The sequence below is a fragment of the Plecotus auritus genome (genome assembly GCF_963455305.1).
Source record: "Plecotus auritus genome assembly, chromosome: 9".
Lineage (NCBI taxonomy): Eukaryota > Metazoa > Chordata > Mammalia > Chiroptera > Vespertilionidae > Plecotus > Plecotus auritus.
In genome coordinates this window covers 59170138-59314268 of record NC_137783.1, presented here as the reverse complement: position 1 = coordinate 59314268, position 144131 = coordinate 59170138, and the positions used below count along the sequence as shown (strand labels likewise).

The window sequence follows — 144131 nt, the reverse complement described above, 5'->3', positions numbered from 1 at the left end:
CCAAGAGGGAGCCAGCCGTGGGAAGGTGAGGTGAGAGAAAGCAAAGCTTGTTGAGGTCACAGTGAATTCCAGGTATTCGAGGGGCGCAGCCAGTGAAGGAAGCGAGGGGAGTAAGGGGGTGATATGGGTCCAAGCAGTGGGAGGGGGGCTGGATCGTGTAGGGCAAGCATGTCAAACTCGCGGCCTGCAGGCCGCATGGGGGCCCACAACCAATATTTTTGCGGCCCAGCCAATATAACAGTATGTAAGAAATGTTTTAATAAAAATTTTGTAAGTTAATTTTTACAATATCCTGTTATACATAATTATTAACTAATTACAACTTTCTGTTCGCTAATGACTGATTACTATAATTGTGTTGCATTCATTTCTCTTACACGCCTTACACGCAGGCGACCATTTCTCTCCACTAATACTAGCAACGAATATTTTAGCAGCCGATGGCCACGTCATTAGTCTTGTACTGACTTGTTGGGTGTGCACAACAGGAAATGCTTTGCTTTCAGAGAACAAGAAAAATAGGTCTATTTGCATTACGCTTATTAATTTGTGCAGTTATTCAGTGTCTGGTAAGTTAATGTTCAAGAAAAAATATTAATTTTTATTAAAATGTTCTATTATTTTATGTTAACAATTACTCATTTATTTCAGCCCTTTGTATTCGGCATGTCTCTATTGAAACAAACCTACGTTTCTATGAAAATTGAAGCTTTTGTTTTCTTGCGGCCACATAAACTTGAACCTTGTTATTTTTCCCATGTTAGCCTTTGAGTTTGACATGCTTGATGTAAGGCCTTGTGAGCTACAGGGTACTCCCTGCTTCAATTTTATTCAAGTTGTAATAGAAAACCATTGGATGGTTTTTGGTAAGAGAATGATACCAAGTTTCAGTTTCCAGAACTTGACTCTGTCTGCCTGCCTCCTGATGGGTAGAGGGTGGCAGGGGCAAGGGGTGGGAGTGGGTGGGAAGCAGTGACTACTAGGCAGCTTCTGCAGTTGTCCAAAAGAGAGAGTAGGGTGGAAATAGTGGAGACAGAGAGCAGGGACAGATTTAGATTGCACTTTGGAATAAACCCAGCAGATCTTGCTGAAGGATTTGATGTGAGGGTGAAGGAAGAAAGAATTAGGAATTAGTCTACGAACTTTTGCCTGAGCCACTAGTTGGGTGGTGGTGTCATTTACAGAGAAGGGGAAGCCTGGGAGTGAGGCAGAAGTGTGCAGGTGGGGAGCAGACCGGAGCAATGTTTCGGCTAGGTTATGTTTGATAGACCTCTTAGACCTCTGAATGAAATTCCAAGTATGCAGTTGGATATATGAGCCTAGAGTTGGGGAAGAGGTCCAGAGTAGAAAGATAAGTTTAGAAGTCTTCAGTACATGGATGGAATGTTGTCATGAGACCAGATGAAAGCACCTCAAGGCAATGTGTAAGCAGGAAAGGTGGACCAAGCTCTGGAGCTTCCAACATGTGAAAATGAAGATGATAAACCAGCAAAGGAGACTGAGAAACTGGGGTAGGAGAAGCTTCGGGAAAGAAAGAATATCATGAAAGTCAAAAAAAGGAGACTACTTCACGAAGCAGCAAATGGCCCACTGTGTTTGTACCACCCCTTTCTTCATGTGACCACTTTAATGACTAAACAAAACAGTGTATGCACAAGCCCCTGTGGGCCATCCCAGAAATGTGCACAATGACTACTGTTACTTAAAAGGCCCATTGCTCTCTGTTTCCAGGGCCTGCTGCTCTCATAAGACACCTCTGTGCCACTGTGAGCCATTATGCTCCAAATTGCCAACGACTTGTATAAAAGGGAGAGCAATCACAGCACTGTTTTCCTCATGAAGTCCGTTAGAAACTGCAGTGATCACTGGGTATTTAGCAGAATATGGACCGATACATTTGTGTAAGAAAATTACCCAGGTCTGGGAAAAGAGCCATCTAAAACTATTAAAGGACACAATGCCCAGTGCTCACACAGTGGCTGGAATAGTGCCTGTTCTGACTGGGCAGACTGGGCAAACTCATAATAAACAATAGAAGTACTCAGGAAACTCTCCTCAATAATGCAACATAACTAGCCTGAGACTGGGCACTGCCCCAATCCCACCACACAAATAATAAATAGAAATTTAAAGGCTCAAACTGTCTCCAAGTAAATTAACTGCATCCCAGGACAAAGCTCAAGAAGATTTATAATAATAAAGATATACTTCACACCCAACAAAGTAAACTCACAATCCAATCAAAGATTACCAAACATTCAAAGAGGCAGGAAAATATGATCCATAGTGAGGACAAAAAAAGTTATAAAAAATGACCCTTGTTAAATTCCTGAAATGAAAACTACAATATATAAAATGAAAAATACCCTGAATGGGATTAATGGCAGAAGAGACATTGCAGAAGAAAAGGTCAGTGAACTTGTAAACATTGTGGTAAAAACTGTCCATAATGAAACACAGAGAAAAAAATGTTTTAAAAAATGAAAAAAACATCTGTGAGTTGTGTAACTATTTTCTCTCTTTTCCACGTCCAGCGCAGCTAGAGAGCAGGTCCAATTCATGAGTAGAGGTGGCTGGGGATTGAGAAATAAAAGAAAGAGACAAGACACAGAGATAGAAAGAAAAGCTGGGGCTGGGTGACAGCTGCCCTCTTATGATAGAGAGACAGTGACCCAGAGCCGATGCAGCATGTTTATTTTATACCCCCAAATACCAGGAAGTTTCACCAAAAGGTCAAGACAAAAGGAGATTATTTGCATTCTTGAGTAGGCCCTGAGCATTCCTGGTGCTAGGCTGGATTTAGATATCAAAACCTACTTCCCCACACCATGGGCTGAAATGAAGGTAAAGCTGACAACACCTTTGCCCTTTTGACAAGGCGTGTTCCCAGGGCATGGCTTTGCCGAAGCCACTGGGTTCAGCTGACAATAATTAAAGAATGCCCATGTGCCTTCCCAGGCGGCCCTCTACATCTCCCTCGTTTTTCATTTTTAAATGTAGCTTGTGGACATCTAGTTGGAGCCTTCAGAATTGAGATTGCAGGAGCTTGCTGATGACTGAAAAAAAGCAGGATAAGATTAGTAGTACACAAAGGAATGCAATTAAGTACCAGGTGGTGTTTTTTTAACATATTCCATGGATTAAATTATTTTAAATCATCCAGCAATTCTTTTGCCAGTTTTGCTGGCGATATAATTTCATCATGACTATTCTGAATGGCTTGCACATGTTCGTGTAGCCGCACTAGGTCTATACTGATATTATTATGATGCCATATTTCCTGTAGGTGCATCTTGATTTTATTCCAGTCCCATAGAGAACTGTTATAGCGGGCTGAAGTCACACAAATATATGTAAAAGCAGCATAGCATTGCAGCTGCTGTCTAATCTTGATACTTTCTAATTGATTACCTAGTCCTATCACTACAGCTTCCAAAGCATTTAGCTTTGTTTCTAGCCTTTTGTCTATATCTTCTTGATCGTGAAATGTAGTTGAGGTGTTCTGAGCCAATTCATTGACAAACTTTTCGTTCTGGATGCTTTGGGTCAAAGCAAGAGAAGCAGTCACAGCAGATGCAATAATAGTAACTAGGGTAACAATACCAAAAATAATAAGTCCCAAAGCACGCTTTTCCCGGGACAGTTGATTGTGTAATTCCTGCAATGCCTGGAGGCCTGAATCATGATACCATTTTCCTGTTATGTTGGTAGGAAGCATAATAAAAGAAGGCTGCTTTAAAATTAATATATCTTCATTCAGGTTATGCCTGGAAACACAGCTGGTAAGGTTACAGTAATGGAATTGGACAGCATAATGGGTGTCCAATCTGTTGATATTCACATTTCCAGTCACCAATACATATGGGGGCTGGACACAGGCTCCTAAGCCATAGCAAGGGCTCGATGTGCATGCTCCTTTAGTATTAGCTAAGAAAGAGCCAGTAAAATTAAGGAAGTCAAGAGCAGCAGCTAAACGCCACAGATCTTTCTGTAAATTTCCTGTTCTCGTGGTTAGGGCATTACCTACAAAACCTCCTGGTGACATAGGCTCATGATAGGGATATTTAGCATCAAGCCTATGGGACCAATCCAATACATACAAGTCAGAGCTAGAAATATTATGTCTCACTGGTATAGGATTGCGCAATCTTGCCATTGAGGAAATGCTCCCAACTCAGTAGTGGTGCTATTAGGGCAGGAGGGCAGCGGGGGATGTTTATCAGACAGCCATCGGGTGTTCTTAGGAAATCCTAGTTTAGTAACTGTCTGAACATATTTTCTCATATCCCAGGGGCCTTCAATGTTAGCAACGTTTGTGCCTCCATAGGACTTCTTATTTTCTTGGCCAAGCTGCAAACATCCTGAAGTCCCCCTTTTTTATAAACCAATAGGGAGCTCCCCACTAAAGCCATTATAAGTATAATCACCTTGGGAAGAAGGAGTTATATGCTTGTCAGAGCTACCCCTGACCATATTCGTGTTGTTAGTAAACACTGGCACTGATTCTCCGGTCCAGGTGGCTGGATTGATCATAGGGGGATCTGGAACATAAGTTCAGTAAGTTTCTGCTGCAGCCATACTTATCTGGCAGCTGACAAGTGCCATCATAGCAAGAAAAAGGTTGGTTCTTTCACCACTTGCTGAGCATCGGTGGTCAGCTTCTTCAGTTGACTCCATATTGGCACCTCAGTCCCTTGTGTAGCCTTCAGTTTTCTTCTTCTTCTTCCGCTTTGCTGTCATTGGGGCAACTCTCAGTCCTTTTGAGTGAATGGACAAAAAGCTTCTCTGGGTTCATTGTGGTGACGCACATAACGCTCTGGCACCCAAATTGGCTACGTTGCTCCTTCTGGAAAGATATAAAAACACAAACTCTTCCCCACATTGTTAATCTGATAAAACTCTTGTCTGGTTTGTGCTTCCTTCCGCCTAGCTAACTCGGTGGAGGCTATTTTACAGGAGGCCTGATGCCTTTCGGCTGCTGTACGATCCACTGCATCACAATTCAAAAATTTTAAAGTATAAAGAGCATGACTGAGTTTGTCTTGAGGTGACACATAACATCCGTCTTCCCCTTTTTGTTTTAGTAATTACATTTTAAGAATATGATTGGCTCTTTCCACTATTGAGTGACATCCATTTGCCAGATTTGATTAGGTTTAAGTCCTCGGGGATTTACCCCTAAAGTTGGCACAGGGAGGTGGATAACACACTGAGGACATTGCTTCCAATAAAACATGGAAATTGTCGTTCTCAAATAACATTTTGAAGGCTGAAAAATAAATGAAAAAGTTCCTCTGAATTAGTATGCCCTATAGTAGCTGTTTCAATAATTTTGGCCATACTTACCACATAAGCACTATCACTATAGGTTGATGGGCTCTGTAGCAAAATCTGCTAAGGCATAAATAAGAGCTTGTATTTCTACTGAAATATAAGGGGTTTGAAGGACCTTTGCTCCCCTGATGTAGTAGATCCAGCCTTTCCAGAACTGGATCCATTTATAAAAATGGTTAATGCCTGAGGTAATTTTAATTTTTGCACAGAGATATGACTGCTTTGAATTCATTGCATGTTAAGCAATTTTACTATGAGATGAACTATCAATAAAATTTTTAGTTAGTACTTCAGAAACAGGTTTTTTGTCCAGTACAATTAAATTTTCTTGAATATTCACTTATTTCAAGTAGCCAATTTTAAATAATTTGAAATAAGGTTTATTTTTTAACTTCACTTGTAAACTTCTACAATTAGTCTTTAAATAACTTTAACATAAACTTTATCAGGGAGGCAAAAATACAAATTATTTACTTCAGTTTATGAGGCCAAATATATTGACTTTCAATTACAATCCTTACGACATTTGAAGGAAACCTCTTTATTTCCTTCCAGAATAATTTTCAGGCTACAGAGAGTTTCACTTAAGAATCTTTGTCTTTCTTTACACCAATAATAAGTACTGGGTAATACGTCCAAGTAGCCATATCACAAGCACTTTTACATGAAAGTTGACTACTAATTTACTGTCAGATTTAATACTTTAACAACAATCTTAGTTTACACTGTAAATATCAGTGAAAGAGATTTCAAAATTTTTAAATTTCTCCTTTTTATTAAGCTAGAATTTTATTTTTAAAGAGTATCTCCTTTGGTTTATTTGCATATACAGAGGGATTGTGAGAGGTCTCAGTAACTTTCTTAGAAGACTTAATCAAATTGCTTACAAAGACATTGGCTTATTCAAAGGAAGGGGGCTGGCCTTTGCTGTTTCAAGATGGCAGCCCCCATGGGAGTGGCAAGCCATGAGGCCAACATGGTGGCTGCCAAGCCAGGCAGTTCTCATGGTGGCTTCTAATCTGTTCTTAGATTTTACTTGGATTCAATTACTTATAAAAACATTGGCTTCTCATGTAACTTAATTTATAGGAGACCTTGATTATATTTTAAAAAGCTAATTTATAAAGTAATTTAAGTAGGTATTTTTGTTAAAAAAGCAAAGCAAGCAAATTTAGTAAACTTATAGGTCTGATTCACAAAGCACAAACGCTGCCCCACAACCAACCTATTTAAAATGCAGGCGGCTATGGGCTTTTTGTTACTTTAAATTCCGTCTTAAAATTTTGCTATTGGACTTTAAGAAATATTTTGCCTTCCTTAGAGGCCAAAACCTTCATAACATTTAATATATGTATATAAGTAAAATATATTGATTAATTTTTATTTGATAAAGCTTTCCATGCAATTTCAAGTATCAATCGGTTTAATTAAAAAATATTTCTTTTAAGAGAGAACAGACTTTTGAAAACATTTCAGGGCCCATGAAATGTCCAAAAGTTATTCTCAAAGTCTTGAAATAATTTGGAAAGATTATATATATATATATATATATATATATATATATATATATATGATTTAAAGACTATATACTTAAATTATCTTAAAGAATATCAATTACATTTCAACTGGTTCACAGAATTAATCCTCTTTTTTAATTAGACCAATAAGTAACATATTTTGAATTTCTAATTATCAGAGAAAACACAAAAATTATTTTCTCAAAAATAAATTGCTATGCTCTAGGCATTTAGTTACCACAATTATATAATTTCTCCCAATTCAATCTGAACCTTAAACTTTCAGAGCTTCAAATTTTAGGTAGCAAATTAAATACTTAGCATTTCTCAAATCAATAATACTTTTACATTTTTAAGGATACATTTCAAATAAAATACAAGGCATATTCAATTAATAGATTAAATTCTATCTTCTAGACTTCATACAAGGCATACTCAGATCAACATTTCAGTATTATATCATTTCAATATATTTAGATATAAGTTTTTATCATTTGATTTAGTAAACTTCAAAATTTTTAAGTTTCCAGCAGACAGGCCTGGCTCAGAAGCTTGACTTTTATTTTTTCCCAGGTCAAATCCGCCATCTTTAAGCATGGCAAAGATGAGACCTTTTAAAATGGCTTTCTCGGGGAGTGGGCATCCATATTGGATCGCCACGTGTCTCCCTTCCCCCACCTTCTTCTTGCTTTGGGGGAAAATTCATTGATGGTCTGGTGTCTACTGTTTTTATTTTCATTATTATTTCAATTTTTATTTTTATTTTTTAAGGAAAGAAAAAGAGTTTTTTAAGATAAGGAATCATTGGCAGTTGCTGAGAAATTCCTTTAATCCTTTCTACTTGGTTCAGCCTAATTCAAGTAGTTTGATCCTCCAACAAAATGAAATATGAAGTCACTTTTGGCCAAGCACCAGCATCCAGCCATAAAGGCTGGGCAGCTGCGAGCAAAACCTTTCTTATCCCGCTCACAGTGTTGCTTGTCCCGCTCTGCCTCAAACTCTAGCTCCTGCTCATAATTACGAGATAAATCTTTATCAAGTGGGCTTTTGACTGCGGTCGCAGAAGTGACACGTGGAGGTGGAGGAGGCGCAGAGGGGGGAGGTGGTATTCTTAGAGATTCACACCCTTCCACTGTAGGCTGTAAGGCCGTGACCACATCCCACTTAGACATTCTTAAACTCTCCTGTGCTGGATCAAGGCCATCACGAATTAAAGTAGGAATAGGAATCTTCTCTGGACCTTCTGCTGTGTATCAGTCACACAACTGCTTTCTGACCTTTTCCCACATTTCATCAACAAAACTTAAGAAATCAAGAATCTGACTCTGCTTAACAGAGCATCCTTGAGCTTTGAGCATAGTTTTAAACATTTGAGAATTACCCATGTTTTACACCCAGCTAATACAACTTACAACAATCTGTTCCTTACCTTATTCTGTGGTGCGCACACTTCTTGGAGCGACCCCCTCGCCTCTTGCCTCTGTACTCAGCCAGACCACGTGGGCTCCAGATGTAACTATTTTCTCTCTTTTCTGCGTCCAGTGCGGCTAGAGAGCGGGTCCAATTCATGAGTAGAGGTGGCTGGGGATTGAGAAATAAAAGAAAGAGACAAGACACAGAGATAGAAAGAAAAGCTGGGGCTGGGTGTGTGGGAACCCCTTTCACGTCCCGCGTGGTTCAGGGTTCCGGTTCAGGGTTCGGGTTCTGGAGAAGGCCGCACACAAATGAAAAGAGACTTGGAAAAGTATTAATTTGGAAATATTGGGGGCCAGGCGGGAGCCCAACTCTAGTGGAAGGACTACCCCTTGCTCTGGCCTTGCAATCCCATTTATTGAGACTATGGGATACCCCATAACCTTTAGGCAGGAAATTCCAATAACAGAAATTTACATGAAGCAAACAGAGGTGAAGGCTGCTTCAGCTAACAATGTTTCAACTAAACAGTGAGTGATCAAAACAATTAAGGTTGTTGACCAGCCTTCCCAGTTTCCTGTCCACATCCTTCCATCAGTGGTAGAATGATTGGCCTCTGGCATCTCCCCCGTTTCTTTCCTTAAAAAAAAATCTTACATCTGTAGACCAGAAATAAACACATAAGAACAAAAATGTTTGAGTCCCAATTTCAATGTTCAACAGTTCTGAGTCCCAGTTTCAGTGTCAAACAGTTCCTTATGTGTATACGTCAGCAATGATATCTGGATGGTGGCAATGCAGGTCCGACCCTCTCTGGTTTGGTCCTAGGCAACCTGCTGCGTCGCACAGCTGCTGACTGCTAGCATGGCAAGGTGTCATCAGCGTCTTCCATCTCTAGTTTCTCCTTTGTCTTCATGGTTGGAGCAGACCTGTCAATTCCTCTCTGTTGCAGGAATCCACATGGTCTTGGAGTTGTTTTCTGAAAATATACAAACATATTCTCGACCAAAAGTTAATAAAGGAATCTTTTCTATAAATTTTACTTGGGATCCTTTTTATTTTTTGCCCAGACGATTTTCCTTTGGCCTATTTTGATACCATATGTTTTTCATTGGTGTCTTGCTGTTAGCATTACAAATGAAAATTAAAATTTTTTAAAGTAAAAATTTTCTAAATGTAATTTACTTACAGAATATTTTTCCTTACATGCTATTTTTCCACTATCCCCCCTTTTTTTGATTAATGGAGGCTTTTGGAAAAAAATTTTTTTATAAATTTTGGTTAATACTTTAGGAACAGCCTCTTGTACAATTAAATTTTCTGTCAAATTTAATACTTTAACAACAATTTTAGTTTACTCTGTAAAAATTAATGGAAAGGATTATATGCATCCTTGAGAAAGCCCTGAGCACTCCTAGATTTAGGTTAGATTTAGATATAGGGCAGTCACCATTAGCCACTTCTCTGTTGCTTGGGTCTCAATATGAGCTGGGCCAAGTCTCTTGTTTGTAGCTGGATCTCAATCTGAGCTGGGCTCTGTTACCTGGGTCCGGATCTGAGCTGGGCATGGGAAGCGTGAAGCAGCCATGGGGGCAGGAGACATCCCTCAGAAGGGGCGAGGATTCAAGCCCCTGCAAGGCTGGGGGGGTGAGGGACTGTGCCCCACCTCTGTTGATCCCCAAGTTCTCTCCTGATGGCCCCCTGCGACTGTGCCTGTCTTAGGTTGCCCCTCCCTTGAGGAGTCTTACCCGTCATTGACTAACCAGTCATCCTCCGGGGCCAAGCAGGGTGATGTGAGGTTCAGTTCTGTCTCCTTGGTAGCCTATGCCCCTATGGCCTCCACGCCCAGCACTTGCCTTGGGATCCTCTCACCTACTGGCGGGGCCCCGGCACTGATCACATACCTTGGGGAACCCAGGTTTCTTCTCCAGGGAAGGCCCAGCTCACGCCATTGGGCCTAAGACAGATCCATGGTACCAGCCATCACGAGGCTTCAACCTCAGCATAAACTGAAAGGTCAGGCAACAGCTGTGGGAGGGTCCCTCTTGTCAAAAAGGCCAATATAGAATGCTCAAGTGCCTTCCCAGGGAGGCCTTAATTTCTTTCTGGAAGGGGTTAAATCCTTTCATGTCCTTTTTTAAATTGCTGCCTAACATGCAAAGAATTAGTTTGTAAGTTTGTTTGGGATAATTGTTCAATATGCTGTTGTAAAATATCAAAAATTATAATGACATTGTAGAATAATATCATGTAAGGATATTCTTTGCTCTAGGCCATGGCAATTCAATTTCAAACTGGCTGTCAATTTTTCTTTTTGTATAGACAAGGTCTTAGTTACATTTTTTGCACCTCTCCCAGGAGCAAGTAGTGATAGTCCCCCCTACTTTAAAGGCCAAAACCTTTATAACATCTAAAAGTAAAATATAGTTATTAATTTTTATTTGATAAAACTTTCCATGCGATTTCAAGTATCAATCGGTTAAATTTCAAAAATATTCCCTTTGAGAAGAGAGAACAAATTTCCTGTATTACTCCTGGCCCTTGGAGCTTTCCAAGAATCATCTCTGTTAAAGCCTTGAAATTTTAACATGGAAAAAATGATCAAATATATATATATATATATATATATATATATATATATATATATATGATTTTAATAACCACAACTATATAATTTCTCCCAATTTAATTTGCACTTTGAACTTTTAAAGCTGGCAAGTCAAACATTTAGCAGTTCCTAGATTAATAACAACATCCTGCTTACTTTGGGGCAAGTTTCAGCAACAGATCTGGCCGAATTTCTTTTCATGCTTAAAAGATAGACAGATCTTAAATTTTTTCTTTCTTTTTCGCTTTCCAAAATTATAACTAGCACCCAATTTGGCCAAGATTTGCATTTCCCTGCGAGTTTTTTATAATTTTTAAACGAAACCTTGAGTATCAATCTCATTGCGGGAGAGCGGATACCCCTGCCCTCTGCTGCTACCTTTGAATTTCTCCACACCAGAGGTGGTTTTTGCAGTGGAGTTTCATTTCTTACTACAGATTTTAAATTCCAAATACCAATTAAGACTTTAATTTGAATAAGAAACCACATTATTTTATAACCTAATTCTTCCCCACTAGCCTGGCTGAAAAAGACGTTCCCACCCTACTTACAGTTCGAGACTCTGCAGCTAGTCCGTGGGCTTTGTGTGCGGTGAACCTCCCTCACCTTTTTCTAGGTGAATTTTTTCCTTTCCTTCGCTCTTAGGCGAAAAATATCATCTCCTCCAGAAGTCCCGAGTTCAGGCGCCAGATGTGGGAACCCCTTTCACGTCCCGCGTGGTTCAGGGTTCCGGTTCAGGGTTCGGGTTCTGGAGAAGGTCGCACACAAATGAAAAGAGACTTGGAAAAGTATTAATTTGGAAATATTGGGGGCCAGGCGGGAGCCCAACTCTAGTGGAAGGACTACCCCTTGCTCTGGCCTTGCAATCCCTTTTATTGAGACTATGGGATACCCCATAACCTTTAGGCAGGAAATTCCAATAACAGAAATTTACATGAAGCAAACAGAGGTGAAGGCTGCTTCAGCTAACAATGTTTCAACTAAACAGTGAGTGATCAAAACAATTAAGGTTGTTGACCAGCCTTCCCAGTTTCCTGTCCACATCCTTCCATCAGTGGTAGAATGATTGGCCTCTGGCATGGGTGGACCACTGCCCTCTTCTGATGGAGAGACAGTGACCCAGAGCCAATGCAGCGTGTTTATTTTATACCTCCAAATACCAGGAAGTTTCACCAAAAGGTCAAGACAAAAGGAGATTATTTGCATTCTTGAGTAGGCCCTGAGCATTCCTGGTGCTAGGCTGGATTTAGATATCAAAACCCACTTCCCCATACCATGGGCTGAAATGAAGGTCAAGCTGACAACACCCTTGCCATTTTGGCAAGGCGTGTTCCCAGGGTGTGGCTTTGCCAATGCCACTGGGTTCAGCTGACAATAATTAAAGAATGCCCATGTGCCTTCCCAGGGGGCCCTCTACATAGTTGGAGAACAACTTTAAGCATCCTGGTATGTGTGTGATTGGAGTCCCTGAAAGGGGAGAGGAACAGAAAAAAAGAGTCCTCTCTTCTTGTCCATGGGGTTTCCTTCCAGAATCCCCCCACAACCCAAGGATACCCAAATCCACAGGTGCTCAAGTCCCTTATATAAATGCATTGTATTTACAGAAAACCTACACACATAATCCCATATACTTTAAATCATCTCTATCCTCCTATCTAATAAAAGAGTAATATGCAAATTAACCATCACTCCACTACACCCACAAGCCAAGCCCACCAGCCAATCAGGAGCAAATATGCAAATAAACCCAACCAAGATGGCTACGGCCACAGAGAGCAGGAGGGAGGCTTGGGTTTCCCCGGCAATGGAGGAAGCCAAGCTTTCCACCTGCCTTTGCTGGCCTAGGCTTCCACTCAAGGCTACAAAGTTTCAATGATAGAAGATACATAAATCCAAACAGAAATGGCAGCAGCCATGGAGCTGGAAAGAGTAGGAGTCTAGGGTTGCCTCTGGCAATGGAGGAAGCCAAGATTTTCTCACACCCTGGCCGGACTAGGCCTCCGCTTAAGGCTACAAAGTTTCAATTATAGAAGATAAATAAATCCCAACAGAAATGGCTGCCGCCACGGAGCAAGCAGAAGGCTTGGCTCTGCTCCAGGCTACAAAGTTTCAATTGTAGAAGATAAATAAACCCCAGATACCAGGGCCTCCGCTTGGGTCTCCAGGGGGCGTGGCTGGCCTGCAAACCACCACAGGCCCCTTGCCCAGGCCGCCCCACGCCCCAAGGGAACCCCCCACCCTGATCCGGGACACCCTTCAGGGCAAACCAGCTGGCCCCCACCCATGCACCAGGCCTCTATCCTATCTAATAAAAGAGTAATATGCAGATTGACCATAAGTCCAACACACAAGATGGCTGCCCCCATGTGGTCAAAGATCCTGCCCCATGTGGACATAAGATGGCCACCACAAGATGGCCAGCAGGGGAGGGCAGTTGGGAGGGACCAGGCCTGCAAGGGAGGGCAGTTGGGGGCGATCAAGCCTGCAGGGGAGGGCAGTTAGGGGTGACCAAGCCAGCAGAGGAGGGAAGTTGGGGGCGACCAGGCCTGCAGGGAAAGGCAGTTGGGAGGGACCCAGGCCTGCAGGGGAGGGCAATTAGGGGGGACCAGGCCTGCAGGGGAGGGCAGTTAGGGGAAAACATGCTGGCAGAAGAGCAGTTAGGCATCAATCAGGCTGGCAGGGAAGTGGTTAGGGAGTGATCAGGCTGGCAGGCAGAAGGAGTTAGGGGCAATCAAGAAGGCAGGCAGGCGAGCAGTTGGGAGCCAGCAGTCCTGTATTGTGAGAGGGATGTCTGACTGCCTGTTTAGGCCAAATCTCATCGGGATCAGGCCTAAACGGGCAGTCAGACATCCCTCAAGGGGTCCCAGATTGGAGAAGGTGCAGGCTGGGCTGAGGGACACCCCCCACCCCCCGTGCACGAATTTCGTGCACCGGGCTTCGAGTATTACTTATAATACTTAATATCATGTAACTGCTATGTAAATAGTTGTTAAACCTTATTGTTTAGGGAATAATGAGAAGAAAAAAAGTCTGTATGTGTTCAATACAGACATAACCATTTTAGGCCTAACTACATAGTAGATGTCAGCAACAATATAATATTTTTTCTCTAATATTTTTGGTCTGTGGTTGGTTGAATCCATGGTTGCAGAGCTAACTGTGTTTGAAAAATGTTTGAAAATTTCCAAACTTGATCAAAACAATGTACCCACATATCCATGAAGCATAACAAATTCTAAGCAATGAATTATGAAGAAAGCTACACCAAGGCATATTATAATCAAATTGCTCAAAATCAGTGGGAAAGAGAAAATCTTGAAAGCAGTCAGAAGAAAAAGACATGCTATAAATAGAGGAACAAAGATAAAGATAACTAACAATTTATCTTTGGAAACAATTTAAGCAGGAATACAGTGGGGACAGCATCTTTAAAGCACTGATAGAAAAAAATCAATCTAGATTTTTATACTCAACAAAAATATCTTTCAAAAACAAAGGTGAAATAAAGATTTTTTTTCTGATATATGAAAAGCTGAGTGAATTCATCATGAGCAGACTACCTGCAATTCAAGAAATGTTAAGGAATATCCTTCAAATGAAAGTAAAATAGTGTCAGATAGAAATCTAGATCAATACAAACAAAGAATACCAGGAATGATGACTATATAGGTAAGTGTATAAGTCCTTTTTCATTATGTAAGTTAATTAAAGGATAACATGTTTTAAACAATAACAATGACAATGTATTATAATACTTATAACACAAGTAAAAGTAAAATTTATGACAAAAATAGCATAAATACTAGGAAAAAGAGTAAGTATCTATACTAATAATAGCCGAGGGCTGTCATGACCTAAACAACCAGATGGACGACCAGTCACCAGGAAGTGCATGGAGCACCTCTCGGTCTCTCCCCTGTGGCCCACAGGTGCCTATCACAGCAAGGCTGTCAACAGGCGGGCGGGCGGGGTGGCAGGGGTGGGCGGGGTGAGGCGGGCGCAGCGAGGTCATTAGCCTCTGGCTGGGGGCCAGTCCGGATGCCTAATGACTTCGCTGCTGCTGCAGCTGCAGGTGGGGCCTGATCAGCAGCCATTGCAGCTGCTGGCAAGGCCAGGAGAGAGAGACAGTTAGGTCCTGATCTGCAGCTGCTGCAGAGGCTGTGGATCAAACCCAGAGATAGGCCCAAAGAGAAAGGCAGCTGTCAGCAGGAGCTTTTGACACTGACTGGCATAGAAACCGACCAATCAAAACCAAATTTGGGTCAACTGCGAGGAGCCAATGGCTGCCTAGGAGGCGGGGTTTTTGATGCTGACTGGCATAGAAACTGACCAATCAGAACCAAATCAAGGTGAACTGCGAGGAGCCAATGGCTGCCTAGGAGGCGGAGCTTTTGATGCTGACTGGCATAGAAACCGACCAAGCAGAACCTAATCTGGGTGAACTGCAAAGGCAGAACCTAAGGTGGGGGCTGAGGAGGGGTTTTAAGAGCAACAGCTTTTGATATAAGGTGTAAGAAAGCGGTTCAATTTTTTAATAACTGGTTTGGCAATATAGTGCCTATGGCTGGCTATCAGTCCAGATATAGGGACTATGTATTTTTGTCTGAAAAGAGCATCTCCTCTGGCTGAAAAAGCCCCCACCCCCCATTTAAGCAATCCTATCCTATATAATCTATTTATACTAATAAAAGGGTAATATGCTAATTAGACTGGGTAAACCAGCCATCTTCCAGATGTCTGACTTCCTTGTGGACAAAAGCCATGGTGGTGGGAACTGAGGCAGAGGCAGTTAGGGATGATCAGGCCAGCAAGGCAGGGAAGTTGGGAGTGAGATCAGACTGGCAGGGGGTTAGGGGCAATCAGGCCAGCGGGAGAGGGCAGTTGGGGGCAACCAGGTTTGCAGGGAAGGGCAGTTAGGGGCGATCAGGCAGACAGGGAAGAGCAGTTGGGGGCAATCAGGCTGGCAGGAGAGCAGTTAGGGGTGATCAGGCAAGCAGGCAGAGGCAGTTAGGGGAGATCAGGCAAGCAAGCAGAGGGGTTAGGGGCAATCAGGCAGGCAGAGTGGTTAGGGGCGATCAGGCAGGCAGGCAGGTGAGCGATTAGGAGCCAGCGGTCCCAGATTGCGAGAGAGATGTCTGACTGCCAGTTATCCCCCAAGGGGTCGATGCAGGCTGGGCTGAGGGAACCCCCCCCTCCCATGCACGAATTTTGTGCACCGGGCCTCTAGTGCTATTATAAGGTTCTTATACTGAATGTCAGTGTTTCTCAACCACACCACTATTGACATTTTGGACTAAGTAATTTTTTATTGGGGGGACTGTTCTATGCATTGTAAGAATTTTAGCAGCATCCCTGTCACTGGAGGATCCCAGTCTTTAGACATTGTCCACAGTTCTCTGGAGGACAAAATTGTCTCCAATTGAAAACCACTACTGTATGTGAAAAGTTTTCATGTCACTTGAAGGTAGACTATAATAAGTTAAAGATATATACTATAAACCTTAGAGCAAGCACTAAAATTACAAAACAGAGAACTAATAGGCCAAGAAAAAAGATAAAATTAAATGTTAGAAAACATTCAATTCAAAGAAAGTATAAAAATAATATAAAAGGGAACAAAGAACAGACAGGATATATAGACACAATAAAATGATAGACTTGAAATTAACCATATCAAAAAAATCCTATTAAATGTGCTTTAAACATTCAATTGAAAGGCAGACATTGTCAGACTAAATAAAAAAGCAATACCAAAACTATGTTCTGCCTAAAATAAATGTACTTTAAATATAAAGACAGAAACAGATGAAACATTAAGGTGGAAGAAAAACATATACCATACTGATCAAAAGAAAGCTGCAGTGGCTATATCAATATCAGACAAAGAGGATTTCAGAGCAAAAGATAATATCAAGGATGAAGAAGATCATTTCATAAAGGTAAAGGAGTCAATTTATCAAGAAGATGTAATAATCATAAACATTTATGACCCTAATAAGGTAGCTTCATATATATGAAGAAACATTGATAGAATTGTGATGAGAAATAAGCAAAGCTATATTGTACTCAGAAGTTTAAATACTCCTTCACAAATTCAAGAACAAGCACACAGAAAAGCAACAAAGATACAGTAGACCTGAGCACTCTCAACCAACTTGACCTGTTTGACTTTATAGAATGGTCCACAGCCAAGTACTCATTCTGCTCAAGTGCACATGGAACATTTTCCAAAATGTTCCAGGCTAGAAAATAAGTTGCAATACATTAAAAAAGATTGCTGTCAGGAAAAGTGTGTTCTTTAACCACAGTGGAATTAAGTTAGGAACGCATAACAGAAAGATATCGGGAAAATACCCAAATATTTTGAAACTAAATAACATACTTCTATGCAATCCATGGCTCAAAAAAGAAATCCGATGGGAAACTAGAGAGTATTTTGAACGGAATGAAAATGAAAATGCATATATAATATTGGGGGAGTGGAAGAGAATTATTGCACTAAAAACCTATATTAGAAAAAAAAAAAAAGAAAGATCTCAAATCAAGGACCACAGTTTGCATCTTAAGAAATTAGAAAAGGAAGATCTAATTTAAAGATGAAGGAGAAAAAAGAAAATAATAAAGCTCAATAAAGAAATCAATACAATTGAATAAAAAGAAAAAAAAATCATGAAACCAAAAACTGGTGTTCTGAGAAGATCAACAAAACTTGATAAACTAGCCAAACTAATGAGGGGGAAAATTGCCAATATCAGAAATAAGAGAGGTGATTTTAAAAGGATAATACAGGTATACTATGAGCAACTTTATGCCAGTAAATTTACAATTTAGATGAAATGGACACATTCTGAATAAATTTTGGCCACGTTTTTGCTGTCTCCTTATCCTCTTTTGATTTCTAAATGTTGGAGTGCTCAAGAGCCCAGTATTTGGCAATCTTTTCTGTTCAGTCTACTTTCATTTTCAATGTAATCTCAATTATCCTATATCACTAAACACCATCTAAATGCTGATCACTCCCTGTTTGTTTGTTTGTTTGTTTATTTGTTTTCCTTTCAGGCTGATCTGTCTCCGGCACTTCAAACATATGTATTCAGCTTTCTACTCAACAGCTGTATTATGCTATCCCACAGGCATTTCAAATTAATTAATTAATTAATTAATTTATTTATTTATTTATTTATTTATTTATTTATTCCTCACCCGAGGATATTTTTCCATTGATATTTAGAAAGAGTAGAAGAGAGAAGGAAAGACAGAGAGAAACATTGGTGTGAGAGAACCACATCAATTGGTTGCTTCCTGCATGAGCCCCGAGCAGGGCCGGGGCAGGAGAAGAGCCTGCAACCCAGGTATGTGCCCTTGACTGGAATTGAACCCAGGATCCTTCATCCTATGGTCTATCTACTGAGGCAAATTGAATAGGGTGGCATTTCAAATTTAAATGTCCCAAGTGAATATGTTGATTTCCTCCTACTCACACACAAATTAGTCCCTCTTTCCGGCTTCTCCATCTCAATAAATGGAACCATCATTCTTCCAATATCTTGGCCAAAAACCCAAGGAGTTCAGTTCCAATCCAACAACAAATCCTCTCTACTTTCAAAACACATATTCACTCTAATCTCTTCACCATCTTCACCACTACTACTCTGGCACAGTCCACCATATCTTGTCCAGACATGTGCAATAGGCTCTTAACTAAAATTTCTACCTCTACTCTTGCTCAGTCCCTGCCATCTATCCAGAGGCATAGATATTTAATGTTCACAGATTACCTGTGTGCTCCTTCACACTCTCCCACACCCTTGCAGTTGAGCCGTGCTGTAAGCGGAAGAGATGAAGGTAAAGCTGAAACAGGAACAGCCCCTGTCTAACTCCTCCAGCCTAGAGGCCACATATTGAGACGGTAAGTTAAGGATGAAACCAGCCTGCCTAGGTCCTCAGTTTAGAAGGGTGTTGCCCTAGAGAACTACCAGACTTGCAGGACACTTTGCAGGAACATAAAATTAATGTTATGCATCCAGACACTGAGATTTTGGGTTTTGTTTGTTACTGCATCAAGTGTATTCTATCCTGTCTAATCCAACCTTACAGCATAGTAAAAGGTAAAACTTTTTGAACATTTAAAATCACATTTTTAAAACTTCCTTTGTTGAAATGTGATTCACATAACATAAAATTAACCATTTTATAATAGAATTCAGTACATTCACAATGCTGTGTAACTACCACATCTACAAAATGCTAAAACATTTTCATTACTCCAGAAGAAAACTGTTTCATTAAACTACTAAAGGCCCAGTGCATGAAATTCGTGCACGGGGGCGGGGTGTCCCTCAGCCTAGCCTTCACCCTCTCCAATCTGGGACCCCTCACGGGATGTCCGACTGCCCATTTAGGCCCGATGGGATCATTAGTATAGGTAAATCTATAGAGACAGAAGGCAGATTGGTGGTTGTCAGGGGTTGTCATGGGATCATCGGGCCTAAATGGGCAGTCGGACATCCCTCTCACAATCCAGGACTGCTGGCTCCCAACCGCTCGCCTGCCTGATTGCCTCTAACCGCTTCTGCCTGCCAGCCTGATCACCCCCTAACCACTCCCCTGCCAGCCTGATTGATGCCTAACTGCTCCCCTGCCAGACTGATTGCCCCTAACTGCCCTCCCCTGCAGGCCTGGTCACCCCTAACTGCCCTCCCCTGCAGGTCTGGTCACCCCTAACTGCCCTCCCCTGCAGGCCTGGTTCCCCTCTCAACTGCCCTTCCCTGCAGGCCTGGTCACCCCCAACTGCCCTCCTCTGCCAGCCTGGTTACCTCTAACTGCCCTCCCCTGCAGGTTTGATTGCCCCCAACTGCCCTCCCCTGCTGGCCTGATCTCTCACAACTGCCCTCCCCTGCTGGCCATCTTGTGGTGGCCATCTTGTGTCCACATGGGGCAGGATCTTTGACCACATGGGGGCAGCCATCTTGTGTGTTGGAATGATGGTCAATTTGCATATTACTCTTTTATTAGATGGGATCATTCTTCATTTTCCCTTCTCCCAACCCCTGACAACCACCAATCTGCCTTCTGTCTCTATAGATTTACCTATACTAATTATCTATATATATATAAAAGCCTAAGTGACCATTATGACTGAACAACCAGAACGACCGGTCACTATGACACGCACTGACCACCAGGGGACAGACGCTCAACGCAGGAGCTGCCCCCTGGTGGTCAGTGCGCTCCCACAGCAGAAGTGCCGCTCAGCTGACTGACGTGTTCCTGCGGCCCACCAGCCCGGCAGCAGCCACTCACTCCCTCAGTAGTCCTGCAGGTCCAATCTCTGGAGAACAGGCCAGGCCCCAACAGACCAGTGCTGCTGCCCTGACAGTGCCTCAGGCCTCCTGGAAGTTGGCCTGGGGCACTGCAGCCGCTTTCCCTCCCTAGACGCTCTGCAAGGAAGAGAGGATATAAAAGCAGCCACCAGGTGGCTCCTGACAACCGGCGTGAAAGTCAGCAGGATAAATCCAGACTCCAGGCTGTCCAAGGCATTCCACCACCCACCAGAGGGCCAATTATGTCCCAGCCTGCCCCACCCCCTCCCCTGGGGACCCCATCCATGCACGAATTCATGCACCGGGCCTCCAGTTTCATATAAATGGGATCTAACTATGTGAACGTTTTGTCTGACTTTTTTCACTTAGTGCAACTCTTTCAAGGTTTGTTCATATTCTAGCATGTATCAGTTCTTCATTCCTTTCATGGCGAATAATATTCCATTGCATAGAATTTTGTTGTATCCATTTATCCATTGATGAACATTTGGGTTGTTTCCACCAAATGGTTATTGTGATTAATGTTACTATGAACATTTGTGCACAAATATTTGAGTACCTCTTTTCAATTCTTTTTGGTCTATACATAAGAATGGAGTTTCTTGGTGATATGGTAATTCTGTAATTAACTTTTGGAGTAACCACCAAACTGTTTTCCATGGTGTCTGTACCATTTTACATTCCCACCAGGAATGCATTCCACACCATTACCAAAACTTACATTCTGTTTGGGGTTTGTTTGTTTTTATTGTAGTCATCCTAAAGAGCCTGAAGTAGCATCTCCATATGGGATGTGATTTGCATTTCCCTAATGAATGATGATGTTGAACATCTTTTCATCTGCTGTCAACCATTTGTATATATATTTTGGAGAAATATGTATTCAAGTCTTTGCCCATTTTTAAATTGGGTTTGTCTTTTTGCTGTTGAATTATAAAAGTTCTTTACATATTCGGATACTATATATCGTTACTAAATATATGCTTTACAAATATTTTCTCTCCTGTGCGTTGTCTGTTCAAATTCTTCAAATCCTTTGAAGCACTAATGTTTGTTTAATTTTAATGAAGTGCAATTAATCTGTTTTTCCTTTTGTTGCTTGTGCATTGGGTACCTCATTGTCATTTTAATTTGCATCTCTCTGATGATTAGTGACACTGAGCATTTTTTCATAAGTCTCTGGCCATTTGTATGTCCTCTTTGGAAAATTATTCAGGTCCTCTGCCCATTTTTTAATTGGATTGTTTGTCTTTCTCTTGTTGAGCTGTATGAGTACTTTATATGTTTTGGAAATTAACTCCTTATCAGATGTATCATTGGCAAATATGTTCTCCCATACAATGGGTTTCTTTTTCATTTTAATGCTGGTTTGCTATGCTGTGCAGGAGCTTTTTGGTTTGATGTAGTCCCTTTTGTTTATATTTTCCTTTGTTTCTCTTGCCCTAGATGATGTATCGGTGAAAATTCTGCTCCGTGAGATGTTTGAGATTTTGTTGTCTATGGTTTCTTCTAGAATTTTGATGGTTTCATGACTTACATTTAAGTCTTTTATCCATTTTGAGTTTATTCTTGTGTATGGTGTAAGTTGGTGGTATAATTTCATTTTTTTTTTTGCATGTATCTGTCCAATTTTCCCAACAACATTTATTGAAGAGACTGTCTTGACTCCATTGTATGCTCTTGTCTCCTTTGTCAAATATTGAGTGTAATGGCTTGGGTCAATTCCTGGGTTCTCTGCTCTGTTCCATTGATCTATATGCCTGTTCTTATGCCAGTACCAGGCTGTTTTGATTAGATAGGCTTTGTAGCATAACTTGATATCTGGTATTGTGATCTCTCCAACTTTGTTCTTCTTTCTCAAGATTGCTGTGGCTATTGGGGGTCTTTTGGGGTTCAAGCTTTTTGGAGTATTTGTTCTAGATCTGTGAAATAATGCTGTTGGTATTTTAATAGGGATTGCATTGAATCTGTAGATTGCTTTGGGTAGTATGGACAATTTAATGATATTAATTCTACCAATCCATGAACACCGTATATGCTTCTACTTATTTATATCTTCCTCTATCTCTTTTTTCAATGTCCTTTAATTTTCCAAGTATGGGTCTTATACCTCCATGGTTAAGTTTATTCCTAAATATCTTAATTTTGTTGTTGCAATTATAAATGGGATGTTTGTTTAGTTTCTCTTTCTGAGAATTCACTATTGGTGTACAAAAACGCCATCAATTTCTGAATATTCATTTTGCATCCTACTACATTGCCAAATTCATTTATTAAACCTATTAGTTTTTTGGTGGAGCCTAGGATTTTCTACATACAATATCATGTCATCTGGGAATAATGAGAGCTTTACTTCCTCCTTTCCAATTTGGCTTCCTTTTATTTCTTCTTGTCTGATTGCTGTGGCTGGGACTTCCAGTACTATATTGAATAAGAGTGGTGAAAGTGGATATCCCTGTCTTGTTCCTGTTCTTATGGGAAATGGTTTCAGTTTTTGCCCATTGAGTATGATGTTGGCTGTAGGTTTGCCATATATATTCTTTATTATGTTGAGTATGTTCTCTTTATTCCCACTTTGCTGAGAGTTTGTATCAAAAATGGGTGTTGGATTTTGTTGAATGCTTTTTCTGCATCTATGGATATGATCATTTGATTTTTGTCTTTCAATGTGTTTATGTGATGTATCATGTTTATAGATTTGTGAATATTGTACCAGCCTTGCATCCCTGGAATAAATCCCACTGGATCATGGTGTATGATCTTTTTAATGTATTGCTGGATCTGATTTGCTAATATTTTGTTGAGGATTTTAGCATCTATGTTCATCAGGGATACTGGCCTGTAATTCTCTTTCTTTGTCGTGTCTTTATCTGATTTTAGAATTAGGATAATGCTGGCCTCATAAAAAGAGCTTGAAAGTGTTCCTTTCTCTTGGATTTTTTGGAATAGTTGGAGGAGGACAGGTGTTAGTTGTTCTTTGCTAAAACCCCTTGTGAAGCCATCCAGACCAGGGCTTTTGTTTGCTGGGAGTTTTTTTATTATTATTACTGCTTCTGTTTCATCAGTTGTTATTGGCCTATTCAGGTTTTCTGATTCTTCCTGATTCAGTTTTAGAAGATTGTATTTTTTTAAGAATTTGTCCATTTCATCCACATTGTTCAGCTTGTTAGCATATAGTTGTTCAAAGTATTTTCTTATAATCCTTTGTATTTCTTTTTTTTAAAAAAATAAATCTATTCAGATTATTACAATTGTTTCTCCTTTTTCCCCCCATAGCTCCCCTCCACCCGGTTCCCACCCCACCCTCTGCCCTTACCTCCCCTGCACTGTCCTCATCCATAGGTGTATGATTTTTGTCCAGTCTCTTTCTGAACCCCCCCATACCCCTTTCCCCCTGAGAATTATCAGTCCACTCCCTTTCTATGCCCCTGATTCTATTATATTCACCAGATTATTCTGTTCCTCAGGGTTTTTTTTTTTTTAATATATTTTATTGATATTTTACAGAGAGGAAGGGAGAGGGATAGAGAGCTAGAAACATCAATGAGAGAGAAACATCGATCAGCTGCCTCCTGCACACCTCCCACTGGGGATGTGCCTGCAACCAAGGTACATGCCCTTGACCAGAATCGAACCCGGGACCCTTCAGTCCGCAGGCCGACGCTCTATCCACTGAGCCAAACCGGTTTTGGCTGTTCCTCAGGTTTTTAATTCACTTGATTTTTAAGTTCACTTGTTGATAGACATGTATTTGTTGTTCATCATTTTTATCTTTACTTTTTTCTTCTTCCTCTTCTTTAAGAATACCTTTCAGCATTTCATATAATACTGGTTTGGTGGTGATGAACTCCTTTAGCTTTTTCTTATCTGTGAAGCTCTTTATCTGCCCTTCAATTCTGAATGATAGCTTTGCTGGGTAGAGTAATCTTGGTTGTAGGTTCTTGCTATTCATCACTTTGAAAATTTCTTGCCATTCCCATCTGGCCTGCATAGTTTCTGTTGAGGAATCAGCTGACAATTGTATGGGTGCTCCCTTGTACGTAATTAACTGTTTTTCTCTTGCTGCTTTTAAGATTCTCTCTTTGTCTTTTGCTCTTGGCATTTTAATTATGATGTGTCTTGGTGTGGTCCTCTTTGGATTCCTTTTGTTTGGAGTTCTGTGCGCTTCCTGGACTTATAAGTCTATTTCTTTCACCAGGTGGGCGAAGTTTTCAGTCATTATTTCTTCAAATAGGTTTTCAGTATCTTGCTCTCTCTCTTCTTCTGGCACCCCCATAATTCTGATGTTGGTACGCTTGAAGTTGTCCCAGAGGCTTCTTACACTATCTTCAACTTTTTGGATTTTTTTTTCTTTTTGCTTTTTTGGTTGAGTGTTTTTTGCTTCTTTGTATTTCAATTTTTTGACTTGATTCTTGTGTTCCTCTAGTCTGTTGTTGGGTCTCTGTATATTTTTTATTTCAGTCAGTGTATGTTTAATTTCTAGTTGGTCCTTTTTCATATCTTCGAGGGTCTCGTTATATTTATCGGCCTTTTCTAGGATATTCTTGAAAAGCCTTATAACCGTGGTTTTGAATTCTATATCCAGTCGTTTGTTTTCCTCCATTTCTTTCGTTTGTGATCTGTTTCTTTGACGCTGCATTTTCACTGCTTCCCTGAGTTGGTAGGGTAGATTTGTGTGCTAGGTTTCCTATATGGCCCAGTGGGTCGGCCTCCCCAGTTAACCTGAGGTGGACACTCTTGGTGCACCCCTTTGTGGACTGTGTGTACAGCCTTGTTGTAGTTAAGTCTTGATTGTTGTTGGTATCACTGGGAGGAATTGACCTGCAGGCCAGTTGGCTGTGAGGATCAGCTGTGTCTACGCTGCGAGAAGTTCGGTGCTGGAGACAGCCTTATAGGATTAGACTTGCCAAATTTCAATAGCCTCTGTGCTCAGCTTGGATGGGGTGGAGTCTCAGGGCGGAGCAGACAGCCTTGGCTTCCCGTCAGCCTTGCCCTTGCGTGCACGCGCGCGCCTTCAAACCTCTGCCTTCCCCGGCTCCCAAGTCTCCGCCCGAGAGTCCAGATTCCCCCCACAAGAGCGTGGGTCCCCAGGGGCTCACCTGGAGCTGGGGTTCAGTGCAGTCAGAACTGGGGCTCAGTGCAGTCAGGAGCTTCTGACTCCCTTCCACTAGGGAAAGCCTGTGGCAACCTCCGCAGCCTTTGTGCGCACTGGCATGCGCGTGCCTCCAGACCTCTGCCTTCCCCGACTCCCGAGTCTCCGCCCGAGAGTCCAGATTCCCCCCCCGTAAGAGCGTGGGTCCCCCGGGGCTCGTCTGGAACTGGGGTTCAGTGCAGTCAGAACTGGGGTTCAGTGCAACCTCCACAGCCTTTGTGCACACTGGCGCGCGCGCCTCCAGACCCCTGCCCCCCGGGGCTCCCCAGGGTCTCCCCCGGGTCTCCGAGTCTCCAGGTGCCTTTCTCTCTACCTGACAGTCCAGACTCCCCCTGTATGAGCCTGGGTCCACGGGGTTTCACACGGGACTGGGGTTCAGTGCAGTCAGAACTGGGGTTCAGTGTGGTCGGGAGCTTCCTTCCCCCTTCCACCAGAGAAAGTCAGCTAGGCTCTCAGCCACCCTTCCTCTCTGCGCGCACAAAGACCCTTTGCCGTACCTCCAATTCTCTGTGAGCTTTTCTCTTTCCTTCTAGTTGTAGAATTTTCACTCAGCCAGCTTTCCTGTGGTTCTGGATGGTGTCCGTTCTGTCCTTTAGTTGTAGTTTTGAAATTGTTGTGTGAGGCAGCAGTTTAGGTGCTTACCTATGCTGCCATCTTGGTTTCTCCTCAAATCCTTTGTATTTCTGTGGTGTCAGTTGATATTTCACCTCTTATGTTTCTGATTTTATTTATTTGGGTCTTCTTTCTTTGTTTTTTGATGAGTTTGCCTAATGGTTCATCAATCCTGTTTATCTTTTCAAAGAATCAGCTTTTGGTTTCATTATATTGCTTTTTTAGTCTGTATGTCATTTATTTCCACTCTGATCTTTATTTCCTTCCTTCTACTTACTCTGGGCTTTTCTTATTGTTCTCTAATTCTTTAAATTGTAAGAGTAGATAGTTTATTAGAAATTTTATTTTATTTCTATTTTATTTATTTATTTATTTATTTATTTATTTATTTATTTATTGAGGTATGCCTGTAGTGCTATAAACTTCCCTCTCTGGACTGCTTTCATTGTGTCCCATAGATTTAGGGTTGTTATGTGTTCATTTTCATTTGTTTCCAGGAAGTTTTTTATTTCTCCCTTGATGTCACTGGTAACCCACTCACTGTTTACTAACATGCTATTTAGCCTCCACGTTTTTGAGTGTCTTTATTGTAGTTTATTTCTAGTTGCATGCTTTGTGATCTAAGAAGATACTTGATATGATTTTAATCTTCTTGAACTTTTAGAAACTTAGTTTGTGTCCTAACATGTGGTCTATCTTTGAGAATGTACTGTGTTCCCTTGAGAAGAATGTATATTCTGTAACTTTTGAGTGAAATGTTCTGTAAATGTCAATTATCCCATCTGACCTAGTGTGTCATTAAGGATCACTATTTTCTTGTTGATTTTTTTTTGGTCTGGAAGATCTATCCAGTGATGTTAGTGGGGTATTAAAGTCCCCTAGTATGATTTCATTGCTGTTGATCTCTCCCTTAAAGCCTTCCAGAAGTTTTTGTGTGTTTTTTAAATAGATATTTGGGTGCTTCTATATTGGGTGCACATATGTTTGCCAGGGTTATATCCCCTTGTTGTATCAATCCTTTTAATATAGTGACCTTCATTGTCCTTTGTTATGGCCTTTCTTTTAACATCTATTTTATCAAATATGAGTGTTACTACTTCAGATTTTCTTCATTTCTATTTGAATGGAAATTTTTTACCCATCCCTGCACTTTCATCCTGTGTGAGTCTTTTGTTCTGATGAGGATCTCCTGTAGACAGCATATGTATGGGTCATGTTTTCTTATCCATTTAGCAACCCTATGTCTTTTGATTGGAGCATTTAAGCCATTTACATTTAAGATTACTATTTATAGGTGCTTATTTATAGCTATTTTTAGTCTTTATGCCTGTGTTCTTTTCTTTCTATTTTTTATTCTTACACCAGACCCTTTAGCATTTCTTGCAGTGCTGGTTTGGTGGTAATAAACTCTTTTAGCCTTTTTTTTTTTTTTTTTTTTTTTTTTGTCTGTGAAGTTCTTTATTTCACCTTCAATTTTGAATGATAGCCTTTCTAGGTAGAAGAGCCTGCACTCAGTCCCTTGCTTTTCATTACTTCCTATACTTTATGCCACTCCCTGCTGGCCTGAAGTGTTTCTATTGACAAATCCACTGACAATGTAATAGAAGCTCCCTTGTAGGTAACTTTCTGTTTCTCTCTTGCTGCCTTTAAGGTTATTTCTTTGTCTTTATTGTTTGCCATTTTAATTATGATGTGTCTACCAGTAAGTGTGGGTCTTTTGGGTTCATCTTGATTGGGACTCTGTGTTTCCTGAACTTGTGTGACTTTTCCTTTCACCAGATTAAGGAAGTTTCTGTCATTATTTCTTCAAACAATTTCTCTATTTCTTACTCAGCTGCCTCTCCTTTTGGCTCCCCTGTGATGAGTGTGTTATTACATTTTATGTTGTCCCAAAGCTCCCTTAAACTATCCTCCTGCTTTCTAATTACTTTCTAATTGTTGCTCTGATTGGGTGTCTTTTCTTCTAATTTGATGATTTGGTCTTCAGCTTCTTCTAAGCTACTGTTGCATTCTTCCAGGATATTCTTTATTTCAATCATTCTTTATTTCTGATTGATTCTTATACATAATTTCTACATCTTTTTTCATGCTTATGAAGTTACCATTAAGTTTCTTATAATCTCATTAAATTGCTTAGTTCTCCCTAACTTGTTTGAGCTTTCTTATAACCATTGCTTTGAACTCTATATTTGACAAATTGCTTGCCTCCATTTCATTTAGTTCCTTTTTTGGCGAATCCTACTTTTCTTTGATTTTTGGGTTGTTTGTCTCCCCATTTTAGCTTGTCTGGTCTTACAGGGTACTGGGTCAGGTGTGCCAGTCATAGTGGCAGATCTGGACATCTGAGGGTGTCAGGTCATAGTGGGATCCAGTCTTCTTGGAACGCTGGGTCAGGCTCACTTGGTCATGGTGGCAGTTCTGTGTGTCCAGGAGCATCGGGTCCTGCAGTAGGTCCAGATGGGCCAGGTCACATCAGCTGTGGCAGGTGTGCCTGTTGCTAGCAGCGGAGCAAGTTGTCTGGGGGGTGACAGATCAGGCATGCCAAGTTAGGGTAGCAGGTTCACACCACATCAAGCTTCTGACCACTTTTTAATTGGGTGTGTTTTTTCTGGGGTTAACTTGTCTGTGTTCTTTATAAATTTTGGATATCAACCCCTTATAAGATGTATCATTGGTGAATATCTTCTCCCATCGAGTAGGTTGTTTTTTCATTTTGTTGATGGTTTCCTTTGTCATGCAAATCTTTTTATTTGGATGTAGTCCTGTTTATTTGTTTTTCTTCTGTTTCCCTTGCCTGAGGAGATATATCAGAAAAAATTCTAAGAAAAAAGTTCATAAATTTTACTGCCTCTGTTTACTTCCAGGAGTTTTATGATTTTGAGTCTTGCATTTAAGACTTTAATCCATTTTGAGTTTATTCTTGTATATGGTTTAAGAGGGTGGTCTTCTTTTCTGTATATGTTCAATTTTTCCAAACACCATTTATTAAATAACCTGTCTTTACCTCATAATATGTATTACCTCCTTTGTCATTTATTAATTGATCATATAGCTGTGGTTTTATTTCTGGGCTCTCTATTCTGCTCTGTTGATCTATATGTCTGGTTTTATGCCAGTACATGCTTTTTTTGATGACTATGGTCTTGTAGTATTGGTTAATATCAGGTAGTGTAATACCTCCAACTTTGTTCTTCTTTCTGAAGACTGCTGTTACTATTCAGGGTCTTTTGTGGTTTCATATAAATTTTTGGAATATTTGTTCTAGTTCTCTGAAATACACCATTGGTATCTTGATAGGAGTTGGGTCGAATCTATGGATTGCTTTAGGCAGTATGGACATTTTAATGAAGTTAATTCTTTCTATCCATGGGCATGGTATATGCTTCCATTTATTTGTATCTTCTTCAATTTCTTTCTTCAGCATCTTACAATTTTTTGAGTACAGGTCTTTTACCTCCTTTGTTAAATTTATTCATTGGTAGTTTATTTTTTTTTATGCAACAGTAAATAGAAATGTCTTCTTAGTTTCCCTTTCTGAAAGTTCATTATCCTATATAATAAAAGGCTAATATCACCCGAACAGCGGAACGACCGGTCACTATGACGTGCACTGACCACCAGGGGGCAGACGGTCAACACAGGAGCTGCCCCCTTGTGGTCAGTGTGCTCCCACAAGGGGAGCACCGCTCAGCCAGAAGCTGCATGGCTAGCAAGCACGGTGGTGGTGGCAGGAGCCTCTCCCGCCTCCAGGACAGCACTAAGGATGTCCAACTGCTGTCAGTCAGACATCCCTCAAGGGCTCCTGGACTGTGAGAGGGTGCAGGCTGGGCTGAGGGACCCCCCTGAGTGCATGAATCTTGTACACTGGGCCTCTAGTTGGTGTATAAAAATGCAACTGATTTCTGAATATTAATTTTGTCTCCTGCTACTTTGCTGCTTTCATTTATCAGTTCTATTAGTTTTTTGGTAGAATATTTAGGGTTCTCTATATACAGTGTCTGATCCTAAGGGTAAACCAGACCAAAAAGGAGGGCATTGACTTCCCAGGAGGAGGAAAAACCCTGGGGAAAGGGAGCCAGCTGTTCAGACACCCACAAGAAGTTGGGCAGGGCTGGAGTGATTGATTCCTAAAAGCCAAGATCATCACAGAAGGAGACAGGAAGGCAGCCAGACCCTAAGAGACCACGCAACAAGGATGAAGGATGCTTTTTTCCTCCCTCTTATGACCTTCATTCGTAAATGACACTAAGGACCAGAATCTCTGTCTTCACCAAATTTTAGCCTCAGCCATAAGGAGAAGGAGTAGAATCTGTGTTGGCTAAGATTAGGATTCCCTCACTGCTGCAGAGTCAGGGCTGGAATTAGAACAAAGGACATTCGTGTTTCTTGTATGCCTGAGTTGTGGACTGTAATCCTACCCATTTGCAGGAGAGCACGGGATGGTAGGAGAGGCAGATGGCAGAGGGTGGAGGCAGGCACTGGAGGGAAAGACAGGGACAGGGTGGCTGTCACCAGGTCTTCCTGACTCCACAACCTTGCTCTTCTGGAGTCATGTACTTCTCAAACCCTCCCGGAGCCTGTCAGGGTGGGTGCAGTGGGCAGGGAGGCATCTTAAAATCTGGCAGGCTGGCAGCTGGTCTCTGCTCTGGGCTGCAAAAGGAGATTCGACTGCTACCAAGGTCCCTTTTTGCTCCTTTTTCTTTCTTTTTGACTCTCATGACCCAATAGCAAATCAATGGATCAACTCAGTGAAATAACCAGGAAGAGACCACCCCTGTCTAGGCCATTCATTCATTCAACTGACTTGTGTCCCAAGCAGCAACAAAGGGAGCTGCTAATGCTGCCACCATCGATGGGGAGACTCACAGAGGAGGAAGCCACTGAAAGGTGAGCCGTGAGAGGCGAATATGATCATGGACAAGAGAGGATACGGTGAGTGATTTCACCACCATGACATACGAGGAAAGGCTGTGGGGTCTGGGACCTGGAGAGCAGGAGCCCTGGCTGATTTCCTCTGTGTCCCCATTACTCAGAGGAACAGGTAAACACACAGGACGATGGATGGGTGGACGAGTCCATGGAGGGATGAAGGTACTGTGGCTATTTCAAGCAAGGCAAAGAAGACTCAGAGACCCAACAGGAGTAAAATAAAATAAGAAGCAAATTCAAATCCGTAATACAGGCTGCTGAGCCTGCAGCTAACCTTGTTTCATGCTGTTCCCTCTGCTTGGGATGCTGCTTCTGAGGGGATGAGCTCCAGTTCAGGCTGAGAGCCGCGTGACGACAGATGCACAGGCTCCCTTCCACCCTCCCTCATCACCCAGCCATTGCACTCCAGCCTTGCCCAACTCCTTGTGGGTGTCTGAATGTTCATAATCCTGAAGTGGCATTTGACTTTGCCATTTTAACTCCACTGACACTTAGACCAAATTGCCTGGGTTGGGGGAGAAATTTGTTAAAAATAGTCAATATGAAATACAATAGGTAAAATAGCATAGATAAAAATTTTAATGGACTAAAGAAATGGATGCATAAATAATAACAATGACTCCTAAAGAAAATGTACAGAGGTAGAAGTTACAGTGGCAACATTTGATGATTTTTAAAAGCCCAATGCACAAGTCAAATCTTCACTGGGAAATTTATAAGGAAAATAATTTATCCCAGTGAAGGCAGGAAGTGACCACCCCTGTCTAGTCTATTTTCGTGAAATAAAAATTAAAATAAAGAGGCAGATGGAACTGCCACATTGGAGGCACAGCATGTCATTCTGCAGCTTGACCAGACAGTGGCAGCAGAGACCAGCAATGGACTCATGCAGGACAGTGGCAGCAGCCTGTTCTGGGAAGATAGGAGATAATTCCAGGCAAGGGCAAAGGAAGCCCTGCTGGGAACTTGGCAGAAATACAAATCCAAACCCACGGAGTCAGAGGCTGCTGGTGCTGCAGCCCCTACTGTGCATTTTAACAAGCCCTTTAGGGGACGCTGCTGTCCACGCAGGAACCCGCAGCCAAGCACTGGACAGTTTCCTGCAAAGGGGGCAGGTACTGCTGTAGGCATTGCTTATGCTTCCTTATTGCACCAAACAGCTCCTGCCTCACCCCTATGCTGCGTTTCTGAAAGAACTGAAGCACAGCTGGCTCTGTCAGACTGGGGGACCTGCTGCTTTAAACCTCTGTCCAGCTTGGATCAGGGATGGCGGTCAGAGTCCTGTGCCTGCAAACACAGCTCCCAGGCAGGCCACCTCGTCCCCACTGTCCTGGTCTGGCCACTGTGGCTGCCCTGTCTCGGCCCAGCCCTCCTCCCCTGCCTCGGTGCTTCTCACATGGTTACGTGGAGGTGGCATTTTTCCTGTCTGTCTTGGGTCTCCTCTTGGAAAGGAACCCTGTGGTCAACCCGGGGAGCAGGCCCTGCAGTCCTGAGCCCTTCCCCTGCCCAGCCCGGGCGCTAGAGGTGAGACTTGATGTGCCATGGAGCTCTCTCCCCATAGTTCTTCAATGGGTAAGTTCGAGGGAAAAGCCAGACCCGTCCCATATTCCCCAGGTCTGCCCTGGTTTCTCCCATGAAAACCTGGGCTGTGCCCTAGTCACACTCCCTGCGGCATCCCTGCAGCAATGATTGGAGGCAGGTGATGAGATGGAGATGCTATTGCCTGCGGGAGCCTTGGAGCGAGGTCTGGGCACAGCAGCGGAAAGAGCAGGCTCCGGCAGAAGGCAGACCTGATCCAGACAAGGCGCTGCCCCTCTCTGCAGATTGGCACAGGTCACCAAGCCTCGCCATGCCTCGATTTCCATACCTGTACGATGGCACTCAAACCACCTTCCCCACAGGTTCGCTAATGTCTGGCACACTGCAGCACCTGGCAGGCTCTTGGCACATGGAGATGCTCTCCCTTCCCACTGAGAGCAGCGACCTGTGCCTGGCAGCGAGCCGGGATCATTGCCCCCTCGGCAGACACTGCAGGGCAGAGGTCACAGCTCAGATGCCTTCAGGGGATGCAAGGATGCAGGAGACAGAAAGGAGCGTGGGAGCTCAATGGACCTGTGGGAAGCTGCTGACCGTGTGTGCCATCCAAGCTGCTCCGCAGCCCAGCACACTATCGCCAGGTGGACAAGAGGGCCCTGGCTCTTCAGGCTTTCTTGTTTTCAGTAGAAATCGATATTCTTACATGAAGCCCTGGCTACAGCCTGTCGCCTGAGGACCACAGCCAATGGGATCCAGGCCCCGGCTACTCAGGGCATGACAGGCTGAAACCATCGCCTGTGCGGCTTTCCAGGAGGCCACAGAAGGAGGGAGTAGGCCTGGCGTGGCATCTTGGCTCTAGCATTCACTGGCTGTGAGGTCTTGCACTACGATTGCCAACACGAGCCTCTTCTCCATCCGTAAAACAGAGCCAGTAATCACACCTCCGGTGCTGGCCTTCATGGGAGTTAGGGAAACTGAGTGAAAGGGCTTGGAGACTTGGACGTGAGGTATCCTACTAATCAGTAACAGCAAACCCCGTTTGACAAAGACCACGAGGGCCACGCCATTAGAGTTGGGTTGTGAACCTGCTGCAGCACGGGGTGGGGCTGCACCTGGGCAGCTGTGGGCATCCTGCCAGAGGAGTGCCCAGGCGGCTGAGGATTTGGGGTAAGAGCAGGATATAGGAACAAGTTTAGATAGAGCGTTGGACACAGTCAAGACAGAGCAAGGCCGTAGGCAAAGGCAGTCTGTGCTGAGAGATGGGCCCAGGGTCCTGTTTCCTTAGAAACCACAAAGGTATGACCGAGTGGGATGTTGTGTCTGAAAATCCTTTACCCAGAGTGGAAATAGGGACTGGTTCTCTGAGCCACCGGGAGCCCTGGCGGGGGTTCTCCTGTGATGACTGGAACGTCTCCTTTCTGGCCATCTTTGCTTTGAGAGCCATCTCTCAGCACCGTACCCTGGCTGCTGCTACAGAGGGCTGTCCTGAAGCACAGATGCCCCGCCAGCGCCCCACAGGCCGAGCCGGGGCTGGAACCAGAAGGCCCAGCCCTGAGCCCCGGCTCTGCCACCTCCTGGCTCTGTGATCTTCGCTCACTTAACCTCTCAGAACCTGTCTGGGGACAAGTACAGATCCACAGTCCCTAATCAGCAACTTCAAAATCTCAAAAGCAACGAAAGCCAAAAGATTGTTTGTGACTCATGAGGCTGGAAGACCTGTGTTGACCTAATTCATTTGGTGGCAAAACCTGCCTGAGCTGCCATGAGTCTATTTTTGGCCTCCATTAATTCCACAAAGTGTGAATACATGCATCTTTCTCTGCAGAAAACACTGAGGCAGTTGATTATGGGGTTCTCCCCCAGCTCCTGCTGGGAAATTATAGAAGATACAGTATATGCACCATCTTCTTTTTAGGAAAAGATTTTCAATTCCCAGAACCACAAGGCCCAGCGTTTTGGGTAAGGATTTGCAGGCCTTTGGAGGCCAGCTCTCCTGGTGCCTGGGGAGATGGTGCTATGTGGCAAGTTGCTCCATGTAGGAGTGGCTACATGCCATTAGGCTTTCCTCCTTCCCCAGGATTCTGGGCGCTCTGCCCTCTCCCAGCCTCATGCCTCCTCTGGGCATCGCCAACTGTGGAGCTGTCCTCGCAGGATAAGCCCCTCTTCCCAGGACAGACTTATTACCAGCTATTACCCCCCCCCGCCCCCCCACCGCCCCGTCCTCCGGGCACCCTCAGACCCCACCCTTCAGCTCACCTCCAGGTCCTCACTGCCCTCCTGAATTCAGGAGCAAGGCCAAACCAACTCTTAGCTTGGCAGCATGCTCCTTCCCACCCAGATCTCCACACCCAGCTTCTGGGGCTGCAGGACTGGTTAGCAGGAAGGGCATCGTGTGGGGTTTAATGGGTTGGCATCTCTCCCATCACTGAGCACTCAGTGGCAGCGCCTGCTGGTCTGGCACCATGGAGCCTGCTCCATGGGTAACTCAGCACATGGGAGGCCAGGGGGCTTCCAGCAACTCCTGGTTGTCTCCGGGGATTTCCAGGCCTCCTGAACAAGCCATTCGGAGGCCCTCTGCACCTCCTTCACACCAGCGTGACTGCCGAGGACACGTGAGTGAAGCTGAGATGGTTCGGTCAGAAAGCTGGGCCAGCTGCTGCGGGAGTGGGAAGGGGGTCTTTACTCAGGAGGTGTGGTTTTGGATTTTCACCAAATCAAAGCCCACCCAGGCTTTACCCCTAGCAGTGCTCAGTCCCGCTGGGGCCAGGCACTGACCAGCACCCTTGGAGGGGTGTGGCTGGCTCTCTGTTGACGTGGCCTTCAGTGTGGGAAGAGCTCGGGAATGGAGGAGAGCCACAAACCCTAGAAAAGAAGGGCCCAGACCCCGAGGTAGGGGTGCATGGGGACAGTCTCGGTGAGTGGCTGGATTGAGATCCTGGATAAGCTGAGCAAGGTCTGGAAGACCAGTGACCATGGGGTCAGAGGTCAGTCTCCCGGGCTGAAGCCATGGCTCAGGTCACCTGGGTTGTGTCCAGGCACATTCTCGGTCCCACAGTGGGGAGATGTCGTCAGTCCTCCCCTTTCCTGTTTCCATTCTGAGTTAGACTCAGCCTGCCACTTCCTCCCTCCCTGCTTCTGCGGACAGGGACTCCTCCCCCTCATTTCCCCACTTCCTCACTTTCTCCACTCTTCACCACCATCCCTCCTGGTTAATTCAACAGCCCCTCAAGGGCCTTGGAGTACTAGCCCCTGCCCAGGACCCCTCAGGACCCCTCATCAAAGGGACCTTGTATTTAGCTTTTGCTGCATGTCATGCATTGTCACTCAAACTGCAGCGGAGAGAAAGAATGTCCCAGAGGTCTTCCTACATTAACATGCTGCTGGGCTGGAGCAGGGAGAGGGGTGAGATCCTCCCTCCCTCCCAGCCCTCCTGGGAGTAGCAGGGGTCAGACCAGGAGGCAACCCATTCCTCCCCATCCGCTCCACAGTGTCCTTGGCCCCTCTGTACACTCCAGCCCAGCAGCCAGTGCTGGCTTCTCCCCTCAACTCTGCACCCCCACCTGTTCCCCTTTCCGTGTGCCCTCCTAGGACACCCATTCCAGGGAGGGGACAGACAGTAAACTCACCCTATCAACTCTGCTACGGGGACACACGCTGGAAAATAGTAACAGCCAAGGGGAATGAGAGGTGCTGGGGGCCATTGTAAGCGAGGTGGTCTGGGAGGGACACTTTATACCAGAGAGATGAGAGGGGATGAGGGAAGGAGACCTGCAGGTGGACTCCTTTCCTGGCAGAGAGGAGAGCATGTGCAAAGGGCCAGTGAGTAGAGTGGGCGTGCCAGGACCTGCCTGGGGACAGTGGGGGTGGGGTCTAGACCAGAGCACCCCCAGGCTGTTGGATGGGGTGTCACACTGACTTCTAATCATTAAACAAGGTGGAGCTGCCCCCGGTGGCTGGTTGAGTTGTGGTGCATGTGTTTAAGGTAATGATCCTGTGCTGCGTGTGTTTAAGGTGCTGCTGTGGGGTGAGGGGGAGAGAAGCATTCATGGTTGTCGGGAATGGAATCTGGCATCATGCTTTTGCAAAGCCACAGGCTCTATGCATTAAGAGCTGTGAAATGACCCTTCCCTTTGGAGCAGCCTTTCTACATCTGGGACTCTAGCCTTAAAAAACCCAAACATAGGGATCCTGTATGGTTTCTCTCAGTTCTCCATGGACAGCTATTGGCTGCCCAGGGCCTGGCACACTGCCCCTCCGGTCCCAGGACTCTGCACTCACTGCCCCACTCACAACCATCCTCTGGTCCAGCACCTGCCACAGTATGTGACCTTCATCTTCTCTCTCCTCCAACTTCTGGCCAAGCACAGCTCCTGCTGGGAAAAAGTCCTCGTTGTCTACCTTTTGAAAAACAGCCAGGACTGGTCCTGTGCCAGGGGCTCTCTCCATCCCTCCTACTGGGGTCTGAAGCTGGGCCACCTTCACTCCCACCAGGAATCCAGGGTGCAGCCTGGTGGGTGCTCCATACAGGGTACAGCCTGGGCTTTTCCTGGGCCCTGGGAGTGCTCAGTGGATCCCACCCCTCACCAGGGAGGCTGACAGGGCTACTCAGGGTGAGTCTTGGCTCTGCTGTTCTCCCTGCTCCCAGCCTTGAGGGATGGACAGGGGCCTTTCGAGCCCATCAACCATGCAGACCAAACTCTCCACCAGGGAGGCTGGGACTGGCAACATCAGGGTCCGTAGAAAGGATGTTCCAGTCATACAGTTTGCCACCAGATAGCATCCACGAGGTTCAGGTGAGAAAATGGCAGCTGCCCACCTGTCACTTTTTCATTTACACACCCAGGCGGTCCACCCTGTGCCAGTCTGCCCAGGCCCAGAGCCCCACAGATGCCAGGCACCGCTGGGGCCTCATAGCCCACAGGAGACAGACATTCCTCGGAGGGATGCAGACATGTGTCATCAAGTGTTAGTTTGAAACTAGCTTTAAATGAAATTTGATTAATAGCATCTTCATTACCTGGGAAAACAAAGCTTTGGTTAATCTTCTTAACTCTGAAGCTGATCATGTTTTCAACCCAGTCAAAGTGCCGGGCCACTGCCCTCCCCAGCCGCTGCCCCCACTGCTGGTCCCACACCTGTGAGAGGGGACCACCCTGCACCCACATCCCGAGTAGGAAGTCTCTGCATCCCCACCGCCTCACCATCGGAGCTCCAGGACTCTTCAGGGGTTACCTCCCCCCTCCCCCCAGACAGCCTCGAGTTGGGCCTCTGTAGAGACAGACTCAAGTGGCCAGTACCACCAGAGTTGGGGCCAGTCAGGGTGTCCTGGGCCACCTGCCCATGCCCCAAGGGACAGCTCTTCCCATCAATGTAGGCGTTTTCTCCAGAACCTCCCTCGCCAGGAGTGAGGGGATCCGAGTCCCCCCTTGCTGGCCCAGAATTGCTCCCTGAGACCCCTTCTCAGGGCTCACCTGGCCACACAGCCATGTAGGCCTGGGTTCTTCAGATGAGTTTCAACATTGTTTTACCTCAACAAGAGAGTCAGATCTCCAGTCACCTGCCTCCCCGAGAACACTCATAAAGAGCGCTTTCTATCTGTTTGTTCCACATGTGCCAGGCGCAGGCTGGGTGCTGGGACACGGAGGTGACAGGCCTGAGAGGGTCATAGCTCATGTATGTGCCGCACTGGCCATTGTCAGCATGGTCACCGGCAGTGTTCAGTCCTGCCCGCACCTCCACTGGCCTCCCAGGCACCCCACTGGGCCTAGTCCAGCCTCACTCCCTGAGACGGACTGCAGGTGAGGAGGGACCCTGCACTTCAGCACAAGCGAACTGCCCCATGTGGGTCCGAGCCTCCACCCGCTGCAGCCAGGCCCCTTTCTTTCCTGCTGGCCACTTCCCAAGGGCAGGCATGTAGGGAGCTGGGAGCCAGCCCTGCAGTGGCTCAGCATGGCCTCCTGACCCCCCAGCCCTGACCCATCATCAAAGCCACATTGGGGAGAAACCAAGATGGCGGCATAGGTAAACACCTAAACTGCTGCCTCGCACAACAATTTCAAAACTACAACTAAAAGACAGAACGGACACCATCCAGAACCGCAGGAAAGCTGACTGAGTGAAAATTCTACAACTAGAAGGAAGGAGAAAAGCTCACAGAGAATTGGAGGTACGGCAAAGGGTCTTTGTGCGCGCAGAGAGGAAGGGCGGCGGAGTGCCTGGCTGGCTTTCTCTGGCGGAAGGGGGAAGGGAGCCCCCCGACCGCATTGAACCCCAGTTCTGACTGCACTGAACACCTATTCCGGGCGAGCCCCTGGGGACCCACGCTCTTGTGGGGGGAGTCTGGACTCTCGGGCGGAGACTCGGGAGCCGGGGAAGGCGGAAGACTGAAAGTCCGCTCGCGCCAGTGCGCACAAAGGCTGCAGGAGGCTGCCACAGGCTTTCCCTAGCGGAAGGGAGTGAGAGGCTCCTGACGGCACAAAACCCCAGTTCTGACTGAAGTGAGCCCCAGTTCTGACCGCAGTGAACCCCGGTTCCAGGCGAACCCCCGGGGACCCACGCTCTTGTGGGGGGAGTCTGGACTCTCGGGCGGAGACTCGGGAGCCGGGGAAGGCGGAAGACTGAAAGTCCGCTCGCGCCAGTGCGCACAAAGGCTGCGGGAGGCTGCCACAGGCTTTCCCTAGCGGAAGGGAGTGAGAGGCTCCTGACGGCACAAAACCCCAGTTCTGACTGAAGTGAGCCCCAGTTCTGACCGCAGTGAACCCCAGTTCCAGGCGAGCCCCCGGGGACCCACGCTCTTGTGGGGGGAGTCTGGACTCTCGGGCGGAGACTCGGGAGCCGGGGAAGGCGGAAGACTGAAAGTCCGCTCGCGCCAGTGCGCACAAAGGCTGCGGGAGGCTGCCACAGGCTTTCCCTAGCGGAAGGGAGTGAGAGGCTCCTGACGGCACCGAACACCAGTTCTGACTGAAGTGAGCCCCAGTTCTGACTGCAGTGAACCCCAGTTCCAGGCGAGCCCCCGGAGACCCACGCTCTTGTGGGGGGAGTCTGGACTCTCGGGCAGAGAATCGGGAGCCGGGAAGGCAGAGGACTGAAGGCACACACGTGCTAGCAAGGGCAAGGCTGATGGGAAGCCAAGACTGAGACTCCACCCCGTCCAAGCAGAGCACAGAGGCTATTGCAATTTGGCAAGTCTAATCCTATAAGGCTGTCTCCAGCACCGGACTTCTCCCAGCATAGACACAGCTGATCCTTACAGCCAACTGGCCTGGAGGTCAATTCTTCCCAGTGATACCAACAACAATAAAGCCTTAATTACAACAAGGCTGTACACACAGTCCACAAAGGGGTGCACCAAGAGTGTCCACCCCAGGTTAACTGGGGAGGCAGACCCACTGGGCCAAATTGGAAACCTAGCACACAAATCTACCAACTCAGGGAAGCAGTGAAAATGCGGCGTCTAAGAATCAGATCACAAACGAAAGAAATGGAGGAAAACAAACGACTGGATATAGAATTCAAAACCACGGTTATAAGGCTTTTTAAGAATATCCTAGAAAAGGCCGATAAATATAACGAGACCCTCGAAGAGATGAAAAAGGACCAACTAGAAATTAAACATACACTGACTGAAATAAAAAATATTATACAGAGACCCAAAAACAGACAAGAGGAACACAAAAATCAAGTCAAAGAATTGAAATACAAAGAAGCAAAAAACACTCAACCGAAAAAGCAAAAAGCAAAAAAAAAAATCCAAAAAGTTGAAGATAATGTAAGAAGACTCTGGGACAACTTCAAGCGTACCAACATCAGAATTATGGGGGTGCCAGAAGAAGAGAGAGAGCAAAATACTGAAAACCTATTTGAAGAAATAATGACCGAAAACTTCCCCCACCTGGTGAAAGAAATAGACTTACAAGTCCAGGAAGCCCACAGAACCCCAAACAAAAGGAATCCAAAGAGGACTACACCAAGACACATCATAATTAAAATGCCAAGAGCAAAAGACAAAGAGAGAATATTAAAAGCAGCAAGAGAAAAACAGTTAGTTACCTACAGGGGAGCACCCATACGACTGTCAGCTGACTTTTCAACGGAAACTATGCAGGCCAGACGGGAGTGGCAAGAAATTTTCAATGTGATGAATAGCAAGAACCTACAACCAAGATTACTCTACCCAGCAAAGCTATCATTCAGAATTGAAGGGCAGATAAAGAGTTTCACAGACAAGAAAAAGCTAAAGGAGTTCATCACCACCAAACCAGTATTATATGAAATGCTGAAAGGTATTCTTAAAGAAGAGGAAGAAGAAAAAAGGAAAGATAAAAATTATGAACAACAAATACATATCTATCAACAAGTGAACCTAAAAATCAAGTGAATTAAAAACCTGAGGAACAGAATAATCTGGTGAATACAATAGAATCAGGGGCATAGAAAGGGAGTGGACTGATAATTCTCAGGGGGAAAGGGGTATGGGGGGGTTCATAAAGAGACTGGACAAAAATCATACACCTATGGATGAGGACAGTGGGGGGTAGGTAAGGGCAGAAGGTGGGGTGGGAAATGGCTGGAGGGGAACTATGGGGGAAAAAAGGAGAAATAATTGTAATAATCTGAATAAAGATTTATTTAAAAAAAAAAAAAAAAAAAAAAAAAAGCCACATTGGCGGGTGTGGGGTGCGGGCTCTGGCCACTCGCCTGGTGCGAACCCCAGCTCTGCTGCTTGCTAGCTGTGTACCCGGAATGAATTACTTCGTATCTCCGTCTCATCGATATAAATGGCAGAGGATGACAGACTGGACACAATAAGGCTGTGTGAAGAATAAGTAAACCAGTGCCAAGCTTCTCAAGCTGCAGGTGACCAACCATTTGTTGTTTATAAAATCAAGTTAGTGGGTTGTGACCAGCATTGAACATAAATACAGTGGGAACAGGCATGTGCCTTGCTTCAGGGCTTGGTACACACATCCATATGTGTATGTGGCACAAACTGTTCCCAGATGCTTTACCGCCTGTGGGCCCATCGCGGCCTGGCAGATGTTAGCGGATTGAATGTAGCCCTGGTGGGGAGAAGACAAGCAGTCAGGCCTGAAAACCCTCCTGGCAGTGCCAGGAGGAGGCCTGTGCATGTGGGCTAGGGTGCCCCCTGGGAAACAATCTACTGCCAGGAAAGAGAACACGGGCAACAGTGGGCGCAGGCACCACAAGGCCAGGGATCCTGACAGCTGTGCACTGCAGGGGTGCTGGGAGGCCAGCATGGGACTTGACCCTGGCAGTGGGAATTGAAAGCAGAGGATGACTAATTTAACAAATGCCTTTTGAGTGCTTACGATGAGGATGATTTATGTTTCAAAAAGTTGACCATAAGGGCAGTTTAGGGGTCAAGAGCTGGTGGCAACAGTGGAGGCAGGGATCTACAGAGAGGGCACGCCGGCCAGGGGCAGAGCAAGGACAGAGGTCAGAATAGAAGAAGGAAACTGATACCACACGGCCTCTGTCCCTGGAGCTGGGTGGTCCCCGGCACCCAGCGGGGGTGGCAGCCATGGCCCACACACAGCGCGGGGGAAAGAGCAGGGCTGTGACGGCCATGGGGAACATGAATGCCACATGGGCAAGTGGGTAAACCAATGGGCACACCAGTGTGTCTGTGGCACAAACTGTTCCCAGATGCTGCAACCAGACAGACAGGTGACCTTGGCCTGTTCCTCAGCCCCTGTACTGCCAATTTATGAAATGGGGCCCTGAGGTGGACTTGGCTCAGAGGAGTGTCTGAGACTGGAAGCTAATAATGGTAAAAGCTTCTTCCAGGTCTGGCTTAGGGCCAGGGCTCACACGAGGACTGCCTTCTCACCCCTCTTTCCTTACAGGTGTACCTGGAGCAGGTGGCCTGGAAAGGGGCCGACCCCCAGCCACTGAGACAGGTCAGGGACGCTGGGCTGCCCTCGCAGTGCCCTCCGCCCTCCAGGCCCAGGTTCACAGCGTAGACCCGTCCACAGGCCTTGGAGCCGAGGACTGGCAAGGGCAGTCCAGCCCTGTCAGCAAATGGGCTCCTCCTCGCACCTCCACCATCCAAACGGGCTCCTCTGAGAGGGAATCTATCTTCAAAGGCCTCAGGACAGCTGACCTTGAACCTGTGGCCACATTGCCCAGCACAGGGGTTTCCACAGCTCTCAGAGAAGATGGTCACTACATCCCCTCCAGAACAAGTGTCCGCCTTGGACTTGCACTGAGCCCTGCTATGTGCAGGGGAGGGTGGAGCGGGGAGGCCTGATGCAGCCTGATGCTGCAGCCCGGACAGCCCGCACCTGCAGGGACAGCCGTCCCGAGGGCCGTCTTCTGCCTTCCCTCTGTGCTGGTCTCCGAGATTTCCCTGCCCCAAACTTACACTTTCCAAGTCTAAAAATGGAAGTGGCTCTGACTGGTCAGTGCTTGCTTTCCCGACCAAGACAAGCTTCCCAAACCAGCAGAGATGCCTGGCAGCCTTCAATCTGTCTTCTTGGGCTTCCCAACAGAGCCAACCCTGACCGTGAAGTGCAGCGTTTCCCTTAAGTATCTCTTTGCCCACCCAATGAGTCGATCGGGCGCTTTCCAGTGAGGCTGCAATGTCGGCGTGCCTTAGTGAAATCTGCATCTAGCTCTCCCCAGGGTGCATCTGGGAGACTTGTCAGGAACACTTTAATTTTCCTCTGAGTGTCCCTCTGTCCATTCCTGACTCAACAGGATTTTGGCATGATGAGGAAGCTTATCTTTCCAAATGTGACAGACTCATCCTTCCGTTGTACAGTGTTCTACTGGGCGTGTTGTGTCCCGGGCACTGAGCATAACCTGCCACCTCAGCCCCTGCCTGCAGGGCGCACACTCTGGTAGAAGAAACAGACATGTGACCTCCTCCTCGTAATAAACTGTGACAGTGCAGTCGTAGATGCATGGTCTTGGCACAAAGAAGAGAGAGATCAGTTTTATTTGGGGGGGGGGGGGGAGGTGACACAAAGAGGCATGATTTGGTTATAAAAGATGAATAGCAGTCATTTAGACAGACAGGAGGGGTTAAATTAACAACCACATCAACTCATATACTTCAACACCAAACCTCTGAGACATTGTCAGTGCACCCACTTTATAGATGTAAGTAAGGTTTGGAGAAATTAAGTAACTTGCACAAGGTCAGAGACTTAAAAGACTTGCAAAGAAAAAGCAATTCCGTACACCTTTTTAAATGAAAAAACATAGACCCATAGCATTTAAGTAAATTGGCTCAGGTTGGACAGGTGAAAGGTGTTGGAATCAGGAATCAAATCTGGGTATCATGCCCTAGCCAGTTTGGCTCAGTGGATAGAACATCGGCCTGTGGACTGAAGGGTCCCCGGTTCAACTCTGGTCAGGGCCCGTGCCCGGATTGCGGGCTCGATCCTCAGTGGAGGGTGTGCAGGAGGCGGCCGATCAATGGTTCTCTCTCATCATTGCTGTTTCTATCTCTCTCTCCCTCTCCCTTTCTCTCTGAAATAAATAAAAATATATTTTAAAAAATCCAGGAATCATGTTGAGACCACAGAGGTAGATGGATTACAGAAGCCCTTTTATATCCAGCTAAAGAGTCTGGATGAGGGTGTGTGTGTGGGGGCGGGGGGGGGGGGCAATGGTAAGATATGTACACATATAATACCTTAATAAAAAAAAAAAGAGTCTGGATGCTTCCCAGTTGATGCTAAGAGGCACTGAGGGGTCTCACTTGGTGCAGCAGCTTCATGTCACCTCTCATTTATCCTGTCCAACAAGGGTAAACCACAAATTCTAGGAGTGAAAAAATAGCAACAGTTTTTAGCTGGACATGTCCAGGGCAAAAATATTTTATTTAATGGTGTTATCCTGTTTAATGATGGTATTTTATTTAACAAGAATTCCTACAACTCAGGAAGAAAAATACAATCTAATAAAAAATGTTGAAAGAAAGTAATAGGCAATTTACAAAAAAATACCATCTATAATAATAATGGCCATCTATAATAATAAAAGCATAATTGCTAATTAGACCAGAGTCCTTCCTGACGAAGCCAGGGCTGCAAGGGCCAAGGCAGAGGCAGCCACGGGGGCAACAGAGGGCCCCTTGCACGAATTTCGTGCACTGGGCCTCTAGTTAAACATATAATGAAACACGCAATGAAAACAACAATGAATACCATTTTCCTCCCATCAGATTGACAAAGGGGATTAAGAAAGACAAGATCAAGAGTAGGCAAAGCATGGTGCTGGGTAGCGTGTCCTCTCACCCTCAGCTTGCACAGCTGTATATTTATGCAGCCACTTTGGAAGGCAATTTGGAAATTTCTTTTAAAACTGAAAACGTGCACAGATTGCTGGGATCAACCCCGTTGTTGGTGTATCTCCTGGGGAAGCATGCCCACAAGCACACGGCGACCCATCGCAGCAACCTCACACCTGAAAATTACAAACCACCTGAATGTCCATCAGAGGAAAATAACTGCAAGCGTGGCAGCGTGTTCATAACAAAAACACTATGTGGCAGCTAAGAACACCGAGCTATTTCTGTATCAACTAAAGTGGCTATGTTGTCGAGTGGAAAAGCAAAGAACTACGGAATGATACATTTATGACAGATGTTGGAATATATTTATTTAAACATAAAGGTTTATCTTACATTTTATATGGGTTCATTGATGTTTAAAATACCCACAAAAACAGTAACAGTGGTGGTTTCTTTTCTTTTCTTTCCCTCCTCCTCTCTCTCCCAGTGAAGAAAGATTGGTTATTTTCTTGAAAGTCCAGTGATAGCTTCTGAGAGGTGGCAGAGGAGATGAGGGTTTGGGGCCACAAATGAACATTCATAATGTTCTAATTTCCATGAGCATCTCTATAAACAATTTCTGTGTATGCATTACTTATGTGATTAATTTTCACGTAAAGTATTTAATAACCACGGACACATCCGTTCCTATGGAAGGTGCTGTGGCCAGTGCTCTGCATAGCAAGTAAAGCAGACACAGAGGTAGGTCTTGCTTCAGGGAGCTCTCAGGCTGGTGCAGAGAACATGCCATCACCAGGTAGAACGAAGTCCTCAAGAGGAGTCAACAATGCATGGGATTCAAGTGATGGGGGAGAGGCTGTTCACAGTGCTTCAGGAACCAAGGAATGTGATCCAAGGAGAGCAGAGCTGAGCATGGGCTGGGCGAACTCCGGTCCCGGGCTGTTAGGGAGGACAGGGACGGTTGGGGCACACTGAAAAGCCGCGTCCTAGGCAGCCAGGAGTCCTGTGAGGTCTGTGAGCATGTGGGAACTGGCCCGCATCTTTACAGAGGGAGGGTTGGCTGGGTCTGGAATCGAGGGACAAGTGGGAGGTGACTGAATGCCCACTGTGGGAGACGATTGGGGTTGGGGGCTGATTGCTGGCAGGGATGGTGTCCCTGGGAGGAGGTAGATGACCCTGAGAGACTCATTGGATTGGGATGGGAAGTGACCAGAGGGAGTGAGAAACCAAGATTTTGAGGCCCCGCTGCTCCACAATAATTCACAGAAATGTCAGGAGTCAGAAGGAAAGCAGGGAGGGACAGCCCCTTCTTGGACCCACAGAGAGGAAGGAGCTCTGCGGCCCACCTGCAGTGCAGGAGCTGCTGTCCTTTCTTTCCCTTCAGAGCTCAGCTACACTCAGGAAGCAGGTTCCAGGCCCTGAGGAAGGGCTGGCCAAGGGCGGGCAGGCAGGCACGTAGTCCTGGCTTCCAGCCACCAGAATCACAGGCTTCCGGGAAAGGCTGACAGGGAGGCTCTGTGTGGCTGGGGAAGCCTAAATTAATTAAGTAATGCTGCAGCCCCGAGGCGCTCCTGAGGAAGTGCACAGGGTGGGTAACAGGGGAGGCCAGCGGCTGCACGTCCTCCCCCAGCACTGGAATCCAGAGAGGCTCATGAGCTTTGTTGGAACTAAGCCTGCACATAAGTGCTTCCAGGGAAACAAAGAAATAATAAATCAGGAGCAGGTGCCCCGCCCACATGCTGCCACCACCATCAACCTGCTTCTCTGCGGAAACATAGTCATTTTGTGTCTCGGGGACCAGATGTCTCAGTGAAGCAACAATTGGCAAGGCCTTGGAATTGACTCGGCCCATGACCTCCTCAGGACCAGCTGATGCCTTCCTCCAAAGTGGCATCCCTTCACACACAACTCTCCCAAGACCATTCCCCCCACACACACACAATCCAGACCTCGCCCTGGCACAGATGCAGGAAGGTTATCCTTCCATCCCCTCCCCAAGCTCCCATATACCAGGAACCCTGAGTCCTCCACTAGCACACTCCACAGGCACGCATCCAGGTGGAAAGGACTTTGCCCCAGCAGACAGAAGCCACAACTATATTTAGTGGATAAAGTGAAAGATAGTCACCCAGAAACCACCAAGGTGTCTACCCCTACAAAAGCATAATTGAGCCTCTGTAAAGTGCCAGGCATTGAGCTAGATACTCTCAATAAGTCATCTCCTGTTCTTCAGCCATCCTGGAGCAGGGCAGCATGGTGGCTGACAGTGAATGCTGGAGTTAGGCAGCCTGCATTGGAATCCTGTCCCCACCACTTGTGTGCAATCTGGGCATGGATAAATGATCACACCTCAGTGTCCCTGCCTGCAAAAAGATAATATGAAGGCTGGTAAGATAATTAAATGAGTCAATGTTTGTAAAAGATTTAGAACTGTGCCTGGCACATTGTAAACACTTCGATGTGTCTAATAAATAAATCCCTTCCTTTATTCATTTGATTTACTTTGCATACCAGATAAGCTCTTAGTAGCAACAGTCCCTAAATCTGGCTTAGAGAGGAGAGGAAAAAATGCTTCCATTTTCTCCAACAAGATTGGAAGGGAAGTTCTCTTATGCCTGTAAGTTAAGCTCAGAAAAAGGAGTCTCCAGAAAGGAATTTACCAAGAGTTCTGTTGAAGAGGAAGCCACAGGCACAGGAAGACCTGGCTGCAGGGCCCTTGTGGGAGGCTGGTTGGCAAGTGGTGGAGTCTGGGCCAGCACCCTGGACAACTCCCCAAAGGCCAGCGCAGAAGGGGTTGTTCCCCATGTCCTGCCAAGGCTCACGCCCAATCCTTTTGCTGAAACAGAGAGTCCTCCCCTCCCTGCAACTCCTGCACCCTAGCTCTTGAGGCTGCTGAAGGATGGGGGTGTGAAGTTGTCTTCTGAGCTTGAAGTTGGAGGGTATAGGAATTTAGTGTCGCTGGGGATCTTCATTGGGCCCTCTCCCCTACACGTCCAGGCTGCCACCTTGCAAGTGGAGTAGCAGAAGCACACTGAGGTCCAGAGTAGAGGGAGGCCGTGTGAGGACCACGAAGTGAGTCACACAGCCTGGGTTCAAATCCAGGCTCTGCTGCTGGGGTCATGGGCCAGTGATCCCGCTTCTCTATGTCCAGTTTCCCATCAGTAAGGCAGGAGGAATGGCACCAGGATTGCATGAGGATTAAATAAAAGAGCACACAGAACACCCCTGGCACAGAGTATTTCATAAATGAGTCTGCTTCCTGCCACTAGGGAATGGAGGACTGGAGAATTAAGCATGAGCCCAGAGATAGCATGGCTCCATGCTCAAGAACAGCCTGAGTTATGTGGGCCAGAGGGCTGGGAGAAGGATCTGTACCTTGAAGACCCTGGGAAAGTTTCTGTTCTCTAAGATTCCACTAAATTCTAAGTTCTTCAGCCACTAAGACAGAACACTTCTGCTTTAATCCTCTCCTTCTAATCAGACAGGGCAAACACTATATGCATAAAATCATAACTGGTCTGCAGGCTGCCTCTTTCAGAGCCTCATAACGGGAGAGTCGGAAGAGGCCTGAGGTTTCAAACTAAATGACTGGACAGCCAGACAGGTGACATACGTGTGCAAAGCTAGTTAGAGGGAGCCTGCCATGAGCCAGAGAGTGTGTGTGTAACGACTAAAGACCCTCAAATAAAATCTATAATAATAAAAGTGTAATATGCTAATTAGACCATACAGCCAAATGATCTTCCAGATGTCCTTCTGGACAACCTTCAGATGAAGCCAGGGCTGCCATGGGCCGAGGCAGCCAGGGCTTCGAGAGGCGAGCCCATTGCACAAATTTTGTGCACCAGGCCTCTAGTGTAAAATAATGATCTCAACCCAATGGAACCATTCTTCAGCCCCCATTTCTGCTCAAGGACTCGGGTGAGAGGGCTCTCCTCTAACCCCTTCCTTAACAGAGACCAAGCTGGAACCCAGGGAGAAGCTATGACTTGTCCGCGATCACGCAGAGCCAGGCATCTCCCTTTCTCCGACAGGGAGCAGCTCCGCAGCTCGGAGCAGGTGCTGGCAGCTCCTTCCCTGGAAGACTGTCTCCTTCCCTGGGGCCTGGGTGAGTGGAGAGATTCTCACCTGATGCTCTGTCTCCATCATCTCATCCCACAGCCATCTCAGGGGCAAAGCCAACTTTCCGATGCCCCCAGTCCTCCACCAGCCAGGACAGAGCCGGGAACCACAACACTCACCCACCAGAGGGACTAGCCAGGAAGCCAGGCTGCCCCTGTACCTTTTCTCTGCTCTTTGCAAGACCTACACTGTGAAAGGAAGATAAAACAGCACATTTTACAGATGATAATAACAACAGCAAGCACTTCCACTGTCTTACGATATCAGACACCCTAGTCAGCAGCACTATTACCCCATATTACAGATGGAGAAATAGACAGAGGGGGAAGCAGCTCCCCAGCACCCTGACTAGCAAGTGAGAGCTGAAAGCCGCCTCGGCCGCCTGTCTCCGAGGCATCAGGTGCTCCCCGGGGCGGGGAGCGCTCGTGGGAAGAAGCTAGACCTAGAGCTCGTTTGCTTCTGAGATGAGAAGGATAGGAAGAGGGCTCTCGGACTCTGAAGTGAGAGACAAACTCGGATCTCAACCGCGCAAGTCTCCCAACCTCCGCTGCTCAGAACCCCTCTCCTGCCAGCCCACAGACCGGAGCGCAGACTCGAGGTGCCACCCAGGGTCAACGCTCTTATGAGGACGCCCTGGATCCAGCTCACAGCCGGGGCGTCTCAGTGGGTGCGGCCCTTTCTGAAGGTGAGGGAGCAAAGCGGCTGAGTCCAGCCCAGGGGGCGGGAGGAGGGGTGGGGGGGAGGAGGAGGGAGAGGGGGGCAGGGGAATAGAAGGGGGAGGGGTGTTGGGCGTGGAGCCTCAAAGGTCTTTCTTGCAGAGAGGACCCAGGCCACACCACTCCTGGAGCCCACCCGGGACTTGGAGGCAGCTCTGGAGATTAGGGGGTGGGGGTGGGGGTGGGAGTCGGGGTGGAGCTGGAGGTAGGGAAGGGGCGGGACTCGCCGGAGCCGAGAAAGGGATCCCTCCCGTGAGCACACTGCCCGGGAGGGGAAGGGGTGAGGAGGAGGGGAGGGAGAAGAGGCGGAGCTGGGGGGACCAGGACAGTCGCTGAGGAAGAGGGGAATACTGGCTGGGAGAGGGTGGTGAGGGAGTGCGAAGTGTGGGAGCGGCAGGGCTGACACCCCGGGCCGGTGGGAGCAATGCCACGTTTCCCCCAATCCCCAGATTCTCATAGTCGGGAATCTCTGCTGGGACGTTCTCCCAAAGGGCTGGTCATCGGAACCCGCCCAGCAGTCTCTGCGCCTCACCCTCCCTTTCCAGGGCAGAAGGGGCCAGGAGGCGTGGCCATACGAAGGCTTGGGGTCTCAGTACCCTGAGCCCCTCCGGTCCCAGCCCCACAATCCAGCTGCTAGAACAACTGAACACACAGCGGCTCACCTCGGGGGCTCCCTGCCGGCTGTGCGCGGAGATCCAGTCTGAGGTGGAGATCTGAGCCCCCGGCGCACCCTCTCCCGCGGGGCCGGGAACAGCTGCTGCTGCGCGCCCTCCTGGAGGGAGCAGAGGGGCTTGGTCCTAACCGGGGAGGGGGGAGCAGAAAGCCGGGTCCTGGCACTGAGCACCCGTTACCTTCAGAGGCTGGGCCAGGACTCTTTGCGCACCAAGACCCCTTTCTGAGGTTTCCAGCTGGTACCACTGGGAAGGAGACCCCCACCGGCCGCGCCCCGCCCCCGGCCCCCGCCCAGCCGACGTCGCATTAGCATGAACGACGCAAGTGGCCGGGGCACCACTCGGGGGCCGAGACTCATAGCGTCACAGCCCCGAGTGGAAAGGGAAAAAAGAGGAGGCGAAGGAGGAGGAGGCAAGAGCCGGCGCTCAGGGAGGGGAGAGCGGCGGCCGGGCCAGCAGCCGGCGTGGGCGGCAGCAGCACGCCCCTCGGCCTGCGCTGGCGGCCTCTCCGCTGCGGGGGAGGCTCCAGGGGCGCCGGAGGGCAGCTCGCTCTGCTCGGGCCCCGACCCCTCTGCGCGCCGCCTGCCCGATCACCCCTGTACAGCGGCGGCGGGTCTGGGGTTCCGCTTGGAACAGCGGCGGCGCCTAGCCGAACAGGGTCCTTGCCTTCCCCGGGGTGCAGAGCCATGAGCCTGGCAGCCACCTGAGGCACAGGGGGCGCCGCACGCGCGGACCGCACCCCCGAAGTTCGGAGCTCTCTTCTCTGCCTGCAGGGCGCCGCGTCCGACCCCTGCGGAGGTGTCCTCGCTAGAGCGGCCGGTGGGACAATGGAACCCGCAGACCCGGCCCGGGAGGCGGCTGCCAAGCTGTCGGAGGTGGTGGGCTCGGCACTCCGGGAGCCCCGCAGGCAGCGCCGCCTCTTGCTGGTCATCGTGTGTGTGGCGCTGTTCCTGGACAACATGCTGTACATGGTCATCGTGCCCATCGTGCCCGACTACATCGCCCACATGCGCGGGGGCAGCGAGAGCCCCACCCCGACCCCGGAGGTGGAGATGTGGGTGCCCACCCTGCCGCCGCCCACTCCAGCCAATGCCAGTGGCAGCACCACGGCCAACAGCTCAGAGTCCCCGACGGCTGTGCAGCCCGACGGGTCTGCCTTGCGGCCCCGCTATCCCACGGAGAGCGAGGACGTGAAGATCGGGGTGTTGTTTGCCTCCAAGGCCATCCTGCAGCTCCTGGTGAACCCCCTAAGCGGGCCCTTCATCGACCGCATGAGCTACGACGTGCCGCTGCTCATCGGCCTGGGCGTCATGTTCGCCTCCACCGTCCTGTTCGCCTTCGCGGAGGACTACGCCACGCTTTTCGCGGCGCGCAGCCTGCAGGGCCTGGGCTCTGCCTTCGCGGACACGTCAGGCATCGCCATGATCGCGGACAAGTACCCCGAGGAGCCAGAGCGCAGCCGAGCGCTGGGCGTGGCGCTGGCCTTCATCAGCTTCGGGAGCCTCGTGGCGCCGCCCTTCGGGGGCATCCTCTACGAATTCGCGGGCAAGCGCGTGCCCTTCCTGGTGCTCGCCGCCGTGTCGCTGTTTGACGCGATTTTGCTGCTGGTGGTGGCCAAGCCCTTCTCAGCCGCGGCGCGGGCGCGGGCCAACCTGCCGGTGGGCACACCCATCCACCACCTCATGCTGGACCCGTATATCGCCGTGGTGGCCGGCGCGCTCACCACTTGCAACATCCCCCTCGCTTTCCTGGAACCTACCATCGCCACGTGGATGAAGCACACGATGGCGGCGTCGGAGTGGGAGATGGGCATGGTCTGGCTGCCGGCCTTCGTGCCTCACGTGCTGGGCGTCTACCTCACTGTGCGCCTGGCGGCGCGCTACCCACACCTGCAGTGGCTCTACGGCGCGCTGGGGCTGGCGGTGATCGGTGCCAGCTCGTGCGTGGTGCCTGTCTGCCGCTCCTTCGCGCCGCTAGTGGTCTCGCTCTGCGGCCTCTGCTTCGGCATTGCGCTGGTCGACACGGCTCTGCTGCCCACGCTCGCCTTTCTCGTGGATGTGCGCCACGTTTCCGTCTATGGAAGCGTCTATGCCATCGCCGACATCTCCTATTCTGTGGCCTATGCGCTCGGGCCCATAGTGGCGGGCCATATCGTGCATTCGCTCGGCTTTGGGCAGCTTAGCCTGGGCATGGGCCTGGCCAATCTGCTTTACGCGCCTGTCCTGCTATTGCTGCGCAAGGTGGGCCTCCTGACGCGCTCCCGCTCCGAGCGCGAAGTGCTGCTAGAGGAGCCGCCGCAGGGTCTGTACGATGCGGTGCGCCTGCGTGAGTGCCCAGTGTCCGACCCCGACAGCGCTCCTCGCAGCCCGCCTGGCCCGTTTGCCGAGTGCGAGAGCGACTACACCGACTACTGCACCCGCAGCTAGCGGCCCTCTCCTCACCCCACCGCCACCGCTAGGGTCACAGCGGCTGCTCTGTGAGTGCACCAGCCAGCTCAGCCTCAGGGCCTCCCCTCCAGCGAGTTCCCTGGCGCAGGTCCCTGTCTTGACTTCCTCGGCCGCGTCCCCTCTCCATGGCTTTTTGTGTGTCCCTCTCCCTCTCACCCAGTGGAGTGTGGAGCACTGCGGCATGTGAAGCGATGCGCTTCTTGCACAGAAGAGGCGTGCGGGCCTCTACCTCGGGGCCACCCTATGTAGGGCTGTGTGTCTGTCTGTCCTCCCTCCTGTTCCTTGGCCCGCTGCACAGCGGTGCCTCTGGCCCAAATCAATAAACCATATCTGTCCCAGACTGAGTCTCTTTACTGATGGGGTGGGCGGCCAGGCACAGGGCCAGAGGGGAGGATGACTTTGGTCCAGCCCCAATCCAAATCTCAGCCGGGGAACACGCGGAAAGCCTGTGTGGCCCTTTTACTACCTAGATAGGGAGATACATACGGAAGAAACAACCCCAACAAGGGCTCTCACCCACGACTCCCCATTCACATCCCCCTCAGCCTGTGACAGCTCCGCCTTTCTGGCCCAGGTCAGCGCCCCAGGGTGCCACCCCCCCCCCCCAGCTCGAGGACCCGCTCCAGCCTTGCGTAGGCCCCGCCCCTCTAGGACACGCCCACATCAGACACCTGCCTCTGAGGCACTAGGGAGGGGCTTCCTTTGAGCTGGGCATCCTACCTGGTCTAGATTCTCAGAAACGAGTAGGGGCGGGGCTGTTTTGGGCGAAGTCCCATCTCTGGAAACACATGTGTGTGATGTGTGTTCATTAGAGAGCCAGGCTCTATCCTAAGAGGAGTGGGAAAGCAGTTGTCTTGCTGTGTCCTTGCCTGTGGGTCTGAGTGGGACCAGAGAGGGTGTCAGTGTGGGATCTGATGCTAACCCCACCCTTCCCCAGCCGACTCCACCCCATCCTGAGTGGAAACTGCCATCCAGGGTTGTCAGAGAGGTCTCCCCACCTTGAATGCGGGTCCCCAGGAGCCCCAGTCCTAGAGCCTGCGGCCTGCTTTAGGCGGCAGAGTGCCCCACTCCAGTGCGGACAGGCCCCGGGTTCAGCACCTGTGGTCAGACAAGGCCTGTGGGGACCTGCAGTGCTGTGTGTGCAAGGCTGTATGCACAGGGCTGTCGGTGTGCGTCTGGCTGTGTGCTGTCTGGGCAGGGTCTGTCTTTGTGGGTCAATCTGTGAGGATCTACATGGAGGTGGGGGAGGAGTGCTTTGTCTGCAGGAGGGTTTGCCTCTGGCTGCCTGTCTCTAGGCATCCCCACGTCTGTGTATCCCCCACCCCAATAGTGGCAGCAGGGAGGGGGGACCTGCAGTGATTAACAAACAGGCGGTTATTATTATTTTGAAAGGAGTTGTATGTAGTAGGGCTTGAGCCTGGCCTAGATCTTGGGGAGGGCACAGATTTCTCCAGACTCACCCACTCACCCTCCCCAGGGCTTTGCAGACGCAGTGGCGGCTAGGATAATGGGTGTGTGTGTGGGGGGGGAGGGCTCCGGGCCGGGGATGGCTGGGTGGGGGCCATGGGCATGGGTGGGGCAGTGTTCTGCACGCCTGTCGCAGCTGAGGATTCTGCTACCCTTGTACGAACTGGTCCCGGCTGGGCGGGGAGCCGGGAGGTGGGATCCCGGAAGGGTGCGGGGAGTGGGGAGGTGGGGGACAGAGGACGGAGAGGGAGGGAGGGAGGGAGGGGTGGAGCTGGGGGAGGGAGGGAAAGAAGGAAGGGGCGGGAGGAGGAACAGGAGGAGAGGATAGGCGAGAGGGATCGCTGGCAGCCTGCAGGTTGGGAGCCGCGGGGACCCGACCACGTCGTCGGAGGCTCTGCCACCGACAGAGGCAGCAGCCCCCACCCTCGCTCTGCTGACGCCCCAGATCCCTTCAGCTCTCCTTCCGGCCCCCAGTGCTGCTCAGTGCGGCGAAGCGCGGCCGAGGAGAGCAGGTGAGAGGGCTGGGCTGGCCCCCGGGAAGCAGAGGGAGGCTCCGTCCAGAGCCCCGCCAGGACCACACGCCCAGGACCCTCGAGTCCTCCAGGTCCCAAACGGCAGCGGCCGTCGTGGGACCGCCCGGAGAATGAGGGATTCCTCAGCTCTGGCGCTCACCTACCAGAGTGGGGGCAGGGGACGGGGAACAGGACGCTGAGACGTAGGGGACAAGGGCTTGGAGAGGCTTGGCCATCTGAGCTCCGGGCTCCACATGCATGCTCTCGCTTTTCCTGGGCTCCATCTGCTGCGAGCCAAGGGCTGCCCCTTCGGTGCCAGTAGGAGGGTCTGCAGGTCTCACCCTGCCACCCTGAAGGACCTTCCAGCGCTAGCCTCTCTCCCATCCTGGAAGAGGCAGGAGGTGGGGAAAGGGCAACGGTAGCTAGCGGGAGCCAGGTTGCGGGGGCCGGAAGGGGGGCGGGCGGGGAGTCCCTGGAGCGCAGGTGCTGGCAGAGCTGGGTTGGGTCCCTAGGGCAGAGCTGGGATCTCTGCGGGAAGCCGTTGGAAACCAGGAGGGCACCAGACGACACTATGCCCTCTAGACGCCGCCCAAGCCAAGGAGAAGAAGCAGCAGCCTCCCCGTGGCCCCCAGGAAACCATGCTGCTTTGACCTGTGAGCCTCTCTGAGACCAGGGGTCTCTGAGGTTTGGCTAGTAGATATCTTCCAGCTTTGGCGCTGGCCTGGGGCGAGAGCAAGAGGAAGCATGGGCTGCACTGTCCTTAGAGCCTTTACCAACCTGACCTTGCCCTGTTGCCCCCTCAAAACCTTGCTGTGTTGGGGGTGGACCCTCACCTGGATACTGCTGCTTCCTGAGTAGGCAGGGCAGCCCCTAAACTGCATGGCGCTGGCGGATCGGGGGACCACCTAGCCCGGAGCATGCTGGTGTAGTGCTCTGAGGACTCTACATTCTCTGCCAGGAGCTTCCAGGTAGCCCCGGGTTTCTCCATCACGGTACCAGAGTCATCCATCTTTCTGGATGCTCTGTCCTTGGGTCAACTGTGCCATGCCCAGCCCCCACCTGGACTGAACCTAAGGTGGGGGTGCGGGGGGGGGGGTTGGGGGAAATGGGTGAGTAGAAAGCATGGGGGTCTCTACAGGCTTACATTAGCTTAGAGGGATCTCTGAAGGTACAGGATGGGTCCTACTAGCCTTAAAACCTGGCCTTTGCTCCCCCTTGGTCTGGCTCACTTCTGCTGTCTCTTCAAAATTAATCTCCAGACTATTAGGTGGCCCCCACGGGACGGGGCTGCCCAGCTTCCCTGGACCACCTCCCTTAGCGCTCCTATGCCACCTACACTGGGAACCTGGTGGCCAGAGACTGCCCAGGCACAGCCTACCCCACAGAGCCAGGGCTTTGCATTCACTGAGCATCACTCGTGCACGCAGGCGTTGCTTTCACTCAGGTCTCCACGTGCATCCTGCTCATGCATCTGCTAGGTCCCAGAGATGAAGCACTGAGCATGCCGCCCTGGAAAAACTTGAAGCCTAGTGAGAAAGAGAGATTTTAATCTGCAAAGCACACATCTATTAGGCCCCATGCAAGAACAAAGCAAGCTCTCTGTCAATACCCCTTGTGGATCAGAAGAGGGCAAGCCCAGCCCTGCTCCCTCCCACACAGCCCGGGGGAATCAGGTGGGCCCGGGTGACAGCAGTCTGATGGAGCAGGTACCAGCTGGAGGCTCACTTCATGCCCTGCCCTCTCTTATTTGGGGGCTCAGAGAGGACACTGTGCAGGGCTGTTGGTCTGGAGGTGAGGAGATTGGGGCCAGGCCAACAAGGAGACGCTGTTCAGCTCTGGCCTCCTCACAGGGTGTAGGTGGGTGTCAGACTGTGGGAGGTGAAAGGCCCAGCGCAGGGCTATGTGGCTGTTGTGTTGATGCCGCTCTGCTTCAACAGATCTGCACATCTATTTCCTCAGCCACAAGTCACGAAGATGCCCATCCTGGAAAAAGCCCCCCAGAAGATGGCAGCAAAAACTCTCAGCAGTGAGGAGGAGATGGTGAGTAACTTTTGGAGCTCTCTCTCTTATCCCTACTCTCCCCACTCACATGCCCTTGGCTTCCAGAATAGTCCTGAATGGGATTTGCCCTCAGCACTTGCCTGACCCCAGCCCTCCCCTCTCCTGGAGGAGGCCTGGGCTGCATCCCTACCTGAGCCTGTTGAGGAGCCTGGAGGGCTTGGCGGCTCTAGGAGCAGCTTTAAGGTGCCACAACCTTTTGTGGCAGGGGTTCAGGATCTGAAGAAGGGGCTGACGCACAAATGAAAACACTAGAGAAGAAATATGAATTTAGAAGGCATGGAGGCCAGGTGGAGACCTCTCTCTTGGAGAGGCACACTGAAACCTAGCCTTGTCCGCTTTTCATTCAGTTTTAGATACACATCTTGCCCTCAGTAAAGCAAGGCAAACAGGTAGCAGACAGACCATCTCTAAGGTCAATAATGATCAGTAAAGATCGGTAAGGTTCAGTAAACATTTACGTTGAGGCTATTAGGTCGGGAAATTGCTTTGAGCCACCACTATCTCAACAGAACAATGGTGCTTGGCATTAGTCCTGCTAACACCCAAGGTCCATCGGTCTTCCGAGTTCCTTGATTCACTCTCATGATAGTATGGGCAGTGGGTGGCTTCCTGCATCAAGGGGAATGCTGATAGGCACACTCTCTAACCCCCACAGTCCAGGGAGAGTCCTTGACCTGGGCCAGATACTTTTATCTCCCAGGACTTCCCCGACCCAAAGTTCCACTTCCAATGGCTCTGAGCCCAGGGGAGTTGCCTTAGGTAAGCCATGCCACATCCCAGCCCTGGCTATTGCCACTAGTTCAGCCCTGGAGCTGTAGGCACCATCTTCCCCACAGACTTGAGACAAGCCACCCTCCCTGGGAAGGCCTCCTCCCTCCCATCCCACTGACCTCCAGAGTGATAGAGCACATCTGATCCCCACAGTGTTGCACATGTGTGTCCCTCTGCCACACTTGTCTTCTTGACATCTCCTTGACAACCACACCACTCTCCACCCTCCACCCTCCTGTCCACCCCCCACCCCCCCTTCATTTGAAACCCTGATCAGAACTTCCTGGCTTCTCCCTGTGAAGTAGCTCCCCACATTGTCCTGTTTGCTGCTGCCGACACCTCTATTGCTGCTTCTGCTCCATGGCATGTCCCTCCCATTGGACTCTGGCTGCCTTGTCTCTCACCGAGCCTGAGTCCAGCCCAGGGCCTGGCCCACATGAACTGCCCAAGAAACGTGTATTGACCTGAGACCCCAGGGTCCAAAGACCCTCATTAGTGCTAGTCCCTGCTGCTGTTCCCACTGTGGGCCAGAAACCCATGAGCTTCTAGGAGGAGCCGCAAGGAGCTGAGACATTCAAGCAGAGATTTCCTGTCTAGCTCCTCTTTACACATCACCAATTCTCCCATGACCCAGGCTGAGTCCCAGGGCACTGACAGGGCCTCAGGAAAGGGTGGCCTATTTTCAGCATGGGCTAGGGCCGTGGTCGGCAAACTGTGGCTTGCGAGCCACATGCGGCTCTTTGGCCCCTTGAATGTGGCTCTTTCACAAAATACCATGGCCCGGGCGAGCCTATTTTGAAGAAGTGGCGTTAGAAGAAGTTTAAGTTTAAAAAATTTGGCTCTCAAAAGAGATTTCAATCGTTGTACTGTTGATATTTGGCTCTGTTGACTAATGAGTTTGCCGACCACTGGGCTAGGGTCAGACATGCTGGCATCTTGGCGAGGCCACCAACTAGGCTGGACTTTCTGTGGGTACTTACCCACTCACCCACCGCACAGACCCATGGCCCAATAGAAGGAAGAGGGAACCAGAGCAGCTGGGGGGCGGGAGAGGCCTGCGCCTGGCTCTCTGGAGTAGACTAGATAACCTGAAATGCTGTCCAGACCTGTCCTCAAGAGGTCCCCGGGTAGCAACAGCACAGAGCACCCGCAGCCTCCTTCCTTCTCCTAGGGCAGTGAGCTCTAGACACAGGACCAGACAGGTGGAGGATCCCCATTCATTCCTCAGCGCATGCTCAGTCCCATCTTCCCCGGGGCAGCCGTGGGGACTCCAGACTGTGCAGCAGGAAGAGCAGAGTGGAGGAAAGTTTTCAACAGGCCCCTTCACTCCACCGCCTGCCTGGGGCAGAAGGTCACCGCCCCACCATCCTAGAGAGGAGAAACCCCTGAAAGAAGGCAACCAACTTTGTAAAATTTAAGCAATAATATGAAAATTCCTGGTTTCCAATTGTGACCAGCTAAGTGAGGAAGGAAGGGGGTAGAAAAGAGAACAAGGGATACAGAAGAGAAGAGTCGAGGAAGAAACAGAGTGAATATTGGATGAATACTGATTTCAGGTCTCAGCTCTGCCACCAAATTGCTGGATGACCTGGGACTATCCAGTCTCTGGGCCTAAGTTTCCTCATCTGTCAACAAGGCTAAGCCATAACATGTGAGATCCCTGGTGAACACAGCTGGTAAACTGGGAAGCATGAGGCCCCCAGAGATTATGAGATTCCTCTTGAGAATTCCTCTGGAAGGATCAGGACAGTAACATTGTAACATTTAATGATGTGCCTAGTTGGGGCCAGTTGCTTCTCTCATTTCATTCTCTGTGGGCCCCTCTCAGGTAGGAACTGTCATTTATGTCCTATCGATGAGGAAGCTGAGACTGAGAAAGATTAAGAGAGGAAGGACTTCCACCTCACCCCACTCCCGTACCCACATGGAGCAGAACCCCCTCTCTGGGTTTCATAACTGCAAGGGATTTAATAAGGAGCCCAGGGCATGAGTCACCTTCCCAGGAAACATCTTGCAGAATTCTAGTCATTAGGACAAGCAATGAATGATGTCTCCCACTCTCTTCCACCTGTCCACAGCTCTCCATTAGAGTCAATTGGATTCTAGAGCTCCAGCTGGGAACAGTTCCTAAATTAAGAATGACCAGCAATCACTATCAATAACAGGACTATTTCATCTTAGACTCATTCACTATAGTTGATGGGTCTTTCACATTAATGATCTCTTATCTTATAAAGAGATGAAGGTTATTGATGCCATCTGACAGGAGAGGAAACTGAGGCACAGAAATAGGGGTGATTTGTTTAAGATCAAACAGCTAGTCAGCAGCAGGGTCAGGGATGAATCCAGGATTGTCTGGGATCACATCAAGGTCTTTTCCTCTGCACTTTTTTCCTTTGGGGTCAGGACTGGGGTATGGGAGAGAGCACACAGGAACCTCCTAAGTTCACAATTCTGCTGAGCTGAGCCCTGGAAACAGATGAGTCTCAGGATAGGGAGCAAGGATGGTAGCAGATGGAGACAGACCCTAGGCATCAACTTGGACAGGCCTGGACCACACATGACAGGCACAGCAAGTAACTGTGACCCTCTTTTCCAGGAGCTGCCCAAACTCCCAGTGCCCCCCCTGCAGCAGACTCTGGCCACTTACCTGCGGTGCATGCAGCACCTGGTGCCCAGGGAGCAGTTCTGGAGGAGTCAGGCCATCGTGCAGCAGTTTGGGGCCCCTGGTGGCCTGGGTGAGACCCTGCAGCAGAAGCTCCTGGAGCGGCAAGAGAAGACTGCCAACTGGGTAAGCATTGCTGGGAGAGGGCTGACTGGGGGGAGGGGGACAGGCAAGGGACCCATGGGCAGGAGGCAGACTTGGAGACAGAGGGATTTGGGTAATAAACAGGTAGGTGACAAAGACAGGGCAGATGGGGCACAGGGATGGGGGAGAAACGAGGAGAGCAAGGAGCAAGGGTGAGGAACAGACAAGATGTGGAATGTGAAGTAGGTATGGGGACAGAAGGCTGGCAGATAGGGGAAAGGGATAGGAGACAGACAGGGATGAGGATGGGGGCAGATGGGGACAAGTTTGAGCTACAATGCATGACAGGGATGGGGCAGCAGAAGATATTGATGAGGTCAGGGAAGCAGAGAGCGTGAAAGGCAAGATGGGCCCTCCTAAGGAGGCAGGGTACATGGATGAAGCACCAGACACCAGGATGGGAACCTGAATGGGAGAGAGGAGAGAGTACAGGGCAAGGCTAAAGGGCAGGCTCGAGGGCTGGGAAACATGGCCCTAGCACATAACTGGGTGCAGTGTATGCTTGTGGAATGAATGAATGAATGAATGAATGAATGAAGTGCATGATCCATTGAAGTGTCCTGATTGGCCCTTAGGGCTGCCAGGATGCGATCAGTGTGCTCCACAGGCAAGGTGCCCTTTCTGGGTGGGGGTGATGTGGCCCTTGTGGGTAATGGCTTCTCTTCCCTGCTCTCCCCGCAGGTGTCTGAGTACTGGCTGAACGATATGTATCTCAATAACCGCCTAGCCCTGCCTGTCAACTCCAGCCCAGCTGTGATCTTTCCCCGGCAGCACTTCCAGGACACCAATGACCAGCTCAGGTGAGGCCCCCCGTGCTCCCGGCTCACAGCTGGGGAGCTGCCTGAAGAAGGGTCCTGGCCCCGGCACCAGGAAGGAAAGGCTGAAGCTTGTGTCTTGGTGGAGCTTTCTGAGGCCAAGTGGCACTGAGACAGGGGCCCATGCGGTCAGGAAGGTTAGGTGAGGCTGCACCTGAGGAACAAACACAAGGTCTGCCTCCGATGCATTTATTTGGAGGACATGGGCACCCAGGTGTCCTCATAGCAATCTTGACCTGGCTGAGGCCCTGGGAGAAGGTGGGTCCCCTCTGATTCTGCCAGTACTTGAGGCTGGGACTTGTCTGTGGGACACACTGCCCAGGTGATCTGAGAGGCCCCTGCAGCTCCCAGCTCCAAACAGAGGCTCCGAGGGGTTGGCAAAGGTTTCTTCCCGCCAGCCGCCTTCGCCAGAGCCTGTGCCATCTGCTGCAATCTCACAGCTCACTGAGCCACTACAATGGCCTCTGGGCCCACTGATGACGATGGAGGAACCATTCATGCAAGGGTGGGGCAGGACAAAGGATCTCCCTACAGGAGTCAATGAGCTCCAAATCCAATCTCTGGTTTTAAGACCTGAATGGGACACAGTGTGGGACAGTTCAGGGGAGGAAAAGAACAGAAGGCAGGGCCCATTGCCTAGAGGTGGGGCTCAGTGATGGTTGGGAGACTCCCAGCCCGTCCTTCCTCACCAAGACCAGTCCAAAGGTCTGGGAGCACCTTCCCCCTCTCCTGCAGCCAGAGCATCCCCTTGGCAAAAGGAAGTGAGTGGATGGATGAACAACTTCTGAGAACAGTTCCCAAAATTGCACAGGAGCGGGCATTTTCCTCCTGATGCAATTAAGCCGGGCTCGTCATCCATGAACAGTAAAGGTGACACCATTCTGTGGCATGGTTCTCTGGTGTGTTTTCCTGCAGCACCCACTTCCTTTTTATTAGCACTTAGGGGACCAAATTACTGACTTTCCCCAGGAGACTGAATTGCCCAAAACCCAGGGTGCTGGCCCAGGCCAGCCCAGCACGAGCCTTTCTTGGGCAGAACCCCTGCTCTTCCAGCCATTTCCGGAGGCTCTGTGGCCTCTCCTGGCTTCCTCTCCCTCCTCCTTCGCCTCCTCATTCACATTCTAGTTTCCTCTCCTCCCCGAAGTTCTTTCCAGGGCACTGTTTTTAATCCAAAGCTTGTGAAGTACTGACAACATAGAGGTGGGTAGGGGCATCCTATTAGGGCACCACTAAAACCTGGCATCTGGTTGGTGGTCATTGAGTTTGGGAGAGATAGAAAGAGGGAGGGGGAAAGGGAAGGAAGGAAGTAGGGAGAAAGAAAGAAGGACGGAAAGAAGGAGCAAGGGAGAGAGAGAGGGAGGTTGGAGACAGAGAGGGAGCATGGTCCCCGGAGAGGAGAGGCTAAGGCTTCATCTCTCTCTGCAGGTTTGCCACCAACCTCATCTCGGGAGTGCTCAGCTACAAGACCATGCTGGACAGGTAGGACTGAGCGCAGCCTGCGAAAGGCAGTGCCTTTTGATTCACCTCTCTCCCGGCCACAATACACAAGGAGCTCTAGAGGGCAGTGACCTTGACATTTTTCAGCTCTGTGTTCCTGGCTCCTATCAGAGTAGGTGGGACCACACCCACCCCAGCATCAGGATGATCTTTACTCCAGCTGCCCCAACCACCAATAGTTCCTTTTCCTGGTGTAAGCACTATCCTACCTGGATCCCTTTAAAATACCCCGCTTCCTCCATACCTTATATGTACACACGAGCATGTGTACCAGAAATCTGGAGCACACACATGAGAAGGTGGAGAAGGGAGAGTTGTAGGAGCAAGACAGGTGAGTCAGCTTTGCCACCTGCTACTTGAGGGGCAGGTTCTCCTCAGTCCAAGCCTGTTTACTTGGCTTCAACCCCACTTTCCTTTCTGCCTCAATCAAACAATCTGTGGTGTTTGTAAATATAATGAAATGTTTGTAAAACATTACAAAAATTAATTAGTAAAAAATTGTACAAAGTATGAGATCACCTTTTGTTAATTAATGTCTTATTTTATTCTTAAATTACAGTTTACATTCAATATTATTTTGTATTAGTTTCAAGTGTAAAGATGTGTATTTAGATAATCATGTACTTTACAAAGTGTTCCTCCTGATATTTCCAGTAGCCAACTGGTACCATATATAGTTATTACAATATTACATTCCCATGACTATTTTGAACTACCAATCTGTATTTCTCAATCCCTTCACCCTTTTCACCCAGTTCCCCAATACACCCCTCTCCTTTGACAACTGTCAGTCTACTGTCTGCGTCTATGAGTCTGTTTCTGTTTTGTTTATTCATTTCTACTGTTCTTAGATTCCACATATAACTGAAATAATATACTCTTTGTTTTTCTCTGATTGACTTATTTCACTTAGCATAATACTCTCTAAGTCCAACCATGCTGTAGCAAATGGTAAGATTACATTCTTCTTCATAGTAGAGTAAAATTCCATTGTACATATGTACCAACACTTTTTAATCCATTTGTCTATTGATAGGCACTTGGGTTGCTTCCATATCTTGGCAATTATACATATGCTTCAATGAACATGAGGGTGCATATATTCATTTGAATTAGTGTTTTGAGTTTCTTCAGATATATTCCCAGAAGTAGAATGATGAGGTCATAAGGCAGTTAAGTTTTTAATTTTTCAAGGAACTTCCGTATTGTTTTTTTAAAATGGCTGTACCAATTTTAAATCCCATCAACAGTGAAAAAAGTTTCCCTTTTCTCCACATTCTCATCAACACTTTTTTTTGTTGATTTAGTGATGATAACCATTCTGATAGGTGTGAAGTGATATCTCACTATGGTTTTAATTTACATTTTCTCTAATGATTAGTGATGTCTATAGGCTATCTGTATGTCCTCTTTGGAGAAGTATCTATTTAGGTCCTTCACCCATTTTTTAAATGGTTTGTTTGTTTTTTTTGGTGTTGAGTTGTATATGCTCTTTATACATTTTGGATATGAACCCCTTATCAGATTTATTGTTGGCAAATATGTTCTCCATTCAGTGGGTTGTCTTTTCATTTTGTTGATGGCTTCCTTTGCTGTGCAAAAGCTTTTTAGTTTGAGATAGTCCCATTTGTTTATTTTTTCTTTTGTTTCCCTGGCTCAAGAAGATATATATGAAAAAAATATTGCTACAAGAAATACCCAAGATTTTACTGCCTATCTTTTCTTCTAGGATTTTAATGGTTTTGAGTCTTACACTTAAGTCTAATCCATTTTGAGTTTATTACTGTATATGGTGTAAGAAAATGGTCTAGTTTCATTTTTTTTTGCATATATCTTGTTTAATTTTTTTCAACATTATTTATTTAATAGACTGTCTTTAACCCATTATATATTCTTGCCTCCTTTGTCATGTATTAATTGACCATATGGGCATGGGTTTATTTTTGAGATCTTTGTTCTGTTCCATTGATCTAGATGTCTGTTTTTATGCCAATACCATGCTGTTTTGATTACTATGGCACTGTAGTATAGTTTGATATGAGGTAGAGTGATTCCTCCAACTTTGTTCTTCTTTCTCAAGATTGCTGTGGCTATGTGGGGTCTTTTGTGATTCCATATAAATTTTAGGGTTATTTGTTCTAGTTCTGTGAAATACACCATTGCTATTTTAATAGGAATTGTGTTGATCTATGGATTGCTTTGGGTAGTATGGACATTTTTACAATGTTTTGGTTTTTTTTTTTAATCCGTGAGCATGGTGTATGCTTGGTTTTATTTTTATTTTCTCTTCAGTGTTTTATAATTTTCCAAGTATAAATTTACCTCCTTGGCTAAATTTATTCCTACATATTTTATTTTATTTGATATGATTGTAAGTGGGATTATTTTCTTAGTTTCCCTTTCTGATAGTTCATTTTTGATATATAAAAATGCAACCAATTTTTGAATATTTATTTTGTATCCTGCTTCTTTACTGAATTCATATATTAGTTTTAGTAGTTTTTGGTGGAGTCTTTAGGGTTTTCTATATACAGTATTATATCGTCTACAAATAATGACAGTTTTACTTCTTCTTTTACAATTTGGATGCCTTTTATTTATTTTTTCTTGCCTGATTGCTGTGACTAGGACTTCCAATACTATGTTGAATAAGAATGGTGAAAGCAGACATCTTTGTCTTGATCTTGAATTTAAGCTAAACACTTGTAATTTTTGCCTGTTGATTGTTGGCTGTGGGTTTGTCACATATGGCCTTTATTATGTTGTGGTATGTTCTCTCTGTTAGAAGTAAGGCAAGCCCCCAAATTCAGGGGTCCTGGTAGGACACAAAGCATACTGCAGAGCCAGGCAGCAAGGCAAACACCTTTACTCCTGCAGAAGGGTGCACAGCACATGGTCTGGGAGCACATGCACACTGAGCAGGTGGTCTGCTCAGCTTTTTAATTCTGACGCTCATGACCTGCCCCTCACTCTCGATTGGAGCTCAGGAGCACAGTCTTTCACCATTGGATAATTCAAAGAAAGGGTTGACCTTTGTCATTTCAAGATGGCGACCCCCAGGGAACTGCAAGTCATGTGGCCAACATGGCAGCTGCCAAGTAACGTGAGCCAACATGGCGGCTGTCTAAACTGTTCTTTGACAGAAAAGGTTACTTATTTATTCTCACACCTCTATTCCCACTATCCTGAGAGTTTTCATCATAAATGGGTGCTGGACTCTATTAAATGTTTTTTTTTGCATCTATTGACATGGTCATATGGTTTATTCTTCATTTTGTTTATGTGGTATATCACATTTATTAGTTTGCATATATTGTACTAATCTTGCATCCCTAGAATAAATCCTACTTAATCATGGTATATAATATTTTTAATGTATTGCTGGATCTGGTTTGCTAATATTTTGTTGAGGATTTCAGTATCTATGTTCATTAGGGATATTGGCCTATAATTTTCTTTTTAATCCTCACCTGAGGATATTTTTCCATTGATTTTTAGAGAGAGTGGAAGAGAGAGGGAAAGACAGAGGGAAATATCGATGTGAGAGAAACACATGGATTGGTTGCCTCCTGTACAAGCCCCAAGGAGCCTGCAACCGAGGTACATGCCCTTGACCGGAATCAAACCCAGGACCCTTCGGTCTGCAGGCCAACACTCTGTCCACTGAGCCAAACCAGCTAGGGCTGGCATATAATTTTCTTTCTTTGTAGTGTCCTTATCTGGTTTTGGAATTAGAAGAATGTTGGCCTTGTAAAATGGGTTTGGAAGCCTTCCCTCCTCTAGATTTCTTTGGAATCATTTGAGAAGGTTAGGTGTTGTTTCTTCTTTGAGTGTTTGGTACAATTCACCTGTGAAGCCATCCATCTGGTCCAGGACTCAGGTTTGTTGGAAGTGTGTGATTCATGCTTCAATTTTATTAGTTGTAATTGGTCTATTCAGATTTTCTGATTCTTCCTGATTCCGTTTTGGAAGAGTGTATGTTTATGGGAATTTATCCATTTCTTGCACTTTGTCCAATTGGTTGACATATACTAGTAGTTGTTCATACTACTTTCTTATAATCCTTTGTATTTCTGTGATGTCAGTTGTTACTTCTTGGTTTTCATTTCTGATTTTATTTATTTGGGCCCTCTATCTTTTTTCCTTGATGAGTCTGATTAAAGGTTTGTCAATCTTGTTTATCTTTTCAAAGAACCAGCTCTCAGTTTCACTGAGAACCTTAAAGATTCCACCAAAACATTATTATTAACTGATAAATAAATTCAGTTAAATAACAGAAAGCAAAATAAATATTCAGAAATCGGTTGCATTGTTTTGTATTTTTTAGGTTGTATTTCATATATTTCCTCTCTGATCTTTATTATTTTATTTCTCTACTGTCTTTGGGCTTTTTTCCTAGTTCTTTTAGGTGTAAGGTTTGGTTGTTTATTTTAGATTTTTTCCTGTTGTTTTGAGATAGGCCTGTGATGCTATGATTTTTCCTCTTACGTGGGTTTGCTTTTGCTGTGTCCCTTAGATTTTGTGTTGTTGTGTTCCCATTTTCATTTGTTTTAAGGTATTTTTTTGATTTCGTCCTTGATCTCATTGTTAACTCATTCATTGTTTAGTAACATGTTATTTAACCTCCACGTGTTGTGTGTTTTTCAGTTTTTTTCTTATAATTGATTTCTCATTTCAAAACATTGTGGTCAGAGAAGATGTCTGATATGATCAATCTTCTTAAATTTATTGACTTGTTTTGTGTTCTAACATGTGATGAGACCACTTTTATTATTAGATGCAAAGACATAAGATTCCTGCTACAAATGTTTCTGTAAGCCCCCCCTGTTGTGGTTTGGTCTTTACAGTTCAGTTCAACACTCACACTTGGAGCAGCAGGGTAGTGGGACACCCACTCAGTCACCTTGACTGGCCGAGTTCTTCTCATGGCTGCCTCTTACCCTCAGGGCTCAGCTCACATATCCGGTCATCAGCAAGACTGTCTCTGGCCACGCCTCCTTGTTACCCTAGCTCACTACCTGAAACCCTCCCATTTACCAGTTTGCTGCTTGTTATCTGTGCCCCACTGACATATTCCAGGACCTGCACCCCATTAGAACAGGAAACTCATCTCTTGTTTGCGGCTATATCTTCCCAGATCCCAGAATGGTGCCTAGCACAAAGGAGTGCTCGATAACATTTGTTGTCTGAAAGGTTAGAGGGAAGGAAGGGGAGAGAAACATGGGGGAAGAAAGAGAAGGAGGAGGAGGAGGAAGAGGAGGAGGAAGAGAGAAAGGGAGGGAGGAAGGACACAAGACATGCTGAAACCACAGGGAAAAGAGAATATTCTGCCTTGAACTCAGAGGAGGCTTCTAGAAGAGGTGATGAACTAGAAGGGGTTTTCTAAACAAATTAGCTGAGCACAAGGTGGGGGTGAAGGCATGCTAAGCAAAGATTAGCATAAGCAAAGGCAAAGGGGGCTTAAATGGTAAGATCTGCACTGAAGTGCATGAGGCAGGGATGAGGGAGACTAATGAAGGTGTGGGAAATCCCTGAGGATCTTCTTGGCCATGGAAATGGGCATTCCACTACTTTAAAAAGTGGAGGTTTAAGCTCTTTGACTGCCATCATAGTGCGGTTCTCATTTCTGTGCCCCGCTTTGCCTAATCAAGTTGCAGTAGAACCAATTCTGACTTCCTGCCTTGCTCCCCACTTTCCCCCTCTAGTCACTCCATCCCCACTGACTGTGCCAAGGGCCAGCTATCAGGGCAGCAGCTCTGTATGAAGCAATACTATGGCCTCTTCTCTTCTTACCGCCTCCCTGGCCACATCCAGGACACTCTGGTAGCCCAGAAGAGCAGTGTCATGCCTGAGCCGGAGCACATCATTGTGGCCTGCTGCAACCAGGTAAGTGGCCCCCGCTGCGACAGCCTCTTGGGCCCGGGGAGGACACATGTGTGCTCAGGCCTTCCTACTTTTCCAAGGGTGCTCATCCCCTCCCAGAGCCACACAGTGAGCTGGGGCAGAGTGGCCCCAAAGTGGGACCTCTGCACTCCCTGTCAGTTCCATTTCTCTCCACTGGTTGGATTTTCAGAATGAGGAGAGTCATCAATTAAGAACACTTTCAGTGGGCTCCCATTCCAGCCTGACCCTCCAGGTCAGGTCAAAGAGTTGCCTGGATAATGGACTCAGGGTCATTAATGAGATCCTGCAAGGCCCCAGACCCTCCACATGCAGTGACCAAGGCCATGACCTTCCCAGAAACTATACACAAACAGACAGCTTTGCAGATTGTTGGGACCTCCTTGCCTTTTTATATGCACTCACTAGTGTGTTTGAGATCCATCCCTATAGCTGAATATGGAACTAGTTTGTTCTTTTTAACTGCTGGGTAGGCATGCACTGGACAAGTACATACATTTTACTTAGCCGTCTCCTCCTGGAGACATTTAAGTTCTCTCTACCATTTTGTTGCTGCAAACTGCTCATATGTACATTCCCATATACATGATAAGAACAGGGGAAGAGAGGGCATGGGGGAGCAGGGCACAAGGGTATATGTTTCTCTAAGCTTTAGGCTAAAATGTGCATTTATAAGAGCAATTGCTGAGTCATATGGTATGCACATTTTTAGTTTTAATAGACACTGTCCCCCAACAATGGTTGTGCCAATTTATACTCAATTCCTCATAAAGGTAGTGCTTTTATAAGAACTAAGAACCACAAAAGCAAGGGTTCACTTAGCTAAGTTTAATGTGAACTTCTTTGAATTGGAGCAGCTTGGCGTCCAGCATAGTTAACAAAGTTGAGGTGGTCCCCAAATTGTGACTACTCGGAGCCATGACTACATGGAAACCTTGGGCCTGAACATCTCCATCCATTCTCAGATCTGAAGGTTCAGTGAAGGCCTGGCACCTGGCCCGGCTGCCGTGAGTGATGTGTTTGACCTGTTTCCCCACAGTTCTTTGTCTTGGATGTTGTCATTAATTTCCGCCGTCTCAGTGAGGGGGATCTGTTCACTCAGTTGAGAAAGATAGTCAAAATGGCTTCCAACGAGGATGAACGCTTGCCTCCAATCGGCCTGCTGACATCAGACGGGAGGAGCCAGTGGGCTGAGGCCAGGACAGTCCTCATGAAAGGTCAGCCGCAGTGCCCAACGCATCTCCAAGCCCATCTCATCCTCACATCCATTGGCTTTCCCTCCTCCAGGGTCGGGAACCATGCCTCATCCCCATCTGCCATCGCACTGGAGCTGAGGCCTCCCTCCAACTCAGGACCCGGTGGCAAGTCTTGCTGTCAGCTGAGGTTCCTTGATGCTGAAAGGCACCTTTGGTACCCTCTTATTTCATCTGACCATGCTCCAGCTCTGGGTGACACTGGCTAGCATTGGAATCCTGGGATGTCTGGGAACACTGGGGCGGGAAGCTTTTGAGCTGGAGGAAGGCTAACAGCAATTAAGCAGTTGTGTTTTACTTGTTGGCAGGGGTGGTTCTCATTTGAGAGGTCTGAGTTGCTGGGAGAGCCATCAGATGAGGATTTGGGATGGAGCCCACCTCTGGGAGGGTGGTTGGCTGCCTTCTTTATATGAAATTTTGGTCCTAAACTTTTCATCGTTAAGCTGAGAGTTTCAAAGCACCCCTCTAAGAAATCCAGTTATAGTCTTAACATTTTAAAACCATCCTTCTGGAAACTACTTTTCAAATCCAAAGCCAGCTCTATTCCCAGGAACTGGGAGAGCCTTCCTTTCTTGCCCTGTTAGAGACTCCTGGATGAGAGGTGAGACTTCCATAAGCTTCCATCTGCCCCTCAAGTTTTCATTTGGCCAGGTGTCTATCTAGACTCCCCAAGTGTCTGCAAGCTGAGGACTTGTGCTAGGCCTGGGGAGTGTAAGAGATAGAGAGGATGAAATGCCCTCCAGCCCACTAGATAAAAACAGGGGAATAGAGGGCATTGGGGAGCAGGTTCAAATACACAGTAATGCGATATCTACCCACGTAAGGTAACAGAGACAGCAATGCCAAATAAGTGCGTCAGGACTTCAGAGCAGGAAGGGAGCCCTTCTAATTGGGAAGCTTTCAAAAGGCTTTGTTGGGAGAGGTGGAAATTGTGCAAATCCCGGTGACATGAGTGAGAGCTGCAGGAGGGATGGGTGGCATACAGGCTGGCAGACTAGGGGTGGGCAAAGCGGACTGCCCATCAGGGACATCTGCCCTGCCCAGTACCATGAGGAGAGCAGAGGGCTGGCAAAGTGGCCATGCTGACCGTACTGGTAGAGTGAGGAGGTAGCGGCAACAGGCACTGCATTTTCTGGTTCCCTCCCTAGAACGTTCGTCCCCCAAGGCTGTCTGGCTCTTTGCACTATCCAGAGCGCAGCTCAGTTTCAACACCTCAGGTCTTCCTTGAGCATTTCTCCCCAATTATATTCTGTCCATTGGTCCTGTTTTCTCCTCTTGATTGCATTTTTCACTCCCCAAAGTCAGCTTTCCATTTGCTTGATTCCTGATGATTATCTGCTGCCCTCCCCCAGTCAATAAGGTCCAAGAGAACAGGGGCCTGGTCTGTTTGCTTCAACTTTGAACCTGCTGTGCCAATTACAGTAAGGGCCCAGTTGTATTTGTTAAATAAAATAATGAAGGGTTATTAGGAATACTGGGGCCCAGACTTATTTCCCACTTACCAATGAACTATTTTTTCATTCAATTATTGGGCACCTGTGAATGCTTGGTTCTAAATTGGGGTTGCACAGGCCACAGGGAAGTTTGAGAGCTGAGCCTGTTCTCATGAACCTAGCCGCCAAATTGGAGAATTAATAACATCATTTGAAAGTGAGTTCATTCCCTCAGTAGACCATGGTCTAATCAAATCTCACTCTTATCCCCTCCGGGAACAGTGACAGGCATCAAAATAATCACTTTTGCTTCCAGTATGGTTTCCACTTTATTAGCAGGCCAGGCCAAGACATCTCCCTGCAGGACTGCCAGGGACTGCTTGGAGGTCTCAGTGCTTGGGCTGCCCTAATCGGAATTAATTTGTTAATGGCACTTGATCTGGTTTTCTGAATGGAAGTACTGTTTCTGTGGGAAGCATGACAGAAAGGAGGGGGCGCACACGCCTTGCCTTTGGAAATTCAATTAATCCAGTTAGCACTGACTGTGTCATCTGTGTGGCAGGAAACCATTTCTTCCCAGAGCCCTCTTCTCTGGAGCAGCCCTTTCCCACAGAAGGCAAATGGGGAAACCATTTAGAAAACAGTTTCTGTGTAAAAGTAAAAGATTATGACAGCTTGGGCTAGGATTAAGAGGGAGGATGGAAAGACATAGGTGGGGTCTAGATATGTTTCAAAGTAGAAGAAGAATGATAAAAGAAGTGAGAAGTGTTTCCAGATCTTTTATTTGAACAACTGAATAGATGGTGGTTCTATTCGCTGAGATGGGAATCAGGTTGAGAAAGTGGCTATGAAATGGAGAAGTGCTTTCCAAGTATGTCAGGTCTGAGATGCCTTGAGTCATCTAAGTGGAGACATCAAATTAGATCTATGTGTCTGGAACTCAAGAGAGAGGTCAACATGGAGATATAAATTTGAGAGCCATCAGCATGTAAGTGATATTTAGTCATGGACCTGAGTGAGATCATCTAGAAGCAGAAGAATGGGGCCTCAGAGGTCAGATAGAGAAAGATGCTGAGGGCATTGAGAAAGCAGCCCTGAAATTAAGAGAAAACCAGATGAGTCACAAAGATCCAAGATGGAAGGAAGAAGTGGCCAGCCACACCGAATGCTATAGAGAGCTCAAGGAAGCATCACCAGTGACCTTCACAAAGGCCAGACTGGAGTAGTGGGAAGAATGAATGGTCATATGCTGATGGAAGTGATCCAACAGCAGAAGGAAATTGTGTTTGAGGTCAATGAGTAGAATTAGTAAGTGTGGAGGACTCTTTTCAGACATTATGGGATTAAAAGGAGCAGAAAAATGCGGGAGTTGCTGGAAGAGGGTTGGGGTCAAGGGAAGTGTTTTTATTAGTAAACGCAAGGGCATGGTAGTATGTAGACAAATACATGGCCATAATCCCATAGGAGAATTGTTAATGAGAAGAGAGGAGATAAATAAAGGGGTAAAATTATTGCAAAGAAAGAAGGAGATGGAACCCAGATAATAGAGGCCTTTGGTTGGTGCCAGGAAAATGGAGACCAGAGGTCCACAAGACTGTGCTGTGGTAGTGAAAGTATGAGGAGGTTTCCAACTGGTGACTTCTGGTCTCAGATTAGCAGAGCATGGCCATGAGCTGAGTGGCAGAGGATGGTATTCTGAAGACAAAAGAGAATGCATGAGTCCTAACCAGGTTGGCTCAGTAGATGGAGCATTAGCCATAGACTGAAGGGTCCTAGGTTTGATTTAGGTCAAGAGCATGAATCTCAGTTGCAGGCTCGATCCGTGGCCCTGATCATGGTGCATGTGAGAGATAACCAATCAATGTGTCTCTCCCACATCAATGTCTCTCTATCTCTCACCCTCCTTTCCATTCTCTCTAAAAGTCAATGGGAAAATATCCTCAGGTGAGGAGAGAGAGAGAGAGAGAGAGAGAGAGAGAGAGAGAGAGAGAGAGAGAGAGAGAGAGAGAGAATGCATAAAATACCCTCTTGGAAAGTAGGAAAGAGAGCTTACTCATGAAACTTGATAAGATTTATGGACTTGTGTTGAGCTCATATTTGAGGATTTTGGGTCATACATTTAGGAAAAGTAATTAGCATCGTTTTTGCAGTTTCCCTCCACAATGTTCAGCTCCTCAGGGTTAGGCAAGGAGAAGGTATATCACCAGGTTTAACTAAGGTTGGTGAATAAGACGGAGCGAAAGGGGGAAGGTGTGGGAAAGGAATGGTTATAATGTTGGAATCTAAACTGAGTCTGCTAGGGCTGCCATAACAAAGTACAACATGCTGAGTGCTAACCCAACAGAAATGTATTTTCTCACAGATCTGGAAGCTACAGGTCTGAGATCAAGGTATCACAGGGGTCAGTTTCTTCTGAGGTCCCTCCCCTTGGCTTATGGATGGCTGTCTTTTCTTTGTGTCTTCACATGGTCTTTACACTGTGTCCTAATTTTCTCTTCTTATAAGGTCACCAGTCAAGTTGGATTAGGCACCATCCTAATGACTTCATTTTACATAATAACCTCAATAAAGACTCCATGTCTAAACACAGTCTCATTCTGAAAAACTGGGGGTTAGGACTTCATCTCAGGAATTTTGGCAGAACACAATTTATCTCATGATGGGAGGGAAGTGAAAGACAGAGGTGGATAATGGATCATGGAAATAGGTAGTGTGGTTCATGGTTTGGGGGATGTCATTGACACAATTCATGTTGCAATGGGGATAACAGACTGTGTGAACCAAACCGTCATGAGTATGGTCAGAAGGTTGGATGCTTGAAACTGAGACTTCAGGAGGTGTCCCTGGTACTGAATTCCCAGATGTGATTATAGGAGTGGGGACTGATGTTGGACTGCCACAGTTGGGAGGTTGAGAGTCTGAGAGAAGAGGATGTGAGCTGGGTTATCCACATGGACATTGAAACTACTGGGACAGTGATTGGAGTAGTGATGGGGAGGAGGAAGCTGAACCAGGAGCCCAGATCTGCACGATGCTGAGTTGTGAGAAGGTCGGTGGAAAATAGCAACTAAGGGAGTGTTGGTTGTGATGCGAAGATAAAAGTCTAGCAGGTGCAACTCCAAAGGGAAGCGGGGGGAGGAGTCATTTAGGAGTGGGAACAGGGAGAACTTAAGTCACCTACCTGACCTGGCCCTTGGGTACATGAGTCTCAAGGAAAAGAGTCTTTGAAAGGGCACAGGGATGTGTAACCCTCAGGGGATACCACTTTCAGTTGAGGCAGAAGGTGAACAGAGAATGTGTTCAGAAGAAGTTAATGATGCAAGGGGTCCAGCCATCCCTAGTCAGGCATCATGAAGTGTTCAGGAAGGAGGAAAGGAAGGGCAACAGACCCAGGAACAGTGGTTGTCATTGCAAACAATACTCTCAAATTCTTAACTTCTGGGAAGCTATTCTCTCCTAGTTCCAGACATGCCTGTCTGGTGGTTATGGGGATGGGGACATCTTTCCAGCCCATAGCGGTATCACAATTAACACCATGGGATGGGTGCTTTTCAGGTCATCTCTGCTGAAGGTCCAAGGTCTCCACCTCCCTTCCAAGAAATGGGCACGAGGCCTACGCTCAGATGAAATCTGCCCTTAAATTATCATCGGGTCAACTGAGGCCTAGTGAGGCAATTGATTCCATTAACCCTCTCTCCTCAACAAAAGAGGTGGTCCACCTACCCCAGGCAGGCTGGCTTCCTCTGTGAGGTCCCAGGTTCCTCAACCCAACCTCCCTGCTATGCCACTGAGATGGTGGAGGTCACAGAGGTCCAGTAACACCACTGTGGCACAGCCCACAAGCAGTGGGGCCAGATGTCTGCTATGAAGACAAGCCTCCCTATGTGCCCAGTGTCCCCACACCTCCACTGCCCCTCACACAGCGCTTCTCATACAGCGCTCACTGAGAACCTGGTGCAGGACATGTGTATGTATTGTCATCTCCATTGGCAGCCTGGTCATCCACAGCCAATGCTGAGAGCCCTCCTGGGAGAGTCAAAGCTACCAGCCCTACCAGGACCATCACTGGTTTTTATCGGGGAGACTGGAATAAGCAGGATTATTAGGACACAAGTAGACAGGATAAAACCAAGGAAGTATCTCCAAAAGGAGTCCGAGGGCATTTGTGGGCCTTACCCCTCTGCCTGTCCTAGCCCAGGAGGGCTTCCTGTGCCAACTAGGACTTGAGGCTTATGCCAACTGCCATCCTCGTGACTGGGGCTGGCCGATGACATCAGGGTTCTCTGGCTAGTGCCTTAAAACACACACACACACACACACACACACACACACACACACACACCCCAGATTCCTCAGGCCCAGTGCTTTCCCAGTAGGACAGGTGGAGGCCCGGGATCTCCATTTTTAAGCACCACCTGGTGCAGCAAGGTTGGGACACCATTGTTAGTGGCCTCTGTGCATAGCAGTCCCCCTTGATGTTGGGCCCTGTCCTGGGCACTTTGTTGCTTTAGGTCTTCATTTATAGCCCTGAGGGGAATTTCATCCTTAAGGAATGGAGGAGGCTGTGTCTCCCACGGGTTGAGGGAACCCCAGCCTTAGCCTTAGAGGTGTCAGCTGCAGAGCTGGGCCTAATCCAGCAACAGGGCTTGGCAGGCGCCCATAATTTAGGGACCCCAGGAGGGCTGTTCATGTCCTCTCAGGACCTCCCACCCCAGCGAGCTGTGGCTTTCTGAACCCAGAAGGAGCCAACACTGTTATCCTGGTCTGGAAATTTAATTATACATTCGGCCCTGAGTCTGGAAGACTACAGTGCTTGTCAATTTATAGGAAAAGGATAGCCAGCTCAGAGAGCCCCCACCCACCCCACTCCAGCCTGCTAGCTTTCATGGGTGCTGCTGTGGAGATCCTGCCAACAGGCTTGGAGGCAGATGCCTCCATTTACACAGTCCCGTAAATATTTATCCCCAGCAGCCAATCAGAGCTGGGACACTGCTTTCAAGGAGGGAGCTGACAGAAGGCGGCTGCCTCAGCAGAAGGCCTCGGTCACAGTTTACAACCACCACTCAGAATGGGGCGTTTGGCTATTTAAATATTGTCAACCAGAGATAAGCAAGTCTGCTGATTTTAAAACCAATTACACATTAGCAGCCTCTGATTTAATTGGCCCAGAAATACCACCTGGGCTCTTGAGGCTGAATGCTGTTTTCCCTCTTGCAGGGAGGTGAGGCTTGATCCAGTGCTCCCTCCCATAGAGGACACATGAAGGCCAGAGCATCCACACAAGAAGAGGCACGTGGTCCAGGGCAAAAGGGCTGGCCTTGACCCGGTATCCCTGTTGTGCCCTGGAATCCGGCTCCCTAGGCTAGGACATGAGGACGGCAGACCTCCCTGTGGCTAGGCTCATGGCGATGCAGAGGGCCTGCAAGCAGTGGTCTGGTGCCTGGCACACAGAGGATGTTCACTAAGTGATAAGTTTTATTAGATTTGGGGAATACTCTGGGGACACAGCCTCTCTGGAAAGATCTGGTGAGCTGAAAATCGGCACCTGTTGAATGGGCACTGTCCATGCAGCAGTGACGGTGGCCTGTGGCCACAGACTGAATGGTCTGTACTCCTTGCCTGGAACCCTAACCCTCATTAACTCTGGGATGCTCTCCTGCTTTTCTCAGGCCCACCACATACCACACGCCCCGTGTGCATAGGTTATAGACACCTCTCTTTCATTTTCCCCTGGTGGCCATGCCCTCACTTCCATGAAATCGTGGGCAGCACAGTGGTATTTGGGGTATAAGGCAGCTGGGAGGTGGTTTGGGTATCTCCTGCTTTTCTTTACTCACCACCCCTCCCCTGATTCCAGAAGTATGGTAGCACTTTACATCTGCCTTTGTGGGAAGCGTGGTTAGCACACAGAGGAAGAAGCAATTCTTGGCTCTTGAGTTCTGTTTTTTAAATTAAATTACTGTAAACATATTTGGGGGTAATTGTAGGTGCATATGCACTTGTAAGAAATAATCTTGACTCTCCCCTTGCTAACATCTCGCCAAACTCTAGTACAACATCACAACCAGGATGTCACCACTGAGATAGTTAAAATACAGGACTTCTCCATCCCTTTATAGCCACACCCACTTCCTCCTGCCCCCATCCTTCTTAACCCCTGGCAACCACTAATCTGTATTATTTCAAGGATGTTATATAAATGGAATTATATAGTATGAATCTTCTAAGGTTGGCCTCCCCCCCCCACCCAACACCCCACTCAGCATAATTCTCTAGAGCTTCATCTACGGTGTTGCATGTGTCAGAAGTTCATTCCTTTCATGTAGTCCATCGCACACCTGCATCATGACAGGTGATGTAGCCATTCACCCATTGAAGGACGTTTGATTTTTTTCTCTTCATTGTGGCTATCCTATCTAATAAAAGAGTAATATGCAAATTAACCCTCACTCCGCTACACCCACAAGCCACTCCCACAAGCCACGCCCATCAGCCAATCGGGAGTGAATATGCAAATAAACCCAACCAAGATGGCTACAGCTACAGAGAGCAGGAGGGAGGCTTGGGTTTCCCTGGCAATGGAGGAAGCCAAGCTTTCTGCCTGCCATTGCCGGCCTAGGCCTCCACTCAAGGCTACAAAGTTTCAATGATAGAAGATACATAAAACCAAACAGAAATGGCAGCAGCCACAGAGCTGGAAAGAGCAGGAGGCTAGGGTTGCCCACGGCGATGGAGGAAGCCAAGCTTTCCACACACCCTGGCCAGCCCAGGCCTCCGCTTAAGGCTACAAAGTTTCAATTATAGAAGATACATAAATCCCAAAAGAAATGGCTGCCGCCATGGAGCAAGCAGAAGGCTTGGCTCCGCTCCAGGCTACAAAGTTTCAATTGTAGAAGATAAATAAACCCCAGATACCAGGGCCTCCACTTGGGTTGCCGGGGGGCATGGCCGGCCTGCAAACCACCACAGGTGCCTCACCCAGGCCGCCCCACACCCCAAGGGAACCCCCACCCTGATCCGGGACACCCTTCAGGGCAAACCAGCTGGCCCCCACCCATGCACCAGGCCTCTATCCTATCTAATAAATGAGTAATATGCAGATTGACCATCACTCCAACACACAAGATGGCTGCCCCCATGTGGTCAAAGATCCTGCCCCCATGTGGACACAAGATGGCCACCGGGATCGGGCCTAAATGGGCAGTCAGACATCCCTCAAGGGGTCCCAGATTGGAGAGAGTGCAGGCTGGGCTGAGGGACACCCCCCCCCCCATGCACGAATTTCGTGCACCAGGCCTCTAGTTACAGATAAAGCTACTATGAACATATATGTATAGGTTTTTGTGTAATTATAATTTTCATTTCAGGAAAAATGCCCAGAAATGAAATTGCTAGGTCATTTTGATATCTGCATCTTTAGCTTTTTGAAGAGACTATATTCCCATCAACAATGTCTGAGCAATCTACTTTATATGCATCCTCATCAGCATTTGGTTTGTCACTATTTTTTATTTTAGTCATTCTGATAGGTCTGTATTGATATCTTACTATAGTTTTAATTTACATTTCTCTTTATGATTGATGGTGCTGAATATCTCTCTTCACCTGCTAATTTGCCATCTGTATATCCTTTTTGATGGAATAGTTGCTGTTTGGGTTTTTGTATTGTTTTTCGTTGTTCTGTGAGTTCTAAGAGTTGTTCATGTTCTTTACTAGCCCTTTATTGGATACGTAGTTTTATATTTCCTCCCAAACTGTAGCTAATCTTCTCACCTTCCTAATAGGATGTTTCACTGAATAAATGTTTTAGTTTTGATAAGAAGTCCAACTTATCAAATTTCCTTTTTATGGATTCTCCATTTGGTGTCAAGTTTAAGAATTCTTTGCCTAGCCTTAGGTCCCAAAGATTATCTTTTTAATTTTTTTCTGAAAGTTTTAAAATATTACATTGTACATTTAAATTGATGATCCATTTTGAATTGGTTTTTTATAAGGTGTGAGATTTATGTCCAGGATTTTTATTTATGCATTTATTTATTTTTGCCTATCGGTGTCCAATTGCTCTAGCAACATTTGTTGAAAAAGCCCTCCTTCCTCCTTTACTTTTACACCTTTGTCAAAATCAGTTGGGCATATTTATGTGGGTCTATTTGCAGGTTTTCTATTCTTGTTCATTGGTCTATGTGTTGATCTCTTTGCCAATTCCACACATGCTTGGTTATGTAGCTGTATAATGTCTTGAAATTGGGTATACTGATTTCTCCAACTTTATTCTTTTTCAAAATTGTTTTAGCTATTCTAGCTCCTTTGCCTTTTCACACAGACTTTAGAAAATCTTGTCTATACATACAAAAAGTCTTGCAGGGATTTTGATGGGAGCTGTGTTGAACCTATATATAAATTTTGGAGAATTGACATCTTTGCTGTGCTGTCTTCTGATGCCTGAACACAGTGTATCTCTCCATTTACTTAGACCTTTTTGATTTATTTCATCAGTGTTTTGTAGTTTCAGCACACAACTCCTGTACCTTTTTGCTTGATTTACACAGAAGTGTTTCATTTGTTTTGCATGATAGTAAATGGTGTTGTATTTTTAATTTTGGTGTTCATGTGTTTGCTACTGGGATACAGAAATACAATTGATTGCCATATGTTATTTTATACTAGTGGCCCGGTGCACGAAATTCGTGCATGGGGGGGCAGGTTCCCCTCAGCCCAGCCTGCACCCCCTCCAATCGGGGACCCCTTGGGGGATGTTCGACCACCGGTTTAGGCCTGATCCCACAGATATCGGGCCTAAACCAGCGGTCAGACATCCCTCTCGCAATCTGGGACTGCTGGCTCCTAATTGTTTACCTGCCTGCCTGCCTGATTGCCCCTAACTGCCTCTGCCTACCTGCCTGATTGCCCCTAACCCCTCTGCATGCCTGCCTGATTGCCCCTAACCTCTCTGCCTGCCTGCCTGATTGCCCCTAACCTCTCTGCCTGCCTGCCTGATCACCCCTAACTGCCCTCCCCAACAGGCCTGATCTCACCCCCAACCCCCCTTCCCTGCCAGCCTGGTTGCCCCAAGTGCCCTCCCCTGCTGGCCTGATCTTGCCCCCAACTGCCCTCCCCTGCTGGCCTGATTTCACCCCCAACACCCCTCCTCTGCCAGCCTGATCTCACCCCTAACTTCTCTCCCCTGCTGGCCTGATTGCCCCTAACTGTCTCTGCTTGCCTGATTGCCCCTAACTGCCCTCCCCTGCTGGCCTGATCTCGCCCCCAGCTGCCCTCCCCTGACAGCCTGATCTCATCCCCAATGGCTCTCCACTGCCAGCCTGATCTCGCCCCCAACTGACCTCCCCTGACAGCCTGATCTTGCCCCCAACTGCCCTCCCCTGCTGGCCTGATTGCCCCTAACAGCCTCTGCCTTGGCCCCCACCACCATGGCTTTGTCTGGAAGGAAGTCGGATGTCTGGAAGATGGCCAGTCAACCCGGTCTAATTAGCATATTACCCTTTTAGTAGTATAGATAGATTATATAGGATAGGATTGCTTAAATGGGGAGGGGAGGAGCCTTTTTCATTAGGAGGAGATGCTCTTGGCAGACAAAAATACATAATATTTTTATGATAGCCAGCCATATGCACTATGCTGCCAAACTGGTCATTAAAAAATTGAACCGCTTTCTTATACCTTACACCAAACAGCCGTTGCCCTTAAAACCCCTCCTCAACCCCCACCTTAGGTCCTGCCTTTGCAGTTCACCCATATTAGGTTCTGATTGGTCAGTTTCTATGCCAGTCAGCGTCAAAAGCTCCGCCTCCTAGGCAGCCATTGGCTCCTCACAGTTGACCCAGATTTGGTTCTGATTGGTCAGTTTCTATGCCAGTCAACATCTCGAGGCCTATCAACAGGCCTGATCAGAGAGGCAGGGCTGATCAGCAGCCCCAGCAGAGGCCTGAGAGAAAGAGAGATGTGGCTGCTGGCCAGGCCCCAAGTGAAAGAGAGAGGCAAGGGCTGATCAACAGCTGCCACGGAGGCTACAGATCAGATCCTGCTTTTCTCTCCAGGCCTCTCTTTGGGCCTGATCCGCAGCCCCCTCAGCAGTCAGTGCTGAGTCCGGGCTCCCGCAGCTGCGGCAGTCAGTGCTAGGTCACCATGGCAACGCAGAAGTGACTTCCGGTTGATTGAGCCTTTAGTTGTTTTGGATGTTACAGACCCTGGGTTTTTATTTATTAGGATCCTGCAAACTTGTTGAACTCATTTATTAGTTCTAGGAGAGTTGGTTGTTGTTTTTTTGTTTGTTTGTTTTTTTGTAGATCCCCTGGGATTTTCTACATAAACAACCATGTTGTGAAAATAGGGGCAGTTTTTTTCCTTTCTGATCTGTATTTCTTCTATCCCTTTTCTTGACTTGTTGCACTGGTCAGAGCACCTGGTACTATGTGGAACAGCATTGGCAAGACTGGGTGGTATCTTTTCTTGTTCCCGATTTAGGCAAAAAGCATGTAATCTTTCACTTTTAAATATGATGTTAGCTATAGGCTGTTTTGTAGATGGTTTTTATGAAGTTGAGGAAGTTCCCATCTATTCCTAGTTTTCTGAGATTTCATCATGAGTAGATGTTGAATTCTGTCAAATACTTTCACTGCATCAATTGATATAATGAATTTTTTTTTGTAGTCTGTTAATATGATGGATTACATTGATGGGTTTTCTTGTATCTCTGAAATAAGGCCCACTTAATCATGGAACATAACTCTTTTTATATGATGCTTAATTCCATTTGTTTATGTATTGCTTACTATTTTCGTATCTATATTCGTTAGGATTACTGGTCTATAGTTTTGTGTGTGTGTGTGTGTGTGTGTGTGTGTGTGTGTGTGTGTGTGTGTGTGTCGCTTTGTCTGTTTTGGTGTTAGGGTAACACTGGGTTCATTAACTGAATTGGGAAGTGTTTTCTCCTCTTATAATATCTGAATAAATTGTGTATACTTGTGTTAAGTCTTCCTTAAATGTTTGGTAGAATTCTCCAGTGCAACTGAAATTTTCTTTTTTTGGAAGTTTTAAAATTACAAATTCAATTTCCTTAATAGTTATAGAATTATCCAATTTTTATATTTTATGTTTGGTGTATTATAATAGTTGATACTTTTGAAGGGATTGGTCCATTTCAGTTAAATTGTCAAATTTATGTCTGTAGAGTTGTTCATAGTATTTCCTGATTATCCTTTGATGTGTGCAAGGTCTATAATGATAGCTGTTTCATCCTGATGTTGTGTCTTTTCTCTCTTGGATTTTGTTGTTGTTGTTAGACTTGCTAGAGATTTGATTGATCTTTTAAAGGAACCAGCTTTCTTTTCATTGATTTTCTATTTTTTGTTTGTTTTGTTTTCAATCTCATTGACTTCCTTCCTCCCGCTTGCCTTGTGTTTATTTTGTCTTCTTTTCCTGGGTTCTTGAGGTGAGAGCTTATATTATTCATTTGAGACTTGTCTTCTTTTCTAATGTCAGCATTTGTGCTGTACATTTTTTTCTCAGCAATGCTTTAGCTGTGCTCACAAATTTTGATATGGTGCATTTTTATTTTCATTATTTCCATTTTCAGAACATTTTCCTTTAAGACTTCTTCTTTGACCCATGGGAGTTTTCTTGAGTATTTAAATATTTGAAACTTTTCCTGATACTTATTCCTACTTTGATTCCAGTGGTCAGAGAACACATTTTGTAAGATTTCAATTCTTTTCAGTTTGTTAAGGGTGTTTTATGGCTTAGAATATGGTCTATGCTGGCATATGTGTTCCATGGGAACGTGAAAAGAAAGTGCATTCTGCTGTTGGTGTGTGGAGTGTTCTGTAAATGTCAATTAGATCCTGACGATTGATTGTGCTGTTGAGTTTTTCTGTGTACTTGCTGACTTCCTATCTAGTTTTATATCAGTTATCAAGACAGGGGTGCTGAAGCCTCCAAATGCAATTGTGGGTTTGTCTGTTTCTCCCTTCAGTTCTATCAGTTTTTGCTCCACATGTTTTATCTTGTTTTGTGGTATGTTTAGTATATACACATTTAGAATTATTATGTCTTCTTGGTATTGTTTGTTTTACATGTAATGTCTATGGTAATTTTCTTTTCTCCTAAGTTTATTTTATCTGATGTTAATATAGCCACTCCTGCTTTTTTTAAATTAATGTTTGCTTGATATACCTTTTTTCATTTTTGTTTATTTTTACTTGCAACCAACCTATAGAATTATATTTGGTATGAGTTTCTTGTAGGTAGCATATATCTGGGACATGTTTTTAATCTACATTGTCAATATCTGTCAGTGTAATTATTGATATTCTGGGGTTTAATTCTGCCATTTTTTTCTCTTTTTCAGTTCTTGCTTTCTTTTTCTTGCCTTCCTATGGGTTACTTGAACATTTTTTAGAATTCAATTTAAATTTATCTGCAAAGTTTTCAGTGAATCTGTTTGTATAGCTTCTTCTGGTGATTTCTTTTTTTTTAAATATACTTTATTGATTTTTTACAGAAAGGAAGGGAGAGGGATAGAGAGTTAGAAACATAGATGAGAGAGAAACATCGATCAGCTGCCTTCTGCACACCCCCTACTGGGGATGTGCCCGCAACCAAGGTACATGCCCTTGACCAGAATCGAACCTGGGACCTTTCAGTCTGTAGGCCGATGCTCTATTCACTGAGCCAAACCGGTTAGGGCTGGTGATTTCTATAGGTATTACATGATTTATCATAATCTACTTCTGTTAAAATTTTGCTACTTCTAGTGAAGTGTAGAAGGTTTACCACCCTTTACATCTCTTTACTCTTCTCTGTTTATAATATAATTGTCTTAAATATTTTCTCTAATATAAATTTAAAACCACACCAGGCAGTGTTATAATTTTTGCTTCAACAGTGAAATATAATTGAAAAAACTCAAAAAGAAAATGAAAATTTGTTTATAAGATTGCTGGAGACAAATTCTCTTCGAGTTTTCTTACCTGAGAATGTTTTGATTTCCCTTTATTCCTGGAGGATATTTTGCTGGACATAGAATTCTGGGGTGACAGTCCTTTTCCTTTAGCACAGAGAAAGGTCACACCACCTCCAGCCAGCCATAAGGCTTCTGATGAGAAATATGCCGCAATTTCTATTGCTTTTATATTTCTGCATAGGCAAAGTGTCATTTCTCTCTCTCTCTCTCTCTTTCTCTCTCTCTCTCTCTCTCTCTTCTCAACTTTCTTTTCTTTGTCTTTAGTTTTCAGGAGTTGGACTAATACTATGCCATGGTGTGCATTTCTTTGAACTTATTCTGTTTGAGATTAGCTGAGCTCCTTCAATCTTTAGGTTTATGTCTTTTGCCCAAGTTGGGGAGTTTCTAGCCATTATTTCTATTAGTGAGATCCTAATCTTTCCTGCCCTGTGAGATCTTTTGTTTCACAGATCCCTTAGGCTCTGTTCTTTGTCTTAATAGTCTATTTTCTCTCTGTCAAATTGGCTAATTTCTATTGTTTTATCTCCAAGTTCACTGATTTTTTTTCTTGCCCACTACATTCTGCTGTTGAGCCCATCAACTGGCCTTTTTATATTGGCTCTTATATTTCTTAGTTCTAAAATTATCATTTTTTTATCTTTTAAAAATTTTATTGAATTTATTGAGGTGACATTGGTTAATAAAATTATACAGGATTCAAGTGTACAGTTCTGTAATACACCATATGTATATTGTATTGTGTGTTCAGTGCCCCAAGTCAAGTCTCCTTCCATCACCATTTGTCCTCCCTTAACCCTCTCCTACCTGGTCCTGTTATTGCACCGGAGCCTGGTGATGTAGTGAGAAGCTGCAGAGAGGAGGGCATTCTATAATCTTACGATTAAATCTCAGTCTTTTAATGGGCCTATGTCTCCTCTGGGCTCCCTCTCTGAGCTGTGCACATAGATCTCACCCTAAACTGGAAAACTGTTGCTATTTTATTTTAAAAATTTCAGCTTTATTGAGGTATCACTGACAAATTAGATCCTGGTGACTGGTGCGGGGAGTAAGTTACTATATAAAGTTTTCTGTCTTGCAAGTCTGTCTCTTACCTGGTCCTTTGGCTAAAGAGAGCAGGCTTTTATCAGGTTGCTGTTGTGTTTGTTTATTTTTTTTGTCCACTCTTGTTTGTGTTTTTATGTTGCTGGCTACTTCAGCTCCAAGTCTGAAGTTTTCTAGAACAGAAAACCTAAAGATTCAGTGGCTTGAACAACAGGCATTTATTTCTCACAGTTTTGGAGGCTAGACGTACAAGATCAAGGTGTTGGTAAGGTTAGTTTCTCCTGAGGCCACTCTCTCTGGCTTCCAGATGATTACCATCTCAGTGCATCCTCCCATGGCCTTTACTCTTTGCAAATACATCCCTGGTCTCTTCCTCTTCTTATAAAGACAACAGACATATTGGTTTAGGGCTCCACCCCCTTATTATTTCATTTAACCTTAATGAACTCTTTAAAGGCCCTGTCTCAAAATACAGTCACATTGGGGGTAGGGTTTCAATATATAAATTCGAGGGCAGATGGAGGGGACATAATTCAGTCCATAACAGCCAGGGAACCCACTATTATATGTTCCTTGTGTCCTGAGGTTCTTAGTCATTCTGATTTCCTCTTTCCATTCTTTCAGAGTCTTCTATGTTTGTTTTAAATATAGTGGGAGCACCCTGGCCAGTTTGGCTCAGTGGATAGAGCGTCGGCCTGTGGACTGAAAGGTCCCAGGTTCGATTCCGGTCAAGGGCATGTACCTTGGTTGCGGGCACATCCCCAGTAGGAGGTGTGCAGGAGGCAGCTGACCGATGTTTCTCTCTCATCGATGTTTCTAACTCTCTATCCCTCTCCTTTCCTCTCTGTAAAAAAAAATCAATAATATATATATATATATATATATATATATATATATATATATATAGTGGGAGGAGTAGGGAAAAGTCCATTTTTTCTCCTTAGAAGTGGAAGTCCCTCCTTCTTGAGCTTTCTAAAGAGCCCTTGTAACTCAAGTCAAAGCAGTTCTGATTTGCAAAGACCAAGTTTAATTGTGCAAGAGATACATTTCTTAGAATTCTCATAACCTCTGGGGATGGGGAGCATAAAGATTACCCCATAAGCCATAGAGTAGACAAGTTTATGGCATGTGTGATGGCAGATTTCCTCTCGAGGGAGGTACAATCCCTTCATCTGAGGAGGAAGGATGCTCAGATGGGGTTCACAATGGTTTAGAAGCTATAAGCATCTGAGGAGGTGCTAGGTGCCTCCATCTCCCTAGACCATATGAAGCTGACCCAGGCCAGCTTCCCAGAGCAAACAAGTGTCTCAGCAAAGGCTGTGTGTGTGTGTGTGTGTGTGTGTGTGTGTGTGTGTGTACAGCACCTGAGAGTTCTACAGACTTCCAAAGGCAGAGGTGCTGTGCTGTTTTCTCTTTGCTCACCTTAATCACAGTCTGTAAGCTTTCCACCACTAACAGAAGCTCCAGGGCCCTCCAAGACCCTGGTGGCCTCTGGAATTTCTGCATCACCAAATCTGTCAACTCCCCCTGGGTGGGTGGCAGAACAAGCTCCTCCTATTACTCAACTCCAACTTCTCACTATTAAGCAGGGGCTCCTTGAGGAAGATTGATTTACCGAATTAAATGAGCCTCCATGTGCTCAATGACGATGTCACAAGACAAACGGCCCCTGCCGTGTGCCTCCAGTCCTCGGCTCCACATTTCCATCACATTTGAGCCAGAGTCATGGTGGATGAGTTTGGCTATAGTTTATTTTCTGCCTGACACGATAAACTTGTCAGCGTTTGACCGATCAACTCCTTGTATGCAGGGAGTTCATTTGCAAGGCCACCTGGCATCCCCATTCGGCTGTTCTGCTCCCATTTCACTCTGTCTAATGAGCCAGGACCTGGTTCCTGTTGGTTGGCGCTGAGCTCCAGGGCCCTGCACAACCAGCATGCCAGGAGTGATGGCTCAGCTCTCCCAGGAGCCCCCCTCTCCTGTCTGGAAGAGGGCAGGGCACTGATGCCTGGGAAGCTATCCTTTTTTCCTGCCCAGCTGGGAAGGAGTATGCCAAGCCTCCACTTTCCTACTCAGAGGCTTTGTCAAGCCTGCTCCCTATCCTCTGGCTGGACTCCTGTGGGGTTCCTGGGGAGCTGCAGCCTTCCCATGCCACCTTGACCTTGGAGTTGTTCCTAGGGAAACTTTGGTGTGGGCAGACACCAAACCTGGGTTCTCAGAGCTCACTGAGACATGGCCAACTGGTCCAAGGTGGAGAGCATTGGGGCTGCTCATGGCCCTTGTCTGGCTCCAGGCCCATGCCCTTCCCAAGGGCCCTTCTCAAGCTGTTGGCAACCTAGACTCTCTCAGACCACATCAGCCTCTGCCCAGACCTGCCAGTGGCTCCCTGCTGTGCTAGATGAAGCCCATATTCCCAATGCTGCTATTCAGTCCTTGATGATCTGCTCCCGCCTTGGCATTAGGTGTGGATCAAGGGCAGCTCCCTTCATTTCCTGGGTGACCTCAGGTAAGACATGCAGCTCCTCTGGGCCTCACTGTGAGTGGGGATGATAGCAGTGCCTGTTCAATAATCACCTATATGAGAGCTTCGATTGATGCCTGGCACATAGCAGGAGCTCAGCAGGGTTAGCTAACAGCACCACTGTACTGTGTCCTGCCAGCCTCACCTATACCCTGCACGCCTTCAACCACAACCTGTTCCCTGCCTCCCAGCCCTCGGAGCCTGTTCTCGTATTGTTGTCCCCTTCCTGACAAGCTTCTCCCTTCTTCTCTGTGTATCTGAATCTGCCCCAGGCCTCCCCAAGCTCTGAAGTCATTATCCAGCCTGGGAGCCCAAAGGAACCCCCAGAATAGCACATGGTGCAGGACCAGACAACATGGTAACTGTTCAGGACACCTACTGGAGCAGAGACGGTAGAGCCTGGAGCTTTGCAAAGCATCATGAATCCCTTCCAATCTCCTTCCCACTCCTCACTCCCTGGTGAAGCTCCATGCCCCACAAGGTAGTGGTTTTCTGACCCTCCAGCAGCCATGGCCTTTCCTGTTGGCCAGCTAGGCTCCTCTGGGCTCCCTCTCTGAGCTGTGCACATAGATCTCACCCTTACCTGCCCATACATATCAAGTCCATTGCCAGCCATAGACATTGCCTGCCTGAGCTTGGGGCCCAGACTGCACCCTCTGCAAGCTCATAGATGGAGGGAGGGGGCCAGATTAGGGCTTCTGGGGATGGACTGGCAGTGCCTGCTTGAGGCATGGATGTCTGGGGATAGGATGCACTGTAGGGTCATGTGCTGTGTGGTAGTAGACAGTTGTGTAGAGGGAATTGGACCAGCCCTGGCTCAGGTGCTGTGTAAGGCTGGCCTGGTGACAGAGCCTGGGTTCCTCATCTGCACTGAGCAGGTGGCGCCAGGTGCGAGGAGTCCTGGAAGACAGGAACTCTGTCTGGGCTTCTCCCCCGTGCCCAGACACAGGGCCAGCACTGTTAGAGGACTGGGAGCTTGAGAGGGTTCTACAAGCATGGCTTTGATAGGCAGCCTGGGAGAAGGGGACAGCCTGTGCAGTGGTGAGGGGATATGTGTGCACAGGGGTCCAGGGAGTGGCATGAGGCAGGTATGCGGTGCATGCAAAGAGCAAGGGGAGTTGAGCCCTGAGGGCAGCAGAGGCTAGCTCTGGACCCAGGAGTTGTGTTTAGAAGTTTGGATTCTACCTGGCGGGCAGGAGGAGCTGTTTCAGGTTGAAGGGGTGACACGGTGACTCCACCACACTTAAGGAGCAGAGGGAAGGCAGGGCCACCGGTCTCATTTATCTTTAGCTCCTCAGCTTTGTGTTCAGGAGATTGAGGAGGAGAGCCTGAGGCCATGTGGAAGGTGATGAGTCATCCTAGCCCCATAGAGAACAAGGGGCATCCTGAAAATACGGTGCTCCCCAAACCCTCATTATTCTAGGAGGCAGGGTGGATGGCAGAGAATGGCTGGTCACCCTTCTTCCCAGAGTGGAAGTTCTACTCTAGGTGATGGCTCCTTCCCCCAGAATTTTCAAAAAGTGGGAGGGAGGGGATGGTTAGAGACTGGAAACGCCTTTCACAGGAAGACATGTGGAAACTTCTCATGAACCTGGAGGAACCACCTGGACAGGATAGGGAACAGCACAGGTAGCCTTAGCATCGCGTGCCCAGCAGGTGTTGAGCAGACCCAGGGAGAGCCTCAGGGATTACCTCACTCGAGGCCCACAGCACCAGCAGGGGGAACTTGCCACAAGCCTGAGAGGGAGCAGCCCAGAGAGGCTAGGTCAAGGCCAAGGTAAGGGGGAGCAGACAGGACCTCACCTAGGACCACTCCAAGGCCCAGCTGGACAGAAGAAAAGACAGGCACATTCTTGATGTGGTCCTCCACTGGCTTCATTGGCCGTGCGTGGACTCAGCCTCCCACTGCCTGGGGACAGTGCTGTGTGCTGGCTGCGACCCACAGGCAGGACCGGGCTGGTGAGTAGAGCCTGCGAGGAGACCTCGAGCCTGAGAGTGGGAGCTGCGTCTGCTCCCACACGTTCCCTTCAGGAGGCCATTCCAGGTGACTGTGAGTTGGTGGGCATAATTCTTGGCTTGAGGCTCTGGAAGAAGAGAAGGCTCCAAAGTTGGGCCCTGAAAGGGGGAGTCCCAACTCAGCAGGATCCCAGTGGGGAAGGGAAGGCACAGGAGCCGAGAGTGCAAGTGGCTGCACGTGCAGAGGGCTGTGCACCTGGGCTCAGAACCAAGGGGCACAGGAGAGGGGAGGCCAGCGGTCAGAACCAGTGGGAGGAGGGGGGACTTAAATGTCATCTTGGAGCCCCCCATATTCCACAGAGAGAATAGCCTTCCAGACAAGCACCTTGAATTTAAATACCTGCAGAACCCAGGGGTCTGTATTATGAGCAAAACCTGTGCAAAGCAAGGATGCATCTTCTCAGCTGCAGCTAATTCCTGCAATGTAAAAATGTGAACCCAATGCACAAGACCATGCACGTTAGGTTAAATATGGCCACAGGTGACAGAAAACCCACAATAACAGTGGTTTAAAAAATACAGGGGCCTTTCTCACTTTCATGTGTGCTGGAAGTGACCAGCGCTGACTCAGGCGGCTGGGGCTCTTCCATCTCGTTACGAGGGCGTGGCTAGATGGAGGCTAGAGCTCCAGTGATTACACCTGTGTTCTGGGCAGCAGGATGGAGGAAGGCAGGAAGAAGAGCAAAGAGCACATGTCAGTCATCTCTAAGGAGGTTTCTTAGAAGCTGTCTGATAGTGCTTATAGACCTTGCTGGGAGGACTCAGACACATGGTTACCCTAGCGGTAAGGGGGGCTGGGCAGTGCAGCTGTACATCTGGTTGCTGCTGTGCCGAGCTGAAGACCAGGTGTCCTGCGGCTGAAGGCAGCATGGACATTGCAATATGCAGCCAGCAATCACATACTTGCTGCCCGTCTGCCTCAAACACCACCCCACCTTCCCTGCAGGCAGTCTCCTGGGACTTGGGGTGGTGATGGTAGCTCTCATTCTGGCACAGCAGCCAGTCCGGAAGGCTGGCTCTCTGGGTGATGTGCCCCTCTCCAGCGGTCCTGGTGCCACACCCTGTGTGGGTGGCGGAGAGGGACACAGCCGCCACCAGGAAGACTCCTGACTGGAGAAGGGCCAGGGCAGACCAGCCCTTGTCCCCGGGCAGGCTTTGTGGTGGAGGAAGCTGCCGGCAGCCCATCTGGCTGGCCTAGCTCTGCTCTGGGAGGAACCCCATGCCCAGTGTCCCCGGTGAGGGTTCCAGCTCCCTTGGCAACAGGCCTCCTGCACAACTCGGTGGCTTTTAATCTGTTTGTCGTGATGAGTCCATTGGCCTGAAAGGGCCCCATGGGCTCATCTGGTCACAGGTTTAGGGCAGCCTGGCCCTTCCATCTGCTTCTGCAGCTGCAGAGGGGGCAGTCGGGGGGGAGGGGGTGTGGGCAGGAGAGCAGTACCCTGGCTCTCTTACTTCTGACTTCCATGTGAAACAAACTAATTTTAAAATTCTGGAAACTAATGTTTGAAAAGCATAATTCAGGACAAATAAATATGCCTGTGTGGCAGATTGGGGTTGTAGTGTGGAACAAGGTGCTGTGGATGGGGAATTGGCGCTGTGGATGGGGGCATTGGAATTGCATAGAGTCTAGTGTCCATGGAGAAGGCTCTGCACCAGCTCCTTTCACTTAGACAGGCAGAGCAGTGGCCACACATCTGGAGGTAGAACTGGCCACAGCTGGAGGGAATCTCAGGCTAGTACAGAAGCTCAGACAGTCAGGCTGACTTCACAACCCACCCACTGGGATAGGGGAGGGGTCAGGACTGGCTCCAGATCTGGGTGTCTGGGTGTGTGTCTGCCTGTGGAGTATGAGGTGGTACAGAGGGGGCACCAGGCCCCAAGTGGGACAGGTGATAAGTCCTTGCTTGCCTGCCCTGCAGACTCCACCAACCGGGACTCGCTGGACATGATCGAGCGCTGCATCTGCCTAGTGTGCCTGGACGCCCCGGGGAGCTTGGAGCTCAGTGATACCAACAGGGCGCTCCAACTCCTTCATGGCGGAGGCTGCAGCAAGAATGGGGCGAACCGCTGGTATGACAAGTCCCTGCAGGTGAGCCGCCCCTGCCACATGGCCAGTGACCTGAGCCAGCGCTGTTCACATGGGGCAGACCTGCTCGCTGGCCACTGCTGACCAGGACTCTGCATGCGGGGCCCAGGGAGCTGAAGGGGTTGGAGATGTGGCCTTGGTGTCAGGCCTGGACTGGCCAGGACTCTTTAGGAGCAGGTGGCCAAACCCCACTCAAGCTCAGTAACCTTCCTGCAGCCTGTGCCATGCCGGGTCCTCTGGGTCGGCCCTGGGCTCACTCCCCATCTCCCACCACACACTGTAAGGTGTCGGTCTGCCAGGGCCCCCACTAAACAAGTCCTCAACACGTTCAGTAAGAATCACATCTGACGCCCAGAGATGTTCAGCGTTTCTGAGTTTCTGTCACCTTGGCCTGGCCATTGGACACACCTCCTTCATCCCTGGGAGGTAGGGCAGCCCAGCATCTCCACAGAGGAAAAATCAAAATAAAATGAAGCAATTCATTTTTTTTTTTTTTCATTCGTATGACGTTAGCTCAGAAACAAGGCACTCACCTTGGCCTGGAGAAAACACTCATGCAGATGGGGGGAGGGGCGGTTGGCCCACTCATTCCTGTTCTTACATCCTTTTTGCCCCAGCATGCCCATCCTAAATCTAATCTTGCTTGTTTTTAAAGCCACCACACTGTCACAGTGACCTAATTAAATAGTAGAACGATCTCTAGCTTCACATAGTGAGCATTTAGGCTCATTTTGTCCTCCTCTGCCCTGCATTCCGCAGCTACCCTTTTCGTGGGGGTGCATATTGCTGCTGCTACTTCTGACGCGTCCTCGCTGCTGCGCTGGCTGTGTCAGCCTTCACAGCGATGCTAATGGCTTACCTTCCATGGAGCAGCGGTGGGAGGGAAATGATATAATGGATGTACAGGACATGAAGCAGAGTCAGGCTTGGTAGCAGTTGTTAAAAGGCACTGTTTGCCTGCCTTTCTTTTAGTGGCAGGAACAGAAAAACATCAATGTGTGAGTGGGCACCGTCCTCCCCTCCCTGCCTCATGAGGGGACTGTACCCACCTCTGCATTCTGTTCGAAGGTGGAACAGGTTACCAGGCGAGCTGGAGAAGCCCCGCTGGTTTCATGGACAGGAACTGGAAGGACAGAGAGCATTCCTGGGACAGAAGGCAGGGGCACTGGGGGAGGCGCGAGAAAAGGGAGGAGCTTTGAGAGATTCTCTATGCCATAGAGTCTAGCAGCCATGGGCAAACTACGGCCCACGGGCCGGATCCGGCTGTTCTATCCAGTTCTCTTGCTCTCCCCTCTGCTCCTTTACTTTGAATTTATATTAGTTCACACAAACACTCCATCCGTGCTTTTGTTCCGGCCCTCCGGTCCAGTTTAAGAACCCATTGTGACCCTCGAGTCAAAAAGTTTGCCCACCTCTGGATAGGAAGTTTGAAGAATGGGAGTGAAGATTTGGTCAGCTGACAGCTGTGGGCCCCTGGGGGAGAGTAGAGACAGTGGCCTCGGTGTGTGCTGTGTGCTGTGTGCCCGGCAGGGTTCAGTAGCTCATTCGCTCGTCTGGTGGGTTACAGCTGGTAGGCTAGTGTCTCCTGAGTGTGGCTGTGCGGGCTGAGCTGCAGGTGGCCCTGCTTTAGTTGGGTTATGCTTTTCTCCCAGTATTTTTGTGCAGAGTATGTCCCTTTTCCATGTCAGCTGACTACAGCCTTTGTAAGATCATGAAAAATCCTAAGTAATCTGCCCAGTTCCCATGGTCCTTCCATGTGCCTTCTCTGGAGCCCTCATATCAGTGCTGCGAGCCAGCCTTGTCGGAGGCATGTCAGCCAAGAGCAGACTGAAGCCAGAGGAGATGCCCGTGGGCCTCTCCCCGCCGCGGCCCCAGCCAGAGTGGAATCGGGTCCCTGAAACACCTTTTCCTCGCTCCTATCGAGGGAGGTTTGATTTCTCCCTAGGAATCTGTGTGCTGTCCATATTCGAGTGTTATCTTTCACTCGGTCATCCAACAAAATCATTGAGCACCTACCATGGAGTAGTAGACACTGGTCTAGATCCTGGGAATAAAACCAGTGGTGCCCAAACACACAGGGGCCACCAGGCACCCCTCACACAGTATAGTACAAGACGGTGGCCCTGCCACCCCCTGTGAAGGGGGCTCAGGGCTCACAGACGCTGAGGGAACGGGCCCACGACTGACAGAGAGTGTGCCCAGCTGTTCAGGAGTCACTGGGACCCTGGGCTGCGCCTGCCCTGCCCAGAGCATTTCTGGGAGGGGGAGGGCGTGCAGGCCAGTGCTGAGTGTGATGCCCACAGTCTCGGGCCCTGGCAGCTGCGTGCTGTGTTCTTTTCGGGTGATAAGGGCCTCAAGAAGAGATCCCCTCCGGTGGCCAGGGGCCCCGGCCTGGAGCCGAAGGGCAGGTTTGAAACGCTGACTCCCAGAGGCCTGCTCACATCTCTTCCTACTTGCAGTTTGTGGTGGGCAGGGACGGCATCTGCGGTGTGGTGTGCGAGCACTCCCCGTTCGACGGCATCGTCCTGGTGCAGTGCGTGGAGCACCTCCTCAAGCACATGTGAGTCTGGAGGGCAGGACCCCCCAGCAGCCCGGCAGCCACGCCAGACTGCCCAGTGGTCAAGCGGCCCACGAAACCGGGTGGCCACAGGGGGGCTGCGTAAGCCTGAAAAGTGTCTCAGCAAAATTGGATTTGCAAACCAGCTTGAAAGGGACATTTTACACTTTACTAGCCATGGACAGAAGGGGCCATCCAGGCAACAGCAGGTTTAGGGCAGTTAGGAAGAGGTGTGGCAACTCTTAGCTAATAAGAAACATCTTCTTCAGCCCAGGGAGGCCCCCATCCACCCTACTGTGTGCCCCGAGTCCCGGATGGGCGGACTGAAGACCCAGCATGGAGGGAAGGGCTGTAGCTACACCTCCTGCCGTCCATCGGCTGGGCTGCCCTCCCTAGCTTTCGAGCTGGTCAGACTAAGGGCTTCGCTGGCCTTTAAACATACCGCGTTCCTGCTCCATTTACGACTTTGCTCATTCTCTCCTTCTAGAACCTTCTCCCTGAATCTAAATTCTAAACCTCTTCCATGATGTGGGAGCTCTTTAGGGTCACTGTAAACCCAACCAACCCTTGCAAACAGAACAGCACAGTTTGCTTCAATTTATATCTAAATGTTTTATAATTGTTAGTGGTATATGTAGTTGAACAGGAAAGTGCAAAATAATAATAATAATAATAATAATAATAATAATAATAATAATTGGCTTTGGAGTCGGGTGGAACTGGAGGGACCCTGGTCTGCCACTTGCTAGTTTGGGTGGCCTCTGAGCCTCACTCTTCCTCAGGGCAGTGGTGGGGGCAGCTCCTGCCCACTGACCCTCCAGCCGCTGGGAGGGCTGCAGAGGCCCCGAAGCTGCTGCCCGCAGCCCCAGCACAGGCTGCAAGAGGTCCCTCTTTGCCTGCAGGATGAGCAGCAAGAAGCTGGTCCGAGCTGACTCCATCAGTGAGCTGCCGGCCCCCCGGAGGCTGAGGTGGAAATGCTCCCCCGTAATTCAAGGCTTCTTAGCTTCCTCAGCAGAAAAACTTCAACGGTAAGGAAAAGCCCGATTCCTGTGGGGTGATGCTCTGGGAGTTACCCCGTGTCCTCCTTCCTGTCCTGGCTGCTGAGCACCCTGAAGGGTTCCAGGGACCCCGCTCCTCCGCCCCCCACCCCACATGGAAATGTAGGCAAAGTAAAGGGGAGTCATAACTCGGGGGAAATGACCTTGCTGAAGGATCCATCATTTCCATAAAATGCAAATGTGCAGCTATTTTTTTTCAAGGGTTCCACCTGACTGAGCAGAGTCGAGGCGGGGACACCATCCTGTTGGAGGAGTAGTAAATAACTGGTTTGAATAGTTCATTTGAATCCCAGCTACTTCCATTTGCTTGAATTTACACTGCAACTTGATAAGGGAACTTCTATTCCCAAGGGCTGTTCAGGCCCTAATGTAGTCTATGCCAGGCCTGTGCTAAGACTCTGAGGACACAGAGGTACTGTGCCAGGGGCCTGCCCTCAGTACTCCAGTGGAGGAAGCGGACCCCCCAGCAAAGATGTGTGATGCAGCAACCTAAACCCACAGAGGACACAGGAGCCGGATTCTGCCAGGATGCTGAGGGAAGGCTTTGCAAGATGGGTCTGGAAGGATGGAGAAGAGTTTGTATTGTAGGCAGCTGGGGAAGTGGTGGGTTCATTAAAGATCCAGCAAGTGAGAGAATGGCCAGAGGTGGGAGCCACATTGTCAAGAGCTCCCCGCTCCTCACGTCACAGGCCTGGATGCTGTGAGGAGCCCTGGAGGACTTTGTGCATGGGTTTCAGAGAGCCAGGGAGAAGCCTTGGGAATAGGGTAGGTGAGCTGGATAGAGTGTGGCTGGGCTCGGAGGCTGAGGGTTAGGGAGGCCAAGTTAGTTCACTGGGAGCTGCTGGGGAGGTTGGCTGGCCTTCGTGGAGGAAGGGCATTCGCTGTTCATCTATAAGGTGGTGCTGATATCTCAACCTTGGGCAGCCGTGTGGGGGATAAGCAGAGCACCAGGAGGGTGAGCTGGTTGCTGAGCCCTGGGAAAGGGGAGGAGCATGCTCACTTTTAGGGGTTTGAGCAGGCCCGCTGGATCTTGAGGCCCCCAGCTGCTTTCTGGAGGACCTGGAGAAGCCAGAGAGGCCTGTAGGTGGGGAAACAGGAGGGTCCTGAGCTGCACACGGAAAAGGGTGGGGTCCGAGTGGGCAGAGTCTGGGCAAAAGTTTTCCAGGGGGCTGTGGTGACCGTGAGCTCAGCCTGTGTGGGGCTGGTGAGTCAACAGGCCAGATGTTCCCATGGGAACGGGCTCTCTGCGTTCTGAGTTCCCAGACCTGGCATGGCCCCACCGAGAGCTGAGGCCACGTGCGGCAGGAGAAACAGTTCCGGGGAGCAGGCAGGGAGTGCCAAGTCCAGAGGGAGCGAGTGTGAGTGGGGCCAAGGTTGCCCCCAGGGCTCTGCTGGCACATGGCTGCTGGGTGTGTCGTGTGGACCTTGCTGGGCACTGCTCCAGTGGGCAGTTAGCACAGATCCCAAGCTCATTATGAAGGAAGAGATTGGTCATTAATGGGCAGCAGGAAGGGAGAGACCTGTGGCCACTATTGGGGGGCAGAAAGGGAGAGACCTGTGGCCACTATTGGCGGGAAGGAATGGAGAGACCTGTGGCAACTATTGGGGGGCAGGAAGGGAGAGGCCAGTGCTCAGGGTTCAGTGTAGACTCAGGGAACCTTCCTGCTACTCTGACAATGACTCACGGGCATCAAGGGCCTGGGTGTGGCATGGAGCGGTAGCAGCAGCTTCTGGGTAAAATGGATTTTTATTCACTGGCAGGCAGCCTTTGCTGCGGTGAAAGTGACCCCAGGCACTTCCCAAAGTGCAACAGGGGTAAGTCTCAGAGAGGAGTGCTACGCGCCACCATCTGAAAAATGGGCTTTTCCCTGGACAAAGAAGGTTTGCGGATCTGGTAGAATGGCCAGGATGCCAAAGGAATTCATAGGGAAGCTGGACACACCTTCCCAAACAGGTCAAATGAATGGCCTCTCTCAGCCTTACTTCTGCAGAGCTGCTAAGATTTTGTTTGTTGGCAGTGTTCTCCCTGCCATGCAAATGCCTCTCCTGCCCCAAGTCCCTCCCTACAGCCAGGCCCATCTCCCTCGAGCCAGGCAGGCCACCATCCACCCAGCCAAGCTCCCGCCTTCAGTTAAGAGTGACCCTAGTCCAGCATTCCCTGTGCCATGCTCCATTCCTGCAGGGCAGGCACCATCCTGGACCTCAGAGTGCTGGCACAGAGCAGGCTCAAGAGACTTGGTTAGACTCGGATGTGTGCATTCTATTTTGCATGAAGTCAAAGCATCTTTTCTTTTTTCCTCAGAGTAGTAAAGAATCTCGACTTTGTTGTTTATAAGTTTGACAACTACGGGAAAACGTTCATTAAACAGCAGAAATGCAGCCCCGACGCCTTTATTCAGGTGGCCCTCCAGCTGGCCTTCTACAGGTGAGCGGAGCCGCCCGGGTGGCTGACAAGCTGCTCTGACGCCAGAGTCTAGAAATGCCCAGAGGGAGGAAGACCTCTGTGGGCTGGAAGGTGGGTGGAGGGCAGTGCGGCATGCTTGGAAGGAGGTGCCGCCTAACAGGGTTTCAAGGTATAAAACCTTCTCAGGAGGGAGAAGGCTGTACCAGTCAGGCAGGTGCCTGAGCCACGGCCAGGGGCACAGAGCACAAAGGCAGGAATGAGCTAACCAAGGCCAGGCCGGCGGTGGGGACATCGGATTGAGAAGGTGCACCTCCTCCTGAGCTCATCCAGTCCACCTGGTCCCTGTAGCTGCAGCACAACCTCCCCTGTTTTTCTGGCCTCAGTAGTGAAATAGAACTAGCATCCCTCAATGGGTCAGGTCAAAGATTTAGGACTCATCCTTGATTCGTCTCTGTCTCTCGTCCCCCACCAAGTCAGTTATTTTCCATGTGTCTCTTTGCCCTTCACCTCCACCCCCCTCCACCTCCATTGGCCCCTCCTGAGCCCCTGCCATCTCATGCTTGGCCAACCGCAGCATGCTCCCCAGGGCCTCTGCCTCCCAACCACTGTCGCCTAGATCCTATCGTCATAAAGCGTGACATTGGAAATACGCAAATCAGATGCTCATTTACCACCTTGAACCTTCCCAGTGGCTTCCCACAGAGTCCAGGCTTAGAAAGCTCCTGTGAGCTGCCTCACCGGGGGTCCTTCCCCAAGCTCTCCCATCTCTGGACCTTTGCTCTGGCTGCGTCTCTGCCAATTCACCTGTCACCACCACTCTTCTCCTGCCAGCTCCTTCCCACTACTCAGGGCCTCACGTGACCCCTTATCTAAAGCATGCCCCTCAGGCCCCTTGCCACCCAGTCCTCTGTCAGACCATTGTGTCTCTTTTCCTTCTGTGGCATGTGATTCATGTGAACTACCTTGTCCATTGACTTGCTTTGTTTTCTAGACTGTCCCTCCCAAGCATGACACTCTGGGTACCTTGCACACCTGGCACAGAGTAGGCAACAGGCACTGAATCGAACGTGAGAAGACACAATGTGTCAGCTAGGGGTGGCATGGCCAGGTCTGTGATTTAGGAAATCCTCTATAGTGGTAGGGAGTGAGGGCTGAAGGCAGAGTGTAGAGGCTAAAACTAACATGCAAAGTAGATCTTCCTCAAGATTGGGCTGGCTCCAGGGCTCAGGGCTCCAGGGGCGACAGCTCATAGGCTGGCATGACGGCAAATAGCAGTCGTCCACCAGATCTGCTTTCGGTTTGCAACGTCCAGGGAACACGAAGTGACCTTGTCTAAAGCTGAGCAAAGCAGTCTCGGCAATGAGCAGGCAGCACATGTGGATCCTAGTGTCCTCTGGGGCCATGACTCCTGGGGGAGGGAGCAGCCCCTCTGAGCATCTGTCTTCTTAACTCATTGGGAAAGTCCGGTGTCCCCCCACATTGCTGGGACACAGACCTCGTCACCCACATTGCCGGGACACAGACCTCGTCACCCACATTGCCGGGACACAGACTTTGTCACCATAGAACTGCGGCAGGACCCGTGTCTGAAACTGTAGTCAGTGTCATTCTGCTATTCACATAGCAACTGGCTGAAATGGGCAGTGAGGCCAAGGTCCTGCTGGAGCCATGACTGCCCCCACCCCTCAGTGAGTACTTCAGAGCTTCAGATCCAAAGCCAAGAGGAACCTACACAGAGCACCCTCTCCTCATGCGATCGTTGCTGTCACTGGACCTGGGCAGGAATGAACGTGGCCAGAGGCTCAGGGGCTTATGAATAGCTAAAACATGGAGAACATTCTTCAGAGTCTAAGCTTTAACGAATTAAAAAACAAAAAAAATCTGCTCCTAGATTCAGTAAGTACCTGGAAGCTGCCTCCATTGAGGTTGACCAGTACCCAGCCAACGAGGGGACATGGAGATACAGGGACTGAGCTCCCTGCCAGTGTCTTGGGGAATGAGATAGAAGGGTCATGGAAGTGTATTCACTTGTTCAAGCAAACAGAGCCAAGCACTGTGCCCAGTAGTAGTTGGCCTTCCGCCCTCCTGGAGGCCACCCAACGTGGGAGAGATGTACCCTGAGGAGGCCGAGACCCAGGACCGTGGCTTGCGGTGACTTTGGGCTGTCACTGCTCTTCTTCTCAGTTCTGTGTCTTTCCCTTCCCCAACCCCCAAACCAAGGACTTGACTGACTGGTAAAGAAAGGTGTGTGTCAGCCAGGTCCGCAAGCGCAAACCTAGGGTGCTGGTTCATGCCTAAGGAAGAGAGGGCCCCTGGCTGTTGGGGGGAGTGGCCTGCTGTCCTGTCCTGTCCAGAGGAGAGGCGCACCCAGGGGTGCCCAGGGGTCTGTTGGGAGCCCAGGTGCTTCTGGACTTTACACCCATGACCACTGAGGCCCCTTCCTGCCTCCATCCATAGTTTATGCGTGAATTGTTTTAAATAAAACAGGATTCTCTCGGGGGCGTAAATGATTAATTACACAATTATTCTATTCTGTGCTATTAATCAAAGATTCATCAGGTCTTGCAGAAAATTCTAGGTTTCCCACTAGGTTGGGATTTTTTACAGCTACTTTGTATTTTGTTTTATACCTGTGCAGTGTCACCACTGCATGGAAATGTACACAGCTCTTAATATTAGCGACTCCAGCATTCATCTTGGGAAACCTCCTAGAACTCTGTTAACATTAAAATGAAATACTCTGCCAAGCAAAGCCAGGACTGTGAAACTGAAGCCAGCCGGGCTCTCTTTCTCCCACGTTTCTGAGTCCCTGAGGATGCATTACCTTTGCACTCATCCCTTATCTGTGCAGGCTCCATCGCAGACTCGTGCCCACCTATGAGAGCGCATCCATCCGCCGCTTCCGGGAGGGACGGGTGGACAACATTCGATCGGCCACTCCAGAAGCACTGAGGTTTGTGAAAGCTGTCACAGACCACGAGGCTGCTGTGCCGGTAAGCCCCGCTCCATCTGAGGGGTCTCAAGGGAGCCCCCACTTCGGCCTGCTCGTCACTGAGCAACTCTTAACACCCTACGTGCTTCATGTCTGGTCTGTTTGCAGGATTCGGAAAAGCTGCTGCTCCTAAAGAGTGCCGTCCAGGCCCAGACGGAGTACACAGTCATGGTGAGTGCCAGTGCACAGGCCGGTGAGTGCCCAGGCTCTGCGGCACCTGAGCACGTGACCGTGGGCTGTGCCAGGATAGGCCCATAGCACAGGCTGGGTGACAGCTGAGTCACCAACTGTCCAGCTACTTGGCAAGGTCACTTGGCTCTCAGAACCTCCTCCTCCTTATTTTTAGAGCCTAGGTAACACAGCACTCCTGCTTTCTACAGGGATTTCATGAGAATACAATGAATGGTCTTTGAAACAAGAACAATAATAATAGCACCAAATATGCATAGCAAATTTCCACTTTATACAAGAGAAGTCAAATGCCAGGGGATTGCACCTGGGCCTGGCAAGCTGGAGTGGCCTGTACACCATGCACAGTCACAGGCCAGGCAGCATTAATCCCACCCAGGGCTGATTTTGCCTTCTTATTCTCCATGCTTTTATTTATGCTGCCTGTAAATATAAAGTCAGTGAAAATTAATAGTGACATTAAAGTTGTAAGGGAAATGTTTCCCTAGTTTAGAGAAATGATTTATTTTCTAGCACTGCAAGCCAGCATACAAATAATAGAGAATAAGCTAGTGCTGGTGATCAATATATTAATTGCAAATCATTCTAATACAGCCTTTGAAAAGAAGTTGACCAGATTTCACTTTATATAGTTGAAAGCAAGTACAATGCAAATCTGGGTTTTAGAACTAGCCAATGTAGACTTTTCTCCTTTTCAGTATGCGTATCCTCTAGTAGAGTTCCCTAATTCCTCTGAAGAGTGAAGTGTTTGTTCTGTTTGGGGAAAACCAAGCTCACTCTCATGTATCCAATAGGTATTTTTTGGTTTCTGCTTTATGCCAGATAAAGTGCTGGGTGTTAGGAAATAAAAAATGTAGTTCGTAAATCCTGTCATTAGGGAGTTTCCTGAAGACTTCCTGGAGGAGGTGATGCTTAATATGAGACTTGAAAGATGAGGAGATTCTTGTAATAGACATAGAATGGGAGGATGGCCCCAGAAGGGAGCAGCATGTGCAAAGATAAAGTCTTGAGGAAACAAGACACATTGGAGGAAAAGCAATTAGCTCAGTGTGTGCACATTGACAAGCATTCTCACTCTTCTACTCATCTTTCCAGGGCTTTATTCTCAAATATAAACAGATAGCCATAAAACAGAACTAAGAAAGTCAATGCCAAGTGTTCTGAGTGGTTGCCTCTGTGGAGTGGGAAACAGTGCTGGCAAGGTGACATAAGCCTTTGGTTTATTTGGGTTGTTAAACTATATAAATGCATAACTTTGATAATAATTTCAACTTTTAGGGAAAAAATTTAGAGAGCTGCTAACATAAAAGACTAAAACCAGTGCAAGCAAAATATTTTGCTTAAATTTTTAAAAATTTAAAAGAAACAAGTGTAATAATAAAAAAACAATGTAGGAAGCAGAATCACCTTTTAAAAACTATAATTGAGCCAAAACTGGTTTGGCTCAGTGGATAGAGCGTCGGCCTGTGGACTGAAGGGTCCCAGGTTCGATTCCGGTCAAGGGCACGTAACTTGGTTGCGGGCACATCCCCGGGGGGGGGGGGGTGTGGTGTGCAGGAGGCAGCTGATCGATGTTTCTCTCTCATCGATGTTTCTAACTATCCCTCTTCCTTCCTCTCTGTAAAAAATCAATAAAATATATTAAAAAAATAAAAATAAATAAGAACTATAATTGAAATCCTCTAAAATATAAGGGATGTTATTGCATCCATAAATAAAAATAACTCTGGGGGAAAATATGGTGGAAATGTAATTGGACTTCTTAACAACATCACTGGAAGGTGGAAGATGGTGGACCAATGGCTTTCAAATTCTGAGGGATAAAGATTTTTAAAATATATTCCATACCCAGCTAAACTATCATAGTTTGAAGATAGAATGAGTACATTTTCAGACAGATAAGGTCTCAAAATTTTTACTTATTAAGCTCTCTCTCTCTCTCTCTCTCTCTCTCTCTCTCTCTCTCTCTCTCAGTAAAGCTATTGGAGGATGTAGACCACTCAAATAAGAGAATAAAACAAAAAAATAAAAAGTCATCAAGAATCAAAAAATCTGAAGATTAAATACCAGACAGAGAAAGAGGATCAAGTTGGCAGCTATTCAGCAGAACTAGGGAGCAAGAAGTAGGAGAAGAAATGAAACTGATAAATTATTGGATATATTTTAATGTATTGATGGAAGTTTTACATGTCTGGCTAAGAATTTAAGAATCAATTAATTATAGACACAAAGAAACCTCAACAAGTGGGAAAAACCATAATGTAATTATTTAAAATTTGTCAATTCTAGGGAAAACAAAAAAAAATTGAGTAAGAAAGGAAATCTAATTATAACACACTAAGAACTCAGCTGTGAATACTTGCATAATTATAATCATGTAAACACTGAATGTTGATCAAGCAACAAACAGTTAAAATGTAATTAACTATTGCGGCTTTGGCCTGCAAACCGAAGGGTCTTGGGTTTGATTCCGGTCAAGGGCACATACCTCAGTTTCAGGCTCCTCCCAGGCCCAGGTCCTGGTCGGGGCTCATGAAAGAGGCACCAATTGATGTGTTTCTCTCACATTGATATTTCTGTCTTTCCCTCTCTCTTCCACTCTCTAAAAACCAACGGAAAAATATCCTTGGGTGAGGATTTTAAAAAAAAGTAACTATTGGAAATACAAGAGAGTGCGAGTGAATTTGGGGAGCAGAGGAACAAAAGAGCCAAGGTTCACCTTCTATAATTAGATTATTGGTGAAACTAATAAACGCAGCGATGGCTATCTAAGCATGTTGTGTAGAACTAAGAAAGTCAATGCCAAGTGTTTTGAGTGGTTGCCTCTGTGGAGTGGGAAACAGTGCTGGCAAGATGACGTGAGCCTTTGGTTTATTTGGGTTGTTAAACTATATAAATATATAACTTTGATAATAATTTCAACCTTTAGGAAAAAATTTAGAAAACTATCCTCCAAAGCATTGCCATAGGTTACTTTGTGTGAACTATTTTAAGTTGATGGGGACAACTAACAAGAGAGATAGGGGGTGGGGAGAGGAGAGTTGTGAAGATGCTTTGTAGGTAACTCTGGAACCTGGTTGGCCATGCAGGGGAAGGGACAGGGAAAGGCACCAAGGAACCCTCCAAATATCTGGCAAGTGTATTTGGCAGTGGTGGTGGAGAAAGGAAATCCCAGTGAAGGAGCAAATGTGGTCCAGACCCCCATCCCATATTTTCACAGCACCTGTGGTTTCCTTCATAGCATTGACCTCCGTTGTTAATCACAGTTTATTTGAATGATTGGTTAATATCTGCCTCCTATTACACATAAGGCTCCATGAAGGCTGAGTCTAGGACTGCTTTGTTCTCTCTTGTCACTCCAGTGCCCAGCCACATCAGGCACATAGTAGGCACTCAATTAAGATTCTATGAATGAATGAAAGACTGAATGGTGAGTCATTGTACTCATTACTGCTCATGCCTCTAATCCAAATAATCTGTTAAATCACCCCCAGTTGCTAAGTTCAGAGATGGTGAAAACAGGGGTGGGCTGGCTGTTGCACAGAACAACTGCTTCTATCAATCTACAGAAGTCAGCGATTACACAGAGGTAGCCAGAGAAATCAGAAATGCACTCTACTTCCTAGAGGGGCTCCGTTCTTCCCTGTCCTACTGGGGCACGTCTAACGTGAGCTGCGGTTGTATAACATGTCTTTTCAGCCTATAATTAGGTGCATTTGGAGACTGGGGCCTCTGAGTCATCTTTATGCATTCATTCCCAACTGAAAGAGAATAGCTGTCAAATCCCAAACGTGCCTTGTAACAAAGTTCACTGTGATGGGAGGTTTCCTCTTATGTGGGACTTAACAGCTAAGTGACCAACTTATGTAACTGTGACCTCACTCCCAGCTCCCCCACCATCCCCTGCCCCAAGAGTTATTCACAATTGCCTTGATGTTGACCCAGAAGTTATCACTGTAGGTCAGAGGTGGCTCCCACCAAATTGTCCCAAACAGACATGTAATTCAGGCAAAACCAGTGTGTGTGCTACACATACAGCCTCAAGTGGGAAAGCTGTAGAATGAGTGCCCTGGCCCACTGCCCACTCCCAGCCACACCACCACCCTGAGCGCCTCCGACCAAGAGATTCTGGAGCATCTTATCCTTTGATAAGAACTCAAATACCTTGTGATGATAAAAATAAGAAACCTTTCTTCATTCAACAAACTTTCCCCTTGAAAATGTCAGCTGAGCCTCTGCTAAGATGTCTGCTTTCTGTCTCAAAATGACTTATTGGATTTTGAATCATTGAGTTGAATTGGTTCTGGGCCCATGAAATAGCAGCCAAGATTAAGGAACAGATCTTAACACCCTCTGTCCTCATTCCTCGGGCTCCCACTGGAGGCTAAAGTGTTGGTTGTGGTGAGAGTCTGTGCAGTGCCAGCCTGGGCATCCCTCGCCAGGCTTGCATGGGCCTGGGCAGTCCCTGGGCCCTGCATTCGGCCTTCTGCCCAGACTCCTTCCCTACCCAAGAAGGAGTAGGATGGCCAGGCCAGCCTGCTCCTTTCCCTTAGAGCCCCAAGTGGCTGTAATGGTACATGTCAGCAGGACCACGGGAGGGGACTCAGACGCACATTAGAAAGCAGCCAGAGGAAGAAGAAGAAAAAGGTAAAGATAAAAATTATGAACAACAAAATGACAACAGATACATATCTATCAACAAGTGAATCTAAAAATCAAGTGAATAAAAAGTCTGATGAACAGAACAAACTGGTGAATATAATAGGATCAGGGGCATAGAAAGGGAGTGGACTGACAATTCTCAGGGGGTAAGGGGTGTGAAGGGTGCGGGAAGAGACTGGACAAAAATCGTACACCTATGGATGAAGACAGTGGGGGGAGTAAGAGCAGAGGGTGGGTGGGAACCAGGTGGAGGGGAGCTATGGGGGGAAAAAAGAGGAATAACTGTAATAATCTGAACAATAAAAATTTATTAGAAAAAAAAAAAAAAAAGAAAGCAGCCAGGTCTGCACTCATCCTGGGGACATAAAAGTGCACAAGGGCTCGAGGAGCAGAGGCCATGTGGTAAAGCGGTCAGCCCGGGGCTGCTGCCCACACGCACTGTCCGCAGCAAGCACTGCGTAACCGTGGCCATTGGAGTCACGCTTAGAACTGTGGACTAGAGAAGAGGGGAGAAGGCATGTGGGAGCCCACGTCTCATTTCCTATTCTTTGTTCCCTGCTGCCCAGGCCATAACAGGGATGGCCATCGACAACCACCTGCTGGGGCTGCGGGAGCTGGCCCGGGACATGTGCAAGGAGCTGCCAGAGATGTTTACGGATGAAACATACTTGATGAGCAATCGATTCATCCTCTCCACTAGCCAGGTACAGCCCTATGGTGCCCGTCGCCCAAGAAGCCACTTAGTGTCACGAGTGGGCTTTCTAAAGAGCTTGGTGAATAGGGTCCTTGTTGAAGTTAGGCAAGTCCCATATCTGAATCTCACGAGCTTTGTGACTTTCTGCAAAATGACCTAAATGATCAGAGCGCTGGGTGTCATCTTCTAAATGGGGGTGATGACAGACGCCCCCTTAGTAGAGGTGGACAGGACAGGAAGCACCCATTCTGGTGCCCTAACCATTACACTACTGCCTTTCAGTCTGTTACCTCCCAAGCCTGACAGGCCTAGAGTGAAGCTCTGGCCCAGCGAGGTGCAATGATGGAGGTGGAAAGCCAGCCCAGTGCCTGGCCAACAGGGCCCTCCAAGCAGGACACAGCTATTGTTATAAAGGCCGTGCAACCCGCAGCAGGCATGAGCTGTCAGCCCGGCGGCTCCCAACCAGCACCGCAGGCTTGTCCTGTGGAGGATCACTGTCACAAAGACAGGATGAAATCATTCGAGAAAGGCAGCCATTTAGGAGAGAAAATCCCCCCGCCCCACACCCCAATACGTCAATTCACTAAAAGTCACCTCATCTGTGAAAGGCTGGGCATGGGCAATAAAGGAGCGCATAGCATGTGTCTGAGGCTAAAAGCCCACGCAGTGATTTGATCTTCTAATTACTGCAGTGAGCTCACTGACGTGGCTAAACAAGGGCAGAAACAACATAAATTCTTCAGGAAGCCAGCGTGGGCAACAAGTGCTTTGGCATGGCTTTCTGGCCTGCGGCTGACGCATGGCAAATTTATCTGACAAGGAGGGGACTCTATTAGCAAGACTAATGGTTTGTTCTGCCCGTTAAAAAAACACACAAAAAAAAACAGTGTCATTTCTGAAGGCCCGAGTACACAGTGCCCAGACCTGTGGATTTAAAACAGACTGCCCTGCACCTGCCCCTGAATGTGGTCCATTTCCCCGCAAGACACGCTAATAAAGTCAAGGGGGTGTGGTGGGTTTTTTCCATTGGAAATGAGCATTTATGACTTGAATGCCTTCAGAAACACATTTTCTGGGTTTGTGATCTGGATTACAAAATCTTGACGCTCTGAATTAAAAACATATTAGGTGCATAACTAAGTCTCCAATTGATGGCAAACTTTGAAACACCAGTGCTGGGTAACTGTGTGTGGCCAGGCCATGGGGAGAAAAATCAGACCAGTCAAGCACTGCCGACAGTAATTAAGGATGTGGGGGGGATCGACTGAGGTGACAGGCCAGGTTTCCTCCAGTTCATCAATTACCCCCTCTGGGAAGCCACTGAGCCGGTGGGTGTCACCAGGGTGCCATTTAGTAAATTACCCTGATTGCCTCGGTGCCTCCAATGGCCCCCAGGTGAGAGAGAGAGTCAGCCGAGACCCAGCAGCAGGTGCGTCTAGTAGCTCCTGACTCCACACGCAGAGCAGATTTCACACCAGGGAGTGGCTGATGGCCCCTCTTCTCCTGACGTCGTGCGGTGAGATGGGTTTGTTGTTATGACTCTGGCCGTGGCCATCATGCTGATGCAGTCGGTTGGTTTGGTTAGTTCAGTCAAACGCCCGGGTGGAAAAGAGTCAGAGAAGCAAATAATCCATGGAGGCCCCGGTGCCAGACACGCTTCCCTCCAGCAGGCTGCGGTGGCATTTCGGAGCCAGCACTGCTGACCTGTCCTCTCCCCAGGTGCCCACCACCATGGAGATGTTTTGCTGCTATGGGCCTGTGGTGCCCGATGGGTATGGTGCCTGCTACAACCCCCAGCCCGAGAGCATCCTTTTCTGCATCTCTAGCTTCCACAGCTGCCGGGAGACCTCTTCCACCAAGTTTGCGAAGGCCGTGGAGGAAAGCCTTGCGGAGATGGGCGGCCTCTGCAGCCCGCCACCGTCTGCTGCCGGCAAGCCACTGGTGACAAAGGAAAAGTGCCACCAACCGTGACTCCCGCCACCACATCACCTCTCCCAGCCTAGCATTCTGCAGCTGCCAGACCCTGCTGAACCCCTGCTCCCAACCCTCACCCCAGCTTTCTGCAGCTCCCCTGTCCTCAGGGCCCAGAGCGCAGCACAGTGAGATGCCCCAGCGCTGAGTGTCTGCAGGAGAGTGTCCCTGTGGATAGGAGTGTCCTTAGCTACAGACTGCAGCTGGCCGAGCACTGATAACATTGCACAGGAGAGAGAGCAGCCTGGCTCCACTTGCTGCCAGCAGGACCTAGCAGGGCTGGGTCATGTTTTTGCCCAACAGAAGGAAGAATGAGTCGCCTTATTAAGTGCAATGTACCTAGTGAATCATGAGGGAAGAGGCTAATCCAGGTCACTGCCTCTTTGGGGGAGAAGTAGGGGCTTTGTTTTCAGATTCAAAGCAGTCTAATCATTCACAGGGGCCTGCGCTGAGCTTACATTTAGCTGGGTAAGCACTCCCTCCCACACACACAGCCCAAGTTAATTTAAAATAGCGACCTGGACCCAGGAAGACATTGCCTCTTTGCCTCCCAGGGGCAGCCTGCCTGAGGCTCAGCTTCTGATCTGGCTACTCTGGAGGGAAAACCTCCCTGCCTCCCAGGGCCCTCGGGCAGTCCCGGGTGAGGACACACTCAGGCCAGGGCAAGCACGGGAGGGAGGGCGGGCCAGTCCCCTGCCCACAGACCCTGCGCTCGCGTTTCCTCTGGTTGCTTTCTCACTCCCCTTCACTCAGAACATGCCCCGCTATGGGATCTGCCTTATAGAGGAGACGGTTGCGCTGGGAGTTATCTGTTGTTTATTCGTTTGCTTTATTCATCCTTAGAGAGGCTTTTAAGAGCACCGCTGTGACATCAATTTCAAGAAATGATCTTGGTGGCCCAAGCAGGACATCCTTGGAGGATGCTGTGCGGGGATTCTGGCTAAACCCATGTGGAGGGCCCAGGGCAGGGCTCTCCGCCGGTCTCAGGACTGAGGGGCCAGCTGGTGGAGAGCCGGCCAGGTGGGGGCCCCACCTCGTCCAGAGCCAACCCTGAAGGAGGGGCAGACAGTCCACAGAACCAGAGTAAAGATTGTCCCGGAGGCTGTGACCAGCGAGGCGGTCTCCCCATCGGGCACGTTTTTATGGGAATCTAAAAGAATACGGAGCAGGGGGAAAAAATCAAACTGCACATCGCTGAGGCAGCTGCCTCTGTCTGGCTCTCACCACTGCGGGTTCCTGGGTGGGTGGTGTCCTGAAATGTCACCCCCAGCCCCACCTGCCTATCCTGCTGTGCTCTGTGACATTCTGAGCACCCACTCTGGCCCCTTTTTGGGCCGCTGTGCGTGCTGTCTACACTTGGGCCGTGCTGAAGCGGGCAGGGCAGAGAGGGGGCAGGCATTTTGACCTTTGTCAGCTCCTTGAACATACAAGCAGCCTCAGGCTGGCAGGTCCTTGAGGCCCGGGTTTCAGATTGAGGACTTCGGTGGGAGATTCCGGCACTGCCCATCAAAGTCATTGGTCTGAAGGTTCTCGCACCTGCCATCAGACATCACCTGCCTGCTCCCCTGGGGAAGTGGCAGCTGAGTCTAGGGAACACCCGGGGAGCTGCTGCCCCCTCGGTAAGCGGACCCAGAGCCACTGGTCCGTTCTCACCCCAGGATGACCTTGCAGACCTGCATTCTCTTCTGGTTTCCCTCCAAGGACTCTGGGCAGACAGAGGTCTCTGGTCGGGGCTCAGGGAGCCTCCTCACAGGGGAATGAGAATGTCCCAACCCTGTGAGGCTGAGAGGATGGTAGATCATGTGTGTGAAGTGCTTGCAAAAGCAGGTGGGCGCTGGTGCCCACTGTCAGGATGAGGTTTCCCCAGTGGGCACTGTTCGAGGGATATTTATTTCAAACTTTTTATACTAATTTGACAGAATCAAACTCACACCTGCCATTCTTTGAGCTGAGGAAGGAAACCGACTCTGCATATTCAGGTATCAGCCATGTGTGGCGGAGGCTTCCCGAAGTGTGAAGGGCCGTGTGGCAGGAGGGATCCCTCCGCCGGGGGAGGGGCTGGGAGCTGGTCTTCCACCTCCAAGCATAGATGGGTGCAAAGGCGACAGTGAGCCATGGTCATGGGCATCTCTGTGGGGATCCCGGAAAAGGAGACATCCCCAGAGAGATGGCAAATGAAACCTAGAGACAGTCATTTGGGGGGCAGTGCTGCATCATAAAAGTGTATTTGGCCACCTTACAATACTGCTATGTTGCCAAAATATGTCGTTATTTGAGTTCTATTTTTATAAGATAGTTTTAGATTTATGGCAATAGTCACATGTGCATTTATAGCCTTTCCATTCTAAGTTATAGTTTTGTGCTTTAAATAAATATATATGACTAAAGAACTGTATATTTAAAACACTATATTCAAATTACTTAAAGACTGTAAGTCTGTATTCAATAAAAAGTAATGCCAAGAAAGATGGTGTTGGCCCTTGTTTCTTCCCAGAAATGCTATTAAAATTTTGGCATAAATCCTGTGAGCTGGGTCAGCAATTCATTTGCCTTTGTCTGAGGTCTGTCCGCAGCAGTGGTGGGTGTTCCAGGTACGGGGACTGAAAGAGAGGGGAGGAAGGAGCTTTGTCTTCCCTGGTGTGGGGGTGTGGCACGCCACCCTGGGGCTGCTGCGGGGCAGGGAAGCTTCATGGGTGTTTGTGATAAGGGTGTATGGTGTAGAGCTGGGTGCTTCCATTTAGGCCCGCACAACGTGCAGAGGTTAAATGGAGTGGAGGGAAAGCACCAGGCACAGAGGTGGGATGCCTGAAATAGGAACCCAGCTCTGTCTCTAACTTACCATGGGCTTTGGGGATATCATTTCACCTATCTAACCCTCAGTTTCCCCATCTGTAAAATGGGGATGTTGAGATCAGCACTACCCACTTCCAGGGTTGTGATGAGATGACATAAGATGGTCATTGTATGAAAACTTAGGAAGTGAAATAAACAACTAGCATTCTTATTGCAGGCTCACAGGTACCTATGCACACAGGTGCCCTCAACCTGCAAAACCCTGATACATTCCAAGCTGCAAGACCTCTATAATCCTCAAAACCAGAACTGGAATTCCTCCAAACAGAAGTCCAGCACTTCCCAATCAGAGCCTAAAAAGAACCTCAAAGTGTATGATTTATGTGATTGGGATGCAGAAAAGGCATTATCCAAAAAGATACAGGCTAAGGATGTTCCACGGCGAATGGAAGATAGGAAGGTCAAGGATCTAAGTAACCTGGGTTTGCTCTTACCCCATATATCACAACTGGCCCAGAAATAATCAGATGTTGACTACCGAGAAGGGTATGACAGTCAACATACAAAATGCTGCCAGGCACTCGTTGTCTCTGAAGGTCCTGTGGGGTGGATGTTGGTCAATTCAGGTAGAAATGCAGGGAAGAGTCCTTCCCAGTTTCACAAGAGGAACCAGAGGTTTCCAAATTACTCTAAGCAGTTCTTCCCGGGGGGTCAGGTGAGAATCAGTGTCTGGGTTTCCTTTATAGATTCAGCCCATTTCCTGGTTTTGTTTCTCTGAGTTGTCCTTCTAAAGTGAGCAGGATAAGCAATATGCCACCCCAGGGAGAGTTGGCCTCCCACCGTGTAAGAGGACCTTTCTCAAAGCTCTGGTCTTCTCTGCTGCCAAGGACCAGCTCTCTCCTTGTTCTTTTCCTACTGCTTCTTCCATCTCCTTATGGGATTTCACTTCCTATTTCTGTACCTTATATGTCATTGGGCCCCAGGATTCTGTGTTTGGTCTCTAATTTCTTATATTAAAGAAGAAAAATAGCCAGCTGAGCTAATGCAGACGGGCCCCTACCCCTATAAAAACCATACAAATAAGGAGAAAATTCTTTTAAACACATAGATCACTTTGAGAAAGAAATCCTCACATGCCAGGAAAAAAGAAGGATGTGCAAAACAGAGCAGTGAGCAGGAGCTAAAGGTAAATACAACCAGATACAGACTTCAGAGGCTGACACCCTGCAAGTTACAAAGGGCATAACCTCAGCCCACGCAATGTAGGAAATACAGCCAAACTCCCCAAGTAAAAACGTAACCTCATAGAGGCATCCCAACCCTATATAAAGGATTAGAAAACCCCTTCCCGTCAACCCAGGAGAGCATTGAGAGACCATGCCATTCACTCAGAGCTGTAGATAATGGAAAAAATACATCAATGAGAAATTAAACTATAAACTTGTGTCATATGTGGATGTGGAGTCTGAATTTATACAAGTTAAATGTAAAGCTGGAATTACAAGCCAATAATGTTTTTTAATTGTCTGGGTCAATAAGACCCAAAGGGTCTCAGAAGAAGCAAATGCAAAACCACTTTCCACAACCACGAACACCACAAACACCCACAGGGGGGGAAATACTCCATTAAAGATGAGCTCACAATCAAAAAATACAAATGGCATAAGAAATGGCTCACTGGAGGGAAAGTGGCAGATAAAACAAACAGGAAAATTAACATCATAAAGACTGGAGATAATAGATGACTCAAAAAAAGCTATAAAATCGATGTTTAACATTAAAAATAAATAAAAATAGAGAGAAGATACACGTAGGAGTTCAAAAGGGAAACATTGGAGAGAATGGGGGCAGGGGGAATGGAGGAGTAGTGTTCAAAGAGAAAATGGCTAAGAATATTCCACAGTGCCAAAACCGGTTTGGCTCAGTGGATAGAGTGTCAGCCTGTGGACTCAAGGGTCCCAGGTTCGATTCCGGTCAAGGGCATGTACCTTGGTTGCAGGCACATCCCCAGTAGAAGGCGTGCAGGAGGCAGCTGATCGATCTTTCTAACTCTCTATCCCTCTTCCTTCCTCTCTGTAAAAAATCAATAAAATATATTTTTTTAAAAAAAGCATATTCCACAGAGAAACACTTCTTTCTAAAACTCATAGTTCAAAGAAAAATAATACAATTTTAGAATTTAGAGCAGAATGATAATAAAGATACCTCATATCAAAACCTCTGGGATATAACAAAAGTCATGTTTTTGGGTAAATGTATATGTTAAAATACTTACATCAGAAAAAGAAGTCTGAAAATTGATGAACTAAATGTAACGTAAAAAGTAAAAATTTTCCCCCCGGCCGGCGTGGCTCAGTGGTTGAGCATCAACCTATGTATGAACCAGGATGTCATAGTTCAATTCCTGGTTAGAGTACATGCCCAGGTTGCGGGCTCGATCCCCAGTGTGGGATGTGCAGGAGGCAGCCAATCGATGATTTTCTCTCATCATTGATGTTTCTATCTCTCTCTTCCTTTCTCTTCCTCTCTGAAATCAATAAATATATTTTTTAAAGTAAAATTTTTTTAAAAAGGAGCCAAACAATAAACTCAAAGAAAGCAGAAGAAACAGTAAACTCAAATAAATAAAGATTAAAAACAAACAAAAAAAAAGATTAAAAACAGCTTTCAATACAGAATTAGAATATTCCAAAAATTCATATGGAAACACAAGAGAACCTGAATAGCCTCAGCAATCATGAGAAAGAAGAGCGAAGTTGGAGGAATCATGCTGGCTGATATCAAACTATACTACAAGGCCAACGTGATCAAAACAGTATGGTACTGGCAATAAAACAGACATATGGATATATAGAACAGAATAGAGAGCCCAGGAATAAACTCACAATTTTATGGTCAATTAATATTTGACAAAGGAGGCAAAAAGATACAATGGGGTAAAGATAGTCAATTTAGTAAATGGTGTTGGGGAAATTGGACAGATACATGCAAAAAGAGAGAGAGAGAGAGAGAGAGAGAGAGAGAGAGAAGAAACTACCATCTTACACCATACACAAGAATAAACTCAAAATAGATTAAAGACTTAAATGTTAAACTCAAAACCACAAAAATCCTAGAAGAAAACATAGGCAGTAAAATCTCAGACATTTCTCATAGTATTATTTTTTTCTGATATATCTCCTTGGGCAAAAATAACAAAGGGAAAAAATAAGCAAATAGGACTACATCAAACTAAAATGTTTTTGCATAGCAAAGGAAATGATCAACAAAATGAAAAGACAGCCCAATGCATGGGAGAACATATTCACCAATGATATATCTGATAAGGGGTCAATAACCAAAATTTATAAAGAACTCATATAACTCAATGCCAGAAAATCAAACAATCCAATTAAAAAATGGCAAAGGACCTGAATAGACATTTATCCAAAGAGGACATATAGGTGGTCAATAGATATATGAAAAGGTGTTCAACATCACTAATCACCAAAAGTTGCAAATTGAAACCACAGTGAGACATCACCTCACACCTTTCAGAATGGCTATCATCAATAAATCAACCAGCAAGTGCTGGCAAGAATGTGGAGAAAGGGGAACCCTCATGCAAGGTTGATGGGAATGCAGATTGGTGCAGCCACTGTGGAAAGTAGTATGGATTTTCCTAAAAAAATTAAAAATTGAACTGCCTTATGACTCAGCAATTTCACGTCTGGGTATATTTCCAAAGAAACCCAAAACACTAATACGAAAGACTATATGCACCCCTATGTTCATTGCAGTATTATTGACAATAGCCAAGATGGGGAAGCAGCCCAAGTGCCCATCACTAGATGAGTGGATAAAAAAAGCTGTGGTACATTTACACAATAGAACATTACTCAGCCATAAAAAGAAGGAAGTCTTATCTTTTGGACAGCATAGATAGGACCTGGAGAGTATTGTGTTAAGTGAAATAAGCCGGTCAGAGGAAGACAAATACCATATGATTTCACTTATATGTGGAATCTAATAAACAAAAGTAACAAACAAAATAGAAACAGACTCATAAATACAGAGAACAGACTGGCAGCTGTCATAGAAGAGGGGTGTTGGGGGGCTGGGTGGAAAAGGTGAAAGGATTAAGCAAAAAACATACAAACTCATAAGCACACACAACAGTATGGTGATTACCAGAGGGAAAGGGGTAGAGGGAAGTAGAAGAGGGTAAAGGGGGATAAATGGTGATGAAAGGAGACTTATCTTTGGGTGGTGAACACACAATACAATATACAGATGATATACAATTCTAGTACACCTGAAACCTGTATAATTTTATTAATCAATTTCACCCCAATAAATTCAATAACAAAATTTTTTAAAGCAGCTATCAATGAAGAAGAAAACAAAAAACAATAGAGAAGCTAAACAAAGTAAAAGTTGGTTCTTTAAAAAGACTAACAATATGCACTCCTATGTTCATAGCAGCCCAATTTACAATAGCTAAGATTTGGAGGGAGAGGGAATAATGGCGGCGGAATAGACAGACGTGTTCCGAGCCTTGTCCCGGAGCAGAAAGAAAGAACAGCTGAGGGTCGCACAAGGAGTGTTTGTTGGCTGGTTGGGAGACAGCTGAATTCCAGAAGGAGGTGGGGGACTGCTGAACGGGGTTCCCCTGACCTGGCAGCACCAACTGTGGCTGGGTCCCCTCCCGGAGCTGCGGGGTTGGACGCGGAGTCTGCGCCATCTTGATCCGGAAAGTGGAGCTTATCTGAAGCCTGAGAATCCATAACGGCGGCACCCCAGGAACAGCTGCGAGCCCCAGAACAACGCTCCCCAACTGGCGCAAGCACACGGGTTCAGAGGAGCTCTACACTCCACCACGGAAAGGTCAGATTTCGCCTGGGATAAGGTGAGGTCTCTGGTCCCGGCGGGAGAGAGGAACGCGCGTTTTGCGGGAGCTGGAGGACCAGGGAAGTCTGTGCCTAGAAAAATCCGTGGCTGTAGGGGCTGGCGTGATCTGTGATTGTGGAAAGGGGTCCTCAGAGCTGCTAAGAGAAGGGCACTCTAAAAAGCAACCCATTTTGATCTGAAGTGCAGGGACACCCTAAGAATTTCAGGCAGTCCAGACTTACGCGCAGCCCCTGCGTTCCCTGGGTGCCTGGGCTTACGCGGAGTCCCGGAGTACGCACAACTGGGCTTTTTCCTCTTGAAATTCTTGCTTCTGATTACTAAGCCCAATACATAGGATCACCCAGTTGGGGACACCCTGGGAGACTGCAGGGGAAGGTTGTTTTTCTGGAACCTGGGGATCGGAGCGGGGAGTGACCATCAGAGAGTCAGCTCTGAGGCAGACCACTCCCACAGGCCGGTGACGAGTGCCACAGAGAAAGAAGGCTCTAACACTGCCTAGAGAGGCCATAGATAGACCCGGAAGTTAATCCAGAAACACTGCCACCCAGGGGCTGAATCACAAATCGACTCTTGTGTAATCAAAAATAAAGGAATACCAGAAATTAAGACACACCGCCTGCTTAAAATCAGGACTGGCTTACAACACCGAAGAGCAGTGGATCGCAGGGAACTGCAATACTGTCCGGACTGAGAAACAGGCGTGCCAAACAGAAAAACAGAGGAAGTGAATGACCTTCACTACTTCACATTTTATTTTTACCTTTTATTTTTTTATTTTTTTTATTTTTTTTTTATTTTCATTTTTTGCATCTTTTAATCAAGAAACTTTTTTTTTCTTTTTTCATCACTTGATTTTACCTTTTTAATGATTACATTTTTATTTTCAATCCGTATTATTACTACTGCTATTTTATCTTTTTTTTTTTTTTTTAAGTGTCATTTTATTTTCTCTTCATTTTATTTTGGGATTAGGGTTCTACATTCTATTTTTATCTTTCCTTTAGCATCGTTTTACTCTATCTCAACTCTACCTTTAGGCCATCACTCTCTTCCTAACCTCCCCCTTTTCAGTGTCCTGTTTATATTACCCTTTTACTGCTTTAGATTTTCCCTATTCTTTCTGTTTACCCCTTGTTAAAATTTCACCCTACTTACATATCTAATCTCCAATCCTCTGCTCCAAGTCCACATACACCTCTCCCTTCGCTGTCTGAGCTATCCATAAACTTGTCCTTCTCTCTGTCCTTTTGTTGTTGTTTGCTTGAATGTAGATTATATCCAATTTTTATGCTTTTTTGTGAGATTGTTTTGCTTATTCTTCTTTTGTTTATTTTTTTGTTTGTTTTGTGCTTCAGCTTTCCCTTGCCTCACTCCATATTAGTTGGTGTGGTAGTTTGTACTAATCCCCAGGCACTTGTTGCTGGCATTTTCTGGGATTAGTGATTGTTCTATTGGAGTTTTATCCCCAATATATATAGTCTGTTCCCCTTTCTCTCTTAGTCACTTTCTTGTCTCTCTTACTTTTTTTTTTTTTCTCTTTACTTTCCCTTTTCCCAATTTCATTTTCACACTCCTTTTTTCTTTTTTTTTTCTTTCTTTCTTTCTTTCTTTCTTTCTTTCTTTCTTTCTTTCTTTCTTTCTTTCCTTTTTCCTCTTCTTCTTTCTCTCCTATCACCTAATTGGCCTTTCTCTGGTGGTCACCTTTATTGGAGGTTATTAATATCGTGAATACATTCCTGTTCAGTGCCTTGTGAGTTGTACCTGGTAGTGCTGTATTTTGTGCCTTTAAATCAACCCAGGAGAGAGAGAACTACATAACCAGACACCCAGAGAAGAGAGACCATGGGGAGACAAAGAAGCAGCCCGCATATGAAAGAAAAGCAGGCATCACCAGAAAAGGAAGTAAACGAAATGGAGGCAAGCAACCTTCCAGAAAAAGAATTCAGAGAAATGGTCATAAGGTGGCTGAAAAGAATGGAAGACAAATTCGACAATATGAGCAAGAACCAAGAGGAAATGAAGAAGAACCAAGAAGAAATGAAAAATGACATCGCTGCTGTAAAGAACTCAATAGAAAGCATCAAGAGTAGACTAGAAGAAGCAGAGGACCGCATCAGTGAGCTAGAAGACAAGATGGAAAAAAATACCCAAGAAAAGCAACTTCTAGAAAAAAAAATTAAAAGGCAGGAGGAGAGTCTAAGGGAACTTTGGGACAACACGAAACAAAACAACATCCGCATAATAGGGGTTCCAGAAGGAAAGGAAGCTGAGCAAGGAATAGAAAACCTCTTTGAAGAAATAATGACAGAAAATTTCCCAGATATAGGGAAGAAAAAACACACACAAATCCAAGAAGCTCACAGAGTCCCAAGCAAAATGAACCCCAAAAGACCGACACCAAGGCACATTATAATTAAATTGGCAAACACCAATGACAAAGTAAGAATCTTAAAAGCAGCAAGAGAGAGACAGAAAGTTACATACAAAGGAACCCCCATCAGACTAGCAACTGATTTCTCAACAGAAACTCATCAGGCCAGAAGGGAATGGAATGAAATATACAAAATCATGCAAAGGAAGGGTCTGAATCCAAGAATACTGTACCCAGCAAGGCTGTCAATCAAAATTGAAGGTGAAATCAGGAGCTTCACAGACAAAAAAGGACTAAGGGAATTTATTACCACCAAACCAGCAATGCAAGAAATGCTAAAGGGTCTGCTGTAAAAAAAAAAAAAAAAAGAAAGAAAGAAAGAAACAGGAAGCGAAGAAGTAACACAGGGGTAAAGAATAGGAATGGCGACAAATAAGTACCTATCAATAATAACTTTAAATGTAAATGGATTAAATGCCCCAATCAAAAGACATAGGGTAACGGATTGGATAAGAAAACACGACCCATATATCTGCTGTCTACAAGAAACCCACCTCAGAAAAAAAGACGCACACAGACTGAGGGTGAAGGGATGGAAAAAGGTTTTCCAGGCAAATGGAACTGAAAAAAAAGCTGGGGTAGCAATACTTATTTCTGACAAATTAGATCTCAAACTGAAGGACATAACAAGAGATAAGGAAGGCCATTTCATAATACTAAAGGGAGCAATCCAACAAGAAGAAATAACTGTGGTAAACATATATGCACCCAATGCAGGAGCACCCAAATACATAAAAAAACTCCTGGAGGATATCAAGGGAGAGATTGACAGCAATACAATCATAGTAGGGGACTTTAATACCCCACTATCATCACTGGACAAATCCTCTAAACAAAACATCAGCAAAGAAACATCAATCCTAAATGACTCACTAGACCAGATGGAATTAATTGACATCTTCAGAACATTTCACCCCAAAGCCACAGAATATACATTCTTCTCAAGTGCACATGGGTCATTTTCAAAGATAGACCATATGTTGGGACATAGGCAAAGTCTCTTCAAATTCAAGAAGATAGAAATCATATCAAGCATCTTCTCAGACCACAGTGGCATAAAACTGGAAATCAACTACAATAAAAACAACCCAAAGAAATCAAACACATGGAGACTAAACAGCATGCTATTAAACCATGACTGGGTTACCAGAGAGATCAAAGAAGAAATAAAAAACATCATGACAACAAATGACAATGAAAACACTACAATCCAAAATCTATGGGACACAGCGAAAGCAGTCCTGAGAGGGAAGTTCATAGCTCTACAAGCCTACTGCAAAAAACAAGAAACAGGGGTAATAAATTACCTAACCCAACAACTCAAAGAGTTAGAAAAAGAGCAACAAGAAAAGCCCAGTGTAAGCAGAAGGAAGGAAATAATAAAGATCAGAGCACAGATAAATGACATAGAGACCAAAGAAACAATACAAAAGATCAACAAAACCAAGAGCTGGTTCTTTGAAAGGATAAACAAGATTGATGAACCTCTAGCCAGGCTCACCAAGAAGCAAAGAGAGAGGACCCAAATAAACAAGATCAGAAATGAAAGAGGTGAAATAACAACAGATCCCGCCGAAATACAAAGGATTGTTAAAAAATACTACGAACAACTCTATTCCAACAAACTGGACAACCTGGAGGAAATGGACATATTCCTAGAAAAATATAACCTTCCAAAACTCAATCAGGAAGAATCTAAACATCTCAACATGCCAGTAACTATGGAAGAAATTGAAGCAGTCATCAAAGAGCTTCCAGCAAACAAAAGCCCGGGGCCAGACGGCTTCACAGGAGAGTTCTACCAAACATTCAAGGAAGAACTAAAACCTATCCTCCTCAGACTATTCCAAAAAATTCAAGAGGAAGGAACACTTCCAAGCTCCTTCTATGAAGCCAGCATCACCCTAATACCAAAACCAGATAAAGACAACACAATGAAGGAGAATTACAGGCCAATATCCCTCATGAATGTAGATGCCAAAATCCTCAATAAAATTCTAGCAAATAGGATCCAGCAGTACATCAGAAAGATCATACACCATGACCAAGTAGGGTTTATCCCAGGAATGCAAGGATGGTTCAATATCCGCAAATCAATAAATGTGATACATCACATAAACAAATTGAGAGATAAAAATCACATAGTCATATCAATTGATGCAGAAAAAGCATTTGACAAAATCCAACACCCTTTCTTGATAAAAACTCTCAACAAGGTGGGAATAGAAGGATCATACCTCAACATAATAAAAGCTATATATGATAAACCCACAGCTAACATCATACTCAATGGGCAAAAACTAAAACCATTTCCCCTAAGAACAGGAACAAGACAGGGATGCCCACTCTCACCACTCCTGTTTGACATAGTACTGGAAGTATTAGCCACTGCAATTAGACAAGAAGAAGAAATAAAAGGCATCCAAATTGGAAAAGAAGAAGTAAAGCTGTCCTTATTTGCAGATGACATGATATTGTACATAAAAAACCCGAAAGACTCTATCAAAAAACTAACAGACTTAATAAATGAATTCGGCAAGGTAGCAGGATACAAAATTAACGCCAAGAAATCTATGGCATTTCTATACACCAACAATGAACTTACAGAAAGAGAGACTAAAAAAGCACTCCCATTTTCCATCGCACCAAAAAAATTAAAATACTTAGGAATAAACCTAACCAAGGAGGTAAAAGACCTATATGCGGAAAACTACAGGACACTGAAAAAAGAGATAGAGGAAGATGTAAACAGATGGAAGAACATACCATGTTCATGGATTGGTAGAATCAACATCATTAAAATGTCCATACTACCCAAAGCAATCTATAGATTCAATGCACTCCCCATTAAAATACCAACGGCGTATTTCACAGACCTAGAAAGAACTCTCCAAAAATTCATCTGGAATAAAAAAAGACCCCGAATAGCCACAGCAATCCTCAGAAAGAAGAATAAAGTAGGAGGGATCTCAATACCAGATTTCAAGCTGTATTACAAAGCCACTGTCCTCAAAACAGCCTGGTACTGGCACAAGAACAGACATATAGATCAATGGAACAGAATAGAGAATCCAGATATCGACCCAAACCAATATGCGCATTTAATATTTGACAAAGGAGGCATGAGCATACAATGGAGTCAAGACAGTCTCTTTAATAAATGGTGTTGGGAAAATTGGACAGATACATGCAAAAAAATGAAACTAGATCACCAACTTACACCATACACAAAAATAAACTCAAAATGGGTACAGGACTTAAATATAAGACGGGAAACCATAAAAATACTAGAGGAATCCACAGGCAGCAAAATCTCAGACATATGCCAAAAGAACTTTTTCAGTGATACTGCCCCTAGGGCAATGGAAGCCAAACAGAAAATAAACAAATGGGACTACATCAAAATAAAAAGCTTTTGCACAGCAAAAGAAACCATCAACAAAACAACAAGAAACCCCACTGCATGGGAGAACATATTTGCAAATGGTATCACTGATAAAGGTTTAATTTCCAACATCTACAGGCAGCTTATACAACTTAATAAAAGGAAGATAAAGGATCCAATAAAAAAATGGGCAACGGACCTAAATAGAATCTTTTCGAAAGAAGACAGAAGGAAGGCCAAGAGACACATGAAAACATGCTCAAAGTCACTTATTATCCGAGAGATGCAAATCAAAACAACAATGCGATACCATCTCACACCTGTCAGAATGGCTATCATCAACAAATCAACAAACGACAAGTGTTGGCGAGGATGCGGAGAAAAGGGAACCCTCGTGCACTGCTGGTGGGAATGCAGACTGGTGCAGCCACTGTGGAGAACAGTATGGAGTTTCCTCAAAAAACTGAAAATGGAACTCCCATTTGACCCAGTAATCCCACTCCTAGGAATATATCCTAAGAAACCAGAAACACCAATCAGAAAGGATATATGCACCCCTATGTTCATAGCAGCACAATTTACAATAGCTAAGATTTGGAAACAGCCTAGGTGCCCATCAGCAGATGACTGGATCAGAAAACTATGGTACTATGCTGCCGTAAAAAAGAAGGAATTACTACCATTTGTAGGCACTTGGATGGAATTAGAGAACATTATGCTAAGTGAAATAAGCCAGTCAATGAAAGAAAAATACCACATGATCCCACTCATTTGGGGATAATGGAAAACATTATAAACTGATGAACAAAAAGATAGTTACAGAGGCAGTAAAGCATCAAACAGACTGTCAAATTACAGGGGTAAGGTTAGGGAGAGGTGGGGGAAATAAGAGATCAACTGAAGGACTTATATGCATGTATATAAGAGTAACCAACGGATGCAAAACATTGGGGGGTGAGGGCATGTATGGGAGTGGGGTGGGGGTGGGGGGCAATGGTAAGATATGTACACATATAATACCTTAATAAAAATTTGAAAAGAAAAAAAAAAGTGAAGGAAAAAAAATAAAATAAAATAAAATAAAATAAAAGGCAAAAAAAAAAAAAAAAAAGATTTGGAAACAGTCTAAGTGCCCATCAGCAGATGAGTGAATTAGAAAACTATGGCACATCTACACAGTGGAATACTACGCTGCTATAAAAAAGAAGGAATTCTTACCATTTGCAACAGCATGGATGGACCTGGAGAGCATTATGCTAAGCGAAATAAGCCAGTCAGAGAAAGGTAAATATCACATGATCTCACTCATTCGTGGAATATAAAGAACATCATAAACCGATGAACAAAAATAGATATAGAGACAAAGAAGCATCGAACAGACTGTCAAACTTCAGCGAGAAGGCAGTGGAGGGGTGGGGATGGGGGTAAAAGGTCAACCAAAGGACTCATATGCATGCATATAAGCATAACCAATGGATACAGACACTAGGGGGGGAGTGAGGGAATGTGCTGGGGTTTAGGGAGTAAGGGTGACTGGGGGAGGTAAATGGGGGGGGGAGGAGACATATGTACTACTATTTGTAATACATTAAACAATTTTAAAATAAAATAAAATAACTAACAAAATAGACATTTCTGATAAAACAAACTTAGAAATGAAAGTCAGAAATAGATAATATTATGAATCAAAAGTTGACATAACTACAAAAAGGTAGACATTTAAAATAAGAGAGTCCATCAATCACTGTATGCCAATAAATTTGAAAACTTACATAAAAATAGAAAAGTTATAAGAAAAATATAATTTGTTGAAACTGATGCAAGAATAAAATTTCTGAATATTTTTATAAATCTTAAATAAACTAACAAAGTAGTTTAAAATCTTCTTACTCAGTGAAAAGGGGGGGGGGGATAAAATTTTATACAGATGTTCTACCAAACATTCAAAGAAGTGATCAACAAATCACAGGCAAGATAAATAAGAAGAAATCTATACATAGACACGTCTCCAGGGTTTCCAACCCGTGCTACACCCCTGAATCATCTGCGAAGGTTACTTGGCCCCTCTGAGCCTCAGTTTTATAAATACTAAATAACAACGTACAACCTATTTTATAAGAAAGGTAAAATGATTACATGAGATAACATATGGAAAGTGCTTAGTATGTTGCCTGATACATGCTTTCTGTAATTGGCTGTAAGTACTGGCTATTGTTATTGATCAACACTTTCCACACTTACCATACCAGGTTAAAATCCCATGTTTACCTGACTATGAGAGTTGCTAAAGCAAATCATCTCTGACCACCACCACACCTTTTTGCACCCAGCAGTGGGCGCACAGTAGGTGGTGCAGGCATCCAAGAGAGAAACGCCTCACTCTCACCCATTACACCAGGCACCGGTGGGTGGGGGGGTACGGAGAATCCTCAAGCTCCACCCGCCTGACCACGCCCAGCCGCGCATGGCCACGCCCACTCCTAAGGGCATAAAGAGCAGTTGCCCAGCAGTGTGTGCTGTGCGGTAGCCCGGGCAGGAGGCCCAGCCATGCCCAAGAATGCAGTGGTCACCTTGCGCTATGGCCCATACAGCGCAGTCGGCCTGTCTGTGGAGCACCGCACCTTTCGCCTGGAGGGCCTGCAAGGTGGGCAGCCAAGCGCTGGAGGGCCATCAACACACGTGTGCCCAGGTATAGCTAGCCTCTGAGCATCCAGGAAGGTTGTGCTTTCTGTCTAGACCTTCCTTCCTCAGATCCAGACTGAGTTCCACCTCCTCTGGAGAGTCTTCCCTGAACCCCCAACACCCTGGGGTGAGTTAGCATCTTCCTCTGCCTTCCACTGCTTCAGTATAAGAATGGGACAAATAAGCATGCTCTGTGAGCCCTCAAGGTGGCAGGCAGTGTATACAAGTTACCTGGATAAAAAGAATTACATATCCCGCTTTACGCAGTGGAACCTGAGGATCAGGAACGGTAAGTGACTTCTCCAAGGTCATATGGCTGACTGGAAAATGGCGGGGTGTCTATCCCTTGATCATTCATTCATGCAGCAGACCTTTATTGAGCACCTAATATGTGTTGGACACTCTTGTAGGTACCTGGGACACACTGGGGAACAAAGACATATATCCTTGAAGTGATGTATGTCCTTCTCATTGATGACTACTAACTGACCATAGTGCTACGACTGTGACAGAGGAACGTAATCGTAGTGGGCCCTGCCACTGCCAGGATTGGAGGGGTGAGGGGAAACATCTGGAAAGGTTTACTTGCTGCAATTACATTTGAGTTCAGCTTTAAAGAATGAAAACCTAATTAGGTAAAGAGAAGAAAGTTCATTCTAAATGGAGGAACTAATATCTGTAAAGACTGGAAGCATGAACAAATGATATATTTGTTGAACTTATGGGAAGATGAGGTTGGAGAGGGAGGCAGGGACCAGATCCTGCAGGGCCGTGTAAAAGTTCTAGGCAGGGGGATAAAACACTGGCTGCTGTGAGGACAGATGAGAGGGGACTAGAATGGAAGCATGGAGACAAGTCGGGGGCTGTTGGAGTGCCCGTGGGAGAGATGAGAGTAGCGTATACCAGGACAGTCATAAAGGGGTGGTAGATGAAAGCAAAAGCAATGGTATTCCCTAAAAAATTGTAGCTGGGAGGCAAGGGTCAAGTCTGTTCTGACTTGAACCAAGTGCTGATGGATGGAAGTGCTCTACATTGAAATTGACAACACCAGAAATATTCCATTGGAGGAACATGCTTTATTTTGGACATTATTGAACTTACTGTGCTTTCAGCTATGTAAGCAGAGATTCTGAGTCAGCTCTGCAGTTCTGGAGTTCAGAGAAAAGGTCTGTTCTGGAGAGAGAAAAGTATGAGTCGTTAGCTTAGGAAGAACACATAGAATGAGAAGAGAGCCTGAGACTGAGTCTTCATGAACTCCATTATATGACTCAAACCCAGAATCTTCCAGGCAAAATGCTATGCAAGTCCAGAGGACACAAAGTCAGCAATCATGGAAGGCCTCCTGGAAGAGGCGATATTTGCATTCTAGTTAGAGTGTGGGGAGAATTTCAGTGATCAGAGAAAACTGCTTTCTCTGAGAGAAGAGTTGATTTAGAAATTTCTGTTGTAAATAACCCAGTATTATTTGGTAATACTTAAAATGTTTGTAGTCTTGGCTAAGGACACTGCCTAAATAATTAACTTTTTGCTTCTTCCTCATCTGATGAACTGGGCCCACTCACCAACTCATCACCTCATAACCCACTTTTAGTTTGTTCAATAAATAATGAGACTAAGCAATTATAGCATTTCCTTAAAAATAAGGTAGATCTGGCTTCTGATCAAGATGGCAGTGTACTTGGAACATGGGACTTGGAAACTCCCACAACACATCAAAATTACAACCAAACTACAGAAGAACCATCATTCAGAACTGTCTGAAATCTAGCTGAACAGAAGACCTATAACTAAGGTATAAAGAAGAAGCCACATCAAGACTGGTGGGAGGGGTGGAGACACAGAATAGGCTGGTCCCACACCCAATGTGGTTAAAAATTGGGAGGAATATCTTGGCTGCCAAGGTTCCCCCTGAAAAGCCAGAGGTCCCAGCCCCACCCCAGAATCCTCAGCCCAGGATTCCAGTGGCTGGAAGAGAAATCTTCAAAACTTCTGGCTGTAAAAACCACCGGAGACTGTGGCTGAGTGAGATGAAGGGCCTGCACGTAGATGGACTCCATTTCGCTGGCTCTGAGCTCCAGCACCGGGGCAGCAGCTTGAAAGACACCAGGGGCATGTGGGATGAACTGAACTGTCTGGCTTGAGGATGAGTTCTGGAGGAGCAGCTTTCTCCCAGGCAGAAGTGCTGGCAGAGGCCATGGTTCCTTTGTTGAGCCCTCCCCCAAAAGAGCCAGCAGGCAGGCACCATATTTGAGTCTCCATCAACCTGTCTGACACCATTTGCCCCACCCTGGTGATTCCCAGAGGTCCCCCCAACCACTCCACCCCCAAGCCCTTTCCAGTGTCTTTCCATACAAATGGCCTGTCTTGGCTCATGCTGCCGACTTTCCTAAAAGCTCTCAAACCAGCAACATCTGGCCTCTGTGTACCCTGTACCTCTTGCTAAGTGGCCCCAGTACTAGCACTAGTGGCAGCTGGCCATGGTCCTCAACTTGGTCTCTCCCAGGCACCTCCAAGCCCAGCATAAGTAGCAGCCATCTGTGGATTGCTTAGCTCATGCTGTGTGGCCTTGGGCAGGACACAGGTGGCAACTGACCTTGGCCCACACCTCCCAGAAAGCCCCAGAGCCAGCACATGTGGTAGACAGCTTCAGAACAAACTGAAGCACCACCCAATCACCTCAACAAGCAACACATTCAAGGCGTGGACTCAGTGGGTACCTGAGACCTGGTAAAGTGAGTTCAGCTCACTGGGGTTGGCCTCTGCACTGCTGATTCTCCACGGTGGTCACAGCCAATATTTGCAGCCGATTGGCCTGGAGGTAAAGCCATCCCATTGACTTGCCAATAGCAAAAAAGGCTCAACTATAACAGGAGGATGCACACAGCCCAAATGGAAGGCACACCTGGAGCTCCCAGCTTGGGTGACTGGGGAGGCTGCATGAGACCTACAGTGGAACCTGGGTTATCAACCTTAATTCATTCCAGAAGACTGTTTGAGAAGCAATTTGTAAGAAAACTGAAGCATTTTTTCCCATTAGAAATAATGTAAATTTAATTCATCTGTTCCGGAACCCCAAATGATTCCCTGTTTTAACCTTTCTTATATACAGTACATGTCTAATGTACTGTTTAACCTATAAATAAACACATTTAAAACAAAAAGGAGATGAAATATAAATGAAAAAATTTTAAAAATTGAATGAAATGTACAGTAAAAAAATAAAAATTTATGTCCACACCAGAACTTAACTTTACTGTTGAGAGCTACTGCCTCTGAAGTGCTTTCACTGGCTAACTGCTTTTCATTTATCCAAATCAACTATTTTTCTACCTCTTCAGCATGTGATCATTGTTTCATGAGCACTTTCACACCCTTAACATCAGCACTCTTGATGGCCTCTTTATGTTTTAAATTTTAGCTAATCAGCGATTTCTCCATGTACCCTGTACCTCTTGCTAAGTGGCCCCAGTATTAGCACTAGTGGCAGCTAGCTATGGTCCTCAGCTTGGTCTTTCCCAGGCACCGGGGCAGCCTCTTAAAAGACACCAGGGGTGTGTGGGAGGAACTGAACTGTCTGGCTTGAGGATGAGTTCTGGAGGAGCAGCTTTCTCCCAGGCAGAAGTGCTGGCAGAGGCCATGGTTCCTTTGCTGAGCCCTCCCCCAACAGGTAGCCAGATTAGACACATGAACACCTTGATTATACTTTGCAGTTATTTCTTTTGTAAGCTCTATTGTTGTTCTCACAACTTTCCTTTCCCTTTGCTGCTGTCACTAACCTACTTAGGACCCATGGTGACTTACTGTATGTATTTAATAATAATAAGCAGCAACAAAAGAAACAAACAAACAAACAAACAAAATATTCACAGCACAATTTCCTGAGGGTTTAACAATGCAAAGTTTAGCAGTAAGCTGGCTCATACTCATACATTCTCTCCTTTGTTTGTCACCTGAGAGGTATCATACAGGTATCATCATGAAAGGGTTTTTGGGTGGGGAACCAAAGTTTTATTCAACAACCAGGACATTTTTCCATTGATAAATTTGGTTGAAAACCAAATTGTTTGAGACGGGAGACGTTTAAGAACCAAGGTTTGACTGTACTCCATAAGGTCACTCTACCAAGACTAGGAGATGTAGCACCTGTAACCTCATACATAGAAACAAACACAGGGAGGCAGCCAAAATAAGGCAACAAAGAAACATGTTCCAAATGAAAGAACAGAGAAAAACTCCAGAAAAAGAACTCAACAAAATGGAGACAAGCAATCTACCAGATTCATAGTTCAAAACACTGGTTATGAAGATGCTCAATGAACTTAGGGGAAAAGTAGAAGAACTTAGTGAGAACTTTAACAAGATAGAAAACATGAAAAAGAACCAGTCAGAAATGAAAAATACATTACAAGGAATCAACAGTAGAGTAGATAAATCATGAGGATCAATCAGTGATTTGAAGATAAGGAAGTAGAAAATACCCAATCAGAATAGCAACAAATACATTTTTTTAAAAATGAGAATAGTGTAAGGAACCTCTGGGACAACTTTAAGTATACCAAAATTCACATCATGGGTGTGCCAGAAGGAGAAGAGAGAGAGCAAGAAATTAAAAACCTATTTAAAAAATAATGAAGGGAAATTTTCTAACCCTGTGATGGAAATAAACATAGAAGTTAAGAAGCACAGAGAGTCCCAAACAATATAAACTCAAAGACAAGTCAAAGAAGCACAGAGAGTCCCAAACAATATAAACTCAAAGACAACCACATCAAGACACATCATAATTAAAATGTCAAAGGTTAAAGACAAAGAGAGAATTTTAAAAGCAGAAAGAGAAAAGCAGTTAGTTACCTACAGGGGAGCTCCCATAAGACTGTCAGCTGATTATTCAACAGAAATTTTATAGACCAGAAGAGATTGGCATGAAATATTCAAAGTGATGAAAGGAAAGGACCTACAACCAAGATTACACTATCATTTAGAATTTAAGAACAGATAAAGAGCTTCCCAGACAAGAACAGCTAAAGAAGTTCATCACCACCAAACCAGTAGTATAAGACATGTTAAAGGGTCTTCTTTAAGAAGAACAAGAAAAAAAAGTGAAAATCTGAATAATAAAATGGCAATAAAGACATATCTATTAACAATCACCTCAAATGTAAATGGATTAAATGCTCTAATCAAAAGACAGAGTGGCTGAATGGAGAAGAAAACAAGACCCATATATATGCTGCCTACAAGAGACTCACCTCAGACTAAAAATACACAGATACTAAAAGCAAAGGCATGGAAAAATATTTTTATGCCAATATATATTTAAAAAGCTGGGGTAGCAATACTTATACCAGACAAAATATACTAGTACTTTAAAACAAAGGTTGTATAACAAGAGACAAGGAATGACCCAGCAATTCCACTTCTGGGTATTTATCCAAAGAAACCCAAAACACTAAATCAAAAAGACCTATACATCCATATGTTCATTGCAGCATTATTTATAATAGCCAATATATGGATGCAACCTAAGTGTCCATCACTAGATGAATGGATAAAGAAAAGGTGGTGCATATATACAAAGGACTATGATTCAACCATAGAAAGAGTGAAATCTTGCCATCTGCAACAAAATAGATGGACCTAGAGGGTATTGTGCTGAGTGAAATAAGTCAGACAAACACAAATGCCAGATGATTTCACTTATAGGTGGAATCAAAAAAATAAAAATAAACCAAAAAAAAAGCAGAACAGAAACAGACTCTTAAGTACAGAAAACATTTTTTAAATATATGTTATTGATTTCAAAGAGAGGGAAGGGAGGAGAGAGAGAGAAACGTCAATGATGAGAGAGAATCATTGATCAGCTGCCTCCTGCACATCCCCTAGTGGGGATCGAGCCTGCAACTCAGGCATGTGCCCTGACCAGGAATCGAACCCTGACCTCCTGGTTCATGGGTCGATGCTCAAGCAACTGAACCACACTGGCTGGGCACAGAAAACATTTTGATGGTTGTCAGATGGGAGGAGATTTGAGGGGGGGGCAGTGAAAAAGGTGAAAAGATTAAGAAGTACAAATTGGTAGTTACAGAATAGTCATGGGGATATAGCCTACAAAATATAGTCAATAATATTGTGATAACTACAGGGTGGCCAAAAAAATGCACTTTGAATAATTATTAATCCCAGTGGACTAAATCTGAAAAGAAAGTAACATCAATTGAGCTATCAGCTGCTAAGTGTGTATACTTTTTTCGGGGAGGGGGGCACCCTATATATATATATGGCATCAGATGGGTTCTAGATTTATCATGTGATCACTTTGTAAGTTATTTAAATGTCTAACCACAGGGTTGTACACCTTACAGTAATATACTTTTGAATGTCAATATCAAAAATAAGGTGGATTTTAGACTGCTGGAAAATAATCTACATTCAAGAGTTCTATGAACCTTTGTGCTTCCTCTGTTAGGCTTTTGACTTTTGCAGACATTTCCTTTCCCCAGCCCTAGGGGTTACGAATTCCTCCTTCCCAACCAACTTGCACATTTTCTGTTTTAGTTCAGCTATTTCTTTTCATACTATTTTTATTGTGGTAAAATATAGGGTGTCCCACACTTTAACAGCTGATAGCCCAGTTGATGTTTCTTTCTTTTCAGCTTTAACCCATCAGAATTAATAATTATTCAGTGTTATGCATTTTGCTGGAATACCCTGTATATAACAAAATTTGTCAGTTTAACTATTTTTACATGTACAATTCAGTGCCATTAATGACATTCAAAATGTTTTGCAATCGCCCTGGCTGGTTTGGTTCAGTGGATAGAGTGTCGGCCTGTGGATTGAAGGGTCCCAGGTTCGATTCCAGTCAAGGGCACATGCCTGGGTTGTGGGCTCGGTCCCTAGTGGGGGGCATGCAGGAGGTAGCTGATCAAATCATCGTTGATGTTTCTGTCTCTCTCTCCCTCTCCCTTCCTCTCTGAAATAAATAAAAATATATTTTTTAAAAATGTTACGCAATTATCATCTCTATGTATTTCCAGAATTATTTAATACCCCAAACAGAAACTCTGTATCCACTGATCAATAATTCCCTACCCCACCCTCAGCTCCTGCTAACTTCTAACCTACTTTCTGTCTTTACAACTTTGCCCAATATAGATACTTTATGTAAGTAAAACCATACAATATTTGTCTTTTGTGCCTGGCTTATTTCACTTAGCATACTATTTTGAAGTTTCATCCATGTTGTAACATGAATTAGTATTTTCTTCCTTTTTATGGCCTAATAATAGTCTATTGTATGTATATATCACTTTTTTTATCCATTCATCTTTTGATGAACTCTTTCTTGTTTCCACTTTTTGGTTATTGTGAATAAGCTGCTATAAATATAGGTGTGAAAGTATCTGAGTCCCTGTTTATAATGTTTTGTGGGCATGTAACTAGGAGTGGAATTGCTGAGTCATATGGTAATTCTATGTTTAACTTTTTGAGGAACTACCAAACTGTTTTTACAGCAGCTGCACCATTTTACATTCCACTAACAACATATAAGGATTCCAATTTCTTCACATTATTGCCAACAATTTATATATTCTGGATACTAGACCCTTATCAGATAAATGACTTGCAAATACTTTCTCCCATTCTATAAGACACTCTTAATATTGTCCTTTGATGCACAAAAAGTTTTAAATTTCATGAAGTTAGGTTTTTCTGTTTTCCTTTTGTTGTCTTGCCTTTGATGTTTAAGAAATCATTGCAAAAATCTAAGGTCATGCAGAATACTATGTTTTCTTCTAAAAGTTTTATAATTTCTAAATTTAGGTCTTTGATCCATTTTAAGTTAACTTTTCTATATGGTGTAAGATAAGAGTCCAATTTCATTGAAAAGATATTCATGGGGGAACTTCTGGTAAAGATGGCAGAGTAGGTAAATGCTATGCTCACCTCCTCCCATGATGACATAAAAATCACAACTAAATTATAGAAGAATCACACTTGATAACCACCTGAAGATTAACTGAATTTCTATAACTAAGAATATAATAAAGATGTCACAATGAGACTGGTAAGAGGGACAGATACATGGAACAGGAAGTCCTACCCACATCCATGGCATGAATATTAAGAAAAAATTGGGAGGGATACACCAGGTTCCCCAGCCCAGGGCACCACTGCTGGGAAGAGAAGTACCTATAACATCTGACTGTGAAAACCAGTGGGGTGTGTGGCCAAGTGAAATGGAGGGCTGCTGGAATCCTAGACATTCCTCTTGAGGAGCTGCCAATGGACTCACTCAAAAACTCACTGTAGGATCCAGTGCGGGGAAAACAGCTCAAAATGTGCCAGGGACCTACAAAGAGGAATTAAATTGACTAGCTTCAGGGTGAGGGCTGGAGGGGCTGGGCTCAGGGCAGCTCTCTCCCTAAAAGTGCTGGTAGGTGCCATTGTTTCTTTGTTGAGCCTTCCCAGCACTCGGCTAGCCCTGGTACAGGCAGGTGCCAAATTTGTTCTCTCCATTAACGTAAGTAACACTGTTCCCCCTAATGGTTCCCTGAGACCCAGCTCCACCCAACTTGTGTGCCCAGCCTGAACTGCTTCCAGTGGCTTTTGAACACAGTGGTCTGCCTCAGCTCATGCTGGGATTGTCCTAAAATCTTTCAAAGGTCTACACACCCCAAACAAGCAGCAGGCAGCTGCACCTCTTGCTGAGTAGCCCTAAGCCTGGCACAAGCACTGACAAATCTCAACTTGCATTATAACACCATGAGGTTGGCCCCAAGACTGGCAAAGCTGTGGCCAATGGTGGCTTGGAAAGTAGCCTTAATTAAATGACCACAAGCTGGGCCCAAATGCAGCTGACCTCAGCTCACATCTCCTGGAAATAGTGGCAGCTAGCCTCAGTCCACAGCATGGCCTCGCCCAAGCACCTCCAAGCCCAACACAACTGGCAACCAAATGCATATTACTTTGTAGCTCCCACCAGGTGACTCCAAGCTGGCACAAATGACCATTACCCTGGCCTGCACTATAAACCTTCCAAAGAGGCTGCAGAACCAATATACCTAGTGGCTATCTTCACACCTCACCAGAGCACCACCCAAACAGCCCCACAAACAAAGTACCTGAAGGATTAATTCAATTGACACCAGAACCCTACAAAAGTAACTCCTGCTCTATGGGGGTCGCCTCCATACAACAGCTTTCTTGCTATAGTTACAGCCAGCCCTCATAGTCAGTAAGCCTTGGGGTCAGTCCCACCCACTGATGTACCAACAGTAATCAAGCTCAGCTAGAATAAGAGGGCACACAAGAAATACCCTACATGATCAGGGAGACTGCACAAATATGCCATACAGGACACCTCCTACATAAGGCCACTCTGCCAAGACTCGGAGATGTAGCAGATCTATGTAACACAAAGAGGCAAACACAGAAAGGCAGCCAAAATTGGAAGATGGAGAATCATAACATAATTGGAACAATAAGACAAAACTCCAGAAAAAGAACTAAACAAAATAGATACAAGTAATCAACTAAATACAGTGTTTAAAACACTGGTCATAAGGATGCTCAATGAACTTTGTGAGAACTCAACAAAGAGATAAAAAAAAAACATTAAAAAAGAATAAGAAGTAAAGACTGCAATAATTAAAATGAAGAATACATTAGAGAAAATCTACAACAGATTAGATTAAGCAGAGGATCAAATCAGTGATCTGGATAACAGGAAAACAGAAAAATCTCAATTGGAACAGCCAAAAGGGAAAAGAAATTTTGAAATGAGGACAGTTTAAGAGATGTTTGGACAATATTAAGCAAGATAACATATCAAAGGGGTATCAGAAGGAGAAGAAAGAAGAAAGAAAACCTATAGGAAGAGATAATGACCAAAAACTTTCCTAACCTGGTGAAGTAAATGGACATACAAATCCAGGAAGCACAGAGAGTCTCAAACAAGATCCAAAGAGGCCCACACCAATACACATCATAATTAAAATGCCAAAGGTTAAAGACAAAAAGAGAATCTTAAAAGTAGCAAGAAATAAAAGCAGTTTCCTACAAGGGAGCTCTCATAAGAATGTCAGCTGACTTCTCAATGAAAGCTTTGCAGGCTAGAAGTGATTGACATGAAATATTCAAAGTGATGAAAGGCTAAGACCTACAACCAAGATTGCTCTACCCAGCAAGGCTATCATTTAGAATCCAAGGAGAGATAAAGAGTTTCCCAGACATTAAATAACGTAAGTAGTTCATCACCACTAAATAAGTAACACAAGAAATGATAAACAAACTTCTTTAAGAAGAAAAGAAAAGATAGTCATGGGGGAGGGGGGGATTTCTAAAATGGTGGTAGATTAAGTAGAAGCTACATTGACACTCTCTCAGGACCAAACTGGAATTACAACTAAAATACAGAAAAAAAATCCTGAATAATCTACTGAAAACTAGCTAGAGAGAACCCTGATAACCAAGGACTGAAATTGGAGACGACATAGAGACAAGTAGGAAGTGCCGAGGCACAAGAGGGCTGGCTAGGCTCCCACAGACAGCAGCTGAGGTTCTGGAGGGATATCTCAGCTATGAGGGGTTCCCACTGAGAACTCTGGGGTCTAAACCCCAAGCTTGGCTCCCCAGCCCAAAGTACCAGAACTGAGAAAGGTGCCCACATAACATTTGGTTGTGGAAAGCAACAGGGTTGCTGTCTGCTAAGGAAATTGGCTGGAAAAGCAACAACTCACTTTGGGCTCTGGCAGAGGGAGGGCAGAGTGGACTAGAGCTGTGTGTGGAGAATCCCAGGGTAAGCGCTCTGGGGTTAGAGCTTGGAAGGCAGCCTCCCTGGTTTCCTGTGCTGAGTCATTTCCTCATAATACAGAGGATATCTTTCTCGAGAAGACATTTTCCATCCAGGCAGCTTTTGCCTGGGAGGGAAGCAATTGCCCCTCCCTGTTGGAAAACCTCTCACCCACCCTGTAGAGTCTATGCCTTGCTGTGGTCTATAGCCTGAGACAAATTAAGACTGAAAATAACAATCAGATCACAGGCAGAGGTGGATCTCTGGAGGCTTTGAGCCTTTGTCTGATCTCTTTCTGGACCTGGGGGTTGGAAAAGCAGACTTTGGTGCACATCTTGGTCATTTCCAAAGGCACCCAGCCCAGCAGAGGGAGGCACAAGCTGTGGGTTGCTTATAGCTCCATACAGTGCTCAGGACCAGTCACAAACCGTGTCTGACATTATCCTGCACCAGAGATTGGGACCCCTAGCTGACTTACCTCATACACAGATTCAAACCCAAACAGGAAGCCAAAATGGGGAGATAAAAAAATGAGCCCCAGATGAAAGAACAAGAGAATTTTCCAGAAGAAGAGCTAAATTAAATGAAGATAAGAAATTTATCAGATAGTTTCAGTTTTTTTCTTGTAATTGATTTCTAGTTTCTTACTGTTGTGGTCAGCGAAGATGCTTGATATTATTTCAGTCCTCTTAAACTTACTGAGCCTTGTTTTGTGTCCTAATGTGTGGTCTAGCCTTGAAAATGTTCTATGTGTACTTGAAAAGAATGTATATTTTGCAGCTTTGGGGTGAAATGCTCTGAATATATCAAGTAAGTCCATCTGATCTAGTGTGTCATTTAAGGCTGCTGTTTCCTTGTTGATTTTCTGTTCAGAATATCTATCCATTGATAGCAATGGTTTATTAAAATTCCCTACTACGACTGTATTACTCTTGACCTCCAAGGGAGCAGGGATTCTTCTCTGTTCTGTTCTTTGCTGTGTCCCAGTGTCTGGAATTGTGCCGGGCATATTTTAAGGATCAAGAAAGATTAGTTAAAATGAACCTACATGGAGCTGAATGCTAGAACCATTGGAGATGAGCCTGTAGAGGAAGCAAGGAAAAACAGACCGGGCAGATGGTAGGACATGACAGTGGTCCCTCAGGTGGGGGCTGACGTAGGAGAGAACCTGGAGGCACAGGAGGCAGATGAGATGAAAATTGCAAGAAGAAAATAGCTAATGGGCACCAAACTGTTAAGTAGGAATTATCTTTAGAAAAAGATGAATTCATAGTTGATGAAGGACCTGGGAAAAAAGTGTTCTCAAAGACTTGAGGAGGGAGGGTACACTGGCACAGTAAGTAACTTTGGAGGGCAACTTGGCAGTATCTTAAAATTTAACATGTACTGTGGAATCCAGCTATGCCATTTCTCAGTTTTACACACACACACACACACACACACACACACACACACACACACAAACTTGCACATGTACCTGGAAGCAACTTCTTCCTTTACATTTCTTGATGACTGAAAAATAGGAAACAACCAGAAAAAGGAATGTCTGAATAAATTGCTGTACATTTGTCACATGACATGCAATGTAGCTGATCTATGTATATTGCAGGACTGGATCACCACACCACAGTGCTCAAGGAATAAAGTATGTTCCTGAATTCCATATGCATTGTGATCCCACCTCTACTGAAAAAAGACAAAAGGCAGGAGGGGGGAGAATTATGTGTAATTTAAAATTTTTTGTTCATTTCTATAATTGTAAGGGTTTTTTTTAAGTCATGGGTCTGCATCATAACCTGTAAAATTTTAACATAAAAGTATTTTATTTTATTTCTTTACAGGCAATAATAAAAAGGCTATTTATTATACAACAATTCAGTGAATTTTACCTAGTTTCAAGAATAATGCATGCAATTACAATGAGAGGTAGAAACACTGTATTAAAGACCTAAGAATACAAACATCATATAAATAAGTGTTCAAATTAACTGCTGGAATTTCATACAGATAAATAAGGTAAATTACATTACTTCGTCAAAATAAAGGGAAGCCTTGTTTTTGTTTTTATCATGACACTAGATTAATGACAAACAGCTTCTGTGCAATTTATCAGTTCAAATTTATTATATAAAAGGATTAAAATAAAAGGATTAAAACTGGAGAGTGGTTTATTCAAGTATTCAAGCAGGTGAAAAAAGAAACCAAATAATGTACAAGGTAGGAACCATTTCTGGAAGGATGTTAACTGCCCACCTTCTCCATAACCAGCTATTTAGTAAACTTTCAGGATTAACATGAAAAATACATATTAGGCTAGAGAGCTGCCATTTTCCTAAGAGAAAACAAACCTCACTTCTCACTAATTCCATGTAGGCACTCCCCATCATTAACAAGCCTTAGCTCCCCAACATGACTTGGCCCTATTAGAATTCTAGACAGTATTCCTTGATTGACATTTTTTTCTAATACTGCCCAATAAACCAGCTGTTAAGAAGCCAAGAAGTCCCAGGCATCAATGTACATTCCACGTGCACAATAAAGAATGCAACCAAAGGCCAACAGCTGCAACTCAAAAACATCACTGAGAAAACCTGGGGTGCAGATGAAGAGGTTAAACACATGCAAAGGTTCACCTGAACACAGGTTCTTACCACTGAAAAGTCTACTAGCGATTATGTGTGATTCTGGAAAGGGTGTGTGTATACAATCAAGTAAAGTATTTTTCCAAAAAAAAAAAAAGTATTTTAAAGCAGTAATGGAGATGGGCCTGAGCGTTCATCTTCTGAGGGGTAGGAGAGACGGGGTGAGCCATTGACTGTGCGGACGGTTCTTCACTTCTGAGAGCACAGGTTTAGAGTGGGCAGAGGAAACAGAGGGCACAGGCAGCTCTTCCCACAGTAGGAGAGCAGAGGAGTATTTTGAGAAGATCAAGGGGAGAATTTTTATGGTTGAAGGAGACTTTAAGTATCGCAAGGTATCAGCAGGTGGTTGATTTTTAAAGTTAGCTTTGTATATTCCTGAATGATGATTCGTATTATACTGGCAGCCAACATTCACTGAGGGCCAGTGACACATGCCAGAGTGTTAACCGAAGCCAGGCAGGCAGCAATCTGCTCCTCCTCCCTCCCGGCCCCACATTCCCCAACCACTGTAGCCTCAAGGCTAACACCACACCAGGCAGAGCGGTGCACTTGCAGGCCCCCTTCTGTAAAATCTGCATCTGAATTCTGTGTGTTTCTTTAAAAATCATAGCTCTTTATCATTTCCCCAAGACTGCTGGCTTTGGGAATATGTTTGATCTTTCCTGAACTTACTATGCCTTAAGCAATCTGAACCTTTTTGTTCTTTCTTCATTATAATAGCTCAGCAAAAATGTCTCTACTATGGCTTCAATCCTGATGAAACTAAATAACTAATGCTTAACAAAAATTTCTAAGTAATTCCCCAGGCCATGTTGCTCCTTGCCTGGTGTACTTAAGTTTGCCAAATGACCTGCTGAAGGGAACTAGAAGGAACTGAAACCATCCACACAAATCAGAGTCTGCCTTATTTAGTTAGGGTGCTGTGTGACATCCACCCACCCCTTGCTCTGCATTAGCCACACACTAACAGTCATCAGAATTGCATCTGCATAAGCAGAGAAGGGGGACAGGCCTGTCTGTCTGTTTGCCTTGACTTCCTAACCAGAGCGTTTAAATCATTCACAGATGGTGCACACTCCCCCAGCACCGGGAAGAGGGGGGCTTTTCTGTGTCCCTTCCGTTTACCCAGATCCCACTTGAAGAATGAGGTGCCACTTCAAAGAAGCAGGCATTCTGCGGGGGGCCTTACAGCTTCGGGTTGATTTATGCTGGAGGTTAGCCACTGCCTTTGCAGAGACTTTGTTGCGTGGAGTATATTTATCTGACCTTTCTTTGAATAGACAACCCATGGCCATTCATAGAACAAATGGGTCCTCCATGTAGAGAAGTTGGCATTTGCATGAGCTGCAGGAATTCTGGTGCTGCTTCGAGTTTTATCCCTTAAGCCTGCACTGGCCGCCCTCCTGCTGGGCTCAGTGCATCCTGGACTGAGGAGAAAGGATGGGTGTCCTGAGAGTAATTTACGATCTAGTCTCAGATGGCTTATCGCTTTAGTAAGTCAGACTCGGGTCACTCAGGGTCCAAAACAGTTATTGGAGGTGCCCAGCGCCATTGTGAGCTTGTTTATTCCGTGAGTTTCATTAACACCAGGCACCCAGTAAGGGTGGGGGTGGGGTTAAGAGGGTGCTGTGGTCGGTGAGGGAGAGGCATGCCCTTAAAGGCCACGAGAGTGCAAAGTGAGGAGTTATTTGCTCTCTTAGGACTTCTTGTTGGGCTTCATTCACTTAGATCCCATTAGTCGGCACCCCCACTTCCACAGGGTGGCTTGACTATTTGATGGTTCAAATCCAGTGTCTTAGCTACACCCTGCCATGAAGAGTGCCGCTGTTCTCATAAAACAAACCCCAAACTCACTGCTGCATGAGTCTTGGTCAGACGGGGCCCCAGGAAAAGGGTTGTGGCAGCTGCAGGGTGCACAGCCTCCCGGGTCTCCCCTGCAGCACCCTCCTCACTTACACTGTGTTCACTGTGACCAACCCCAGGCAGGGCCTGCACCCTCCTCCCCAGAAACCCCAGGCCTTAGCACCTAGCCCCAAAAGGGGGTTGGGAAGTAGGAGTGGAGAAGCTGTTTTGTTCCCGATTTTTCCTGTCATGTTGAACTCCATTTCCCAGGAACATCTTCAGACAAGGGAAAGTCAAGGTCACAGAGGCTGAATTGCCTCCTATTTACCCACTGGGAGCTCTTCCCTCTCCAGCTTACCCCCCGCCCCCTACACACACACACACACAGGAAGGTGCTGCTGGGGACTGTATGATCCCCGAACCCTGTAGAGATCTATGCTTCCTAGAAGACCCACTGGCCATTCCCACGGGGGTCCTGCTTCATTTAAACCAGTCATGGGTCCAAGCTGAGTGCCTTCCTCCAAAGATATTTAAGAACAAGACCTTTAACTAGGATGCAATAACATAAATATGCCGAAGGAAAAGATGAGGTGTCTGTAGAGCCTGGGTTGGCTGACACAAAGTCAATTAGGGCCGCCACTGGGTGCCCAAGGAGCACTGTCTTGTTAATGGAGATCCTCGCTGAGTTACTTTCTGAAGTTCCTTTCCAGAAGTGAAATTAAAATCATGCAATTAAAATGCTCACAGTCGGAGCTTGCTGTTCTTGAACTGATTGAAAGATGAAGTGGACATGCCAACATTTTGAAAAAGCAATTGTCTCTGATTAAATACAATTAACTGACATAACTGTCTGCTTTTCGCCACGTAAGACTGATTGAAATGCTAAGGCTTTAAAAAAAAATGGTCCCATCTGATTTCTCTTTTCATCCTCACCCAACTTCTCACCCTCTCTAACACCAAGGTTAGGGGGGAACACATCGAAAAACTGGGGAGAAACATGTTGGAAACCACAGAGCTCCAGGCTGTTCCATGCACACTGTTGCTGCTAAGCCCACACAGGCTTGCGTTTCTCCAACATAGAATAAACCTAACAATGTTTCTGTCCTGATCTCTACAGAAGGAGCTGTTGAATATGATAACCAACATGCCCGTTCCAAAGGTGAGAATAAAAATTTAGTCCATTAGCTTTATTAAAAAGATTTTTTTCTGACTATTATAGAAAAATCTGAAAACATGATAAGAATAAAGAGAAAAAACTCATAATCTCACCAGAGAAAGATAATCACTGGGCATTTTTTTCTACTGCATATACATATTTTAATTAATATTGAATATGTAGTTTATCTGTAGGCTGATTTTTGCTTATATTACAAATATTTTTGTGCTATTAAAAAATTCATAGACATCCTCATAGTATTGGGCATGTAAGTTAGTCACAGTATTTTGCTATTATAAAATAGAGAATGAAATATCTTGTTGCAAAAAAATCTGATTTTTTCCTCAGGAAGACTTCTTATAAGTGCAATTTCCTTGGCCAGAGATTAGAATCATTTTTTAATTCTATTTTTTTTGAGGCTTTTAAGTTTTTTTTCATGTACTGTCAAATTGCCCTGGACAGGTTCCATCAGCAAGGTAAGAAGTCACCTAATTTCACAAATTCTCTAAAACACTGAGCATTGTCTCTATTAAAAAAACCTCAGAAGCTCTTCCTAGAGAACATTCATATTCTCACAGATCGTTTGGGTCTGGATCAAATCACAACCGATCTTGAAATGTTCAGTCTAGGGCTGTGCCTCTCAGAGAAGGGGACTGTATGATCCCCAGAAACCTTTAGAGATCTATGCTTCCTAGATGACCCACTGGCCATTCCAGACCGGGGGGTCTGCTTCATTTAAACCAGTCATGGGTCCAAGCTGAGTGCCTTCCTCCAAAGATATTTAAGAACAAGACCTTTAACTAGGATGCAATAACATAAATATGCTGAAGAAAAAGATGCGGTGTCTGTAGAGCCTGGGTTGGCTGACACAAAGTCAATTAGGGCCTCCACTGGGTGCCCAAGGTGTGGGCACTCTGGGGCCAGCACCAGGCAGTGACCACCAGGACACCAGAGTTGTAGCCATGAGCAACTGGAGAGCAGACCAGCTGCTGGGATCCGTGAGGACATCTGCATGCTATGGTAATCGGCAGTCTGCCCTGCCACCACACTTTCTCTCTTTTGCAGCTGTGCTGGCTGCAGATGGACACCTGGTCATTCTAGAGAAGATGGAGGACTGGAATGTGGTGGAGCTCAAGGTGAACGAAGAAGTTGTCTTCCACTGCAACATCAAAGACTTGGAATTCGGTAATCCCCCCCAACCCCGGCACCCCAGCGTGGCCTTCTCTCAAGCGCCCTCAGCTTCCAGCTGAAGGGGTCAGTGTGTCATGCCCAGATTCAACCCGGGCTTCTTTCTGAGTCTCGCACTCTTACTTAAAGCCCCGTGCCCTGTGGCACTGAATGAGCGCATCCTAAACCACATACAGTAAAGTGCTTGGTGCTCTCGATTTCTTCCCAGAACACTGGGGACAGAGAGAGACAGAAAGAAAATGAAGTTTTAGCTCTAGACTTCAAATAGATGATGGGAATTTAGGGATAATCGGTTGTTGGGGGAGGGGGTGTGTACATTTTAATAATGTGTGTTTTATTATGTTATCTTCAAAACAAATGTTGTTTCATTTGAGTATTCTGTCTAAGCTGCATAAGACAGAGTTGATATGCCAGTCATACTGTTTATCAGCGATATTCTAAGGATTTCTTTGCACTGGTGAGCTGCTGGCCTGGCAGGCTGGCATCAGGCATACCTCACTCTGCCCAGAAGTAAATGCTTTCACAATCCACTAATGCTCTATTAAAGACCAACTAACCAGTACCATGCCTGTGTAATGTGAAAATGCTCTCCTAGTGGAAGCCATATGTGTGTCTTACATGACATTAAATTGCATATAAAGCTGGTCACAAGGAAAGTCTACCTGTCTCCCTAGGAGGTGATGGTAAACTAGACCCTCTGTGCCAAGAGGCCAGGATAGCCGTGCTAAATGCCTACTGATCTCGTGGAAACGGGCATCTCAAGCCAAAAGAATAGCAACTGCCTCAAGCGTTTGGTGATGCAAACAAAAGCAGCCATTTGGGCCACGGGCGCCAGCACTACCTTCAGAACAAGGCGACTCCAGCCTGTCCTTCTGCTGCATGGGCTGCGCACCTGGCTGCAGGGAAGCGGGTCCACACAGCAATCAGACCACGTCACTGGCTGTGTGTCTCATCTGAACCCATAGGGAGGCCCTCCAATATCAGGTACATGTCGAGCTGAAGGAAATAATAAAATGCAATCTCATACCAAAGCGCCATCTCTTACTAATAAAGCACAGCTGCCGGAAGCATCTGGGAGTCCATCCTATAGTTAGTGAAGCGCTAGGAACAGGTAAAATTAAAAACGGGCAGAGGAGGGGGGGAGAGGGAAAATAGTGGCCTTTGAAAATCTGAACAAACAGTCCATTTCAATATTTGGAAACCTGGCTAATCCTACAGTTTATTTCTTGTTCCCAATGGAATACTACGTAAAATGCTAATAGACAATTACCTGAAGCCAAATCTTTGGTTATTTGCCCGGCCAGCATGGCTCAGTGGTTGAGTATTGACCTAGGAACCAGGAGGTCACGGTTCGATTCCTGGTCAGGGCACATGCCCAGGTTGCAGGCTCAATCCTGTGTGGGGCCTGCAAGAGGCAGCTAATCAATGATTCTCTCTCATCATTGATATTTCTATCTATCCCTCTCCTTCCTCTCTGAAATCAATAAAGAATATATTTTTTAAAATCTTCAGTTATTCTCCTTTCACACAAGAAAATGATCTGCCTCCTTTTGCATTAGCCAGTCCAACAGGCTGTTCTGAAGAGGGCCCAGTGGAGGCAGGACCTGAGGGAAAAGGGGCTCCCCTCCCTCTGGAGGAAAAGACAGCCCTAGGAGTTAAAGAGGGGTTTCCTTATGGTCAGTGTGAAGATCAACAATGTCAAAATGACGCTCTTGTTACTGCCAGGTCCATGCACCAAGCCGCAGCCATGTTCTTAGCTATGAGCAGAGAGGAGGGAGAGCTGCAGATAGTGATCTAATGGCGCTAATGTGAGGTCACGGGAAGAAAGCAGTGCGCCTTGGAGATGATGCACAGGAGCCTGGGCATGTGGGGACAGAGGGGCTCTCAGAGCTGCGGGCCTGCTGCGCTGGGCTCGCCCCTCGGAAGTGGCTGCCCCGCCCTGGGCTTCCCTGCACCTGGGAGCTACCCTTCCCTTTGCTCCTGCACCCCCAGACTT

At 46.5% G+C, this 144131-nt stretch overlaps 3 protein-coding genes across 7 annotated transcripts; all 3 read left to right on the top strand.

The window, feature by feature from the left end:
- Positions 1-49390: 49390 nt before the first annotated feature.
- On the top strand, positions 49391-110788 carry CHAT (choline O-acetyltransferase). 5 transcript variants are annotated; one of them, XM_080641136.1, is made up of 15 exons: positions 49391-49493; positions 56581-56661; positions 60053-60244; positions 60944-61062; positions 62503-62556; positions 68280-68460; positions 69515-69692; positions 91638-91807; positions 94264-94364; positions 95264-95389; positions 97722-97844; positions 100675-100816; positions 100924-100986; positions 106233-106370; positions 108080-110788. In XM_080641136.1, exons 1-15 carry the CDS (start codon positions 49431-49433, stop codon positions 108329-108331), a joined length of 1983 nt encoding a protein of 660 aa, XP_080497262.1. In that variant the 5' UTR covers positions 49391-49430; the 3' UTR covers positions 108332-110788. The 5 variants fall into 5 exon arrangements, with proteins under 5 accessions (XP_080497262.1, XP_080497263.1, XP_080497264.1 ...); XM_080641137.1 differs by lacking the exon at positions 49391-49493 and adding an exon at positions 54484-54621; XM_080641138.1 differs by lacking the exon at positions 49391-49493 and adding an exon at positions 54597-54621 and having other exon boundaries at positions 56559-56661.
- Positions 50577-52980, top strand: SLC18A3 (solute carrier family 18 member A3). Its single transcript, XM_080641141.1, has one exon. The coding sequence runs from the start codon at positions 51023-51025 to the stop codon at positions 52619-52621; it is 1599 nt and encodes a 532-aa protein (XP_080497267.1). The 5' UTR covers positions 50577-51022; the 3' UTR covers positions 52622-52980.
- Positions 110789-124377: 13589 nt separating the features above from the next.
- LOC308258215 (UPF0728 protein C10orf53) lies at positions 124378-142874 on the top strand (the record flags this gene model as incomplete). The annotated part of the gene is made up of 3 exons (XM_080688506.1): positions 124378-124474; positions 142013-142132; positions 142810-142874. The coding sequence occupies 3 exons, from the start codon at positions 124378-124380 to the stop codon at positions 142872-142874; spliced, it is 282 nt and encodes a 93-aa protein (XP_080544632.1).
- Between the last annotated feature and the right edge of the window lie 1257 nt (positions 142875-144131).

Bases quoted from the DNA above. Each gene is read 5' to 3' on its own strand.
- CHAT (XM_080641136.1), top strand. From the start codon at position 49,431: ATGAGGACGCCCTGGATCCAGCTCACAGCCGGGGCGTCTCAGTGGGTG. The intron at 49,494-56,580 runs GTGAGGGAGCAA...CTATTTCCTCAG, and splicing joins GGGTGCGGCCCTTTCTGAAG to CCACAAGTCACGAAGATGCC. The intron at 106,371-108,079 runs GTACAGCCCTAT...TCCTCTCCCCAG, and splicing joins TCATCCTCTCCACTAGCCAG to GTGCCCACCACCATGGAGAT.
- SLC18A3 (XM_080641141.1), top strand. From the start codon at position 51,023: ATGGAACCCGCAGACCCGGCCCGGGAGGCGGCTGCCAAGCTGTCGGAG.